The 144,179-nt window shown below is 41.3% G+C and overlaps 2 protein-coding genes across 3 annotated transcripts; one reads left to right on the forward strand and one right to left on the reverse strand.

Moving 5' to 3' along the window:
- Positions 1-4,970: 4,970 nt before the first annotated feature.
- Positions 4,971-62,661, forward strand: TPD52L1 (TPD52 like 1). 2 transcript variants are annotated; one of them, XM_037391899.1, is made up of 8 exons: positions 4,971-5,093; positions 24,529-24,644; positions 31,973-32,121; positions 44,444-44,545; positions 51,108-51,122; positions 53,848-53,886; positions 56,474-56,534; positions 60,920-62,661. In XM_037391899.1, the coding sequence occupies exons 1-8, from the start codon at positions 5,075-5,077 to the stop codon at positions 61,049-61,051; spliced, it is 633 nt and encodes a 210-aa protein (XP_037247796.1). In that variant the 5' UTR covers positions 4,971-5,074; the 3' UTR covers positions 61,052-62,661. The 2 variants fall into 2 exon arrangements, with proteins under 2 accessions (XP_037247796.1, XP_037247797.1); XM_037391900.1 differs by lacking the exon at positions 51,108-51,122.
- A 2,763-nt stretch (positions 62,662-65,424) lies between these two features.
- Positions 65,425-75,343, reverse strand: HDDC2 (HD domain containing 2). The gene is made up of 6 exons (XM_037391901.1): positions 75,207-75,343; positions 74,504-74,625; positions 73,481-73,583; positions 69,984-70,052; positions 66,778-66,916; positions 65,425-65,563 (listed from the first exon to the last, which is right to left on the reverse strand). The coding sequence occupies exons 1-6, from the start codon at positions 75,267-75,269 to the stop codon at positions 65,469-65,471; spliced, it is 591 nt and encodes a 196-aa protein (XP_037247798.1). The 5' UTR covers positions 75,270-75,343; the 3' UTR covers positions 65,425-65,468.
- Positions 75,344-144,179: the final 68,836 nt, after the last annotated feature.

Raw genomic sequence — 144,179 nt, forward strand, 5'->3', positions numbered from 1 at the left:
ACCAGAACCCCACTGTATGAAACAGCAGACTAAGCTGACGTCCTTGTCCATAAAACTTAAAATGCAAGTAACGTCTTCTCACTGTTGTATGCTGTAGTAACACTGACATTTCACACTTTGTAGCTTTAAATTGCAAGATTGCCTTAAACATTAAATACACATAGAATAAGAGATGAAAATCAAAAGAACTTATGAAAGGCTAAAGAAAACAACTCTGAAATGAGTGCATACTATTTTAATTTGCAATATTTCATTCAAAAATTGGAACCTGCAATATGCTGAGAATTGAACATTTAGCATAAAACTCAAGGACTTCTGAATGGAAGGAAATAAATTGGAATGTCTGGTCTGAACACATCAGTGTGGTTTTCCAACCTTTTAAAGAAACAAAAGAAACAGAGCATATCCTTAGCTTTTCCATCCATGGCGTATTACCAGAAAGCTTTAACCTGCCCATTGCTGGGGGATCTAACTTTTTATCGCAACTAGAATGCTGTGCTCACTAAGACCTGCTATTTTTCTTATGAAACCCATGTATGCACATGTTGCAGTTTATCTTTCTAAACAATCATTCAGCCTGAAGGACCAACAATTTCCACGGGTAATTCACAGTTCTGAGACTGTTTGCACTTACGTGAATTATTCAGCACACTTTTTCCTCATTTTCCATGGAAATTTAAGACTAGGATACTCAGCATCATGCAGAATCCTGCTTTAATCTCTGTCTACAGAATGCATGTAGTTACTTCGTACATGCACGGAGAGATCCACTGAAGTCTGATGCTAGATTGAATGGTGTCACTCTTGTGTTGGAGAACAAAAAAGTTGGTGTAATGCCATAAACATAATCTGATGCCTTTTACTGTTGTATTGTGAAAATTGTGTAATAGGAAGTCTACAGTAACACAAGTATTTTAAAAATAGAATAATTTGGGTTTTGTTTTAGTCTGACCTCTTAAAAAAAAAAAAAAAAACAAACCAAAAACAACAAACCAAAAAAACCCAATGTCTTTAATCTCAGCATGATGGGAGAGATAATGACCTTTCTCAGGCAACAGCTAAGCTGCAACAACTTCATCGAGACCTTCCAAGACAGAAACCGAAGTCTGAGTAATGTCAGCCTCTTCAGATAGAAAAGTGGAACAAAATCCCTCACAAGGCAAATGAGATAAGAAATCTCACCAAATCAGTGATATATGTGGAGCAATATGAAAATGGATCCTGCTGTACTGTAGGTAGAAAATCAATTGTCTACTTTAGAAAATTAATATCCCACTGAAATGATGTCATTTAATTGTAATCAATCACCTTTAAAATGCTGATTTCCTAACTATGTTACAGGAGGATATTAACTTGTAAAGGACTGACTTCTTTTCCTGTATAACATGCCATGAGATGTGCATGTTACTATGAATCTCATAAAGATTATAGGTTTGTTTCCCTGAAGATATTTATGGGTCTTTTAAATGTAGAACTAGTTTTGTTGTTTGCTAATACTTGTTAGGTATAACACTGCTTGGACTTCCTTTACAGAAGAGTACATTTCTGCTGTGGAAAAATATGTAATATATAGGAATGTAAAGAATAAATCAAATCATAGAATCGGTTAGGTTGGAAAAGACCTTTAAGATCATCAAGTCCAATTGTTAACCCAGGACCGCCAAGTCCCCACTAAACCATGTCCCTAAGCACCACATCCTTGTGTTTCTTTAAATGTTTCCAGATATGTTGACTCCACCACCTCCATGGGCACCCTGTTCCAGTGCTTGACCACCCTTTCAGTGAAGAAATTTTTCCTAATATCTGATCTAAGCCTCCCCTGGTGTAACTTGAGGCCATTTCCTCTTCCCCTATTGCTTGTTACCTGGGAGATGAAACCTACTTCCACCTGTCTACAGCCTCCTTTCAGGTAGTTGTAGAGAGCAATAAGGTCCCACCTGAGCCTTCTTTTCTCCAGGCTAAACAACCCCAGTTCCCTCAGCTGCTCCTCATAAGACTTGTACTCCAGACCTTTCGCCAGCTTTGCTGCCCTTCTCTGGAGATGCTCCAGCACCTCAAAACAAAAAACACAGTATTTGAGAAGTGGCCTCAGCAGTGCTGAGTACAGGGCAATGATCACTGCCCTGGTCCTGCTGGCCACGCTGTTTTGGATACAAGCCAAAATGCTATTGGCCTTCTGGCTATGGGCACGCTGCTGGCTCACACTCAGCCAGATGTCAACCAGCATCCCCAGGTCCTTTTCCACAGGGCAGCTTTCTAGCCACTTTTCCCCAAGCCTGTAGCGTTACATGGGGTTGTTGTGATGCAAGTGCAGGACCTGCCAGTCAGCCTTGTTGAACCTTGTACAATTGGCCTTGGCCCAGCCTGTCCAGATCCCTCTGCAGAGTTTTCCTGCACTCAGACAGATCAGCACTGCCTGCCCCCACCCCCCAACTTGGTGTTATCTGCAAATTTACTGAGGGTGCACTTGATCAATCCTCTCATCCAGATTGCCAGTAAAGATATTAAACAGAGCTGGTCCAGATACTGAGCCCTGGGGAACACCTCTTGTGATCGGTCACCAGCTGGATGTAACTCCATTCACCACCACTCTTTGGGCTTGGCCAGCCAGGCAGCTTTATACCCAGCATAGAGTGCACCCATCCAAGCCATGAGCAACCAGTTTTTCTAGGAGAATGCTGTGGGAGACGGTATCGAAGGCTTTACTGAAGTCTAGGTGGACAACATCCACAGCCTCTCCTTCATTCACTAGGCAAGCCATCTTGTCAGAGAAGGAGGTCAGGTTAGCCAAGCAGGGCCTGCCTTTCATAACCCCACGCTGGCTGGGCCTGATCCGCCAGCTGTCCTGCATGTGCGTGATGGCACTCAGGATGATCTGCTCCGTGACCTTCCCTGGCGCTGAGGTCAGGATGACAGGCCTGTAACTCCTCAGAAATACAAATACAGCACCTAAAAATTTGGTAAAATTTTTATTGTTCAGTAATTTGAACAGCATATGCCTCTGTAAGATTTTTAATTATGCTTCTACATAAACAGTGTTGTTAATATTGTTATATCCCTGTAAGTAAATTGGATGCTCGGTCTTCATTAGGCTTCATAGAAACTGCTTAGGCTGCTTTAAAAACCTCTGCATACATTTGCAGGAAAGTACATGTTCCAACGACACTGATGTGAGAAATTTCTCAGCTGTTTCATGCATTTTTGGCTGGACTTGGATTTGGGGTTTTTTCCCTGTAGAAGTTGATAGAATTTCTGAGCTCAAATCTTGTCATGGTAGGATGTCTCTTTATTTGAAATGATATGAGTACAGGAATTCCTTATCCTGACAACCTCTCTTCTGCTTTTGTAAGTGGTAAATTCCAGCCCAAGGACATGTCAAATCACAATGAAGAGAGGCTTGCCTAGAAAAAATAATGATAATTCATGTTTTACAGTAATTCAAATTCAAAACCACCAGCATGTGCATATTAAAGCAAAATGTCATTAGATGTATACAAATCAAAGCTGCCTTGGCCTTAATTTTCTAATTTGTTAGAAAAATAAAGCTGAAAAATAAGTAAATTTGACACTTTTCTATGTCCTACAATATTTTAAGGAGAAGAATTTATTTTCTACCTATAACTGTTCTTTTTTTTCTTTAACCAAACTGCATAATCATTCTGTTTTGGATTTGGTTTTTTTCAGCTAAAGTATTACCTGTTTGTGTAACTTCACAAACAACACTGTCCAATACTTCCTTCACCTGCCTTTACTCTCTTGCTTTGTTATTTTTAATATTAACAGGCCTTGAGAACCTGCCCATCCTTACTGTGTCACAGAAGGCGTTCAGTAGTATATGCACAAATTAGGGTGTCTGACTGACAAATACATGGATAATCAGCCATGGTGAATGCAGCATTGCTAAAGCAAATGCTCTGGACCCTTCCACAAGTTGAGCTAACACAGACTGGTAATGAAGTGTAGAAGTTGCGTTGGCATGAGCAAAACCTAGAGTAAATCCGCACGGCACTGTGAACTACGTATTGTCACCCCAGCTTCCAGTGAACAGTAGGATACAGGCTAATGTACTGGGAAAAAAAATAATTTTTACCTAAACTGCTAAATATACATGACAGCGTAGGCTCTGTCAGTATTCCTTTGAATGCATTCCCATGATTCTGACATAGGAGGTAGTACTTGAAACCCTCAGGTACTCAAGTAAGTCAAATATTCAGATCAGGCACCCGAGTACTTCAGGGTGCTGCTGTGCCCCCCGGTAAGCCAGGCCCTGAGCATCCATGCTTTCCCTGGGGAGAGGCCCCAGGCGCCCCCTCAGCGGGGACAAAGGGGAGCTGGTGAAGAACAACTGCGGCGAGGGAAAGCTGCGTGCTGGCCAGGGCAGCTTCGGAGCTGAGGGGTCGGCCCAGGCGCAGACACAAGGTTTGGTCCTTGGGACACCACAGGTTTCTGAAGGGAGTTGGTCTCTGGCCCTTGCTGCTTTTGATCCTTAAGCTGGCGGCTTTGCTTGTACGCTTGCCTCCGAGTCCCGTATTTAAGATCAGACTTTGATATTAAAAGAAGCAGGAAACCGTACGGTCAGCCAGCCGGCAGGGGAAGGGCGCTGAAGAGGGGCGCCCCTTGCCCGCACTCCCTGGGGGCACGTTCCTCCTGCTGCGTCGCTGAGGTGCGACCCCCACCCGGCGGGGCGCGCAGGCACCAAAGGGACCGCTCCCAGCCCGCCCGGGGGGACTGCCACCCCGAGGGTGGAAGCGCAGCAAGTCAGCCGGGGCTCTGCACCCCCAAGGGCTCTTCTCCGCGGTCACCCCCCGCCCCGCCCCGCCAGAGCTCGTTACCGCGGGGGTCGCACCGCCCGCTGCCCCTCAGCAGGGCCGGCTCCGCCGCTGAGGCAAGGGGCGGCCCTAGGTGAGCGGCGCTGCGCTGCCCGCGCCTGGCCGGCAGATGGCGCCGCCAGCTCCGCCCGGCCGCCGCGGGGGAGGGGAGCGGCAGCGGCCGCCTGGCGCCGGCTGTCAGCGCTGCAAGAGCCGTGGGTCCGGCCGCGCGGGGCGGCTTCGGCGGACGGCGGAGCCCCCTCGCCATGGAGCCGCAGGCGCAGGGTGAGTCGCGTCGGGGCAGAGCCCTCCGGGGCGGCGCGGTGCGGGGGTCCCGTCCCTTCCGCCGCCGGGGTTGCCGCTTGCCCCTGGGGGGGGGGCGAGCCCGCGGGGGACAGCGCGGGAGGCGCCCCGCGGCCGGGAGAGCCGGAGGGCGACCTCGGGGCAGGGGCCGGTGAGGGGAGCGGAGCGAGAGACCCGCGGGAGGCTCCCGGCACCCCGCTGGCGGTCGCGGCCCCGGGCTCCGCCGGGGAGCTCGGCATGGCCCGGCCCGCGCAGCGTCCTGGCCGTGCGCCCCGTCCTCCATCCCGGCCCGGGCTCCCTTCGGCGCCCCTCGCTCACCGCGCGGTGGGCATGGTGACGGCCCTTCGCTCCTGCTGCCGGTTCCAAACGTTTCAAGGCCGAGTAGCCGGGCTACGACTTCGCGTGAAGTTAAGCGCGGTGAGGGGCTGGGGGTTCCGCGGGCTGTGCGAGCAGCTCCGGGTGCCTGCGTGCCCTGCCCGGCTGCCCGAGGGCGGCGTGGCTGCCGGCCCCCCCGCCATCGCCCCGGTGCCGCCCGGGGAGCGCAGGGTGCGGGCACCGCCGGCATCGCAGCTCGAGCCCCGGGCGGCGGCCGGCCCGCGGGAACGGGGCCCTGCGGCTGCGCTTCCAGCGGAGCTCCGCACCGACACCAGCCTCAAACTGGACGTGCTAAAGCATTTCTACACTTTTGCAAACACGGCGTTCATTAAAGTGAGCATTTTCCTTTCCGATTGCAACCGTTATAATGAAGTTAGCCATTCATATCTTTCTCTGGGTTGAGTTAATTGGCCTTCAAAGAACAGAATAAACTTTTCATGCGAAGTTGAGGTGATGTCTGAGTCAACCTAAGGTATTTAGCATACACAGCTCTTGCTCACCTGTGTGGTCTTACTTCTGTTTTCTGAAGAACCTTACTACTTCACCACGCATGTCTGTAAGTCAGCAGTACTAAGCAGGTGATACAAATATTTCTGCAAAAGCAGAATGTTTTGAACCCATTTTATGTCATCTACAAAATAGGGAGATGAAATAAGGGGGAGACATGCTTATGGAAATTAACTGACAAAATAGCCTTCTGGAGTAGTTAAAAACCATCTTAAACAAATACATGTAAAAGAAGCAAATGTTCGTTGCATGTAAAGGAATACAATGGGAAATTTGAGGTCATGATACTTGCGAAGGAGAAAGCTTTTCGGGCAAAAGTGTAGTGTATGTGCTGTCCTAATGGATACATAGCTGAAATTGATTGGCAAAATAAATAGATCTGCGGTTCAGTTCCTGGAGTTTTCAAAAGTTAGTATTAAGATTATAGTATAAGACTTATTTAATTTTCTGAATACATCTGTACAGATACTACAGTGGGAGCTTGCATTCTTTAAACAGGAACTTCATATGGTAAAGTATTTGATAATTTCTTATTTTGTAGAACCAATGGAAAACAGTATCTGATTCCAGTTAGCCAGATATTAGTACATGTCCATGTGAATTTTTTAGCTTCCTTGACTAGTAAGATCAGTAAACATGTTCTTAGTGCATGCTAAAATTCAAGCCAATAAATGTTTTGCTAATGTATGTTTTTGTCAGCAACTCTGTTACTGCCATAGGTCTTTATTAAAGTTGTCTTTGGATGAATGTCTATTGGCTAGTGAGAGAATATAAAAGCATTTTGTATTGCTTAGTTTTATTTGGTAAGGAATTCTTAGCCCTTCAGTTTTCTGCATGCAGTGCAGGAGCTCAGCAGCTTTTTTTGGTAATCTTAGTTGACAGACAAATGTGAGACTTTTCAAGACTATACTCAGTTCTTAAGTCACTCTTCTATTTCTCACCTGTGTGTTTTATTTCTCCAGTTTTTCAGAACAGTCTTCCATTACCTAAAAACATCTTTCTTCGATATGCTAGCAGTACAAGCTAAGATTTTTGTGCATGCCAGCGAACCTTTGTTCCAAAATGTCCCTCTTTCCTTCTAGACTTAATTCAGTGCGTGCTACTGCAGTTATGGAGCGTGGCTGGCAGAAAGAATTTAACTTGTGTGTGTCTACTGCAGTTGAATTCAGTTAAGTACATCTAAGTACTGGCTAGAAATCTGAATTTTTTTATCCCACTATGCAATTTGCAGAGCATGGTTATAGGAGGTTACTAAGAAAACAGTAGCAATTTGCCTGGAAAAACCCCTCACTTCAAGTATCCACTTAAGCAGCAGGAGAAACGTGTATATGTTTTAATGAGCTTATGCATTGCTTCTAAGGACCTTTGGATGCCCATGGAGAAATGAATCCTGAATGTTTTGTTCCAGTGTGCTCTGCTGGGGGATTGCATTCTAATTGAAAATACAAAGTAAAAACTATAAATTTGAAAGCACCGTCAAATTTCTTATATTCAACACTTTAAAAATTTTCTTCAAAAAGACCACATAATTGTGTTCTTTGTGCTATTTTATGTTGTCCTGAAGGGAGGCTATGCCTTAGTAGATCAATTTCATGTTCAAGAAATACACACGCGCAAGTATAAAATGTAGATTTCTTCAGGGCAGGAAAATAATTTTTGTCAGCTTTTTTTCATGTAGCAGCGTGCATCAACCTTACAAATAAATGCAACTGTGGACTAAAAACAAGTATTGTTATGTGTAACTCCATAGAGGTCACAGCTAACATCAGGAATTTGTGTAGTTCAAGGCACAGTATATGCCCCTGCCGCAAAGACTCCGAAAGTTAAATGCTCTGATATTTATCTTAAAGCAGTAGAGGGAGTTCATGGACTGAAACAGAATTACTATTATGCTTAAGTATATTGAACATGTCTTGCAGCATTCATGCTAACTAGATGAGACAGTCTACCAGACAGAGTAATAGTAATTAATGTTAAAATTATTTTCTAAAGAAATAAGCAGATGTTCCATGTAAACAAATTTGTATGTGTAGTTAAAATCATAAATTGTACTTTACAGAAATTGTATCTTTAAACCTCTGGGTGCTTTTTTCTTTCATCACTTCTTCCTCTTAGTGGTCCCAGAGCTAGCTGATTCTGGGAACATACCAGCTGTACTTAGGACTTTTTAGCACCTAGCATAAAAGCATATTTGTTTTTCTTCCTGTGGCTCTCAGTTATTTTTAAAGTTAAAAGTTTGGAAGTCTGAAGAACAATATTTCTCTCTGGAAGATGGGAAGATCAGAACTGTGTATTTGCCTCTCATCATACTCATTCTATTCCAGGTCCAGATTAACTGACTATCCTGCATAGTCCTGCTTTCTAGTTTAAAACTGTGAATGTCTTCTAATAATGCCAGTTCCACGGATGTCTTCATCTGTCTCACCTGAGAAGCTCACTTTTAAGACTGGAGCTTGGCTCTTAATACATCTCTCCCCTTTTAATTCTCCCTTTTTCTTGTATCCAGCTGTAATTGTACATCCTCCTTTCTCTGTTGTATCCTCTCTTGATTCTTACCCTGGTAAAGCTTTGGTGTGCAGCTTTCTGCTCTTTGCCCTTTTACCTACCCAAGCAGCTCAACCAGCTTCTTGCACTTCTAGCCTCTGAAAGGGTTTTTGAGGCATCTCCCTGTACTAGCAATTCTTCTCAGAGCTGTTCCTGACAAATGTTCTGCATCCTTTTCTACTTGTGCATTTTAGCCATAATACCTTGCTGTGGCTATGCATGCACCTGTGAAGTATTGTGGTGGGAGCTGTGGTTAGCCCAGATGTTAGACGGTGGCTTCTGGAGGCCTGTGTCTCGCAGGCCTGCAGCACGGCGCTGCTTTCCTCTGCTGTGTGAGGCTGGCACATTCCATCTCTAATCCTCAGGCCAGTTGCATCTGGCATGTGAGGTTACAGAGCAGAGAGGCAACACCTGGGCATGTGCCATTTGGCTGGAGCCTTTGATCAGAAGAAAATTGTTAGAGGTCACAACATTAGCACAGTGGCCCTCTCCCTGCCGGAGTGGCACCTGTTACCTCGCAGTCAGATGGGCTGCGGTCTCCCATGGTGGGAGGCAGCAGGTCTTGTCTTGCCTGTGATACGGTGTACAAGACTGCCCAAAACATGGCATTGGCAGCTTGGTTGGCATTCTCTCTCCCTCTTTCTCCTCACTAGCAGCTCATGGGGTTACTCGTACCAGTATGAATCTGAATAAAGAGTCAGTCCCACAGTGGGAAGATGTGGATAAGGAACACACAGAGATGTTACTTTACTGCAAGCAGCAGTGCTGTGGTCATCATAGAGAGGGCAGCATCTCCGCTAGCCTCGTGCTTGAGGTTTGTGGCTTTACCCAGGAGCGCTGACTGTTTCACCTTTCCCCTAAGGGCAGAGTAAAGCTAGTGGCTTGGAGCTGATTTAGTGAAATTGTATGAGGAGAAAATGGCTGTGGTTGAGTAAGTCCATTAGCACACAGTTTTGGTTGGTGTTGATACACATGAGAAAATGGGAAGGATGAGGCAAGGGGAACCTTAGTTTTCTTGCCTAGCAGCAGCTGCTGGTTCCTTCCATTGTGAGAAGTGCATTTACACTCCCCACCAGTCTTTGCAAGGAAAGTGCCTGGCCATACCTGCTTCTGAGGATTCAAGATTCACTCAGGTTAACCAGGGGTTTGTGCTGTCTCCTTGGTACCCCTTGGAGCTCACTATTGCCCTGCTGTGGAAAGCAGGAGAGAGAACTTCACAAAGGGTCAGAGAGTATTGGGGTAATCAAAGCTGCCAGTGATAAACCTGCACATCTGGCTGTATGATGGAAGCCTCACCTGCCATGTTAATAAGATCACATGAAGATGAGGTCAAGTGAAAGTGGTAGGGTTGTAATTAATAATAGGATTCTTAAATATTTAACATGAGTGTGCAGAGCTTGACATAATTGCTCTTTCATCCCTTTTATACTAAAGGGAGGGAAAATACATGCATGGAATGAATTTGATATATCAGATTTTAAGCAAATAAATGTCTGAAATCAAATCCAGTGCTTCTGTTTTACCCTTTTGAGCCGGTACAGCTTTCAGCACAATTCAGTTTGCTGAGACTGAGAAAATTTGAGTGGTTTCATGTTATACATGAAAACTGAGAATAGAATACAGTGAGATTTGGAAAAGAGGTATAAAAGAAATACCACCTCTAAAATCTAGAGCCAGTCTTACAAGGTATTGTAACTTTGCCAGTTTTACAACTGTGAAGATATAAAATGCAGAACATGCAAAACCAAACACTTCGAATCCTAAAACATATTTTTAAATTCTTGCTCTATTTTTTCTCCTGTACTTTCTTATGTTCACAGGACTGCTAGTATGAGTCCTGCTGTGAGGCAGTGCAAGTACAGTCTGACCATGCTCTCTGTCAGTGTTCTCAAGTGCACTAGTGGAAAAATGAGTCGGCTGATGCTGATGGTGCCTTGCTGACTTGTGCAGTACAGTACAGAAATGTGTGGAACTTCTGAGCTGCTTTGCTTAGGGCATATGCTGCTTGAAGGTCCAGGATGTGGCACAAGCTTGGCAGAAGATTGCAGAGGGGTTAAAGGATGTTCTATGTGGCCATATTTAGAATTGTAGATATTGTTTATTAGCTAGTTTTAGCATAATCCTGGAGTTTGTCGTTTCAGAAAGTGTTTTAAGGGTAAAATCTTTCTTACTAGTCAGAAAGTACCTCTTGGGATAATATATAAATACAAGACCTGGACAGGCTGATGTTATCTGGTTTTATTTGTATCTCATAAAAATGCACAGTTGCAATGCCAAATTTTAGAAATGTAGTCTGCTGCTCTCTAAACTGGGCATTTTAACTGTTGCATTCTCTAAACCTGTCATGTGCGAGAAATTGTGAGAGGGGAATGACGAGTCTGGATTCCAGTATCAGATGTCACACTGATCTTCTCCAAAACCTTGGGCATACTAGCAGATTTTGTTTGATTCTGTAGGACAGATGTAATGCTGCTTAGCTGTCTTTGAGATCATGGATCAAAATCAAGTTATAATAGTTAGCTAGGCTATCCTCATTACGTTTCTACATCTGTGGCATTGGTAAGTGTTGCAGGTGAGTAACTGTAAAAGACAGTCATTTAGCAAGTGTTTGTATTGCACTTTAGCACTAAATCTCCTTTTCTTTCTCTTATGCTGTCTGGCATTCCCGCTCTTTTTCACTGTGTAAAAGGAAGTAGAATATCAGCAGTAAAGATCCTTCTGCAGATTTTCTTATCTGAAAGCGCAAAATCAGTGCAAGAATGCAACACGCATGGAATGATACTGCCTCAAGTACCATCTTACCATGATGATAAAGGTCTTAATGCAGAGTATTCCATTTTTTCTCTCCTGCTTAGCACATTTTACCTTTTCTGTGCTTGTAGAACTTACAAACTCTCTGAATAATAAAAAGGGCTTCTAAAAGGCTGTTTTTGTTAGTTACTTCTGTACAAGATTTCTTGAACTTTTTGATTCTTTTTCACTTATTCCAGTAAAAAGATATTGTGTTTATATTAATGACGGGGGTTAGTGGCATGGTTAAGTGAAGGATCCACTATTGGATCCCTTAGCAGACAAGAAAGTTCCCGCTGTGAGTAGTCACATAAAAATACTAGGAATCTCTGTATTCTCTCCACACTATCTGTCATGAAGTTTTCTTATATAAGGCTGATTGCTGAAAGGCATCTAATTTTAGTAGCTGGAAGCCAGGGCTTTTACAACAACCAGGTAAGGATAATACGGCAGTAAAATTTATAAAGACAGGTTTATGGAAATAAGGAAGAGTCATGGTTACATGTGTGTTTTTCATGTGGCCAGATGCATCAGCTTCTCTCACGTAGACTCCTGTCCAACTAACAGGCTTTCAGATGCTTAAGAACTATGTAGTCAGGGATCTAGTTCTTGGGCAGTTTTTACATCTTTGCATTTCTAGTCACTGAAGGGGAGTCCAGGGAGCTCAGAGAAACAACTAGTGGCTGTAAAGCTCAGAAGGTCTAACACTCTGTGTCACTTCCAGAAGAAGGAAGGTAACACTATGCCTTGTGCAGTCGGTTCCTTCTGAAGCAAGGGATCTGTCAGGAAAAATGCTTGCTTCTGGGTTCTTCTGTTGGTCTTCTGGGGTTTGGTTTTTGTAAAGATGTCATGCTATCACCACTAATTTACCTTAGCATGCAGTAATCCTTGCTGTTGACCAAGAACCTAGTCAGTGAAATGTTTTAAATGAAAGTACTTAAAATATGTAATGGAAAGCAGTCACTTTTCAGCTTTCCTGTTCTAAAGGCAAAGTTAGACTTGCAATGTTTTTGTAAGATAATAGAATTTAAAGTGCTTTTAACAACAACAGATTCCTCAAAATGCAGACTCAAGGTTAGCATTTAATAAAACACAGAAACTAGGGCTCTAGTGGTGCTTTTGGCAGTGTGAGAGACAAAATTACACTCTGAAAACATTTTTATATTCATGCAAGCATAAAGTGCCTATAGATGTGGTGTTGGTTTCCCCCGTAAAAAGTAATTGCATAAAATGTTTTTGTAGCAGGCAGTGCAATTTATTTTCATGTGCTTTCTTGCTGAAAGGGCTACCTTTGTTTGCTGATCAGTGAAGTTGCTAGGACCAGATCCTGCCCAAACTATTTCTTTGTCTTTTAAGAACCATTCTTTCTGGTTTTTTCTTTCCATTTATACAGTCTGATTTCTGTCTGAGTTGTGCTTTAATTTGTGAAACACCCTCTTTAGCTATCCAGATACTTAAGTTGTCTCTCTTTAGTACCTGTGCCACATTTTAAAGTTGTATTTAAAAATTGCCTAATAATTAAAGTTACTAATTTATAAATTTTAAGTAAAATATGGGAACCATAATTAAAAACTGTATGGTATGGATTTGAAAGGCTGTATGATTTATATTCTGTAAATATTTATAAATGGTGGCTGAAGGGAGGTGATGCTTTCCATGTTTGCTTCTTCAGTAAGGAGTAGATTTTTCTGTGTTCACCTGTTGGTTCGTGTGTTTTTCTTTCACCAGTTTCCTCACCAGGATATCGCCTTGCCACCTGGCTGGAACTAAGGTGGTGTAGGTTTGTGGTTACAAAACGTTTACTCATAAACTTAAAGTTTTAAAATACTTTTGCATAGTTTCCATGGAATAATTGTTTTCATTGTGCTTTAGGTGGATTTAGTAATAACTTGTCATGCTGATGTTGGCTCAGGCATTTTACGTGCTTATCTAATGCCTCCTTCTAGGTTTCACACTTTAATTAAAATATTCTTAACTCCACTGAGTAGATCAAAAGTCACGCTACAAAATGCTGACGTATTTTTAGAGAATGATGTGGAGCGAATGTGTTTAGTTGGAATATCTTCTGAAGGCTTCAAGCTTTTTATTCTTTCTCTGCTGTGTTGTTGCGTGCTAAATTTTCATTAAAAAGTGATCAGAGATAGTTGTATTTAAACACAACCAGATTTTCCCTTAGACACAAGTAAAATGTACGTACATTACAGAGTCTGAGGGGCAATTATGCCAGGAACAGAAGATTATCTTCTGCTCAAAGTATTTTAATAGGCAGATGGCAGCTATTAACTTATTGTTGTGGGTGGAAGGAATTGAAGTCATAATCAGGGAGAATGATGTTTGCCTTGTAATTAATCTAACCAGTGCTGTACACTGTTATGTACATATGAGAATACTGAAGAACCAGTGAAGCCATGTGGTCTTGCAAGAGTAAATCCTTCAGTCATGTTGTGGGTCAGGTGGTGCAGAAGCTTTGATAGCAAAGAAAAGATGATGCTGAAGAAGGAATGATTACTTGAATAACCTGATGATTACAAAAAAAAGGGCTGTTGAATAATGCCATTCTTACAAACTGAATCACAATGCAATTCTGAAGATTTAAATAAGGTCTTTGCAGAGTTAAATAACAGATAATGTCAGGAAACTGGGTCAAATACTACAGGTGGAGGAAAAAATATGTCTTCCCTTGTGGTTTTAAATTGCTTCAAAAAATGGAGAAGCCTAGATAATAAGCAATATATATGAAGTCTGAATTAAGTACAAGGAATAAAGAAGAGTATGTAATGATAATAGTTCGTACCCATTTGAGAGAGGTTCAAAGATGGGAACTAGGTTTAGACCTAGCTCTGGAATTGGAAGGCTGATCAGTTGTGTCCAGGTCCGCACAGACCTATGGAGCATGAGGACATCCTGAAAGGGGAGCAGCAGTATTCTGGTCATGGTTACATGCAGCACACGGAAATCATAGTCTAACATAACAGGGGAAGGCTAAGAGAGAGTAAGATTTCAACAGTTACGCTGAGTAGGGATGAAGGTGTGAATGGAAGTTCTTGGCAGAGATGCAAGCATTGGCATACTGGTTTATTTTGGAAAAGTGCAGTGTGTCCATTCTGCAACAACATTCTCAGAAAAAACTTCGTACATACCATAGTAGAAGAGCAAAGAGAAGCCAAGGACTGTCTTGTGCTCTCTTGTAGACCCTCTTAAGGTACTGTAGTTACAGTAGGCGTGATAATGGGCTGAGTGATCTATATGGATTAGGGCAGAGGTTTGAGTGGTGTTTTTGCCACTGAGTGTGATCTGGTGCAACATCGAGGATGCACCAACTTGTGCCATGTGCTTAGCTAAACCCCTTCCTTCGCTTACCCATTTTCCTGCCATTATCCTGTGTCCAGAGCAGCTGTTAGAGAAGCTGACCCTCTTTGGTTCAGGGCTTATCCTCCCTGTTGATCATCAAGGAGGAAAAAACCACACTCTGTGACTGACTGCTGTTTTGGCTTGCAACTGAGGGACCTCAAAAGACTGAGACACTATAGTGTGGCTAAAGTGCCAGTCTCTGTCTCCTGGTCTGATAAATAGCCTCTCTTCCTGAAGTACGGTCATTTGTGTAACTCAGGCCAACTGCAGAGGCATGCCTCTTGTCTTCAGACCCTACCCAACAGTAGGAAAGGCCAAGAAACCTGTTTCTATGGGAACTTCACAGATACCCAGGGCCCTAAACCCCAGATGTCTCCACCCACAGCCTCACTAAGCAAGCACATTCCTTTGCAATGGCATGCTGCAAAACACTGAGTGGGCAAAGCCACAAAATTAATGATGCCAAAAACTCTGAAGGCCTTAACATGGAGTTTAACATTGACAGCAGAATAATAAATACCTAATTTCACAGTTCATGGTGCTGGCAAAGAAAACCTGGAGGAAAAACAAAGGCAACTTTTGAGCTGAGCGGGCCCAGCTAGATGGTGCTGTTCCGACTGAGCTGTACTTCATGTGGCCTGTGGCCAGGGAATTTGTGTCAGACCAACTCCACATTCCAGGTTTATCAGAGTAATCCAGCACCGCAGTGACTGCCTAGCCATGAGGTAGTGCATTTGCAAGAAGCAAGGTGGCACAGGTTAGAGCTGCTTTTCAATATATTTGGAGTATTTGTTTTAACAAATAATAATTTGTTTTGTCTTAAAGGGCTTGTGCAAGGGAGTACATGACCTTTGTCTCTGGTAAAAGGGGTTGTTTTCAAATAATGTTCATATAAATGAGCTCTATTTTGTTGGTTTTAAATGAGAATGCAATTGTGTTGCAGGTAGATGCATCCAAGAGTAGGTCAGGTTTGTTTAGCGAGGCCTGGAGGAAGCCTACACTGTCAGAAGACACCCAGCTCCTGCTTAGGAGTGCGCTGATGAAAAGTAACTAGTTCTTCATTACGAAGGGGTTAAGGGGTATTGGAAACTGAAGCAGATGGTACTTAAAAAATGGGGGGGGGGGGGGGGGGGGGGGAGGATGTAAGACATGCCTGCTTTGAGGAGCATGTTGATTCACTGCCTCTTGCAGACCGTGAGCTCTTGCATGTTGATTCACTGCCTCTTGCAGACCGTGAGCTCTTACATAGTGTAACGTAATCTTAAACTCTGGGGACAGGAACTGTGCCTGTATCTAAACTTACTGATTTATTGTTGTTAATTTATAATTATGATGCTGCCTATAAAACTTTGTGCCAAGCAGCATGCAAAAAGGTAGTCCTGGTCCTTAAAAACTGTCATCTTTACTGTCCCAATATCAGAGATTGAGCAGGTAAAGGGGGAGGATAGTATGTCCCTTCTCTGTCAGCATTACTAAGTGTGTATTTTAGTATATGTAACAATACCAAGACACTTAATTTGTATTAAAGGAATGGGAATAATGAATTTGAGCCTGAAGCGAATAAAGAATCTGTCATGTACCCAGTTATGATTGTTTCCCGTGTATTTTCCCTAGAAAATTTGCAGTATCTAAGCTGGATGGGGGTGTGGGGAAAGCAAGCAACCTGCTGGCTGCAGCAAGATTTTGCTTGTTTTTAAATTAGACTTATAAAGATATTGTTAATTATGTTTTTTGTGATCTAAAGGATGCAAATTATAGCTACTTGAAGAATTCATTTTTTAATTAAAAAATTATAATTTTATCATTTCTTGCAGCACAGATACTTTGTTGGAATTTAATTGAAGAGGCTTGTGAGTTTAATTATACTGCAGTTAGATTGCTATCTAGTGATATTCTTTTGCACCTGGCTTTAGAAAGGTACAATAAACCAATCCTTTCTTAGGAGAGAAAGATTATTAAATCCTGCCATTAAGTTTCTGTGATTTTGATTCAGTGAAGCAGATGTGTGAGCTTAATTACAATTGATGGAATCACAGTCACTTCTACCAGCTGAGGATGAGACCCAAGGTGCCTGTCTATTCTGAGATTAGAAAAATGTACCTTTGTGTATTTTTAGTATGAAAGGGTGGGTTTAAGAAATGTGACTGACAACTTCCACCTCTGACTTCCAGCATTTCCATATCATAGCTCATATCTACCCCTACATTGCTTTTCTCTGGTCTGATTTTATATGCTTTATTCCTTCATTGTTTTATGCGGTCTGCTGCAGTTTCTAGAGTACCTTATTTGTAGAGAACAAGTCTCTTTTGTGACTCAGTGTCATCCACTTTCTCATTCCCTATTATTTCATCGTGACTTCATCTTTTTTCTTTTTTTCTGTTCTGCCTAAAGAAAGAAAAAGAAATGATAACCCTTTCCCTTGTGGCATCTTTTTCTTGACCTCACAGAAAGTTGTGCAGAATGATCAATAGAAAGCACAGTAAGTGGTACAATACTGTCATTACTTTCAGTATTGACATAATAGAAAGAAGCATCTGCTGTCTTTAAACTGTTACATTTCACAACAATTGCTTTGTATTTCCATAGCTACAGCTTAGAAAGCAATGTCGCCCTTGTCTTCCCTAGGCAGGCGGGATTATTATTTTATACAACTAGAACTAGCTATTGGATAAAATGCAAAATGTCATTTCTGGACATTTCAGATAGTTATTTCATATGGAAGATCAGTTCTCAGTTTGCAGCTTGGTACCTGTTTTTAGTAAGTGATATTTTTTTTTTAAATTATTTTTTTTTACTATGATTCCCGTTCTCACTTTTATCCATTGCACTTCTCTCTGTGGGATGATTATCAAACTACTTACCAATGTGCATGGCTTCTCTGTGCAGTGGGTCAGGCTGTGGAGTCAGTTTTATGCTAGTTATTCGAATGTAAATTGTCTCTTCACTGGCAGATTGGCAGCTGTGTCAATGGCTTCTGGGGGAAAAATAACCTAAGAGAGATTCTCAATGTATGATTAATTTCTTTATATTTTGCTAGAACAGAGAAAAGAATTGGCATACTACAACTGGCTGTTTATCCAGGAGCTTCAAATTAAAGTGTTCATTTGTTTGGAAACCTGCCAATCTATCTCATAGCTATGCATAGATTTATTAATGCCTGATTTTGCAGGGGTTAAGAGATGAAATGGAAAGCTCTAGTAAAGTCTGTAATGAGCTGCTCCAGGATGGCTGGGGACACTTACTCTGAGATGGTAGGCTATGCCTAGAGCTCTTGAACACCCGAAAGCTGTACTCCCTCCCGCTCCTTGACGCCATGCCTGGCTCAAAGCCCAGTGGAGAGAGGAAATAAAGACACTTGCCCATCCATATCTCTCTTCCAAAGACTGTACTCAAAGAAGATTAAGCCCCCATGGCTGCAGGAAGTAGATTCTACGGTTTTGTTTAATGTTTACACTTTTGATCTACATGACCTGTGCATCTTAAGTTCTTCCTGCTCTGAACCAAGATGAACCCAGCCTCTGCCTTTATTTTTCCATCACAGCTTCAAAATCAACCTTCTTTCTGTTCTGAGTTCTAAGCCTTCTAGGAGAAAGGCAGGCTCTATGGTTATTGCTAGGTTCAAGCAGCTGAGTTGTCCAGTTAGAACCAAACACAGAAGGGAAGATCTTCCTTCAAGTAGTTTGTTTTCTAGGTGGATTAAATGAAAGCATACTTTCTTGTTTAGATCCTCCCATAATAACTTCGGAGCAGAAAAAATGGTACTGGAAATCCTTGCAATTTTTAATAGTTTTTTCTGATCCATTTAGTTATTTACTGTACATGCTTCTAGTCCTCTTTAATCTCTGTATCTGGCATCAGGACATTATAAAGAAGATCAAAGGCACTAATGCAGTGTCTGGACAGTTCCTTTGTTCTACTTACCATTTCATCCCTTTGAAGACTTAATTGCAATTTAAATTTGTAAACAAGTGTTATCCAGTTTTAAATAAGAAACAGTTCTACATACCTTGCTATGGCTGTTAGCTACACTGCAATTACATGGCAAAAGAAGCTGTAATACCATTTTGCTTACTGGAAGGGTTATATAATTAGGAGATGTTTTCTCACTATTTGATATGAATACTAGATAACAAGGTAGGTACGCTATTTTTAGTTGGTTGAAAAACAAAAAAATAGAGCAGTAAAAGAGCTTCAATTCTTCAGTGTTTTGTTAGAATAAAGGATCATCATATTTTCCTGAAATGAATGTCAGAAAATGTACATGAGCAGAAATTTTGTGTTCTTGCCTTTAATTTTGCTGTCATTGTGGTTAATTCAACAGATATCACTACCAATAGTGTGGGCTTTTTTTTTTGTTGGGTTTTTTGTTTTGTGTTTTTTTTTTCTTAACACGGTCAACATGGAAGAATTAACCTGATACAAGACTAGATCGTGGCTCTGAGATGAATATGGAGGAAGTGCATAAAAAACATTAATTAGAACAACTTCATCCAGTTGATCTTCAGATACCTGAATGAGTCTGAAAATACAGCTTGAATTTTGTCATTGTATTGTTTGGTTAATTTAGATTTTGTGGAACAGTTACAGATTCTGTAGTTTCTAAGTGGCTTATTTTATTTGTTGTCGCTACAATTCCAGTAACAAACATATGCACAGGTACAGATCAATGCTGAAACAGTTTCTTGCTTTAAATTAGATTTAAGAACAGAATGTAGAATTTGGGTTACTAGTCTTAGCCGCAGCCATGAACTTTGGGAAAAAAATCAAAAATGCCTGTGAAGTGTTTCAGCATACTGTAACTCTTTGTACAGTTGTTGTATTATCTTGTCATTTGACTGTTTCAGAAGATTGCGTTAAATGTGTTCCCCCAGCTATCCACCTCCTACTTTTTCTGTATAAGTATCCTAATACAAAGAATTGTCTGCTCAGTTGTTTTGCGTCAGATCCTTGTGTATGACTTGCAGTTCCAAATTACTGATAATCCCATACTTCTAAAGTTTCCTGCATATTTTATCTAATTATACTAAAACTTTCTTTAAAGTAAAAGCCAAACAGCTCTTTGCACTAATTTATACCTCCTATATGCTTTTCCATACTTTATGGGGGCTTTTGTTTTTTCTTTTGAAGTATGATGTGTCCAAACAATCACTATGCCTGTTTGTGGACGATAAATGAGTTACACATGAGTATATTCTTAGTGGAATACATTGTAGGAATATAAGGTTGTATAAAACCATACATGTTTCACGTTGAAATTTTATGCTCCCTATATTTTGTCAGAAGGAGCCTCAACTAAGAGTTAGTAAGTAATAAATATTTTCCCTAATTCTCTAAGTTAGGAGAAAGAATGGTTTAAATTAATTTTATAGCTTCCCTATATTTTCAGTGAGCTATTGGGAAAACAGAGCCTTGAAATGTTACTTGACCAGATTCGTGACTTCCCAACAAGCAGATTTTAATGAGCAGCTAATGGTTATTTGAATACTATTATTTAAGATAGCCTATATTTAAAGGAAAAGATGGGGTTTGCCTAGAGGTGAGCCAGTGGAAACTGAGGTGCACTGTAAAAGCTCTCATATTCCAATTGAAAGATTTGCCTTGGACATCTGATCAAAATGACATTTAGTTCCTGTCAGAAGTTACAGGTTATTTATATAATTATGGGTAGATTATGACCATGTGTAGATATATAGTTATCTATGTAGGTATATAGTATGTAGATACATTTCATTCCAGGTGAATGGGAAACCAGTTAAGTTCGTTCAGTCCTAAAGGAGAAAGTGTGCAACCAAGAGGAAGAGCTGTTGTTACATGCTCAGCTCCAGGAACTGCAGGTATAAACTGTGTGTCTGTACATGCACACAAATGAATGTCTGCATTGCTGAAGTCCAGGTTTCTTTTTTTCCTGGGTGAAGTACGTAGTTGTTGGAATTGAATGTACATGGTAAAGTATAAAAACGCAGTGTTACTGTAAAATTCTGCCTTTTAGGTGCCTGAATCTGGTGCTGTTCTGTGTAATATAGAGAAATACTTAGATTCTAGGTCTCGGGTCTAACCATTTAGCTGAGTCAACTTATCATTGTGTGTGTTTCCATGAATTATTACATTAAGTGTGTGTTGCCTTCACGGGCATGCTGTGACCTGGTTCAGGAACGGCACGGCGGCCGACCCCTGGCCGCACGGTCCATTAGCTCACAGACACCAATGTGGTGGATGGCAAATGGCGTTTATTGCTGAACGACGCGACACTATATAGCCTAGGTTTACAATGTCACTTCCGTCTGCTCACATCATAAACTAAAAGCTGTTGGCTACCTGGAGGGGGGCCCTGTGTTTCCGTACAGTGCGAGATCTTCCGGCCGCCAGGCCCTAGCTAGCAACAAGTGTGTTTAACAAAATGTGTAGCTAGATTAAACACAGTAAATAGGATCCTACCTTGTTCCTTGATTCTTAAAGAATTACTCATGTGGTTAATTCAAGACATACCAACAATCCCACTGAGCTCTTGTATGCTATTATGCTTCTGTACTTTGTGCATATATAACCAATGTCTGAAAGGTACATTTCCCAGGCTGCCTAGTTGAAAGGACCTTACAGGGAAGGTTGGGAGGAGGCAGTGCTTCCTGCGTGGAGTAGAAGGTGGGAGAATATTTTGGGGTCAGCAATACTATCAACAGGAGATGTTTTGCTACCAAAATCGTTACCAATTCTTATGTATATTGGAGTGAATTTTGCTGCAGGTTCCTGTTCTCCTTGGAGACTGCAAAACTAACAAGTTGTCTTAGGAGTAGGAAAATGCTGATAGCCTAATTTCTTATGGTTTTGTGTCTTGTGGTTGGCTGACTTCCTTGAATCAAGTTAATATTACAGTTCCTCCTGAGGTTGTGCTGAACTCTTCCTGGGTAAGGTGCTGTGGGAACCTCCCAGAAGGTGTGCTTTGGTACAATGGATGCGCTGGTACCCAGAAGGACGAACTTGAACTTTTTTTGCCTGTTGTAGAACAGATTTTCTGAATTATTCTTCTTCCCTATTTGGTTTCTTTCATACCTTGTACAAGGATGAGCTAGCTCATCTAGCATTCTGTCTATGAAATCACTTTAAATCTTCTCTAACAACTGACTGTTTTCATTAAACTTGTTTTAAGAGACCTTTTACTCTGTTTGAAATCTAATAGAGAACTCTGGTGGTTTGAAGGGAAATGGGGACAGACACATTAAAAAAAAAAAAAAAGACTAAGAACAACAAAGTCTTGGGAACTTTGCCTGCATACTTTGCTGCACAGTTGCTTGAAATTGTGGATGGTAAATTATTTAGGGTATAGATCACAGGGACAGTTTTTTGTTTACATTTTCAATAGATGGAAAGAGTTGAGATCTCTTCTGCGTCAAAAAGCCTGTCTTCTTCCTAATGTATTCAGTTTTTTATTCCTCCCTTTTCTGAGCTGAAGACTAAAGCAAATTAGAGACGTGGTCTGTGAGGGTAGCCCCAGACACTGAGGGTAGCCCCAGACACTGGTTCAGGTCAGAATCAAGAAATTAGTTTCTGTTGTTTGCATGGGGAAGAGAGACTTGAGAAGTTCAGATGACTTAGCACTGGAACTGAAGCATCCTATCTATGCTGATCCAGGACTGAAGTGGTCAGTGGTGGTGAGAGGATACCGATGAAGCTATCTTCAACAGAGCAGAATGGCAGCAGAAGCTCAAGTCTAGGACAGAGAGCTACTAGGTGTGGCTGGAAAAAACAAGGGTTGTGGAAGAAAGACAGAGGCTGAGAACAGCAAGGGAAGCGTGAGAGAGGAGGTTGCTCGTGATAGGGCTCATGTGAGGAAGTTTCAGAACTGAGACTGACTGAAGGATGACTGCAGCCAGCAGTATGGTGGAGAGATGTTCAAACTGGAACTGTGACGTGACTGAAGTGAAGCCTTTGCAGAGGGACAGTGACCAGTGACTCTGGCTGTGCCTTGAGCAAGAAAGTGGAGACTGGAGGATCAGACTAGATTTTAGAGGACTTAGCCAAGAAGCAAAGATGAGAATTGGTACTGGCACTGACTGAGGTTGCAGAGGATCATGCAGAAGATTGGCATGCATGTGCTATTTTGGAATGGTTTGTAATTACAGTTCAGTCCTGAAGTTTGAACTTGACCATTGGGTCTTTTAAGTGTTACTCAGTTGTCTTTGGTGATTTGGGCCCATGTTGGCTTCCATTTTTATTTGACCATTGTCTAGCACTTCTGCCTAGCGAATAATCCTAAACTAATGTTTTGCCTTGAGCACAGGTCTGTCTTCTTTTTAGCTGAAGTACCAGTTGCTTCAAGATAGCCTTATCCCACATTACCCCAAGACTTTAAGACCTAACCCTGTTGCCCCTGAGATTCTTCGCAGTATTTCCATCTGCCTTGTACTTCTGCTCCTCCATCCATGAAAAAAGAAACTGTTTTCTAGACTGTGAGGACTAAGTTTAGCCTGATTCCCATAGCAACACTATTAATCCTCAAACAAATACCAGACAACAATTGTGTTTAGAGATGGAGGGGTGTTAATAAAGGTGATTTGGGAGTATTCCTACTGAATAAATGTGCTTTTCTTTTGTTGTGACTTCAGCAATCTAGGTTTTCCTGGCAAGCTGCTTCTTGGGTAATAGCTAAGGTATCAACTAATTCTGTAGGCTTTCAATTTTTATAAAAGGTTTTGTGCTTAAAGGTGGTGCTCTATTCTTGTGTGTGATGCCGGGCAGGGGTTCAGCACCTGTGCTGCTGCTCTTTATTTTCTCACTCAGGGAAGGTTGTAATTAACAAGGCTGAGTTCACCATGTTGTGCTCTGCAGTGAAGTTGATGGTATGAATCAAATCTGTTCTGGGAAATGGAGAAAATCCAGGTACACTGGGGGGGCTCTAGGTAGAAGAAATGACAGAAAGTTTTGCTTTCTGCATGAAAATATATTCAATTTCAAGTTGTTGAATACTCCAGACATGCTGCTTGTAACCTCTATTCCCTACTACCAAAACTTAAATTCTAATCTATTTGTAATAGAGAATACAGGCCTCTCTGGACCTGGGAAAGACATTGTTCTCTTCTGTATTAATCACTATGCAGATGTCAGGAGTCAGCTGAGATGGGTGGTTACCCTGCCTGAAATCCAGACAAAAGTGTTGTCCCAGATATAGCCTGGAGAAGTATTTTCTTCCCCAACAGAAACAGATTGAGAACTTTAAAACAAGTTCTAAAGGAGTGAGAATGTTTTCTGTTATTGATAGGATGTATTTTGTTGTCTCTGTATATATCATACCAGGAAGGCCCAGGTCTCACAAACATTTGTGTATGTGCTTATCTTGGTTATAATGCATACCGATCCTGATCTTGGACAAGCAGAAGAAGAAAGTAACTGGAGGTCCGGTATAATTGTGCACCCTTCACAGGTTTAGATTAAGTGATGAAGGTATGCTGCTCTCTGGCATTTAGAAAATTCAAATGGTAGGTATGGCATTTGTTTCTGCAAACTATGTACATCTGTAAGGTTCTCAAGTTGCTGCAGAGGTACTTTTAGAGCAAAGGAGCAGGGACATGTTTTGTCAGGGACTAATGAGGTCCAGGGTGATTGCTTTCTGGGAATGAGTGGTGCTTTCGCATACGAAATTGCTTCTGTGCAGACTTTACCAACTGATACTTTTAATAGCTTTTCAGAAGCAAAAAGGAGCGGAATCCAAATCGTCTTTAGCAGGAAAAAGTTTTGTTTTACTTTGTTTTTTTCATGGTGTGTGAATATTATATCTTTCTTAATTTTCGGGGAGGTCAATATTATAGCTGAAATAATTGATAATGATTGTCTTGACCTTTTACCTCTTTACTTTAAGGCCTGTTGGAAACCCAGTCTTTGCATGAAGCAGATGAAGATGTAGTCACTGATGTTGATTTCACCAATATGATTTCTGAAGAAGAAAAAGAAGAATTAAAGATTGAGCTAGCCAAGGTAATGAATTTGAATTTCTGTGTTACTGTTTCTGCTTCCTTAAACCGGAAAACATTAATTGTAGGATGAAGTACTACACATTTTAGTGAAATTATTCAAGACTACAATAATGTGAAGCGGTTAATTTCCTTAGATATATTTTGAAGATTGTGTGTCTTCTACTTGACGATTGTAAAGAGGAAGTTAAATATACCTTACCATTTTAGTCAAGACATCTTTACTTATAAACCTTCCTTTATAAAGAATGAAAGGTGCTGTTCTTATGAGGTCTGTGGTGGTCTTGTTTCAGTGCTTGTGATGTGGAAAAGATTCTTTTTCTGGTGCTCAGGAAAAGCTGCTGCTGCTGGTTATAGAAGAGAGTGATGATAATGACCACAGTAATTTCACCAAATTTTTGTTTCCTTTGGCACTGATGTGTTTGGAAAGGGTTATATTTTTGGTTTACATTTATTTGCTTAATTAAAGAACTTCAGGAGATGTCATGATACTGTGAAGGTTTAAAAATACTACTTAATAACAAGGAGATGGGAGGAAAAAGGTGTGAACCATGCAATAGTTTTATTAAAAAGAATAAAGGCACTATCTAGATTGGTCTACAATGGGAGAGTGTATTCAGTTTTGATTACTGCTGCTGAATGCCACAGAAACAGAAGGGAAATTCCAAAATGGAAAATGAGAGAATGGGGAAAAGTGAGGATTTACCTATTTTAAATACAACACAGGTAACAGAAATCACAGCTGTATGAAGGTGGGGAATTGTTTTTGTCTTAATTGAAATAATGAATACAACAGAAATATTTAAATTAATATTAAGTTGTAATATTAAATACTGTAAGAAGTCACATTCTTAATGACAGTCAGGTCATTTGCCTTCCATGCCGATTTAGGATTTTCTAGTGAAACAAACCCCAAGATTATTTTTTTGCTTTAATGTTTTATCAAGCCTTGTGTTCCTGAGTTGCTAGTTAACTTTTACTACTTTGCTGATCCTGTCACATCTGTGAATAATAATAAGGAAGCTGAAACTTGACATGTTCCATTCATCACATAGCAATGAGGTAGGAGTTGGGATGTTCTTTACTGGATTTTTATCTGTACCAGAGACAGTGGGACACACACTGAAACACAGTAGGATCCTTCTGAACATTAGGACACACATTTTTACTGTGTGTGTGACTGATCACTGGTGCAGGTTGCCCAGAGAGGTTGTGGAGTGTCCATCCTTGGAAACAGTCAAAAGCTGTCTGGGCACAGTCCTCTGCAGCTGGCTCCACATGGCCCTGCTTGGGCAGGGTGGTTGAACCAGATGACCTCCAGAGGTCTGTTCCAACTTCAGCCATTCTGTGATTCTCTGCTGTTTTCTGGTGAAAGGGACTTGAGAGGTAGATGAAAACAAGGAAGGAAAAAAAGAATGTCCTGCAACGACCTGCTGATGATATGCCTTTGTCAAGAGAATTAATCTCAAGTGGTTCTGGGCATCCTTTCTGCTTGCTGATTCCTGTGGGAGCAGAGAGTTCTCTGGTTCATGGTAGAAACCCTTTAATTCATGTACCAACACACAAGTGAGAGATTGCCTCTCAAATATTATGAGCTTGGCTGACCTATAAATTATTTTTTTAATTGCTTGCAGCAGTTTACTGGAACACAGTTTATGCTTAAAAACAAAATAAAACTGGTAATCATGCTAAGAACAGTTTGGTAACTTGAATTTAGAGTGAACAAAGTCTAAACTTAATTGAGGCTTGTAATTCTTGGAAAAGAGTGTGAAAAATATATAAGACCCTGACTCCTTCAGAAAGAAACCTCTGTGGGAATTGGCTAATGTTTCCTTTTGAAAAGCTATTAGTCTTTACTTTCAATCCCTCTCTGCTCCACCGGTGGTAGTTTAGTTTTCTTTCATGTCCTTATGTGTTGGGTAATACCTGTTTGAGCCTGTAGGAACAAACACCTGTCTTATTATTCTGAAAGGTTCAGATCTTCCTTAATGCTGCAATCACTTAATAGTTCATATAATGGGGAGGTGTTATGAGCACCTGTTGTGCATGTATTTAAACAGAAAAAATTAGCTGTTGTGCATGTATTTAAACAGAAAAAAAATTATGTTCCATCTCTATTGTCTTCTTCCCCTTCCCTCCCTGACATTAGGAGGGGAACTAACATTGCTGTATTTCTGACACATTTTTTGTATCCTCTTTTCCTATTCTGCTGCTGGTAGTCTCGTACTGGAGACTTTTCAGAGCGTGGACTAAGTCTGTTCTTGTATTGGTAGTCTGGCTAACACGGCAGGGCTCTGACTAATCAGCCCTTGGAATTTCTACAGTGTGAGTAAAATGAGTAACCCTTACAAAAACTTCTAAGTCATTTGAATTAACAGAGGTCAGCCTGACATTTCAGAATAATAGCAGAAAATTGTAAAACTTTACGTGAGGCCAGAAACTTGTGAGCAGAACGGATTTTTATTTCCTGCTCCCCCCAGCGTGAGGAGCATGATACAATGACTCTTGAATCATGATGGGGGCTGAGGTTTTGAGCTATCTCACTCATTGCTTCAGTTGTCCTTCCATTGCACCCATCACAGTAGTCTTTTACTCCTTGCTGTCTTCCACCTCGCATACCTACACAGAAGCAGCTATCTGGTTTGATCTACAAGCTTTCTAGCTGATGCACAGGTTCTAAGTTCATCTGTGTATGTTACTGCATGTTTATTCTCAATTTGAGGAAAGATGCGAGTACCATTTTCTGCAAAATATGGCTAATTTTATTTGAATGTCCCTGATTCCTCTGGGTGCTGTTCGCCCAAGGAAAAACTTATAAATCAACAGGTACTCAGCCTGGAGGTGTAAAATTTGAGCTATGTGATTTGGTACAGAGATTAAGCGCCTGTTATGTTTTGTGCAACTCTGTTATTCTGTTTACGATTACAACTACTTTTTTTTGAAGTCTACCATAGTAAGGTGCTCACATTTCCTTACAAATACTTTAAACATTTGAGTATACATGTTATAATACACAGCAATTTGGAAAAGAGGTAACAATTCAATGATAATCACTAGGTTACTAAATACAATAGCTAATCAAAATTTAGGAGTCCCGTAGATTGGCTTCATTAAGAGACAGTTTTTCTGTGTGTTTGCTGTAACTGTGTCTTCTGACATAAAAAGGATTATGTGAAACAATAGTATAGAGGAGATGCAGTCTTGTGGTTTGGTTTTTTTTTTTTGAAAGCCAGTGAAATGAAGGAAAACATTATTTTCTTCCTCACGAAGTGATCTTTCTGTTACCACTCACCCTCTCATAGTTGTTTTCCTACCACTGGTGTAGCTGGTGCTTCCTTATTACGTTTTTGGTCTGTCACTTGTTTTCCAGCTTTTCATACAGGATATAGCTGTGCAGAGAGTTGATGTTCGGTTCTAGCACACCCAGGCAGATGCATGCTGTACTCTGGCTGCCGCAGCAGTGCATGTGGTGGTGAGGTGTGTGAGCTTGCCCTGAGAATCCAGGGTGTCTCCAAGCCGCGGCTCCACGATGTGAGAGTTTTTATGGCAGTGCTCTTTCAGAATTTCTAACCCAGCTGTTTTCATCTGCGTGCCTCCTGGCTGGTTTTGGCAGCGTGGCTAGGAGGTGCTGCACTGTGAGCCAGTGAGTGACGTAGCCATGCAGGCGTGAGTTGTGGTGGTGCATCCAAAGACGGGTGTGCCAGCTCGTGGGGGGCAGCGGGAGTTCCTTGGGAGAGCACTGGCTCCAAGACCTCCATGTCAGGGTACTGTGGCCTTGGTTTCTCTGCTGGCTTTGCTGTAGCTGCCAACTCCTTTTCAAGTTTTTGTCACCGTATTATCACACTGCTGGTTGCGTAACTCACTTTTTATTTCTTAAAACAGTACCTGACAAAGCCTGTCCCTCAGGTACATCTCACTCCTAAACAGTCACATTTGCCTTCCTTTCAGTAGTGATGTTATGTCTGTGGTACAATACAGGACCTCTATGGGTGTACTGCGTGTGCTGCTTTAATTGATCACTGCTGCCTTCTCCGTCTCCAGCCACTTGTTCTGCCCTCCATGCTGTACCCACACAGGTACTTGTGCATCTCTCTGCACTGGATCTAGGAACTGATCCAGCTTAAAAATAGCCCTTGATTTTTCTGTGATGGCCTTTACCTGTGTGAGGAGGGCTGTGCAAACAGCCAGGCTGGGACACTGCACTTTTGGGTGATGTAGTAGTAGGGAAACAGGATGCTTAATCTGACTTAGAAGTATACATTTAATTATGCTGGCTTCTGTTTTCTGTTGGGACACGTTAATATTTTAATCGTTTACTGCCTTGTCCTTAAAACTAGCATAATAAATGCTGAACCCACTGTTTAGCTTACCATTCAATCCATTCATCGGTATCATTCAAACCAATAGCTGAATCTTTTCACCTTCACATTTTACACAGTACTATGTGTATCTCAGAATATAGGTAATATCAACTGACATAATTTTTTTTGTTAATAATAGTTTACGCAAAATACTCAGTTTCACTGAATAAGTACTTTCTGGTTTGTTTTTTTATGAGCTGTTGTATGAGTGTCTACTGGAAAAAGTGGGAAAGGTTATATTTTGGAAATTACCGGGGTGGTTTTTTTCAGGCATGCCAGCATCTTAAAAGGATGTTCAACACTGTAAAATGTAGAATTTGCTCTAAAATAATCAAAAAAGACAAAACAAGGGAAAATACTCTTTTGTGTTTGTGTTCTGGACTTCACTGTCCTTCTTCCATATTATTAGTCAGTCCCAGGTTTCAGGGAGATATTTCTGTAATTGTGGACTTTTTTTCCTGGGGTCTCACCTTTCTGTGATTTACATGTTATTCATGTCAGCTAATCATGGGAATCATAATGTCTTAGGTGGTCAGCTCCTCTCCTTGCTTTTACATGTCCCACACAATAATGGAGGAAAGAAAAACCAGCTATTAACTCAGGTTCTTAAGCCTACAAATATGGAGAAGGGAATGTTGTCCCTCTGTGAAGCATCTATATTCTTCTGACTTTGTTGCACTTAGAAGGGAAACGTGAGGACTAGACTAGAATTTCTGTTGACTTAACCCTAGCTTCATAATGGAGTCTGCATTTAGAAGAGTGGACTTTTCAAAAATGCCTGAGCAGGTGATGCCTGACTTCCATGGGAGTTAGGTATATAACCTCCTTAAATGCTTTTCAAGATCCTACTGTAAGTCCCTAATCCTTTCTACCTGCTTCAGTCTTCAATCTCTGATATCTGAGCTCTTGAAGGAGGCTTTGTGTCTGCCAATATATTAAAATGATGGAACTTGAGGAAGATTTTGTCAATTCAAAACTGATTTCTAAAGAAAAATAATTTATTATTTTTAATAGTGTCAGAAATGTTCGTACGCCATTGAGCATGTGGTTAATGCTTGCTTAGGGCTTTACAGCTTTAGGTGTGTATTCAACAGAACAGATGGAAAGTAATTTTAATAGAAGCCATTGAATGTTCACATATCCAGGTACCTAATGATCAGCCTAGTGCTAGTCCATATGGAAAGCATTAATTTTTAAGTACATGTAAGCATACTGGTATTGGTTTAAGTTAAGTTCTTTAGCAGTGTTACGCAGGCAGACTTGTGCACTCAGGGGTTTGCTGCGGGTGGGAAACAACTGCAGGGTTCTCTCAACTGCTGCCTGAGGAATGCTGACATTTGTGATTTCTACTTTCTCTAAGCATCTAACCAGTTATCCTCTCAGAAGAGAAACTTATGCTGCCTCTTGACAGCATTTCATTTGCAGGTTAGGAATGTAATGGAGCATAAAGGACACGGGAAGGAATAAAGTCACTTTGGATTGTTATGTATTTTACTGCTGAAGTGTTGGCATCACAGGTGTTGGTGAATACTGATATCTGCTCCACAGAGGTCATGATTTTGCTTTGTGTTCATAGTCTTGCTGCTTAATTCCTGAGCTGCTTGAATAATTCAGATAGCAGGTAGTGACAAAAGAGAAATTGGTAGCTGGGTGATTCAAGGGCGAGACTTTTCCAAGAACAGTGAGCTTGCAACCAGTTTTACGGGGAAGAAGAATGTACAAGTGTGTAAAATAAAAATAATGGTGGTATTGACAGCCTAAATATAGCTCTGGAGGTCAGCAACTGATTCAGCTGGTGCTTGCCTCATTCCCTGTAGCCCATGGAGTTAAATCATAGGGAGAATGTGGTTCCAGGGAACTTAACATATGGCAATCAGATACATTACCATATGTTATCCTATCAACATATGGAGGAAGGAACACAGTTAGTAAGGGAATTTCTAAACCTGAAGTGGAAGGCAGCTGCTCTGGTGTCACTTGCCGTTGTTAGCTTCAATACCTCTGAGTGCTGCCTGGGATGCTTTGGGATGAAGGCAGCAAACCCCTGCTCGTGCTCACAGGAGTGCAGCCCAAGGAGGAGGATTGTGCACCTGTGGTGGGCTCGTTCAGCAGTCCCTCCTCTCAGTCAAGTGCTCTGGCCCATGCCTTGTTAGAACACTGGCTTGGTTTAAATGTTTCAAATAATGTGCACTGCCCAGAGAATTGTATCCCTCTGTTTGGGCTGAACGGCATCTTTACAACTTGAATTTGCAGTTTGGTTGATGACTAGGAGCTCTGAAAAGACTGATCAGCTGTGTCTTCTCAATGCTTCTTTGCTTTGGTTGGAACCTCTTCACTCATGTTAACAGTCCATCTGCTGCATATTTTTATGTTACTATTTTGAAATGTGTAGTTGCCTAAAATATATAGATAAAACTCGTGTGTCAAGGACATAGCTTTTATGATACTTTCAAGTCATATGTTAACATGTGATTATTTTTTTTATCTGCTCCTGAGAATTCACATCTTCTTTTTTTTTTTTTTTAAATGAGAGAAAGACAAAAAGCTGCGAATACCAAAGTTAAAAGCCTGTGCATTCAAAGAGAGATGTTTGCCTGAATTATCCACTTCTCTTGTTTTGCCCATTCCCATTTTACTAGTGAATGAAAAGCTGATGTTTGAGACTTCTCATGCCCTGAGGCAGATAGATCTTGATCAAGTCGTTCAGTAGTCTCCCCCTTACTGGAGAATTCTCTGTCATGTGTATGCACATAGGTGACTCAGTTTGAGACATTAGTTTAGTGTAGTGTCAGTTCTGTTCTGAACATGTCTTTGCGATCTCGACAAGCACTTGAATCTGTCTCTCTAGTCACCTAAAAAAAATGCAAGTTTATGTGAAATTCATTTAATCTCTTAACATTGTATGTGTTTACCATTCTGTGAGAACAGGCTAACACTTTTCTCCTTTCTCCTCCCTCTTTGTTTCTCTTAGCTAGAGGATGAAATTTCAACTTTGCGGCAAGTGCTAGCAGCCAAAGAAAAGCACCTGGTTGAAATTAAACAAAAACTTGGCATAAGTCTGATGAATGAACTGAAGCAGAACTTTAGCAAAAGCTGGCATGATATGCAGACAACCTCTGCGTGAGTACAGACCTTGCACAAATTTATCCCTATATGTTGTGTAGCGTGTTGGAGGTATTGTCTTGATGAGTGCTGCTATGAAATTTAGCAATTGAAACAGCTGCCAGGAGCAGTAGATAGTAGGGACAAACATGTCAAGCTTCTCAGAGCAAGGAGACCTGAAAAAAATTCTACAGCAGCAACATGCTTTGCTACAGTCTCTCACCTCACTCTTGCAAAATCACAGCAGCTAAAACTTCTGTTGCCTGAGAAGGTTATCTTCCTGTCCCATGAGACATTTTTATAGAGTCCTTACTGAGGAAAGAACTTTTTTTAATCTCAATATATTGTATTTTTCAACTTCAAAGAGAGACAATGAAAAAAAATAAAATTACCAAAACATTAACAACTATTCAAAAAACTAGTACCATCATCTAAATTATAAAGAATACTGGCAGAATCAGTTGGTGTTTGACTCTGCTTAATTCCTGCTTTTGGTTGTCCAAAAGAAAAAAAAATTGGAGTAACTGCACCATCTTTGAGGTTATCATAAGTCCTACGTATGTTGGGTTTTTTGTTATTTTCCAGAAGTGTGTTCTTAGGCAAGTCCCTGAAGCCTCTCACAGCCTTGGTTTACCACTGTGCAGAATGTGTAACTGATTCACAAGAGTTCAGTGAAACTCACCTTGTGTAATATATAAGCAGCTTTGGGTTCCTAGTGTGAAAGGTAATGCATAAATATGAAGAAACATTACTGCACTACTGTTGTTGAAATGGCTTTAACTTGTTGGGTTGGTTTTTTTTTTGAACCAAACCGGTTGTACTGTGGAAGTCTGTAGTCTAAGTCGGTTACTGCCTTCTAGGAGAGTGCCAGGTGTCATCAGTTCTTGGATGAGAAAGGAGGAGAGGGACGTTTTTTGGGCTGCAGCTTGCTGCCAAGAACTACTGGTGTAAGTCTTTTGTCTCACATAAGGAAGGAGTTAAAAATACACATACAGACATAGTGATAAGACCTATCCTGATTCTGCCACAAAAAATGTTCAGACCCAGGATAGGCAGCGTTACTTGCAAGTTTCAAACACTTTTTGCTCTGTATCTCTGATGGAGTGTCTCTGAGAGAGATGGTGAATAATACTGAATTCCAAAGCTCCAGGAAAGCCATGATAATTACTGAGGGGCTGGTCTCAACTTCGTACTGGTCTTTATACTTACATACATTAACATGCCACACTCCTCTAAAACTTGTTGGGCTGAATTAATAGCAACACTGGTAGAAAGAACCACCCACCTTTCGTCAAGCGCTGTCTGAGAAGTTATTTTATTATTTATTTTTTTTCTTTTCAATTGACAACTGAATTTAACACTTAGGGAGAAGCAGGAGTGAGTTGCTCCACAACAGACCTGAGCTGGGAGTCAACAGCAAGGCAGGCAGGGCAGGGGCAGCACCCGTGAAGGAGCAGTCCCACAGTACCTGAACAGAGAGCAGAGCAGGTCCAGTGACACTAAACAGGGTCAAGCCAAGAGTTCAGATCTGAGTCTGCAGCGATGAGCCAGGCCCAAGGTCAAGCCAGGAAGTCAAATCTGTAGGTCAAGTTCAGTGAGGTACTGGGCCAGATACAGACACACCAGTAACGTAACTCAGGCAAGGACCAAGGGCTTCAATGTAGTCTAAGCTTTAGTGTAGCTCCCCATGAAGGGGAGATGCGCCTAACAAGGCTTCTCCCAACCTTCTTGCACAGCACTGTCACTACAGTCTTTCCCAAGGTTACACAGTTGTGCAGTGTCAGAGCTAGCATTGAGCTCAGGTGGTCAAACTCATAGGAGTGGTGGGGGAAGAGTTTGCAGTGCCTCTTGGTGTACCCAAGGCCGTGACAGAGATTTGGAAAAAATAGCTAAATATTTTTACATTAGAATAATCATTCTTTGTATTTTAATGAGAAGTCAAATAAGGCATAAACCCTTTAATAGGAAATGTAATTTGTATGTCTCCTATCTCTTTTGGACAGTTTCTCAGCTGGGTCTTATTTCATGTGACATGTCATTAACAGGGGCATCCATGCTAGCGCTGTGTGGGTGTTTGGCATGTGCTAGGAGAGGATAGTCTAGAGACACTGAGCTTTAGAAGAGGGGAGGGGCACAAGACACCTGAACTAGAGTTACTAGGAGACACTAGCAAAATTTTGAAACAAAAACTTGCATTTTTACTTGAAATTTGGTAGCAAATTCCAAGAGAGCTTTTCATTTTCACTTCACAATGTTGGTATTTTCCACAAGGATAGAAAAACTTAGGAGACTTCATCAGTATTGTAGGCTGCTACTTTTTAAGATGAGTTTCAGAAACAACAAGGCATTAGGTGATGAGTTTCCACAAGTAGTTATGTGGAACTGAGCAGCAGAAGTCCATTTATGCCCTTGAAAATCCCAATATCCGTGGCCCAACTACTGGATAGTTCTGGCTGACACTCGTGCCAGTACGCTGATGGTAGTACAAATCACGGTAATCCAGCATCACCCAAATAGCAATGGGATAGCATTACTCACCAAGATTCTGCCATTTACTAAGGATGAAAAGCCTGTTTTAAAAAATAAAAGTTCAAAATATTTACATGTCTGTACTTCAGGCTTCTAAATCCACAATTAGTCATTTTAAATTTTAAAATCACCTGTTTTTAAGGAGGCAAATTTTGCTTTCACTCAGTTCTTACTGGGTTTTCACTTACTGTGCTTTTCTGGAAGTTAAAACCGCTTTTCTTTTAATGGGGAACTTTTCAAAGCCATGGAGAACAGCTAAGCGCCAAATTTTTGTCCTTTTGTTAGTAACTTTTTTAAAGCTTTCTGTTTAGGAATGCAGGGTTAAAATGGACTTAAGAGGCAGAGGGGTGGACTTGTCTCAGAAACGGTTCTGTAAAGTGTATCTGAACACTAGTTAAGACTAACTCACAGGATGGATGCCATCTGGAATGACTAAATTTAAGTTGAGATTCTGACTATTTTAAAGCATTTATATTTTAAATAGTTGACTATGGGTAACTTAGGAGTTAGCCTGAGCATGCTTGACGTGTACGTCAGAAATTGTCATTAAAGGATTGCTATGATTAAAAAGGAAAAAACCCCACACAAACCCAGTCATAGTTTTCATACTGAGGAAAGCTGGAGTTGGAGGTCAATGGGCTGGTGTCCTCTATAGATTGAAGATTATGTCAGGCTCAACATACAGATCTGTACAAAGTCTGTTTCCTTGTCATTAATTCAGGCTTTAAGGTATCAAAAGCAATTCTGACTGTCTCTAGTAAGAAGTGATATTTGCAACAGTAATATGCAGCCTTTTTTGTATCAAATCAGCTTTTTTTTAAAATCAGCTTTGTTTTTCTCCAAAGAAAACCTGTAATGTTGTTTGTATTTTTCAACCTTGTATGAAATAAATTTGGAAGTCATTCACTTATTATGATGACCAGAATTGTAATACATTTTTCAAGTTCCTTGTTCATTTCCCAGGCTGTTCTTCAGTGCAATGATTTTTAGTATTATCTATGTGCTAGGTAAGGCAGGGGGTTCTACTACAGGGGATATCAGTAAACTAGAGAGCAAATGATTGCCTCAAGTTTAATTTGCTTTCTCGGTTGCAAGGCATTCAACTGGAATGACTTTCCCCCACACCTTTTTAAAGATCAGGTTTCAAGTGAATAGAGGGTGGGTGGATATTCAGATAGCTTCTAGCAATGCAAGGTTTTTATTTGTAATTTAAACATAGATAATTCATTCTTATGTAGATGCTAGAAGCAGGGTAATGTTGGTGCCTTTTGAGGTTATTTAGTTTAGCTTTAAAAAATCATTAAAAATCTCTTTACGGGGATATTTACAAAGACCATAATTGAGCTTTTCTAATTAACATTTTGCTACAAAGGAAAGGGTTTACGTAACCTGAATCCAGTGTGTTTACATAGTTAAAGCTGTTTGGTTGTGTTTCAATAACATTCCCACAGCTCTCGCTAGCCTTCTGTACTTCAGATTTTCACTGCATAGTGCATTATGTCAATCTTTACTGAAGCTACCTTCTTACCATAGTTTTATACAAATTCACAGAATAGTTGAGGTTGATACCAATGTCAGGAGACTGTGTAGTCCAACTCCCCTGAGCAGAGTCAGCTAAAGCAAGGGTGCTCAGGACTATGTCCAGTCAGCTTTTAAATATCTCCAAGGATGGAGACTCTACAGCCTCTGTGGGCAGCCTGTTCCAATGTTTGATTACCCTTACTGTGAAAAAAAACTTTTGCTTTTGTTTAAATATTTCTTCCATTCAATTTGTGCTCATTACCTCTTGTACTTTCACTAGGTAGCACTGAGAACAGTTTGCCTCTATCTTCTCTACTACCTTTCATCAGGTTATTTATACACATTGATGAGATCCTCCCATGAGCCTTCTCTTCTCTAGGCTCACCAGTCCCAGCTTTCTCAGCCTTTCCTCATATGAGAAATGCTCCCAATCCCTTAGACATCTTTATGGCCCTTCACTGGACTTGCTCCAGCATTTCCATGTCTGCCTTGTACTGAGGAGTGCAGAACAGGGCCCAGCACTCCATGTGTGGCTATAACCAGGGCTGAGTAGAAAGGAAGGGTCACCTCCCTCAAACTGAAATCACGCTTCCTAATGCAGTCCAGGACACTGTTAGCCACCTTTGCTGTGAGGGTACATTGTTGACTCATGTTCATCGTGTTGTGTACCAGGACCCCAGGTCTTTTTCTGCAAGACTGCTTTCCCTCTGGTTGATCCCCAGCCTCTACTGGTGCATGGGGTTATTAAACCCAAACTGCAGGGCTTTGCATTTCCCTTTGTTGAACTTCCCAAGAGTCCTGTTGCCTCATTATTTTCAGACAGTCAAAGTCCCAAGTAATAGTATTCTTCAGTGCAGTTACAGAATTGCATTGCATTGTATATGGAGAAGGTTACAAGGGTTAATTTATCCTTCTCACCAGTCCCTTACATGAAGCACTGACATAGATCCACAAAATACTTTGACCTTTGCTAAGCGTGTATGTTGGAACCATGTTCAGCTTTGTCTTTTGGTGCTTTTACCTCAGCTTTTAATTTGGTGCTCTTCCAGCGAGCTTCAAGGGAGATGAAAATGATTGGGTTTGCCACTAACCCTCCCCCCACACAAAAAAACATACCCAAACACATTACTCCAGACGTTCAGACCAGCTGTGCCATGGCCAATACATTATTAGAAAGGTTAAAAACTTAAAGAGAACCCATTTTCTCCCTGAGGGCTGTAGTAGTGAAATGAAGTTAAATGTTTCAAACCCCATATACTTAGTGATTCCAGCCAGGGGCTTGGGAAGCTTTTGACGTGATGGAAGGTGGACACGTGCAGGACTGCCGTCTAGGATAGGAGTCTCACAAAGCTGTGTTTCAAAATGACTTTTCATCTTTTCCCCTCACAGGCAAAAATTGTCAGTTGTTGTAGAAAGGGAAAATCCCGTGAACTAGAGGCCAGAATCAAGAGAACTGTAAGTGCTAGCTCCGAACAACATGTCTCTTAGGCAGTGCCTGGGGCTCTCTCAGGTGAATGGCTATCTTTTGAGGCCACCTTAGGAAGTTTTCAATATTGCTCTGCTTTTACATGTAATACTTGCCTGAGATGTAGGACAAGAACATTCAACATGGACTTGGCCTTTCCCTCCAGAGACAGAATAAAGTTGACTACTGGTTGAAAACTGTGTGAGCAAACTTAGTTCTGCTGATAGGGAACCTGAGGACAACTGTATGGGTTTCCAGAAACAGTGGGAACTTAATGTTTTGCAGTTCACATTTCTGCCAGGTGATGAGAAAATAGAAAGTAATAGTTGCACTGCATGTGTTTTAGACTTAAAATGTACAGTACCTGCAGTCTTCATTAGTATAACTTTAAATATATAGTAATGTGTTCTGGAGGCTCATAATTTTCTCAGGAAGTCAGATACAATTTGTGGACAACCACAGTCCTGCTGTGACTTTTAGGAACTCAGTGTACCATGTTCCCACACACATACTTATTATGAGTGGTAGTCGAAGAAATGTGGGTGTTTCTGTTCCTTGCAATGTGTAATCACCTTTTGACATTTTCTTCTCTGGATTTGCGAGTGTAGCAGCTAAGTAAAGAAATTGCAGTTTGGCTTTAGCAAGCACATTACCCATGTGTGAGCCTGTGCTATATGGGAGGAAAGGGAGCCTGTCACTTTCACTGACTTTGTAAGTCCTTTGGGTCAGATCAGGCAATGTTCATGCCTTCTTCAAAGATAATTTTTTTGCTGCTTTCCCACATGAATCTCTGGCCTTGAATTTGGAGTATTAAGGTTGGAGAAAGGACTTTGAGAAGTTGAGTCTATTCTGATTGTCCCTTTTCTAAAAGATGTATGTCCTCTTTTTTACACCAGAACCTTCAGCTAATTGGAATTCCCCAGCAAGGTCAGGTGATCTTCTCCAGATCAATGAATATAGTGTTAGTTTATCCAGGAGGAACCCACTGTAATTATCATTTGGTGCCAGAAAATATGTACACTTATATTCTAGTTACCTGTATGTATGTATATCTAACTCTAAGAAGCGGAGGGGAGGCCAGGTCTGAGTGTACATTGGAATCTCTGAAATGACCAGGATTAAAAATATCCAGGAAAGGGTCAGTGGAGAGGGAAGGAAAGGAAAGAAAGGAAAGGGAAAGAAAGGAAAGAGAAGGGAGAAATGTAAGGAGAAGGAAAACCAGAAATGAAGCAAAAGGAAAGAGAAGGAAAGGAGGAAGGGAGAGGAAGGAAATGGAGGAGGAAGAAAAAGGAAGGGGGAGAAAGGAAAAGGGAGACTGGGATATGTTTAATCTGCATAATTTTGTTGATCTAGTGTACGGTACAGAGCCCACAAACAGAGTCATAGGCGTAGTCTAAGGTCTGATGAACTGTGAAGTTTCACCCTGGAATCTCTTAAACTCATCTGTGCTTGAGCCAACATATTGTGCTTTTCTATCTGGAGATTAACTGTACCACAGCTGCTTGTTTTTCCCCAGTTCTGTGCTGCAATGCACAAATAGTGCCTTTTGCACAGTTGTATCCCTATGTTTTTGAAGATTACAGTGCAAGACAGCACAGAATATTTGTCACCTTTGTCTGGCACCTTTCCTGACCCATGACTCTCTCCAGCCTACTGAAGAGTCATCTTCTGTGTGCTGTGCACGGATTTCTGGCTGCAGGCAGGTCCCCTGCGACCAGCAGAGGTTCAGTTCCCTCGGCTCTGCCCTTCCTCTCTCTGCAGGAGAGGAACTACCTGGGGCATACTTCCTTTGACTGATTTAGGCATATGTACCCATCCCTGTGCCAGCACAGTTTCAATTAATTCTTAACATACCTGGCAAAGGGAAGAATATCTAAAAAAGTAAATCTGTCATTTGTTTTTGCAGTTGGAATAAATTTCAGATGAGCACTAAAAAAACCCAACCCAAACAGTGTAACACTTTAAAGTTCATTTGTGGGCAAAATGGCAATATGATTGCTCTTCGAGAGTGTTTTGTACATGTTTTCTGCCATTTATATATGCACTTATTTCATTTGAGCATTACTGTAATTTAATTAATGCTGAGCCCTATTTTTCCCAGAAAATCGACAGAAAAATAGTTTTCTAGCTAAGAGTTTCTCAGAGATCCAGATGCTTTACATTGATTCCAGAAATACCATTCTTAAGCTGACTAATGGTTTGAAAACTAAAAGCAAGCTCAATAGGGTATGGCTTGTGCTACCAGACTCTGCTCTGCTGTATGGTTTTGTTGTTAATTGTTTGCATTTTGTTGCATCTTATGTAAGCTTTATCACAGAAGAGGGTTTCTCAAATGGATTAATTTGCCAGCAAGCATTGATGAAGAGGCACAATGCTGAATGAAGATGTACTAATTAGTGGATGTACTAATTTTACAGACGCTGAATTTAAATTCTTTATAATTTACTGTAGTGAGTCAAATGTGCAGCTTGCCATGCAAAATATGGATATTAATTTTGTAGCCTACTTTTGTCAGCAACCCACGTATTGCACCTATAAAGGAAGGTTAGCTTCAGTTCTGCCATGTGAAGGGCAATTCTGTACTGAGTTGAGATGAGAGCAAATAGCATGCAGTATGATTATCCTGTCTTACCCTGCAGATGATGTTGGTCATTTAAATGTCTAGTTCTATGATCTCTCTACATGTCTGCTGCCTGGCTATACTCTATATGAAGCACTGTTTTCTTCACACACTGTGTTTTATGAAACAGTATTTTCTGTCATTTACTTTCACTGGCTGTAAAAGTCAGCTAGTGAGACCTGGTTGTCGTATGATAACACAACCTAAATGCAGTATATGAAACTGTCAGATGAAAACGTAGCCAAAATATGCTGCAAGTCTGCTTTGCCTAATTAGTATGTTACAGTATTGGAGATGTGTTATCTTTAAAGATTCTTCTAAATGCATTGGGCATATTATCAGAATATAACTGCAATATCAGAATATTTTATGATAAACTTTAATAATCAGTTTTATAAGCAATTGTTTTTGTTAAAGAAATCCCTTATTTTAAAAACTAAATTATAATTGGAAGTTGGTGGATGAAATTCTTAGTATAATGTAATATGAAAAGGTAGTGTTCAAAATTACACAGGTAAGTGTTATTTACAAGTTTACAATTGTGACAGCAATTCCCATACCATATTTGTTTAATCCTTCTGTGAAATACATTATAAATATTTACTGTTAAATATAAAGCATGGAATACAATCCCTGTTGGCCACTACCAGCAATTCTGTGCTATAGAGGATGTTTAGATGCCACAAAAACAGAGAAGAGATTTCTACTCTAACTGCATCTGGCATAGTGCTGTTAAACTCAGGGGGGGTATGGTGACTTTGTATTAGTGTAAGAAAGACACAGAGCCTAATGGTGGATTTGTGTAAAAATACACACTGGGTTGGATGAAAGGTGGTATTTCTTGAATCTCTGTGTCCTAAATTCTCTGAGTTTGTTTCTGCTGGAGCATTTTGGCCTTAAGATTCAGGGTCACTGACCTTATTTCAGCCAATGACTGACTGACTGCTGAGATGCTGTCACCTGTCTTGATGAGCTGGGTTGTTCAGTACTTACCTAATGATTGCCAGTGATGGCTGCTCAGAGGATGAGTGCGTACAGATATTGTAGATGACTTAGCATGCCGGAGCAGGTGGTGTTAGGAGGAATTAAGCCCCATGTACAGCACTTTTTCCAATGAGTCGATGTTAGTAGAGCTTACCTGGAATATCCAACTTTATTTCTGCTCTTAAAGGTTTCTGAAAATTATGTAAGCTGAGTGCATTAAAACAAAACTGCAACTGGTGTTTTTTACACAAGAATATGAAAACTGCTAGCTCAGATTATTAAAGCTATGTACAACTGAGAAGATTGCCAGAGGTCAGAGAGAATATGTCGAAGAGATCATTGTTACTAGAGTGTTTGGCAAGGTATTAAACGAATACTGTAAATATGACATAACTATGAGGATAAAAATGCCCGAGCTAAAATATGGTGCTGTATATCAATATAGAGTGTAACTAACTACAGTAAGGCAGTGTGTTCTGTGGAAAGATTATTTATGAAGGAGGCATAGTGATGTACGTAATGGTGGAGAGGCAGGGATGGAGGCAGCTTGATTTTTAAGTTAGCTGTCAGTGAGCTCTACTAAGATGGAAATTACTGCTGCTTGTCTCTGTTGGCAAGTATTGCATGTTGCACTGCATTTTTACCCTTGTTATTTTGTTGGTCCTTAAAGCTTCTCTTCGTCATTGCTGAAGGGAGAAGGGGTTCATGTCACAGGTAATTTTTTTGAAGTTGGTGATGAAAAAAGACTAGTTGTGTAACAGTCTTAGCTGGATTTACACTGTTATGTAATGCCAAAAGTATTAGGCGCATAAATGCAGTCTCCATGTCTTCCTTGTTAGTGGAAATACTGGGGAGGATGTTGGGTTTATGAGTTTTACAGAGAAAGCAGTTTTAGCTGAAATGCCAAAAATAGGTGTTATTTCAGCCAGTTCCCAGAAGGTATCTTCTAACCCATGTAATGTTCAGAAACATGTAGTGGAATCTAACATTTCTCAATTAAATTTGAGTCCGTCTGCTCTATGGGGTATTTGGGACTATTGTCCTAACAGTTTTACACAGTTGTGAAGAACCTGGAGCAGAAAGGTAAGTCATGGAGATGTTTTATCACAAAGCTAAATATGTCTCTGAATAAAATTAACTCCAAGGTGTCTTTTTCAAACCATCAGTTCAGAAGGATATCTGCAAAGTATATTTACATGTACGGTCAACCTATGTATAAATAGATTCTGCTACCAATGATTTTTTTAGGCCTCGAAGTCCAGTCTTAGCCTCCATTTTGTCATCAGCAAAATGCCACTTGTGCTGAATGGTTTAGGAAACTTCTCTTAAGAAAATGTCTGAAGGCTTGTATGCTGTAGGCTTTAGGATACTTGATTTTCATTTTTCTCATACGCAACGCTTATCAAAAAGCTATGTGCTTATAGCTTGACTGAAGCATCGTTAATGTCCATTTTAGGGTTTCATCCCATTCTAGTTTATATTGAGAGTATATCCGCTGACAGAAAGAGAACGACACAGCTATTGAACTAGTTAAGCTAGAGAGTGAAGCCTCGGTGATACAAGAGCATTTTTGGTCTTTTTGGTCTTCTCTGTATTCCACCAGAGTAAATAAAACAGGTATAACCAGTACTCTGCCTTTCTGTTTATAACTTTTCCTCCTTCTGCCACTGATGTAATGTTTTAGCCCTTGTTGTCATTAAACATTGTGCATGTCATTGATTCAGCTTAACTCTAGGTTTCTGGATATTTGGTACCTTAGTCTTAAGCTGCTTCCTCTACACTGCCTTGCTAGTTAGTCAGCGAAAACAGAGAGAAGCACCTTCATAGAAAGGGATATTTCACTTGGCAGTTTTAGAACTTTATGTTAGTAGTCTGTAAGATATTTTGTGGCTTAGGAACATAAAATCAAAATATCTGTGTTGGGGAAAAGTAATTGTTGATAGAATATTGTCTGAAAGAATAAAACATGTGGCATCTGTCTTGTAACTTGTGGTTTGTAAAACGGAGTCCTCAACAGAGGACTTTCAGCAGTAGATTTCCCCTCCTGCCCCCAAAAAATTATGTTGCTTTCATATACCTACAAGTAAGAAGGATATATTCTGTTTCAGGAATTAGGCGGTGGGATATTTTTATTAATCTCCAGCACATTTTGGTACACATTTGCAATTTTACAGATTTTGTTCAAAGGAGAAGTAGAATGAGTGGAATTGTATATCTGAATTTTGCATGATAGTTTCTTCAGTTCTCTTCTGACAGCGCACACCACAGGGTACAAGTTAGCACGTGTTCTCCTTTTGTTACTAGGTCAGTATTTCCAATTCTGAGCTTGTCTGCGTCACTGGGAATAACAGATAATTTACTTGCAACGAAGCCTCTGACATGCTCATAATTTAGTCAGCAGAAAAGCAACTGTGCAGAAAAGCTTATTGATTACTCTGAGAATGCAACTTAACTGTATTGAAGGGTCTGTGTGGGTCAGAGCATATATTCTGGATCAGTAAATTAAGATGATTGTGTTTGAATGTACGCTGTATGTGAAATGAATGACTTGTAAAAGGATTCAGCCCTATTAAGAATATGTATTCATTGTCTAGATTTTTTCATCTTTGTCTCTCCTAAAACATTCTTCCTTTAAAGAAATTTAAAAAGAAGTAAAATTGTAGAATATGGAAACAGATTTGATCTATTTTGTCTAATTTAAAATATCAACAAGTCATTTTGAAGTGTATCTGTTAAATGTACCTAATATGTGTACGCAGGTAAGAGCAGAGTTGCATGTGTCCCATTTCTTTTTGGTGCTTTAGACAGCAGATTTTGCTACCAAGTCAGTGTCTGCTACAAGAATGCTTATTTCATGTAAATGTTATTTTCTGTAAACAGAAATTTTATCAAATAGGTATTCAACAAATCACTGCATTCCACTTTTAAACAGCTTGCACTGACCCACTCAGGGGATGTTATCTGCAAGGGAGAGAGACCTGATGAAGGATTGCTTTGGAGAGCATTTTGCTCACGTTAGGATTAAACTGCACCTAGGAAGCTTGTGCAGAAGTGGACAACTTTGTAATTTGTTTTGTGCTACAGTTACTATGATTCTTAACCTTCCAGTGGATGGGACTTGAAGATGTGGAAATAAAGGAAAAGGGAATTAATTGCAGGGGATTCTAGCTTCTCTTTTTTTAATACTTATCACTGTTTCTGTTCTATTTTTTTGTTTCCAGTTACAAGAAAACACACGAGACCCTGAGCCATGCAGGACAAAAAGCAACAGCAGCTATCAGCAATGTAGGAACTGCTATCAGCAAGAAGTTTGGAGATATGAGGTATAGGGATTTGCTGCTTGTGTGGTCTTATTTTGAGGACAAAAAGTCATCTTTCAGCTCTTATTTTCCTTCTACATTACTGTTTTAAAGGTTCAAGTAGTTTGTAGTCAGACTATTTTATAACATTCATGGTTTCAAACAAAAAGCAGGGATAATGATGAATGAAGATATAATTCTTACTTGAGTGCTGGCTTAACAGAAAACATGGCATTTGAAATCCAAGCTTAAGGAAATGTACGAGTAAAACAGAACAAAAAATTGCTGTTAGATCTTTATTCACCGAATTTTGTTCATACATGGATTCTGGAGACCAAGACCATCTGATGAAAACAAGCCTGCCTTGGAGCTGCTTATGGAAAAATAAATGAAAAAAATAATTCAGGCTGGTTTTTATCAGCTTTTTCAAGATCTACAAAGGCAAAGTTTTGTTCTGCAGTTGCATATATTAAAAAAAAAAAGAAAAGGATGTGATGAAAGTAACAAATTGAGATCAGGAAAAGAACTGTCACTTAAATGCAACTTAAATGTCAAGCTTTATATGTTTTATCTTTAGAAATGTTGATGTTAAATTCCCTCAGATTGGGAGCATAAATGAAGAAATTGTACACTGTAAACCAACACTTCAGTTTTCAGCATGGTAGCAGGATTACAGAACTTCCTAGGTGGTTTAGGGAGTTGATCTTTTTGTGATGAAATAAATGGACATCGGTAACTCTACAATATATTGTTTGAGCTGCAGAATTAAGAGTCATTTATTAGAGGTATTGGCATATACTGGCTTTCTTGGTCATTTTGTAATGCATGAGGTAACCATATCTAAGATCTCTGAATCTTTTTTGCAGTATTTCAAATATGTATGGGTTTTTTTTTTGCTGCAAATGGTGGAAGCACAGATCTTGGCAGCTAAAACTCATGTTTTCCACTTTTTTTATTTTTTAATCTGAATCTTAAGAAATCTTCAGAGTCCCTCCTTTATACCTACCTTTTACATACAGTTTAATAAACCCTCTACAGAAGTACTACTGTTTTTATAGGTGAAACTAAAAAAGGAAAATCTTCATCGCAAAAGGAAAATACATCGTAAAGTATGATCTGTTTTACAGTGTCTTCTTCCACATCACAGTTTATAATGGAAATCTAGTGAGTGACTTGCAACCAGGGTATGAACATAAACTAAGGCTTGTTTGACTTGATACAGTTAAACATCCATAGGTAGTATATGCCTTTAAAAGGATATAAGAATAAGGAGGCATGCAGTTACATTTTCCTAGTACATTTTTTTAGCATTCAGCAATCTTAGAGCTTAAAACTTTCTAAAACAGAGGTTTGAGTTTTCATTTAAAACCCTTTGAAGGGTTTTTCTTCATTAGTTTAGCTTGTTGTAAAAAAAATATTTTAACTTGTGTAAGCTTTCGACATTCATACACCTCATGTCTCCCCAGATGAACAGTTATGTAGTAAAGAAGTGTGTGGCTTATTTGTTTGTTCATTCATTCCCTGTTCTGAGTCTCCCTGGTCTTTCCTTTGATGCTTTCTGGCTCTTCTATTATGAGAAACAGTGAGTGTAGTCCTGCTGCTGCCCTTCATGTCACTCATCATTTTCTGTGATTTTTACCATATTTTACTTCCCTCTTCTCCAGGCTGAGGCTCCAGTTGCATGAGTTGCTTTCTCAAGCTTTTTTCCTACCTCTGTGTATTCTTACTGCCTTCCCTGCATTTGCAGTTGTATTCTGTGTTTCTGAGAAATGCATGTGCTGCATGGAACATATCCTCTGTTTAATTTTCTGTGCTTTCTTAACACTTCCTTCTGTAAAAAGACAAGCCCACTTCTCAGTGAATAGGTCCTGTTGCTGTTTCCATGCTTTAGATTACAGCAGTGACCAAAGAGTTGGTGCATGAATACCTTCAGCGCTGGCTCTTGATCATAGAGGGGAGGATGGTTTAACAATTCAGTACTTCTTGGGTCCTGTTGCTTGTGCTTTGCATAGGGTGTGAGATTAACTGCAAAGACAGAAATGTCTTCGCTGTAGTAGAGCATGTTTTTCCTCTAATATTTCCCTTAATTAATCATGGTTACCAAATTCCTTTGTCTTACCTGTCAGTATCAACCCCGACCCCCCATGGTGATCGTGCTTCTGACCAGCGCTTGGGAAGCAGATGGGGTGGTGTTTATCCCATTAGCCCTTTAGCCAAGGGCTCAAAGCAGAGGCTAAGCCCATAAGCATTTTGATTAATCAAGAAGCCTGTTTCTAGTAGGTTTCTCTCATTAAAACTATTATCTTGAACCTGGCTGGGAATTTTTCAGGAAAATGAAACTACCAGCACTGTCATTTTTTTGTGTACACTTACTGTTTTCAGTTAAGTTCTCAGTTAGGAGAGTTTTCTTGACACTTGATGATGAAGCAGCAAGAAGTAGAGCCAGTATGTTGAAGTTACATAAAACAGGGCATAACTTGGTCCTTTTGCATTAGCTGAACATCCTAAATCTAGAGAAATGGTCATTATGCTTCCCTCATCAGCAAAGCTGGCCTAAGATCTTGGCTCAGCTTAAGCATGTGCAGTTCAGAGTGGGGTCCCACTGTAAAACCTTGTCACTTAAATAACCCGCTTTTAAAAATCTTCCCCTCTCCCACTCCAACCCCAGCCATGTTTGGGGGAGTAAGCTGTAAGGAGGCCTGCATTTTTTGTTTCATCGTTTGCATGCTTTTTTGGTAATCCAAATCGTTTTATTTCAGTGATCTAGTATATGGATTATCACTGCCCCCTCCAATAATGCTGATTTAAACACACATCAGACTGGCTTAATTCTTTTGGTTAGGCATTAAGGCTGATAGTCACCAGTGGCATCCAGATGCAAATCCCTGTTCTGCTTTCATTCAGAGCAGACTCTTGAAACTGATTTCTAAAATCCAGATGATCATCATAATTCCCAGTATGTTCAGCAGTCTTAACCCCTGCCTGTGGTGATGGTGATTTTGAAAGGGTTTGTAGTCAGCCTGACTAAATATTGAAGCCTGCTGCCTTTGTGAAACAAAATTCTGTTTTCCAGGCTTCCTGCTATGTCAACTGTCCAGAGCACGACACAAAACACATATTCCTGTTCTGAAGACTCAGGGTCTAATTTTCACCTTCTTTTAGCTCTAAAATTATTACTAAAGTATCATATATCGGCAACAGGCCAGATAGACTCCCCCAAATGTGCTATTTTGCTGTGTAAGAATTCAAGAAGATGGAATCTACAAGAAAGAAAAAAGACAAAATTTGTGCCCCAAAGAACAGAGAAGCCACCCTTTGGGGACAAAGTGCTTTTCAGGCAAGCTGTTGTGCTTCTCTGTCATCCCCAGCCCAGCTTCCCAGTGTCACAACTTTCTGATTAATTCATGCATGAACTAGTGTTTTACATCTTCTAAATTTTGTATTAATTATTAGTGATGTAAGGTCTCTTCACAGTTGTAATGCATTTTATTTAATATTATCGTGTTACTAGAATAACCAGAAATGCATATAAAACCAGTATGCAGATACTTTTGCTTTAGGATACAAACTAGGCAACTAGTAATATAGTTAATAGATTCTCCGTTAATAGCTCTTGTGATTAATGATATGCCATCAGGGTGTTTTGTTGCCCCTTCACCCGCAGCTCATATTGTTTCCTTTAACATATTCTGACATGGAGAAGGAAGGCAAAAGGGATGAAGGGAGTCCTGGGTCACTCATAGAGCAGTAGTGTAGGCTCAGATCTCTCAGAACTAGAGGTTACCCTAACATTTCAACATGGCTCTTGCCGTGTAGAGCACAGATGTGATACAGAGTTCAGGGTCTTTAACCCCTTGCTGCTTTGTATACTGATAGTTTGGATTTTTTCATGTGATACTACTGGACTACTCTGCAGCTGTCTATGTGGATCTGTTCCAGCCCTGTGGATGGCCGCCTTAGAAATAAGTTGTGATACCAAGTAGGAGACTTTCTGGTTTTTTGGTTTGCTTTAAAAATAAGAAAAGGGAAAACTACGTACACTACAGTACTACATGCACACTACCACATACATTACTACTACACAAGTAAATGTGTTTAAAGATCAAGCTAACAAAGACATACATGCAAATTAGGATGCCAGCAGTTATACTGCTTATACATCCTTCATTCAACTGTCTTGAATGTTTTCTTTAATTACACGATCACACAGACCCCTTTCAAATTCAGTGCCTGGTATGAGCCAGCTCTCGAGATCAATGAAGGTAATATAATGCCTCATTCCTGCCAGGAGTTGGAAGGCACATGTGGAAACAGACAGCAGACTGTAGGGAGGGAGAGCTTGGAGGCATGACTGTGGCAGCTGAATGTGCCCCTCAGATGACAGGAATCAGCACAGAAAGTATATGGGGTACCAGAGGGGTGGAGGAAGGCAAAGTTCATCTCTCTAGAAAGGGGCAAGGGAAATGCTGGGAAATACAAAACAGATACTGGGGAAATGCATTAACCTGTTGTTTTCTAAGTATCTAGAAGATAGCATGATGACAGAAACATAAAAGGGTTTGTCAAGAACAGTTATTTTGAGCTGACAGTACCTGTCAGAGGACAGAGGGGAGGCAGGAGATGTGATAGCGCTTGACTTTGATGAGGCTGTCCATACTGGTTTTGCAGAACTGGAGAACAGTTTAGGTGTCACTGCTTTAACAGGTAGAGGGCATAGGGAGCTGAAAATGATATTCAAATAACAGGTTTTAGTATCTCGCCATAATGCAGGATTTCGCAGGCATCTGTCCTGAGTCTGTTGCTCTTCAGCATTTTCATTACTGGTTCAGATGATGGCATTATGTGTACACTTAATATCCCCAGATGACTGCAGTGGGAGGAAATGCAAGCACTTCAGACATCGGGATTAGACTTCAAAATTATTTTAAATGATAAAATTCAGTGTAGGAAAGTGTGAGGTGCTTTATTGACAGGTGGAAAAAAATCAAAAGCAGAGATGGGGACCGTCTTGCTTTGCAGCTGAGGGCCTTGAAAGTGCTAGGCTAGTGGTTCACAAATGTAGCTGAACAGGGGCACAAGTTACTTCTCCAGGCTGTGAAATGTCTCATTGGAAGTTTAAAGAAGCAGGTTAGGTCACTATCTGTTGGAGGTGGCTCAGGTTTAATTAATTCGCTTTAGTGCTGTGGGAGTTGATTTTTGCTGTGCCTTTGTTGTGCTTTTTTGGTTTTTTTGTTGTGGTGGTGGTGGCATTTTTGCACGTGCATGTCCAGGATTTCTGTGATCTAGGTTCTGAGTGCTTAAAACTGTTGCTGAACTCATTGGTAGCTGAATTCTTTGAAATACTGTAGCTGTCATACCCAAAACTACCGTTCTTAAACCTCTGTGTCTCTGATATCACTTTAAAGGAAATATTAATACTATCTTGCTTCAGAATGTAATTTCATAAGCATTTCTTTTGCTGATGGCTGAAGCAGTTTGCTCTCATTTCTGCTGATGCTCACCCCTTCATTTGTGCTGGTTTTTCGAGCTCTGCAGTAACACAGGTTTCCTTACATTACCGAGTGTCTGTGTTGGCACGGTGAAGAGAGTGGCCCTTACTGGGAGTCAGCAGGTAGTAAAAGGGGGGTACTTACAGCAACAGTATTACTTAAGCTGGTCTAAGAAATGTGTTGTGAAGATAAATCCATGGATGTTTGAGAAGCACCAATATGCATGATGATAAATCCTGTAAATAACCCTGAAGAAATCAATGCATTTCTTTGGAGCAAGGTATGAATATAGTACAGTAAATAATGCATAACACCACACATTGAAAAAGGATGTGAAAAATAAGTATTGAAGAGGTGTTCATTAAGTGTACACCATCTATCTGGCTTGCTGCATGAGGGCAGTGTTCCCTTGAAGTGGTCTGTAATTAAAGACTACATCAATAACACACAGATGAAGGACAGACTGTCTGCCTCATCATTTCTCGACTTCGGCAACCTTAATGACAGCCTTTGAATATTGTGTATCAGTGTGCTTCTCCCAGTTCTGCTGCCTTAATTAGTTTCTTGTAAGCTAGAAGACAGTGTCAAAGTGTTTCAAGTATTTTCAACAAGGAACAAGTATTTTAGAAATGTCATTTTAGGAATTAAAATCCCCCTTTTTCTTCCATACCCTTCTCAAAAGAGATGATTAAGAAATCCAGAAGGGAAAAAAAGCCACATGCTGCTGATGTACATGTACAATTCCAGTTCGCCTATACTTTCTTTTCAATGAGATTAAGGTAGGATTTTGGGAAGAAAACCAGTTAGCATTGTTTAAATCTGAGCTAATGAAGAGAATGTGAAGTGTAGCAGACAAAACTTCTGTACTTCATTGCACACAGAAGAAGTAGCAAAGGAATGTGTGAAAATTTTTGCTCTAAAGGAATCTCAACTGATCCATGTTCCAGTATGAATTCTAGCATCAAGATTCAAATGCAAATGATTTTATTTTTCTCCTCAGGCGGTTTGACATGCTACAGATATGTATGTATATTTTTTTTTTACATTTTCATAATATTTTCAACTTCTGCTTTTCTTTCCTTGTGCATCTGCCACAGATCGCATTCAATTGGGTAAGATGCATTACTCTCATTGAATACTGTCTCTGTATTTGACAGGATTTGTTTTATGGAATGTAGTGTAGTAACCTCTTTCCTTTCAGCATCATTATATAGGAATAAAACATATGCTACTAAAACTGCAATTCCTCATTTTTACACCATGGTGAGTATGATGAGGAAAGGACTGGACTAAGTGTTTGCCTTGCTCTTGAGTAGCTTAGCCTCAAATTCAAATAAGGAACACATTCAAAAGATGTTGCTCTTGGAAAGACCTATTTATATGTAATCCCATTCTCTCAACTATCTTTTTCTGTCAGAGGTTGGGTCATAGATGACAAATAACTCAGAAAAAATCTATTCAGCCAGCAGAGTTTTATGAAGATTGGGGGGCTGGAACTAGATGTTCTTTAAGGTCCCTTCCAACCCAAACCATTCTGTGATTCTAATTACCTCTTCTTCAATAAAGCAGAAACATATTCATCATGAAGTGTGCCCAGTGACTCTTTAAAATTCTTCAGTCCTGGGGAAATTTCAAATAGTAGGCTTAAGTTCTTAATATGATTAAAGGGATTCTTTATGTTTAGAGCTTGAATTTATTGATGCTGTAAAGCACTTCAGTATATGATGAATTATAAAACAATTTTATGTGTGTTCAAAGAGTCTGTAATTGGTCTGGCTTTACATCAGTTTACCCAGCAGGAGGGTTGAACAGCCCTGAATCCTCTGCAGTCCTGCTGGCCTTGTAGCATCGTCAGTGCACAAGACAGCTCAAGAACAATTTTTCTGTTCCGCTAAGTGATCCCAATATGTACTCTTCCTTCATGGAGAAAACGTCAAAATGGGGTGTAGATTAACCTTCCTATCTCACTCTGACATGAAACCAAAATGGAATATTTAGTGACCTTTGTTATGAAGGGTCACTGTTCTCTGCCTCTGCACTGATCACCATCACAGACCTTTATGTCTTTAAAAAAGCTTAATGTTTTAGGCTTCTAGTAAGCGATGTTGTCACCATTCTTATAACTTGCATCCTTACCTCTGTAGAGAAATTAAAAGAAGAACTCAAAATATGCACTTAGTATTCAGATGCTCTCTCTCAGCTGTGCAAATTTAATATGGCACAATGTAGTCTTACCTAAACCTTTGTGTTTGGAATGTTTTGCTATTAGGAGTGGCCTATGCTGAAATACTTTCAAACTCTTATTTTTGCCTATTTGTCATGCTTTACAAGACTAAAATGGCAAGCGTGCTTGTTTAATGTTATTAGGATTGTTGAAGATTTGCTGCACTTGTGAAATGTTTGGGCTAATCTTTTGTATGTCTTCAAAATGATGTGAAAAACTGAACGTGAAATATTTGCATTGTCTGGTGTCAGTTCTTGTCTATCTGAGCATAGCAGAAGCCTTAAAATATACACAACAGCAAACAGTTTGTGTAAGATCTGTATGTCCCACCTGCTTGCCAAATAGCTCCTTTCTCCGTCTCTGCCCCCATTTCTGAATCTTTAATCTGGAAAAAAAAATTATTGTGTTTATACAGAGACAGTGCTGCTCTGAATTTGTAGAGTTTAGAACAAACACGTGCTGTTTATATGAGAGCTTTCATTTTTTTAATGCTATAATCATGCTTTGCTTGATTGCAGCCAAATGTTGGTGTCCCTTAAAGTAAAGCTCTTGCTGTTCTCAATCAGACCAGGCTGCAGCTGTCAGTCAACACTGAAAGTAGCCATGCATGAATTTTTGAAACACTATGTACTCTTGCAGTGCACAATTTACTTAGAATGTTCAGATCTAAATGTACTTATGGACAGTTCCTACACTTCAGATAAAGATTCATATTCAGAACAGGCTTGGTGCTTCCCGGCCACAGGGAGCAGGTGATGCTATGATGGCAGAATTGGCTTTCAGGTGGGAGAATGTGGCTGGTCGAAGTCAGGTGGTGAGAGAGGGCAATCATCGGCAGGGCTGAAGGTGTGCAAGACGCTTTGGGGATCTTTGACTGATGCAGAGGCTCCATCCCCCACTTGCCAGCCTTCCAATATCTTGGAAGTCTGAGGAGGGAAGTGTTGCAAGGAGAGCTGGACGAGAGCTGTGGAAAACAGCTTTCTACCCTTGGTGGTGTTGAGGTGTGAAGGAGGAGAACGTCCTAGAAAGATGGGGCCAGCAGCTGCTCTCTGGTTGAAGAAACCTCTTGTTTAGATAGCCTGTTGTGCAGGAGCCTGTTCAGACTGGGGGTGGGCACTGGCTATTTGGATTGTATATGCTGTACATGCAACAAAGGCAATTGCCTGCTGCCTTGAACCAGCTGTTCATGTTCAAAACCCGAAGCATACTGCACTCGCCCAACACAGAGCTTATCGGCTGGCACTGCGGCATATGGAGGAGTAGCTCTCTGTTCCTCTGTCACATGTTGTGTGTGTCTGGAGTTAGCAGGAGTCTGTGTCATTTAAATGGATATTGCCAGGAACTGTTTTGCATCGCTTTTTTGAGCCCTATTAAATTGCTGATCAGTTGACATGAGAATGTGGTGGTAAGGTCTTCAGTGCTGAAAGTGAGCTGCAACTCACAGGTGAGTCTGACAAGCTGTTGCCATCAGGTGAGGAAGAGTACTAGCACTCTAGAAAATATGTGTGTATATTTTTAAAGTTCAGTTAAAAGAATTAAAATTATATGTTATAATCATGTGGCAAACTTGATTTTACACCTTTTTCCCCTTGTCTTTTGTTTTCATCCCACAGTTACTCTATTCGCCATTCCATAAGCATGCCTGCAATGAGGTAATATGCTACCATATTCTATTTGCTATGGTAATGTTCAACAGTGTAATGAGGGGTGATTTGTATACTTTGATCCTGATCCTGCAGTTTTTAGTTTGATGAATAGTCCCACTTTAATCAATTAAGGTTACTTATGTAGATAAGCGCTGCAGGATGGCCCATCTGTTTTTTTTTTTTATTTCTTCTTTTAACTGTTTAATCTCTTGTACAAGCCTTTGGGTGAACAAAGCAGTTCTGAGATGTATTTAGGTAGCTGATATCAGGTTTGTATTACTGAATCTGAAATTCAGTTGTTTTGCTGTCTCTGGAACATCATCCAAAGCCCATTAACGTCAGAGATGCTTTCCACTCCAGCAGGCTTTGGATCACGCTCCTATGGAGGGATTTTATATGAGTGCTTTCATATTTTAATGGCTATAATCATGCTTTACTTGACTGCAGCCAAATATTGATGTCTGTTCAAGTAAAGCTCCAACTGTTTTCAATGAAATTGGGATCCAGCTTTCTTTTTACCCCTGTGTTCTCTAAATACATGAATATCACCACTCCCTGCCAAGCATGTGGAGAAAACAAATCTCCCAACTGTATGATGGATGCTAATTCATTCAGCTTCAGCAAGAGGCTAGTTTAAGGCAAGCATTCACCAGTGTGTCACCTGTGGGTTAAATGTAAGTCATAAAACTCAATTTCTCTCTCCTTTTGACCCTTCTTGCCCTATGTAAAGTTTGTCACCTATTTAATAGAAACCAAAAGTAATTCTGCATTATTTTTCCAATTGGCTTCTGTTTGCCCTTTCCTTAAATTAGGATCAGTTTAACTTAGCCTGATGAGGGATATGATATAAATGTGCTTGCGGAAATAGAGTCCATCATCATCTCCTGGTAAGTTCCCAGAATATGTAAAGAGGATGAACTAGAACGAACACTAAAGTTTTAGCAGCCATTGACTTTATCACTTTGCACAATGAAGCGCAGGCTCCTGCATGTGTTTGCCTTTCCCTGTGGGTGACACAGAGGTATGGACACCTGCCAGAGTAAAGTGGTTCTGCCTCATTTGTTCCACTGTGAGGGTACCTTCCGTTATGGTTAGTCATCACTGTCGTTTTATTTCATGTAGGAACAAATGGATGTAGTGGGTTTAGTTCATCCTGTTGGCCATGTTGTTAGGAGTTACCACTGCACTTTCAGTGGTAGTAGTTTTTATAGTCTCTTTCTGGATATACCACAATAGGTGAAAAAAAAGCTGAAGAACTAAACACTCGATTAAGTAACTGCTTTATTTAACTGCACTGGGCTTACAGGGTTCCTGTCACCGCTTTGCTTCTTATGGTGAAGAAAGTACAAGAGGAACCCTGCTCCACAAGTTTCTGAGCTGCAGAGTCTTTGCTAGTAATGAAGTGGAAAGTATGCTAAAATTGATCTCTCAGTTGTCAAGCAAGGAACAGAAAACGGTCTCCTTTACCCACTGCAGATTTGCCCAAGTCCTTCACACCGGCTGAACTGTTGCAGGAGGAGACAAGCTTTTGTACGCACTCCAGCTTGCCTATTTCTAGCATGTCTTCCTACGTGGAACAGGGATTATCAGTAATGGGGAAGCTGCTGTGAAAATGGGAGAAGAGCCTTCCATCTAAGCAACTGAGGGGCAACTTGGGTACAGATCTCTGTGGGGAGCCATACTCTTTAAAAAACAGCATATGCGTTATATTCATAATACTACATGGCAGGTATTAGTTGTGGTCAGTATGTTCTGTTTGCAAGATGAAATGTAAAAAAAATGCAGTTAAAATTAGAGAGAAGCTATGTTTCAAATTTTGTAGAAAGAAAGAACGAACAAGGTTGTTAGGCAAGTCAGCAAACCAAGTATGTGATTTGCTTTAAGAAGGAAAAATCACAGCTCTTGCCTTTTTTTTTTTAATTCTTTCAAGATGTGTTTGCCTCACAGTTTTCTCAAAAACAGTGTTGTGTTCTGCTCTACAGGGAGTGCAAGGCAGAGAAAAGCTTAGCTTTGTCAGAGGGGCACCCTAGGAACACGGTCTCTCCAATGCCTTTGGTTTTGAAAGCAGCAGGATACACCTGCAGTCACAAAATCATGGAGGGGGGGGGTGTCAGGATTCCTCAAAGACATTGGAACCCACTTTCTATGTAGTTCTAATCTCCTTCATCCTAGCTCAGAACATTAAAAGGTTATCTTTTTACTTAGGTAGATCATTAATTTGCTCATCAGTTGAAAAAAATTTCTTTACAGCAACAACAAAAATTGATAGGACCATAGAAATGCAGCACTACAGCCAGCATTCTGAGAGGACGGTAAATGTATCGGAGGGTAGGCAGGCCAGTCACTGTGTGGTTTGAGTTACTAGGCAGACAGGTTCTGCTTTTGCAAATTTGTAGCTAAAAAATACTCATCCTGTTACCCTAACTGCATTTCACTGGCAGAGCACAAGTCTAGCAGCCTATAGCCCTGTACTGCCAGCCAGCCTTCGTTCTGTCCTAGCACTGTTGTCTGGTAAGGTGATGGAATTGTGGAGTTACCCCATTATGTTTGCAACTGACTCTTCTTCCTTCCTTCAACTTTCTTTTTCTCCTAGGAATTCTCCAACTTTCAAATCGTTTGAGGAGAAGGTTGAGACCACTGTCACAACCCTTAAGGTAAAGTTTAGAGGCAGAGTTACGTGGCTGGGCGTGTTGAAATGTGAGTTTAGTTGCCCCTATCATTTGTACAGAAGACCAATTGAATTTTCTGTTCCATTGAAAATTTCAAGGAACTGCAAGAGCACTAATGGAAAATGAAGGCAATGTGCAATGAAATAGTCTTTCCGTACTTTGTTACTAAGAAATTATTTCTGTTGCCTGCCAAAGTAAAAGTGGTCTCAGAAATGCCAAAAATATGGCCATACTAAAACGGAAAGCAGAGACATCTCCTAAGGTGTGACCACGGTTGATCAAGCTGTGCAAGGCAGAGCCACGTGCAGATGCAAGGTTAGATTTTGAAAGCAGTGTGGCCTCAGGAGCTTTGTGCTGCGCCCTGCCAGGCAGGTGGAGCCGTGGGGCTGCAGAGTGACGTTTCCTCCCTGAGCTATGCTCCTTTCAACACTAGAGATGTACTTACCAAGTGCCCCTTGTTCAGCTGGTGGCAGCTGTCACGTAACTGGTGTGATTCACACTACCTGTGTGGTGCCTAGTGCTGAACTTAACTTTCTTTAGTGCAGGGGTGTTTCCTCTCAAATTTCAGTGTTTTGCCTGGATTTAAAATGTCAAAAAACTGTATTGACATTTTGCTGTGGGACCGGAATATCCAATGGCAGTTACCAGTTACCACTGATAGCCCTTCTTAAGGCTCTTATTTAGCAGGACAGAGCATGGCAAATTCACAGCGAGCTTTGCTGCGTGGTGAGGCACATTCAAGGGGGCAACAAGAGGGTTTGTCTCCTACTGGTTTTTATTCATCAGATAGTCAAGTGTGCTCATAAAATGGTATTTTACTTTGCTGCAATAGAAAGATTCCAACATATTCCAAGTGCAGTCTGTCAGTAGATGAGGGCCAAACTGATCACCCCTCATTTTAGGGGGAACTGAAAACACTAGATTAATGTCAAAGGGCATTTCAACTTGTAAACCATTAAAAAGGCAAGAAAATGGCCTTCCCCCTGGGACAGAAGGACATTCCTTGTTACGGAAAATACAAATTACAGCTAGAACTGAAGCAGCAGGTGCACAGGGAATGTCTGTCTTTTCCACTGTGAAATTTTACAGCATGTAAGATTTTCCAGTCGGTCTGACAAAAGCAGCAGAGCCTGATGTATTTTTATGTTTCTAAATAAGCATGTCCATTAAAGAATGCAGAGTTACTCTCATTTTCCAATTTTTGAGTATCCACATTTATTTAGTGATAGGCTGTTCTGACAACTTTGTCATGAATAGTGTAGGCTAATGTCAGCTCCATTACACTGTGTCAGGGAAGGAAACATCATCTCAGTTTCACAGGTGGGAGGCAGCATTCCAGGGAAGACTAGGAGCCTCTCAAGGAGCTAGAACAGAACACGGACCTCCAGAGCCCCAGCTCCGTGCCCGTATACACTTTCCTATTCGTTCTTTTCCCCTTAGCCACAAATGCTTTTTATATTCAACCTCACCGTAGGAGAAATTGTTCATGCAATGAGGTGCATCAGCTTGGAAGGTCTGAATTCTTGTCTGCTGCATTCAGGTTTATCACTTGCTTATCTACCCACCTGGTTAAGGAATGCAGCTCATTGGAATACCCGAGGTCTGAAACTGATTTCCCCGCACACACACACACATGCACACACCCCACCTTCACCAGCTGGAGAAGTCTTTTTGTACCCATTTAGTCACTAAGCCTACTCTCAGGACTTTCAGTAGTACTTCTAGCTCCCAAGTTTGCTTCTAGACAACTCTAGACTCTGCAAATCCATTCCTCTTGCACTTAGGCCAACCTGAGAGGGACAGCTTAAAGCCTTTTGCCTTGTTTTGAGGGGTAAAGGACAATTGCGAGTGATGTCCTTTATGCATCAAGGGAGGGGTGTCTGTTTCCAGTCGCCTCAGTGTGTCATTCAGAAACTGGAAAAGTCAATTTAAACTGCAGAGCTCTGAAGACCGTTTCTTCTCACAGTGAGCTGCTTGAGGAGCCTGATCTTATTTTGGTGATTAAGCAGAGGTGTTCTTTTAGAGGAGACTATTTGTCATGCCAGCTCTTAGCCTATTTTATTCAGAATGCTCTTAGATCATCCTTTAAGGAGTCTTTAAGAAAGCAGGACAAGACAAAGTCTTAAGTCTAAAGTGGTCTTCCACACCCCGTGAAACGTTCATTGTTGATTTTTATTGGCAAACCCACTGACATTTTCTGAAATATTTTCTTTCTGTATTCTCTTTCTTGATTTCATTTCTTTGTGCAAATGGAGAAAGGAAGCTGGAGTCGTAGACCTAGGGTGTCAGCAGTGTAGGCTGTCGACAACTGGGAGTGTCTCAGCACTGTTCTCCCTTTTCCCTGCCTCTGTTCCAAGGTTTGCAAGATTAGGAAGACCAGGGGTGAGGGGAGAAATCATAGGTTGTCCCTTCAATTCTAGGATCCTGTTCTGGTCTGAAAAAATGGAGAACTTCCCAGAGGGCCTTCTGAAAAAGAACAGCAGTAGCCTTACCTCTTCCTCGTGCGCCTCTTACTAGCTACAGATCTTCAGTGGTCCCGCAATGCTCTGCAGTCAGCCAAAACTGATGTTCAGACTTCATGCATCTAGAAGTCAAATTTCAAGTTAGATTTTATTTGCCCTTGATGTTTGGACTTTTGGTTGCAGCTTTCTTAGGAGTATGTATTAGTTTAGCTTTCCCTGGAAATTGACAGGACCTGGGTGCCTCATTCTCTTCAACTTTTTTGAAAATTAGAAGTCTGATGAATCAAATGTTTGTGTAAGCACTGAGGTATTGGCCAGAGGCATTCAATAAAGTGACTTACATCATTCTTGTTTTCGGATGGAAAAGTAGGCAGAAAAGCAGATAGAAAATGAAACTGCATTAATGTTTCTGATGTTGAGGTGTCCATATTCAGATGTACCTTAAGCGAGTCATTTGAAAGGGTGCAGAAATATTCTACTTTCACAATCACTCTGATCAGTCTGAATCAATGTTCTTTTGAGAATTGTAATTGGCAAATAAAAGTAGAATTCTGCCCTGAAAACTTAATAGTAGCTTTACTAGGCAGTGCCTGCCTTTTCACTGCAGGTCTGGGCCTACCAGCATTTAAGTGTCTTTTTGTATCCATTTTGTATTGCTGTGTGCAAAACTCAGCGATGGACCCATACTTTCTGAAAGTCAGCAAAGCCCACCAGATTGAATACAGCTTTTTACCTCTTGTGATGGGAACTTTTAATAACAGTGACCCAAACTGTCAAAGCATGTATAAAGCCTAGTACTACCTTATTCTAATAAGAACTTTCACGCTAGGCAAGCTCCTGTGCTAGCTGATGAAACAAAAGCTTACATAGGATTAACCCTTTGGAAACTTGGAACACAAAGCACATTTAATTAAAATAATCCTCCTAAGCATTCAGTGGCTGACAGGCTGGAAAAGCACCAGCTTGTCTTTAAGTCCTGCTGCAGTTCTAGGATGGAGTAAAAAATTTAGCCCTATTTTCAGGCTTAAATCAACTTTGAGTGGGTGTATCAGCAAGCCAAACTACAAAAGAACATTTTCTTACCAAGATGACCCAGTCTAAACAGCTTTGTCTGTTTGTTACTTAGTCTTGACCATTTCCAAATCTTTCGATAAAGCTCTGTCTTTGTTAGGGGAACTCTGTTTCAGAGACTTAGTCATATTGGGGTTTATTTTTAATACTTAGATTTACAAATTCACAAACTGAACCATTTTGAAAGTAGATGACCCGTCAGCATGTGTGTCTTATGTTTCATTTATGTAATTTGGTATCTCTTCCTCCCCCCTCCCCACATTAAAATGCTGTGGGCAGTTCTATGTACCAGTACCTGGGTAGCTACAAGTACCTAAAGGGAGACAAGCTGCTGGGTTTGTTCTTCGGTTTCTATACTCCTCCTACTGTCCAAACTCCCAGCCTGGTTTATGTATTTTGACAGCAGCTGTGTTACCATTGCTAGTGGGTGGGCCACTTTGCTTAGCAAATGAGCCAGTTTATTCCAATACCCATCTCCTATCCAGCCTGTGTAGAACTGGAAAAAAAATGGTGGAACCAGTGTGAGCTACTCGTGTAAAGAACCACACTAAGTTTTCTGTTAGGATCTAGGATCCTGCCTGGAATCTGCTTAGGACTTGGTTCCTATAAGTGTATGATAAATGTCTCTGGCAGCCTGGAAGTTTAGAAACTGGGGGAGGAAAGGGGTTGCTTTATTTGAGTGATTTTATACTTTTGTTCTAAGAAAATCCCAGCCTCGTGTTCTCTGCCTGCTATGAGCAGTTCCCAGCCCTCCACAGCCACGGGGTGGAATGCAAATGGGACTTGCTACAGTGTGAGCAGAGGAACTTGCTGTTCTCTTTGTTTGCCATGTTTCAGACCAAGGTTGGTGGGACAAGCCACACAGGGGGCAGTTTTGAAGAAGTCCTCAGCTCTACAGCCCATGCCAGTGCTCAGAGCTCTCTTGCTGGTACCCGACTCCCTGAGAGCGAAGAAGAGCTTCAGTGTTAAACCGCAGGCCCTCCTGAGCCTCGCATGCCTCTCTTCAGAGACTTGCCTAGCCCGTGAGTTTTAGGCCTCCCTTGCCACCCAACTTGTGCAACAAGGTTTTGTCAGCTTTGGAAAATTGCCTCCCTGGCCTTGTGCTGGAGAAATGTTTCCTCTCTCTATTTGTATTTTCAATGGGCCATTTTATCATCAGGTACTTTGTACACCATAGAAACCAGACATAAGTCATTGACTTATCATTGTTAGGTGACCAAAATAGCTTTCATTTTCACGTAACTTTCCTCCAACAATCTCCCAGTCTCTGTTTCTTATTTCTTTTAGTTTACGGTTTTCCATCTGTTGGTTTCTAACTCCCCTTTCAGTGCCACATCAGACAGATGGACCTAGAGCTGGGCAAAGATTTCTACTGCCAGCACTAGTCCCATATACCAGCTGCCTGCCAGCCATACCAGGTGTCCTTTGCTCAGGAGTCTCTGTACACGATCCGCTTTCTAAAGGAAATAAAATCACTGTCACAGAAAGTTTTTTCTTCTTCACTGGTACAGTCTGGTATTGCCCTCCACCCATGGGTCAGCAGAGTAAAGGACAGGAAGAGACAGCCAGTGATTCATATAGAAACTGAACTGATTACAGCTGCCGTTTTAAGATGATCATTGTAGCTGGAAAAGCTTCAGTTTAAAATATGTTCCATTGCTCGGTCTCTGTGGTTTGGTAAGACTTGACAGTGTAAGTAAGTTAATTACAGAAGAAGCGGAGGGAACCTCTAATATTTTTGCCTCCGCTATCTTTCCCTCAAAAATAAGGCAAGGTATATTTATGAGCATAAGTTCAGTTACAGCCTTAAGTGAAAGAACACAAAACCAACAGCTGGCTTAAGATGTGCCATAGGTGAGCAAGCCCATGCCTTCAGTCTGCATTTCAGAGCTGCTAGCACAAACCCTGTTATCTCACATGCAGGATGAGTAGGTGCTTCACTTTGTCAGATTTTGTCATGCTTCGCTCCAGGACCTAACTCCACCAACTGCATTATATCTGCTTAATCACTACGAGCCAGTCATCTCTCAGCTTTGATTCAGCATGTTTTCTTGCATCCTTTCAACATTTTTAAATGAGAAAAAGAAAAGAGCAGCACACGTGTGACACTGCCTTCTTGTCTAGTGAGCCGGTGTCAGTCTGCATGTTGCACTACTTGGTTAACCAGACTGACATGAGCACAGCTTTATCAATAAACAAGATGGAAAAGAATCTGGCTACTTTCAAAAAGGATGCATTTTTTGAGCATAAGCCAAAGCTTCAAATCAGTGTTAAGTGAGTTTGACATTACAGATTGCTTAAAATCTTGTGAGAAAACATGGCTTTCAGTGATTTTTTTCCTGTGTGGCTTTTGTTAGTTTTTACAAAGTTGGAAGTCCTTTTGTCATAGTCTACTGGACATGAATTAACTTTGGACATTTATATCAAATGCCTCTTTAGTGTGATTTTTAGCATGGAAGCAAATTAACTAGTTTGTTGGGGTTTTTAATACAGTTTTCTTGTGACAGTTGCTAGCTTATTTTACGTGGGTTTGTGCATAAATGTGAATTTATTTAAATAAAGAAAAGATTAATGGTCAACTTAGTTTGTGTAAATGAAGTTATTGATATTAAAAATAAATCTCTCTTACTCTTTTACACTTTGTGATTTTTTTTAATTCTGCGCATTTACTAGAATTACTGTGCATCTCTAAGCCTTGCTATATCACAGCAGAGTATCAAAGTAAATTGCAAGAACAGTCAGCCATTCCTAGTGTCTTTAAAATCTGTTCAGCTTCTTCTGAACCTGAAATTCCCCACAGAAATCTGCAACCCGAATTTTGAACATTTTGAGGTTCAAAGGAGAGAAATAATTGAACCAAGTTCAGTAGAAGTGAAATGCGTGGCAGAAAACATTTTCTAGGTCTAAACCATTGATCTCTTTTGAGCCAAACCAAGGTTAAAACATGGAGTTCAAGCACTGGCACCTGCTGCAGGACACAGATTTAGACCTCAATTTATTTATATATTTATGTATGTATATATGTACACAGAGAAAAATGCTTCTGGGAAAGCAGGCAATTGCTTTTAACAACATCATAAAAGAGTGCAATTTAAAGAGCTCGTGTATGACTGTTAGCAGAGGTAGGCTGGCCAGATAAGCTGCTCTTCCATATAAATCCTTACATGTTATTTTCATTACAGCAGCTGCCACTATGCACAGGGTCAAGGCTGGTTTGACTGTATTGGGAGAAAGACAAGGGAGGAGGCGGTTTCCTCCCATAGGGTGCGTGTCCTGGGCCTAGCACGCTTTTCCTACACATGAAGAGCGCACTTCAATACTGCATGAGGAAGCCTGAAGCCCCACAGACTGTTCGCTAACCTTTCTAGGAACCTGTCATCATGCCTCACGCTTTCTGATCACGCTGCTCCAGTCTCTTTCCAACCACCCCCCATTTCCATTCAAACGCAGTTCCCAAAACGGCCATTAGCCTGCAGTTGCCCCGAGTGGACAGGAACGTGATTTTAACAAAGTACTTGCTGGATGTCAAAACAAAACCAAACCCCGCACAATGCACACGCAAACCACGTCTCCATTTCCCAGGTCAGTTTTTACATTTCTTGCACCAGCGTGCTGCTGACCAGGGTTCGGTGCTCCGTCCCCTGGATCCCCCGCAGAACTGAGTGTCACCAGCCAGTAAAGCCGGCTGCTGCGCTGGAGAAACCGGTTGTTCCTGCTGGGGCAGCACTTGTGCTTTGTGTATTTCTATCAAAGGGCTCTTTAAGGCCACTTTTCTTGTTTGTCAAGACAGAACTGAGAACTTTCTTTTAATGCATCCGTAGCTCCCCCATGCTTGGCATGGTATTCAATGCAAACCAATACAGACTACGATTTGCGCGCATCTCTGTGGAATAAAAACGCTGAAGCTCAGCAGGTCCCAGTCCATCACCCTTGCGCCACAACAATCAGCTGCCAGTAACCACTACCAGAGTCCCCCATTGCTCAGTAAAACACAGCTTACCTTCCAGGGTTTCCACAGGGCACAACTGCTTGTTGTGCCTTGTGGGGTACCCCGAGCAGAGCAAGCAGCCGAAATCTCACCCAGACCAATCTCTGCAGATTTTGTGCACTGTGCCAGCCACCAAGGCACGAGCTCCCAGCAGCTCCAACAGCACTCCGAGCCTCTGCCAAAGGGACTGGCCACAGGACGCAGCGCAAGCTTCTGTCAGGCCCACGAAGTTTCCATAAAGGAGCCTTTTCCTGAGTCACGGTGCCCGAGGATGTGTGCTCAGCTAAACTACCTACCTTTAAAGTGGGCGACAACTGAATCTGGTTTTATGCTGCCTCATGAGGCTGAAGGCAGAGGAGCTAGCTCTCCCTCTACCACGTAATTTTTCCAGTGCAAACTCTCTTTATCTGGTAATTGTGACATCACCCGAGTCTGCAGCTGCACACATGACGCAACAGTTAGTAGCGCAGACACTGGCCCTGGTATGGCTTCTGCAACCACTACAGTTTACTCGACAACCATACTGTAATTTTACATGAGCATTATTACTTCCACTAAAAACTGTCTACGGCAGAAACAGTGCCAGAGTGTTACAGCCGGAACAAAGGACAGACAGCTTGTACTTGTACATGGGCATACAGGCTTTTGTGTTAGACTGTGCAAGCTCCAAACACCCCTCAGCTATTCTGTGATTATCAATTACCTGTGCAAGACTCTGTAAAATTGCCAGTCTGCGTGAGGGGGAGTCTGGAGTACTGGCCTTACAGAAATGTCAACATCATTCCCTGGTACAACGCATGAACAATGGAAAAAAAATGTATGAAACAATAAACTGAGAAACTGTAATTGATGAGATTGCCATTTTTATCCACCGTCACTTCTTAAGGCTCATGCACTCCAAAGAAATTTCATCTCTAAGTCTGGCTCTGTCAGGAGAGAAATGTGCTCATTGATCTCACTTATGTGTAGCACAGTGAACAGACATTAACCCATTTGATATAGAAGGTATTTAAATCATACTTGGAAGTCACAGAACAAGACTGCCTGTCCCAGTCAGAGCATCACATGAACAGATCAGCTGACTGCAATCAGCTAATTTTTAAACTTACCTGAATTTCCCCAGTGGAGAATCTATTTGTAACTGAGGCTGCATCAACCAGAGGGTGATTAAAAAAAAGAAAAATCCCAAACAAGCTGATTCTAAATATTTGCTCCTTGACACAACCTCTGATCTGGGAGGTAACTATCCTACCTGCTCCTACCTAAGTGGTCCTGGGATTCTCACCAGTGAATGCACAGAAAAAAAAATCTGCTGGCAGAATTAGTGATGTTATATGATAAAGAACGTACAGAATATAAAACAAAGTATTTATTATGGCAACAGCATTTAGGAACACCTCAAGAATGCGGATGAGATGTAGCAGCTATTTTTTTATTCCTTTCTGTGTTAATCAGAGATACAAGCTGGAGTATTCCTGGGTGAACAAACTTTCCTGCAAAACAGAAGAAAGGGAAAGTTAATTAAAAATGCTCTCGTTTTCCTATGTGTGAAAGGTTGGCAGTGAAACATTAGCAGTGATGTCACTTCAGGTTCAGAATAAATGCCAAATTATTCTTTTAAGAAAAATAGTACTCCCAGTTTAATCCAACTATGAAATAACTTACTATAAGAGTAGTTACAGCCATCCTTCCCAAAAAAACTTACGAAAATATTTTGAGTTCTATTAAGACACTTAAGAGCTGAAAAAGGGATGGACCCTGACCAAGATGTATGTATCCTGCTACAGGAAACCACACCAATTACAGGTACACTTAGGGTATATGCTGTAGGCTCCACTGAGACACCAGCTCAGTTTAATTTACTGAATTCTGGTAGGAGGGCAAAGATGTCAACTGGAAAATGAAGTATGCCAGCTTTGTTGAATTTTGTCTTTTTTGTCTTCTTTCTTCCCTAATCAAATTATTGCATTTTTCAGAGTGCTTACTATTTCCCTGAGGAGTCACCAAAATATAAACAGGACCTGTCAGGGACTGTGCCTGGTCACTGCTGGTCCATTCCCCAAGTTTATCTGTCCCTAGTTTTTTCCCAGGACAGGATGACATTAAGTCACAGTCCTCTTCTGGTGTTCAACTCCCCTGCTAAAGTAGTAATTTTACCCATTTTTCCTTTCAACTATCAGTTTATTTCGGAAAGGATGAAAAGCAGTGGATAGAATAAAAAGTAATACAATCACACCTGAAACATTTCACTGAGCTGGCTCTCACGTGTACCTGGGGCAGGTCCCACAAGACCACAGCTCACACAGGGATAACAAATTCTACTTCACTGGTTCACGAAACACAAAGTAGAAACAAGCTGCTGTCAAGAGCGTCAGTGAAGACTGAAGCCTCCTTTATACCCCCCTAATGTTACAGGGAGCTCCTTATACACATCCAAGTGTAATGAAAGCTGAGTCTAGGTAAAAAGTCATGTAAAAGGAACACGCATAAATGCAATTCAGGTTCAATACCTACAGATAAATGTAAGGTATTTTCACACTGCATTGAGTTTTCCTCAAAATATTTAGGGTACTTGAGCAATGAGTGAAATAACTAGTTCTCACTTGCTCTGAATGTCTTATCAGAAAACAGGCAATTTGTGTATTTCATTGAATTTACAAAAGACAAAAAACAAGAAGGAAAATAAAAAAAAGCCCAACTGTCATACCAGCAGTTGAATCGTAAAAATCCTGCAGTCTGCCAGGTGTGTTTTCCATCTCTTCATACTCAAATGCTTGCAGTATCATCTCACAGTGATCCAACTGTTTTACAAACTTGGCTTCTGCAGTACACTGGTTTTCATATTCCTGAACAGATTTGCAGTTATAAGAAATTTTTTTTTTGTTCTGAAACAGCATATTAGAAGCTATTCATACATCTAGAATTTTCTTTATTAGTACAAGCCACTCCATAAATATTCACAACAGTTGTCTTTCACTCTCTTTTTAAGACTGCTATTCAACAAAATGCTTGCAATAAGTACGTGCAAAATTTCTGTTAAATGTAATAGGACTTCAGAACATAATTCTTTTGCATGCTTTATCTCTAAATATACCAAGTGTTTTGGCTGAATCAAGGACGATATCGAGAAAACCCAATATACAAGTTAAATAATTGGTTCCATTTAACACCACTCAGCCCTGGCTAAGGCTGTGAATTACCACAGTGTGTGCCCATGGATTACCACTACCTATTTTTAAGGCCTATTGTGCACTCTTCTCCACCACTTGCTGCTTTTATAAGGAATTGTTCTTTACTTTTCTCCTGTCACTCCCTCTTAATCTCTTTGGTCTAATCTGTCTGAGCCGCTTATGTCCTTATGTCTCTCCTAAGAAATTGGGAAGGGAGTTGTTAAGGGGTTTCCTCCCCTCCCCTTCAGACTTTAAGTCCTTTAATCTCTCTATCTTTTCCCTCTCTGCAGTCATCACCAGTATATATTTGCAAGTCGTTCATATTTCTAGTCAAATTGAACAATTTTACTGTCATTTGCTTCCAGTGATGGCTGCAAACAGGTTTGCCACTTCATTTTCTCTTTTCTAAATCTACTGCATTGTATTTGACATCTCATCAGCTGGTCTTCTCCCTACTTCCAAAACCAACGACAGAAGGCGGCTTCTTTCGGGACAGGTTACCATCACCTTGATACCCTCTGCAGGCCTGACCCCATTCATCATCACTACCACTAATAATCAGACCAGAGGCTTCAGTGCACACCGGGCCCACCTGTGCTTTCAGATCCACACAGCCTGTGACACACAGCAGTTCTGCAGATGTGAGCAGCACAAGTGCAGGAAGAGTTTTTCCTACTGACTGAAGAACACGGCAACTCTTTCTGCACCTTATGACAGACAACTGTGGGTGTGGGTTTCGTTCACAATGGCAAGATCCTGGCTTGTAATTCCAGAACAGTGATGCTCAGATAAGTGTGATGGTCATTTCCTTGTCTGACACACTATTAGGAGCCTGTTTGTTCTCATGCTTACTGCTTTACGTTTCAAAGTCAGAAATCCAGGTTTTGATAGTCAGGATTGATTCATATACTAATCTATTTGCATTTGAACGATGCTTTGAATTTTCAATTACACTTTGATCATTATTTTAGAAATCAATTTCATTTCAGTATTTTTACCTTATTTTCCTCCTTTCAGTCTGAGCTTTGCCTTATCTTTATACTGTAAATACTATTTCTTATTTTCTTAAATCTCTTTCTACTCCCTTTGGGGTTTTTTTTGCCACCAAAGAGAACAAACTCTTGGCAGCATTACAAAGGAGAACTTCAGGAGAAAGAGAACTATGGCTGTTTGCTTGTAAAGGTCTGTCCCACCTCCAGCAATTAATTGGGAGTATCAATCTGTTAGCAACCTCTTTATGCCATACAACCCACATCATCTTATTCATACCTCAGCTCACATTAACCTCAAGAAACATCAGCTATTATGTGTGCAACTGTGCACAGTGCTAAAATAAAAACAGTTTCCTCCCTGCAGGTGTTTAAGAGTGCAAAATAACTGTATACTTTGGAAAAACAGTAACTGGTCTCTCAAAAAACGTCTGTCTTTTAAATTACTCCTGTGCTTTTGCTATTGCAAATAAAAAAGCAGGACAGAGCTGAAGGGTGCTGACTCATTCACTCCAATGTTTTTTCAAATGTATTCTCAATTAAGTTATAAAGTGAAAATACACTGGAGGTATCTTTCTGCTACCTTTCTCCCCTACGCTACACTTGCAGAGCGCCCACCAATACAGTCCAAAGCAACAGTCCTTGGAAGGCTGACAATGAAAGAGGCAGAGACAAGGGGTTTTTTCCTCAGATCTGGTTATGCTGGTTTACCCCCTTTACCTTGAATTATAGCACTGAAACCCCACCGCCATTGCCAGTTTCACCACAAAACTACAGAAACCCCCACACACACACACAAAAACCCAAGCCAAATAAACAAGCTGGTGTAATAAAAGGCAGAAATTGGCTGCAAATATCTGGACTTTAAATAAAGCCCAAGTGGAAAAGTAAGAGTATCAGCATAAAATACAGTTTCAGGTCACACAGTCCAAGAAACATCTAACACTTTCTTTGCAACAACATGGGAACAAGAGCTGTAAACACACTTGTCCTCAAGCAGCTGTATGCTAGAAGATAAAGCACAGTAATTATAAAGTCAAATTGTTTGGAAGAAATGTAATCATCCCTAGTTTGCAAGTATATAGGATCTTTTATCAATTAACAGCATGAGTTCACATCAAAACATTAAATCAAATACAGAAGACACTTTCCAATACAAACATTTAAGGCACACAAGACCAGCCAGCAATCTGTGTTGTTTGTAGAAAAGCGCTGTTCTGAGTCAGTACACCACATTTAAGTTTAAACCAGAAGTTACTACTAAATATTTTACCCTAACTGGCTGTATAAGAAAGAAATGGAAGCCACATATATTAATACTTGCAAAAAAACCCAGAAAATACTCCATGGCATCATCAGCTCCCGTTATTTTTTCCTGTATTAAAAGATAACGAGCTGCAAATGGCCAGATGTGAACAACAGAGAAAATGTATTAAAAAAACAGACAAATATCCAAGAGGGCTGGATGCAGACGACAAACTCTTCCTTCGGTTGTACAACCCAAGCCCTGGACAGGTTCATATGGAACTCTGAGAGTTCAGAGGCAGAAGCTTGTTATTTTACCAAAGTTTGAAGTTTCTGTATGGAAAGGATTCCAAAGTGACCTTGACCATCCCACTAGCTTTACCTCCCAAGCAAATGAATCTACCTTGCTTGAGGTCAAAATAAGGGATGACATAGTTTCATAGGTAAACAGGAAGAAGACAATGGGTTACCCTGAATTTTAGCAAAGGATTAAAAGAATTCAAGCTTACTTCCCAGAGTTCATAGATTTCTTTTCTGAGGTCCTCTGACAGAAGCTGGGTCAGCTGTTGCATAGCTGCCTGAAAAAAAAGAAGCCATTTCTATTCATCCAGTTTTTGGGCAAGCACATTTTTATCACTTTTTTTGAAGAACTGACTACTTGGTAACAAGTACACAAAAAACATACACCACACAGTATAATAGTATATTGGGTATGTGTGGCAAGGTTTTGGTAGCAGGGGGGCTACAGGGGTGGCTTCTGTGAGAAGCTGCTAGAAGCTCCCCCTGTGTCCAACAGAGCCAATGCCAGCCGGCTCCAAGACAGACCCACCACTGGCCAAGCCTGAGCCCATCAGCAATAGTGGTAGTGCCTCTAGGATAATGTATTTAAGAAGGGTTGGTTGGGGTGGTGGAACCCGAAAAAACACAGAGCAACAGCAGCCGGAGAGAGGAGTGAGAATACATGAGAGCAACAGCTCTGCAGACACCCAGGGCAGTGACAAAGGAGAGGGGATGAGGTGCTCCAGGCGCCAGAGCAGAGATGCCCCTGCAGCCCCTGGTGAAGCCCATGGTGAGGCAGGCTGTGCCCCTCAGCCCATGGAGGGTAACGCTGGAGCAGGTACCTGCCTGCAGCCTGTGGAGCACCTCACGCCGGTACATGCAGATGCCCTAAGGAGGCTGTGATCCCATAGGAAGACTGCGCTGGAGCAGGCTCCTGGCAGGATCTGTGGACCCATGAAGAGATGAGCCCACAATGGAGCAGGCTTGCTGCAGGACTTGTGATCCTGCAGGGGACCCATGCTGGCCCGAAGGGCTGCACCCTGTGGAAGGGACCCACTGGAGCAGTTCATAAAAAAAACGTAGCCCATGGTTAGGACACTGGAGAAGCTCATGAAGAACTGCCTCCAGTGGGAGGGAATCTATGCTGGAGCAGAGGAAGACTGAGGAGTCCTCCCCCTGCAGAGGAAGGAGAGGCAGAAACAACGTGTGATGAACTGACTGCAACCCCCATTCCCCGTCCCTCTGCGCTGGTGGGGCGGAAGAGGAAGAGAAAACCAGGAGTAAGGTTAAGCCCAGGAAGAATGGAGGGGGGCAAGGGAAGGTGTTTTTAAGATTAGGTTTTATTTCTCATTATCATACTTTGATTTGATTAGTAATTACTTTTTTTTCCCCTAAGTCAAGTCTGTTTTGCCCACGACAGTAATTGGTGAGTGATCTCTCCCTGTCCTTATCTCGACCCAGGAGCCTTTTGTTATACCTTCTCTTCTTCCCTGTCCAGTTAGGGAGGGGAATGAGAGCGCGGCTTGGCTGGGCACCTGGCATTCAGCCAGAGTCAACCCACCACAATTATTCTGAAATGCACGTGCACGTAAATCTGCCAGAGAAACAGTAGGACCACTCAGTGAAGAAACTTTGCTGGAAGCTGCTTAAGTAAATTGTTAGAAAACTAGTCTAAAACAACAACCTGGAAGTGCATCAAATACTTTCAAGAGTCCAAAACAAAGCCCAGAACAAAACATGCAAGTCAAAAGCCAGGGAACTGCTGTCAATTACCAGCTCTGCCTTCCAGGTTTAACTAGTGGAGGCACCATTTGAACTTAGCAGGTTACAGGTTCAATGTTGACAAGCAACTGCCCCCTCTGAAACACTCAACTAGCACATTTCCACTAGCAGGGCTCAGAACAGCTACTGACTGTCAGGCAGGCAACACAACATAAACCTTTAAAAATCTCCTATTTTGAAAAACAGAGAAAAAAATCCATTTAATACCCTGCACCAATAAAACAGTGCTCCCAGACCGAGGCACTATTTCTTCAACAACAAATCTTGGTACAAGGTTTAACACAGTACCAAACTAACGGTATCAACTCTCCCAGCTGATCAGTCTCATTTCTGTGTTATTTCTACTGTTTTCCTAGTAATACTAAGGGCTGTTCCCAAAAAAAACATCACAGGCCAGACAAACGTTTAGTGCCACAGTTGTTTCTCCACTTCAAATACAGGGTACAGTTTCACAATATGGCTAAACTGAATCAGCTGCTCCCCAGCACTGAGGCATCAAGGTCTCATTCCATCTCCGGAGCACATCAGATTTCAAGGTTAGCAGGCCAAAATTACTTACCTGGCAAAAAAACCCCAAGCAAAACAACCCCAAAGAAAAAACCCAAACTTTTATTTATCAAGGTAAATTTCTGCTGCCTTAGCCTTGGTGGGAATATCTGGTTAAACTTTCTGCACAAGCAGCAAACTTCAGAACCAGCTCAATTTTGGCTGTAGATCAAAGGGGCAAAACAAGAAGTCTGCAGCAGAAGCAGCATATTGATCAGCTCAAGCCACATCATGAAGCCAGCACCCTTGATGTATTTTTACAACAAAGTATTTCAGAATCAGCCTAAATGTATAATGCTTGAACCTCCATCCCATGAAGTCAACAGCAAAATCCTCAGAGTGAAATGGGAGCAGAAGGAGCTGCGAATACTTAAGAAAACTTCTGAAACATACTTAAGCATCAAAATATCTTTTCCATCGCCTAAATACAAATGAGAGTTCCCTCTAGGCAAAGTTGAAGCCTGACCCTTGGTGACAAAACTTCCAGGAAAGAGGGGTTTTTTTGTTTTGTCTAAGAACACACTAGGAAGTACACCAAAAAAACACACATACCAAAATTACAATCAGTAAAGATAGTAGTTCAAGAATGCTGAATACCCCTTTGATCTTTAATTTCCACTTTCTTAGCGAAGAGCTTACTTCTGGAGTTATTCATAGCCCCCCTAACCCCAAGTTTTAAAAAGATAAGCATAAAAGGCAGGGGCAGGGTGGGGGAAGACGACAACCAATCACTACAACGGTTTTTTACACTCCTTGAAGAACTAACTCTAGCCTCTACAGAGTTTCCGAGGCATCACGTTGCCCTCTAGCCGTGGCTGGAGGAGATGTTTACATTTTCTTCAACTGCATAAAACCCAGAAATGACAAACCGACAGTTTGGATATGTACAAGGCAAAAAAATAAAACAACCTGGGCATGACACACTCAAAGACTCATGACAAAAATAATAAAAAAAAAAAAATCAACCCCCCAAAAACCCACCTATGTCAGGAGTCCTGTGCAAATGGTTTAAATAAAGTCTCTGTCATAACCACACGATCTGGCACCACAAAACTGATCTGCCACAAACTGTCACCCACCCTTCTCAGTGCACCTACTCCCTTCTCCCCACCTCTTTCTAAGACTGGTCAACATGACTAATTCAGGCTGCCAAAAATCCAGTCAGTGGAGGAAATGGCCAACATGAAGATTACTTCAAAGGTTCTTCCATAACTTTGTACTTGGTGAAATTACATCTACAAAAATCACGAGTTGAAAACTTTGGTTGTTTGTGGCATACCTGTCTAATGCCAAATGCCAATGACAGTATTACGTTGCTTAGAGGGCCCCTTCACTACCACCAAACATTAAAAACATGCAGAACGCTTTGCAAATGTGGCTTCACACCTTATGCCCATACCTCTTCTCTCCTGTGTTTCTCCTCTTTTGATACATTATCTGCAGGAGCGATATCTCCAACAATGCATTCAGCCATATCGTGAACCAAAGCTAATCGTATACATCTGACAAGAAGCAAAGACAGAATAATTAGGTTTTAAGTTACATCTTGTTATTCATAAAGCTAAAAGACTGCATAAATTTATCCCCTTCATATAGTTTACAGGTTGGTTGGTTGTTTTTTTTTTAAAAACGTCACATAATATTTTTCACTTCTTTGCTAAAGGAAGTAGTTTTCACCTAGACATGATTTTAATTCCTACTGCTGCTTGTAAATGTAAATTCAAATACACTTTGAACAAGAGCGTTGCATTCAAAAGTAATGTACTTCGCTTTTGTGCACTGGGCTTTCAGAGATGCTGTGATAACTCACTACATTACACACTTCACGTTATTCCTGCAACAGGTAGAAGGTAATCTGATTGGAGCCATCGCAAATTCAGGATATAATCTGACACTCACAGTTCTGTAGCTATGCCAGTCTGCAGAATACTTAAAAAAGCCTTCAAATCAGCTCTTGAAGGGACAAAGCAAACATAATCCATTACTAGACTCAACAACTTGTTCAGCAGTGATGCTTTCCACACTATGCTAGCTGATTTCTGAGGCTCCATATTGCTGCTCAGTGCTAACTCAATCTGGCCAAATCCACAGGGGCTGTGTCTCTCCTGTTTGTTGCTTCAAACTGTGCTTTAACTGAGTGTCTTCAGCTTGCTTACGGCTTGAGAGAATACCAGCTCAGAGCCTCTGCATTGAAGAGTTGCCTCAGCACTCACAGTTCAGCAGTAAGTTTTTAGCCCCTTTCAGCTCTCCAGGTAAACACCACCCTGTCCAAAGGACAGAGGGAAAAGCGGAGAAAGGACTTCAAACTCTTTCAGTGCGTTTTAAAAGCTCTTCCTCAGGATGACTATTGCAGCTATTTTCAGCATTTTGATTGCAGCTCTCCCACATCATTAACATACACGATAACCAGAGAGAGTCTCACCTGTCCTTATTAAGGCTTTTATCTTCGGTCACCAAAGCCATCATCGCCATCCTGTACATATGATCGGATACGCTTTCTGGCTTCGCCACGTTCCTGTACACCCATCCTGTCCGTGGTACTCTCTGCGTGAGGAGTGTCACAGCAACGTAAACAAATCCGCAGGTTTTGCAGGACCTCGCTTCGGCGACCCAGCAGAAATGCTGGCCCACCGTGACCTCCACGCTCCGCTGCGCTTCGATGCGCCCGGGAAACACCTGCCCCAGCGCCCGGGCTCCCCCGGGCTGAGACGGGCCGCCTTTACGCTGCTGTTCACAGGCAAGGAGGCCTCTCGCCAGCACTACCAGAGCGGCAGGCGCCCTCCTCAGCCTCACGGTGCTCACGTCGAAGCGCCCGGCCACCCCTGCGCTGCCCCGGCCGGCGCCCTCATCCCCCCGCGGCAGCCCCAGCACGGGGCCGCCGCTCTCCGCCCCGCTGGCGCCGCCAGTCACAGCCCGGAGGCCCCGGCTCGCCGCCGGCCGCGCCGCCGGGCCAGGCCCCGCTCCCACCCCGGTGACTGCCGGGGAAACCCGTCTGAGGGCCCGGGCCCCGGCCTCGGCCCGCCCCGCGGAAGGGCCGCGGGCAGACAGCCCGACAGCCGCCCGCCCCCACAGCGGACCCGCCGCCGCGCCGAGGCCTTTCCCCGCTCCCGCCTCCCCGCGCTCACCTTGAGCTGCCCCAGCAGGCGCAAGAAGGGCAGCAGCCCGCCGCCGCTCGCCCCCGCCGCCATTCACCGTCCGTCCGGCAGCCGCCGCCGCCACCGCTCCGCCTCCTGCCGGCCCGTGCGGCGGCTCTGGGCGGTGCCGGGGGCGGGGAAGGGAGCGGCCGGGCGCGGCGCGGCGCCAGCGGGGCTCCAGGTGCGGGCGGGAGCGAGGCCCGGCGGCTCGGGGGCGGGCAGGGCGCGGGCCGCAGGCAAAGCCCACCGTGTCGTTGCCTTCAGGATACTTAGAGTAAAAACGGTGAACGCTGCAAACTCACGTTAATTATTCAGAGAGGAGAGTTGCTGCACTCAGAGTTTTAAATCATTTCGGGCGCTCCTGGAGTATGGCTGCAGGCACTTCCGTTGCTTTCACCGGCTGAATAAGTAACACGCTGAATTACTTTACAGTCGGTGAATTTTCAAAATACGTTGTGCTTCTTTGCTGTTGTTGTATTGCTGACAGCAATAGCAGGGAACGGGTTAAATGAGACAGTGAAAGACTCTGCTTTCAGGAAGGAACATCTACAGTTTGCCAGCTGTCAACAGATGGCACGGTATTTTTATTTGTGCTCATTGTATACTGAAACACACTCCTGAATTAATAGTAAAGCCCAGACAATATTTTGGTGACCATTTTAAAGCCATCTTCCCACAACAAACAAGAATCGTCGACCAGGAAAGCCACCAGCTCTATGTTTGTGCACAATCATAAACGGGCTGGTTGGAAAGGTCCTCTGGGTGTCACCTAGCCCAGCCTCCCCACCAAGAAGTAAATCGCATCTGCTGCAGTTTTGTCTTGACAGCTCCTGAAACCATCCAAAATAAAAATTTCTTAGTTTGTCTAGGTTAGCCGTCTTCCAAGTAAATAATTTGTTTCATAATGCCCTCTTCGGACTTCCCAGGCCGCTGCTGCCCATGGTTTCATTGCATTGCCTGCTGCTACCAAGGAGAGTTCAGCTCTGTCATATTTGTAAACCCCCTTCAGGTAGCTGTGGGCTGCTGTTATATGACCCCTTGCGCTCTTCAACAGGCAAGCCAAGCCCAGGATCCCTCAGCCTCTCCTTCAAGGCGATGTGATTTAGATCCCGATCATTGTGGTGGCCTTCACTGAAGGTAGGGCCCCCTCTTGCTCTGGAGAAGCACCAAACTGAGCCCTGCATCCATCCAGGGCCTCGCCAACGCCCAGCGGAGTGGGACAGAATGTCCTCAGGCTATGGGCCATGCTCAGATTTCTAATGTAGGCTGCTGTGGATTTACCCTCTTTGGGATGAGAGCACACTGTCTGCTCATATTGGACATGGCCCTCAGAACTGAAGTTCCACAGTTGAGTGTGCCAGCCAGCCCCATTAGCACATTTCGTCTTAAAATGTGGGTTGCACAGGGTGCAACCTGTCCCGTGGTTTTTGATGAAGATAATGAACTACAAGGGCCCTACTATCAACCCCTAGAGTACTCAGCTTGCTGTGGGCCTCCAGGCAGATTGCCAAGCCACCAGCTGCCTCCCACTGAGCCCGTCAGCCTAGGCAGTTTTCAATGCATCCAACAGCCAGCTTATTCATGCTGTATTTCCTCAGTTTGTGAGTGAAAGCGCTGTGGGAAATTATTTCAAAAGCTGTACTGAAGTCAAGATCTATTGCGTCCACTGCTCTCTCCTTGCCTGTGTAGCCAGTCATTTCATCACAGGATGCAATCAGGTTGGCCAAGGATGATTTGTCCTTCATAAATCCATGCCAGTTGTTCTTGATTGCCTCATTGTCCTTTACAGGTCTCTTTCTAAGAAGAACTTCATCAACTTACTTTCTGTATCTTGCTGTCTCTGTGGCTGCAAACTGAGTCTTTCTCGTTTTCTGAACAGTTGTCAAATACCTTCTGAGCTCAAACAATCATAAAAATAACACAGAGGAATTTAACAATTGGCATTTTAAATAAGGAGCTGTAGCTAGTCCAGGACTATCTGATAACAGGCGCTTTGTCTTTTAACCTTTCCTGACTCTGTTCAATGTACATGTTTAGTATTCATGGCCCTTTAAGTTCAGTAATCCATTTGCTTTTGCAGATTCTTAAATAATTCTTTAATATGGATGAGTCTTGTACAGCACACATGAGGAGGCATGAGTTTCAATTTATTTGTGTGACAACTTCTTTGTCACTAGTGTCCTTAAGATATGTTTCTAGAACGAACTCTCCTATGACATCAAGGAGGCTGGGCTTGCGGGCCCTGACCTCGGCTGCCCGTTTAGTTTAGAGAACGCTATCAAAAGCAGCATACCCGCATTCACAGACTGGCTTTCTAATGCACTTAATACCTCCGCTCCATGCGAACCCTTTGGAGCTGTGAATGCTCTGGAGACCTGAGGTTTCCTGTGGTGTTGGGAAGAACAGAAAAATGCTGGATAACAGGATAGCAACATCATCATTTAACATCACGGTGGAGAAAAAATATCTCAGGCATCAGCTCACAATCATGTCTTGGGTTATTTTTTAAAAAATATACACTAATATGGAGCATATGTGTGCAATAAAATACACTTCTACTTAACACAACCGTTGTAATTCTTTTGTATTTGTGTTTATGTAATTTATGTAAATCTCATAATATTTGTGTTTATGTACTTAAATGTATTTATGTAATATTTGTGTAGTGTGATTTTTGTAATATTTGTAAATTTCGTAATATTTGAATGTATATAATTCCTCTGATGCACTTTGTATGCTTTTTTGGCATATTGCTTATTTACACTAGTTTTCTACCCAGTCATTCTGGGACTGGGTATCTAGTTAGAGGTACCATTTGTGAGCTTTTCCAAGTACTTATCAAACGTGTTATTAGATGCATAGACTCTCTGTAGGCTGGAAGACCATAATATAGTACGAATTCTAACTCTTATTAAAATCTGATGTGCATTTATTCTATGTTAAGTACCCTGAATACAGAAACAAATTTGGGATACTCAGCTCCTTGCAATTTTAAGCAGCTTTTTTATTCAATTCAGAAACTTTATCAAGGATTTTCAGAATCTCCCTACAGGATATTAAGATAGTGTTAAGGCTTAAATCTCAATCTTTCATCACTCTCAGGTCGCTTTTTTTCTCTGTCTTTTGCCCGAACAGATGGCAATTCCAAAGGAGAAATACCAAATTTGTTGGTTACCGCAGAGTAATTACCAGTCGGTAGCTGAAGATGGCGCTCTCTGCTCACAGATTTCTGCTTCGACCACATTTGCTGCTGCCCGATGCCAGGCTGAAATCATGCTTTACTTTCTTGTAAGAAATAGCACTGGGGAAAAGGGGATGCTTTACACGCTTGGCACGGTAATATGAAAATCATCTCCACAAATGCCAGATGACTGGGGACAAACCCATTAACTACTCATGAGGTGGATCTTAATCAGCGTGTGATTTACGTAACGTAACGCCAGCAGTAACGTGTGGGATTTCAAAAACTCGTGTGTTCTGCCAGCATGGACACTGCAAAACTTGTGTTGGCAAAATATCTTCAGAAAAAGTAATTAATTGATTGGATTAATTTGTTACCATTTGGCAAGGGAAAAAAAAGGAAAAAAAGAAAGTCATGTAGTTCACTGGATGTAGCAAAATGACTGCATATCACAGAGCCAACAGGCAGGAATGACTGCCCTGATGTTCTCCTTAAGAGCAAATTACTGAAAAACACCTGCCAGACACTGTAAATGATCATTTTTTTAGTTCTCCAGAGTGTATTTCTTTACCTGAGGCAACCCTACTAAGGATTTAGAAGTAGCTATTGAAAATCTGTTGCAAGAATCCTCAGAAATGGTACAGAAAAAGAGACAACCACTGGAGTGAGGTGTTATGTGTGTGCCATGGGGCTCTCTCCTCTCTGCCCCACACCTCGCAGATGCCGGGCTGTGTGTCCTTGTGCCCAAGGAGTCCTGCGCTGCCCTACGCAGGCTGTCAAAGCAGGCGAGAGGCACCACGCAGTGATGTCTGTGCCAAGGGCTGGACATCTGCTGAGACTTCCTCTGCAGCTCAAGCAGGAAAGGTCATAGGAAGTAGGTTAACATTGATAGTGTTAACTATGGGCTGGTTATTATGTGTATTTGTATATTGGCCAAATCCAGCCCAGAGATAAGTGAATGATACTGAACATGAATTCATGCTGGCCGTTAACACTCATTTGACCACAGAGCCTAGTGTTTCAGGAGGGTCTGGCCTTTGGGTCTGTGCAGGAACACAGGCACCTGTGTGTTGCCTGTTGCCTGTAGGAGTGACAGCCGTCTCCAGGCTTTGTAGGGTTTTGGTTCCAAATGTGTGCATGGGAAATGATTAATGCAGTTAAGTGCACATGGTCTATGAACTGGCTAGGCTTCCTTCCTATGGCCTTCGTTAGGGAATGCTGCTGTGAAGGCTGGTAGGCACAACCAGTGCTGATGGTCTATCTGTTGGTACTTGTAGAATACCAGCTCTTCTGCTGTGATAGCATCAGAAAAACTGCCAAGACCAACAGGCTGTGTTTGGGGGGCGACCCAGCTGTCCCCGTGCACAGCGGGGGGCAATCTCTGTGCGTAAGCTATCAGTCGTTTGTGGAGCATCCCAGCGGGCTGTTTTCTCTCCTGTGATCCTGCAGGTCAGGTGTGGCTGCAACCTGCCATCCACCCATCCACCCACGCACAGAGGGAGGGGAGAGGTGGCAAAGGAGCTCTGCTCCAGCTGCCCTTTACCGGCGATGGTGCACCAGCCCCATCACAAGGGCTAGTGCACCAGAGCCACCACATCAGGAAGAGTGAGGGAACAAAAAGGAAATGAGGACATTGTTTCAGTCTTTGGTGAAATGCGTATGAGCATCAGTGGAAGGTATATCAGAAGGCTGAGGAGAAAGTACGCTTAGGTAGCCTTCCTATAGTTGGCAATAGCTCACCTTAGTAGCCCCATTCAGTGTAGGTAACCTGTGGGATCACTACAAAAAAAAAAAAAAAAGAAAGTTCTTCCGTCTGCTGTTGCATAACATCTTCGGCTTTCTGTGATTAACAAGAGATTTTCTATCAGAACCCTTAGGATTAGACTATCTAAACCTACAAAATGAAGAAAAGGTGATTTTCCCTTATTTGTGTAACACATCTGCGGAGCCAGGAGTAGAGCTTTAGCATAGCACATTTAACAAAACAAAAAAAAGGAAAAAAAAAAAGTCAATTTAAGAGCAAATCGATCTTACATGAGCAGAACATTTCTAATGTAAAAAGGCAGCTGAATTAGAGGATTAGGTCACACTGCCCGATTAACATCATTTGATCTTCTGCTATTGAAGAGCCACTGGGCTTCTCAGAGAATGAAAGCATTCAAACTTTAAATGAAACCACAAGCCAGGCTTAGAAAAAAACTGCTAAACTGAAAACAACTTGCCTTGCTTCAGTAATTGTTGGTTTCTCTCTGCTGCTGGGAGGTGCATCCAAATCAGGATTTAGAAATCCATCACATTTTGATACAACAAAGAAGGGCTGCGAAACTGAATGAGGGCACCTCAGGCACTACCTGGGAGAGGCGTGCAGTGTGTGAAGCTTGCCTTGCTTTGCCATATTGTATTTATTTCTTGTTTAAAGCTGGAAGAAAGATACTCAAAGAACTGTTTGATGTTTTCTTTATAACACTTTCACTGTCAGTTTTGCTATTTTAACTTTCGTGGGGGGAGGAGGCGACAAAAAAAAATGAAGCTCACCCTGGACTGCAAGGCCCACACAGGATCTGAGAGGTACTCACTGATGACATTTGATAAGAAAGCAGGAGAGGAAGGGAGTTCTAGTTACAGTTGTTATTTTTTTAGATGATATTTGTTTTAACTTGAATGACTAATGAACATTTTTAATGAAGGAAACTTTTGTTAAAGTTTTAACTCTTGCTTGGGACCCTCCAAGCAAAATCATAACAAATCAGCCTTGACCTTCTGGAATTTTCTAAGGTAAAGCAAGAAGGAAGGAACCTTTCTACGATACAATTAAGCCCTTTGTCATTGCAAACAACAAGAGCAACAGTAAACTGCATATAAAAAAAATCCTCTGGCTACCTCTCATATCTTTTCTGTTCACGAGTTTATACTGTTTTCACTTACTGTACTTCAATGAGTTTTGAAGGGATTTTAACAGTCCCCTGCCACTGTCAACACTTAGTAAAGTAAATAGCAAGCAGACAGAAATTAAAGAATTTATTTCCTATCTCTAATGACCTGATGATCAGTTTGCTCAAAGGGTTTTTCTGTGCTCTTTGGAAAGTACTAGCCAGTATTCACAAGCAATGTCCTTTTTTAATTATTATTATTTTTTAAATGTTTATTTAAGATTCATGATTTTATTTTCAGTTATGGGGTAATTTCAGTTGCTATATATGGAGAAAAACAATATTTTAAAATTTGGAAAAGCTGTGAATATTCTTGTCATTCTCCCTTCCATCATTGTTTTAGGCACTGCACATTCATATAGTCAGCACACAGATCCTGCTCAGTCTACTGCACTTTCAGCAGCCTCCCAAATGCCAGCCAAGTCAGACCCTGCTCAGCTTCCAAAATCAGATGTGATTGGGCATGTAACAATGTAAAGAAAAATAAACCCTGAAAGGCACTCTGAATTATAATGTAGATTTTTTTTCTGACATGCAAGAAAGAACAAAATGGAAGTTTTATCACAGCTCTGCTTCCTTTCGAGTGTCCCCACCCACCCTTATTACTCTAAGCAACGTTTTCTCAAAATAAAGGCACACTGATCTGTTTGTTATTTTAGGCTCTGAGAAGAAGGTCAGACTGAAACGCTGTCCAAATACATGCCTCTGGTCCCGTTAAGGACCTATAAGTGTACTTATCTCCATCCATTGCAAACCAGTTCATTGCCTTCCAGAGAGAGCTCATGATACTAAACAACTCTGTGTATCACTTCACAGCCGTACGTGCTCGTGCATCTTTGCAGGATCTGAAGCTGCTTCATTCCTGTCGGTTCTCACACAGGGAGAGATGCACGTAATTAGCTGCATTAGCCCCATGCTCCCCCACTGCTCGGCTATTATTTTGCTGGCTGGTGACACAGCCCCGAAGCCTCCCTTCCCCTCTGTCACCCTGCATGGCAGCTGCAGCTGGGCGGCTGGATTTGTGCTCTGCCAGCCCTGGGGGGCAGCGGGGGCTGCAAGGAGGCTGCCAACAGCAGGACCCATAGCCACAGCTGGGGGCTGTGCTCCCTCCTCCCTCATGTGACCGATGCAGCTCCTGCGCTAACAAAAAAAAATTGTGCTTGCTATTTTTGTCCAAATATTTGAGCTCCTCAGACATCGCTGGACAAAACACACCAGCTATTGGCACGCTCTTGCTAATCCAAGGGAACCTTTTGCACAGGCTGCTGCCTTCTAACCTGAGAATCACTTTAATTATCCATTATTTTGTCTTCCTCCCTGTGAGCCTCTTGCTGAATGCATTGTGCCACCCAGCATATTAGTCAATCATCACAGCTTAGGGAGCGCTATACTTTACATCTTGGCTTCAGTGTCATTCATGTGCAGCCAGCGGAGACAGCAAGCAGTTTTAAGACGCTGGGTAGATTTAAGCATGCTAGGGCCTGTCTGTCCCTATAGTAAATAGCTTCCCTGACATTTAAGCTGCACATGGCTTGATGTTAGGTCAAACAAAAATGTCACACTATAATCACTTTTTAAATAGCTGTTTCCGGCTCAGTTAGTACTGTATAGTTCCAGAAGAGAAAGCACTTACAAGCTGACAGACAGACAGAGGAACTGTCTGTATAGGATGTTTGCCTAATCCCATCCCTGCCCTTGCCTGTCAGGCTTGGAGGCTTTGTTTGTTTTAAAAAAAAAAAAAAATTGCGTATACAATTTGATGCCACTGTACTTTTCAGCTGGGCAGACTCTAAAGAAAACTCATGAATAAGTTCTGGGGAGAGTCCTTTGATGTAGCTGTGAGGGGTTTGGGTGGCCCGGGGGGGTACCCTGCCCTCAGCAGCATTTGGGGCTAACACTGTGTCTTGGGGCACTGCACTGCTGAGATGCCGTTGCTGGGAGGAGACATGTAGGTAAAATACTAATGAGCTTTGACAGCTGAAAATGTGTTTCCACATTCCCTGATACCACTCCTCAAATTAGTCTCCACCTCTGAACCAGCCTGTGGAGGACATGGACCCCACAGGGGAAGCCATGCAAGACCAGCCTCTTCTCTCAGCCACCTCAGTTCAGTGTGTGGCTGTCTCCATCCAGTGTCACTGAGGCTCTGGCATCCTGCCCTGCCCTGAGCGGGCACTAGCATGCCCACGGGGCACAGCCTTGGCTTGCCACAGGGCACAGCAGTACTCCCTGAGGGCCTGGTCCCCCAGCCACAGGGACAGGGCAGTGGGTCTGACCACCCTGTGGTGAGGCTGAGGTGTGCATGTGGCTTTCCACAGCCCAAAGATGGCTGGAGGGAATACCTGCACGCCAGCACCTGGAGGCATGTCCATGGTGGCTCCTTCTTACCATTCCCACTTTCCCAAAATTGGCTATGTGTGAAATGCTACCCACCTGCAGCTTTTATCTTTTGCCCACAAGCCCTCCTGCGGGTGATGAACTATTGGTTTTGTGGCAGTGGATGGCAGTAATCAGAAGGTGACAGGGGAATTTTTCCATTGTGGAGCAGTTGCAGAAGGCAAAGCATGAGAGATCTACAAAGACGAGTGACAGCGAGCAATCTTTTGTCCAGGAAGAACAGTGTTGGAGGAGCCATGGAAACCCGTGAGGGTCTAAAACAGTCTTGTCATCCGTGCTCTAGCAGAAGGGAGGAAACCAGCCTTTCTTGACTTCCACTGTAACCTTTTTCTTCTTAATTGGTGTCTGGCCCTATTGTTTCTAACAAGCTGGGAGGCTGGGAAGGTGCTGTAGGCATGACTGAATGCCACCATGAGAGTCGAGCCCCAGCCTCGAACACCCCCGGCTGCTGCCTCGCAGAGGCTGCTGACCCTGGCTTGTAAGTATGACTTGTAAGTCATTTCCTTTCCTGATTAGGTCAGAACGGTGGCACCAACTGGAGCGTGTCAACATGGGGGTTTCCTACTATGTTGATTTTCCTCAGTATTCTGAAACAAGGCACATGCTATTCTTTTTAAGTTGAAAAGCAAGTTTATTCCTGTAGGGATATGTTTCCAAGCTGCATTTAGACAGTAAGCAGTAAATCTCCACACATTCCTTGTTTCGCATTATACTTACAGTGGGTGGTGGCTACTGTCTAATCACATAATAATGGGCATGATAGATAAGCAAAACTCTTCTACATTCGGACTGTGGAAGATAAGCTTTTGCCAAATGCAGTTACAAACTATGGGGCACTATGAAGGGGGAGCTGGGAAAAATATTAGAGCCTCCAGGAGGTAGGGCAAGATAATCTTTGCTTTACAACTAACCAACATGTCTTAACCCAGAAGTAACTTTAATTACACCTCGAATTTGTATCAGCAAATCGTTCTCATTTTAGGCACCATTTAACCACTGGGAATGACTGCAGTCCTCCTCAGCCACTGATGTGAAGACAAGTGGTTGCAGTTGCATGCAAGTTGGTGGGAGCCACTTTGGGGCTGGTGGCGAGTTCATCCTGGCTAGGTAAGGAAGAAAGAGAGGGATGGAGTATATACTGTGCACAGTGAATTTATGAAAAATGACCATGCTTGCAAAGTCCAACCACTCCTCCCTATGTTAGGCCATCCACCAGTATGAAGAATGAAATGGGACTAGAGGAGCCAACTGCGGGCTTTCCTGAGAAAGCAGAAAAAATGGCATGCACTGAAAAACAAATGCTATGATTTGTGATCTTAGACAGATACACTGGCCAAGAGGACTCAGGCTGGGGAGAAGTACAGGCCCCACTGATGGTTCCCAAAGATGCTTTCTAAATATGAGTTTACACTTTGTGTTGTGGAGTTCTGTCTTCTAAGAAACAGTGCACAGCAGGAATGGACAATGGCAGTTTTGTTACATGTTGCATGTAAAATCTTATGAAATCATCATATATGTCATGATGAACCATCAACGAAATGTAACGTTTAGAACTGTAAGCTATCCCCCTTTGTTTTGACTGCGATCATCAAACAAAGACTTAAGAGAAGTCAGGCAAGGGAAAATATTCTTCAGTCTTACAGCATTTATGCATTAAAACATTCAGCTGAAAGGTACTTCCTAGGAAATCAGAATTTCATAATTGAATATTAGTTAAACTATGACAGTTACCTGTGTTTTTCATGTTGAAAACACTTCATTTCTGTTGTACATACAGCACATACACACTATTCAGTAGTATGTGATTAGTAGACATGTTCTTGCAACATCACACATCATTCTTGTTAATGAAGATCATGGAAACACAGAATGGCTGAGGTCGGAAGCAACCTGTGGATCTCATCTGGTCCAACCTCCCTGCTCAAATCAGGGTCAGCTAGGGCAGGTTGCCCAGGACCATGTCCATAGAGCTTTTGACTGTCTCCAAGGATGAAGACTCTGCAACCTCTATTTGTCATCTTCGGTGACAAAATATCATCCCTTTGTGCGAACTTTAAAAAGAGAGGAACCTCCTATATGCAGCTGTTTAAGAGAAAAGCCAAAAAGACACACTAGAATGAGAATTAAAAAGATGTTAACATTTCCACTTTTTGCTTTGCTGACTCCACATTCTTTTAGTTATATGTAAAAATTTATGCAAGGATTTTATGAACTGCTTCTTTATACCCACAATTTTACTGTTTCTTTGCAAGTGGATCGTAAATCCTCAAAATTTTTTAAAGCTAAGACCTGCAGCCATGTACCATTGAAATTCCTAGGGCTTTTTCAGTATTATGAATTGTCTTCTGAGGCACCACTGTTTTTCATATCCTGTATTTTTCATATGGGAAATCTAATACGGTAGTATCAACCTGGATTTCTACTGTGCAGAAAAATACTGATTTTAACTTACCTGCCTTTTAAAGTAAGGTTCTTTAGTTGAAGCAAATATGCAGTTACTCCCTGCTCTGCACCCCCCTCCCCCCCAAAAAAAAAACAACCACTCCACCTTAATTTGGACACTTGGTCTTGAAAATATTTTATATTTTAATGCAAATTTATAATGAATTTACAGATTGTATGGACATTTCTAAATAGAAGACATGCTTTTTTGTGAACTGTGTATTTCAGTTAGGCTTTTCGACCAAGTACATTGGCAGGTGTTGTATATGCCTTGCTAGGTGCAGTTGTGTTTCTGCTCTGTGAGAATATGTATTTTGGTTTTTATTGCTTTGGTAAGAGGAAAATCAGTGAACGTTTTCTTAAGCAGAGGATCAAGATCCCTGTCAGAGAGCTCTCTGAGTGTGAAAGTGCCATAGCATGCATGAAGAGACTCAAGAAAGCATTTCAAGACTTCTGGTAGTTGCAATATCCCAGTGCAAGGCACCCTGATAAACTGCTGTGCAAAAGTGTTCCTTTGTAGGGCTCTGACAGGTCGGTGCGGTGACATTAGGAAGATGACAGCAACGCTTGAGCAATGATTCAACATGAAAAATATTCACTGCTTTTTGGCCATTTGGAGAGTCATTCCAAATAATGCTACAAGAGAGGCACATTATAAAGTCGTTGGGGTGAGATTTGTAACTGTCTTGGATAACATAGTTGGCTGACCTTTGTAAACTAGTTACTGCGCAATTCACAGTTCACAATAAAACCTACCCCAATAAAATGTTTGTATATTGGCTTCTTTGTCTAACTGCTTTTCTTTGGTTAATAGGTTTGATTTTTACAAAGCTTGTCAGTAAGATTCTTGCTGTCTCAAAGTTCTGGATTTTTTTTTTTTATATATATATATATGAACATTTCAGTCAAACCAAATATGACAACTTAAAGAGGTGCAGATGGCTGTTGAGCTGGAGAGGACTGGCTGTCTAAATTAACTGGTAAAAAGGGGAGTCTTCTACTTGGCAGACTGAAGTTCAGCTCTGTGGATTTCATAATTACTTTTTCCTCGGCCTTGGTTCAAGGCTTCAAGTTTTGTATCTTCCCTGGTGTGGATTGTGACTCTACTAATGGTAAGCATTTTATTTTTTAAAAAAAATATTCTAAGAGGCAACTGCAAATCCCCTCCCTCCAAATCCCTGATTTCACAAGTATATTGGATATTATTATTTTTTGTACACTGGGGTGTCAGTTATTCATTGCTTTTATTTGCCTTTCTCTTGTGAATATTTTGGCATAAAATGAAAAAAAATAATAAGCATGTGCAGAAAAGTGAAAGATAAATCTTTATTTTCTCATGAAGCTTATTTTCCGTGATCTAAGATGTATTTTTTTTCAATTTCTTTTTCTCTTCCCCTCCCCCCAAATTTTTTTCCCCAATTTTTTTTCAGTTTCCTGTTTTCTCATAGCTTAGCTGTGTTGTAAGGTGAGTGTTTTAAGTAGATGCTATTCTGAGAGGAAAAACTGTTCTGCTCAAGAAAAACTGCAAAATCTAGTTTGTTGTCAGAGGAAAAAGTAGTGGTGTCACCCTTGTCTTTTCTTATATCAGAAATGTTTTAATGTCCTAACTAGAAGGCTAAAGTACTATAAAGCAATAATATTTCAGGTAATTGTATTTGGGTTTTTTATTTTTTTTGTGGTCATTGACTAGTAATTAAGTAATTAAGGGCTGGTCTTGGATTTTAACTTTTCATGTTTGAAATATGAAACTGTTTCTTCTACAGATTAATCAGACATTTCTTTTATCGTGGCTGATGGCCAAGACAGTTGAATTCCACATTTAGATATAAAGTAACAGCTCCATTTCATGCAACTTTTTGCTTTGAATTTATGACTTGCCACATATAAAAAGGGAAAGCCTTCTACAGTAAGCGGCTGCCATACGATCCCGTATTTCATTGCCATGAAGTGCTTGCACGGCGCTGTGCGTCCGCCCTGCTGGAAGCCCACTCCTGTTCAGGGAGTCCTTAGACCCAGGGAAACATTTTCGGCACCTCTGAATGCAGCTGTGAGAAACAGACAGTACAGTACCAAACGCAGTTTGTTGGCATCGGTTTGAACTTTATTCTGCTCATTTTTTTCTGTTTTCTAGATGGAAACATTTCAGCAAACCTTTCTGTTGGCTTTTTGCATGCAATATTCCTGAAAAAAAGCAGATCTTTCGTGACTTGCAAAATGTGGAAATAGGAATTTCAATGAACGGTTGGAAGCAGCACCTCCAAAACCTTGTTTGCAGGGGTTTTCAGCCATCCAGCAAAGCACAGAAAATGCCACAGTCACTGCCTGTGATGGACACAGCTCAGATTTAGGCTGGGCAATACTCACAGCTTGTCTTAAACAATCTCCTGGCCAAAAAATATTCTGGAAAAGAGGTTATAATTGATTTCTAATAATAAATATTTTTTTTTAACTCAATACCTCATAATGAGGAAAGACAAATGTGTCATTTTCTATCAATCAACCTTGTGAAAAGTAGCCTATCAAAATAATTATGAAGAGCACTTTTATTTTGGGAATGGTATTCACTGCTCCAGTTTCAGATCTTTTCAAAAAGATGTTGTAAAGAAGGATCCCAAGCCAAAATCTTCAGGATGCTTCCACTCCCACTGGAGTTGTGCAAGTTTAGTTCAATGCCATTCTAGTATTATACCTGATGTATTTTTTTCACAAATTAAATAAAATATTTAAATGCTTTATCCAAAACATTGCCATGTATTTTTTCTTTGTGATAGGATGCCTCTATTCAAATTTATCCCTCATTCAGTGCTTAAAATCTTTTTATGTTCTGGGGAGGATGGACACTAGGAGCATGTGCTGAATTGCTGCTAAAACTGGGTGTGAGAACTGGAAAAATATTTCTCTTCAAATCAACAGAGTACTCTGGACAAATCAGGGATTTGTTTTCATTTTTTAATTAAAATGGGAATATTAGATCATGAGCTATTATTCCAAAATTTAAAAAAATCTTTCTGAAAATACCTTTTTCTCCATTTTATCTCTATTTTTTCATCCAAAACTATTTGCCAAATTTGACATAAATTCTTGCATAGTTTCAACGTGTGTCTGCTTCTACTGACAGATAAACTGCATAGGTAAAAAAATACTCTTTCTAAAATGATCGTTTGCATATTAGAAATGTATCTGTTGCTTAAACAGCAACAAGTTAAAATTACAGTCGATTTATCACCTAGTTCTATGACACAGAACCATGTTATCTTTTTAAAGAATATATATGTATATGTTCTGCTGCTTGCTCTTGAATCACCCATCGCTGCTGCTTGATCACAAATTTTAATTACAGAGATAGTCTCCCAGACCCTGCTAGTAATTAATTGCTGTAACTTGTGTGTGCTTTTGTGAAGCCTGCAGTGTGCCTGCAGATAAACAACTAATTAACACTTCTATACAAGTGAAATGGAGTTCCAATTATTCCTATCTCCCCCCTGCCCCCTATTCTTCACATGCATTTTGCTTAGGCATTAGGGATGCCTCATGGCTTACCAAACGAGATAGCCTTGTCTTTCTCTCTCCACCATTCAGAAGGGGTTTAATCCAAGTCAGGCTGCTGAGCTGCTGCACCTGCCCTCATGCTGCAGTGCTGGTGGGAAAAGCCTTTTGAAGGACAGAATCAGCTTTTTCTATAAAACAAGGGAGTCATAAAGAGCATTTGGGCAAGAACAGCAGCAGTAGTAGTTCATAATCAGATGTAACGCTGCCAGAGTCTGTACTGATGTTAAGACTCTGTAGAAGTATCCCAGGTCACTAGATTAGCTCAGAGGACTAAAGCAGAAAAATGTGACCAGCAGTATCCAGTGTATATGGGCACAAACTAGGAAATCCAGAGGAATCTGTAACACAGTGTATTACAAGCAGCATAGAGGTGCAAACTAGTCCTGTGACCTGCTTATCTGCAGAAAGCTGGGACTGGGTCCAGCCACTTTGATCCTCCAAGAAAGGAGGGAATGCAGCATCATGTACAGCTAATTTGGTAGAGTTCACCTAGAGTACAGCTCCAGCCCTAATGTGTGGGCCGGCTGGCGTGACCCTGCTGCTGTGCGGGGAGAGCCGCCTGCCTGCCCGAAGCACGGCACTTCTCTTTGGCAGCTGAGTGCCTTCCACAGGGTGGGAATTTTGTCTTCAGAGTTGCTTTAAGAAAAAGATAAATGCCTTGCACTTCTTTTACTCCAAAGAGGGACCCACCTCTTGAGCACAGTAGTCCTCTGTTTCCACCAATGCGTTTGGAAATCTTTACAGCATTCCACCAGAGCTAGTGCAGCTTCGATGCTTTATTTCTCAGAGGCACAGCATGTATGGAACATATTACCTTTCTGGGAAAATCCTGACTTGAATTATTGCTTTGGCACTTTCCGAGTGGTCTTCTCACACTGTATCCCAAAGTGCCTCACAGGGTAATAAATTACATTACCCACAACCAGTATGACCTCAGTAAGATCCACCTATGCCAAGAACAGCTCCATGTTACTGTCAGTTAATTAGTGGTGGTATTGGTTAACTGAGGAAGCGAGAGCCAGGAAGCTATCCTTTACTCTTTGTGGCCAGTGGCATGGCATGGCATGAAAGTGACTGGCAGCTGGCTGAAGAGAGGGTAGGTATCTCCAGGAGTTTGTCCTCTAGCCCATGAGAGGGGCACAGCACGCACACACACCACATGCATGGTCACGCTTGGGATTGTTATCCCACCTGCCTGCAAAGCACGGTCTGAGCCACCCTCACCTTAAGCTGTGCACTGCTCTGGCCTTAAATGCGGATCCCCAAGTCTGCAGCCCTCAAAGTTCAGGCTAAAGCTTGTTCCTGGGGCATACAGAGACTGGTGTGTCTAAGCACACCCAGTGCATCGATATAGCATTAGGCAAACCCGATCGGGCTGTTTGCTGCCTCCCTGTGGGCCATCCAAGGAGTCTTTCTGGGAAGAGGAATCAAAGAGTCTGTATCCTGATGTGGAGTGAAAAAGGCATCTCTGCTTGTGCAGCCTGACATTGTTAGTGCCCAGCCTCAGTTCTTGCAAGCCTAAGTGACAAACCGAGATGCAGTCTGATGGAGAGCTGGAGAAGCAGCATGCAGCTTCTTGGCTCCAGAAGTAAAAGTCTGGCGTTGCCCCTCTAGCTGGAAATGCTGGGGTAGGTGCTGCCGGCAGCATGTGGAGGTGCTGATGCTGCTCATGGTCCCACACACAGCACAACCAGTGCTCAGCACTGACCTTCTAGCTGAAGGCATCCTTCCCCCGCAAACAGAACTGGAGCTGAGGCATTAGAAGGATTTTGATCCATGTGAAAGGCAGGCAGAGAGCATGGCAGGGACGTGTGTGAGCCTGAATGCAGCTGTCAGTCTCAAGATCTCATAGATATGCAGATGTGATCTGATGGACTTCCCCCTGAATGCTAGCATTCTTGGTCTTTCTGTTCCTTCCCAACTTTTGACACCTCTCTGACAGCTCTTTGGTATCACTCCTTGTTTCATTCAGAGTTCATCCACCTCTCTTAACACCCTTTACTCTGTCAGCAACCTTCCTCACCCTCCCACAGAGAGCAGGCACCCAGCTCCCTCCTAGAGCTTTTTATTTTTTTAACATATGAAAATTGCCTTCATGCTTTTCCCTCTCTTCCTCTGCTCTGCTCCACACCACATATTCTGGAAGTCACCTTCAGACCACACTGGAGTGTTACCTCTATTGCCCAGGGCCAGGATCATGTTACAGCTTTCCTCTTCTAGCTGAAGATGTGTGCTCTGATTTGAACTTCTCCAAAGTTCAGGGATGTTTGGAATCTGGGCTTTTGGCTTGGACCCCTCTCAGTGCCTCGTGTTGGCATCTAGGAGTTGACAGAAGTTGTTTGCAGCTGGGGCAGCCAGGCCTGCAGGATGCAAATGACGAAGAACAAAAGAAACCCCCCCCTGCACTCTAACAAACGATTTAAAACTGGCCCCATGATGAATTGTGTGGCCTTTGGGGACTTACCAACACCTCTGTCTTTCCACCCATGCCACAGGTTAGGCAGTGCTCACCCGGCTGCTGGAAACCCCAACAAGCAAAGAGATTTCAGGAAACTAAGGTCACACACGCTGGCCTGATGGCACCTGCTTTCATACTCCGGCTTTTCCTGCGAGGGACTGGGCTAGGAGAAAGCGATGGAGAAGATTCTGGCAGAGAGACAACCCCATTCGTCACATGACTTCTCTCCTTTTGCAATGGCCCTCAGGGCAGCTGGGCTGTGGGAGGGGTGATGGGCAGAACAAGTGTTTTTTGCTTTCTCTTTATTTTACCAGAGTAGAGGTGGACAGCTTGTCTTCGCCTCCAGGTCAGGACTGCACACGCACAGGGTTGGGGGAGGAAGAGGAGACTAGTTTCAAAGCACAGGCTGCATTCCCATCCGGGCAGCGTGGCACCGCATTTTAGGGCAGCGTGGCACCACATCCCCCAGGGTCACACCTGCTGCTGCTGGGGGCTGTGTGTGAGGCCATCCAAGGCTGTGCTCTCCCTGCGTCCCCAGCCCACCCCCCAGGGAGGGGGTCCTGCAGCACCAGCCAGGTGTCTGTGCAAGCCTTGGTGAGCCTGCCTGGTGTCAAAACAAGCACGACTGTCATTTTCTCTCCTTCTACCTACAGGAACCAAACGCTTCCTTCCTCCCCGTTCTTCCTGGCAGAAAATAGGCAGCTGAGAGAGGGGCTAGTGAGGGCAGGGAGAACCAGCAGCCCCCGCACCCCCTGCCAGGAGGGAGCTGTTGCAGCCCAGGCTATTTTTAACCTGTTTTGTTGCACGCTGGCAGTCGTGTCCTCTGTTACTTTCTTCCTTCTCTGTATCTCTGTATGTCTTTGCAGCTCCTTCCTGCTACCGTGAGATGTGTGAACTATATATGGCCTGGGAAATCTGCAGCAGGCAGTATTTTTAAACCACCCAGGCCCCCGGTTTGCAGGCTGCTGTGACGCAGTTTATCAGACTTTGCAAGTTTCTCATGGGAATGCAGGGTGCCCGGCGGCAGCCTGCGGTGCTTGGCTGTTTATTTTTTGCCCTCCACAATGCAACCCTTGGGGCCTGGGCAGACATCTCAAGACCTGGGAAGCAGCAGACCTTGTGTGTATGCAGAGGTGGGTTAAAGCCTGGCTGTCCTCACGGTGTGGCTTTCTGGATGTCAGCTGCGGGTCTGTGGGGTGAGGTGACTTTTCCAGATGGCCAAGTGTTGCCATCGAACCCCACAGGCTGGGCACAGAGAGGGCGTCCCTGAATGGCTGCCATCCTGCAAAGTGCAGGAGGTCCTCAGGTCAAGGTCCCTGCTCATACCCTCTGTGGAAACAGTATCACTTTGCAATATTTGGAAGTTAGCACTGCCAAATTTGTTTTGGTTTGGTACATCACTCAGTCCCTCAGGACCTGCCCTGTAACCTCCATGCCTGTGGTGCAGTGCTCCAGCTAGACAGAAGCGCTGGGTGGGGAAAACAAGCAAAGCAGAAGGTAAATGGCCATAGGCCACTGAGAAGGTCGATTTAAAGGAAAGCAGGGGGAGGAACATAAATCCTAAAATAAGCCAAAGACATCAAAATCAGATGGAAGGTTGACAGAATAGGTTTACAGCAATGCAACCCTGGTCAATAGACATCTGGTGTAGAAAAGACTGAATAAAAATACAGGAACAAATATTTGGGAGCAAAGCCTTTGACTAGCTGCACTTGCCCAATGGACCTTTGCTCTTGCCTCTTCTTCCACAGCTAAAATTCTCCACGAGTAAAAAGGTGTTGCTGAGGACAGAAGGTTTCCTTATGAGTTGTTTTTTTTTTTCTCGTTGCCACCTTTTAATTTCTGGTTTATGTTCAATGGAGAGAAAGTAAAATGCCGTTTTGAGACTCTGCTGGAAAATCCTGTCAAAAAACGTTCTTTGAGGATTTTCAGTGTGAGAAAAGGCCGGGACCACTTGTATTGTCTACAGTATGAACTTCCATTTTTCTCATGGTGCTATTTTTTTGCTTAAGCTCTTTCAGAGGATAAATAATATGCTTTAGTCATTCACAACCATGTAAACTAAAAATCCTATTAATCAGATTTTGTTCTGTGAGAAAATTATGTTTCTCCCTGTGCTTCTTCTTTTAATACTTATGATGTATAGACTCAAATTAAATAAAGTGTCTCGTATATGACTTTACTCATGTAGAAGAATTAGCTAATGAACTTGCCTGCAAGTATATATTTGCAAATATATTTGTGTTCCTATATAAACACATGCTTTCATCTACTCTTGTTGTTTGTACTCTGTTTCCTCAGTAAGAATCCTAAGTCTGGCAGGGAGGAAGTTTACTTTACTGCATCTTTGGGATGCACCTGATTTTCATAGATTTCATTGTGCTTTGGATCAGGCCCTTCTAAAAGCTTCTTTTTTTTTTTTTTTGAGATGCTTGATTCCAGGGTCATGGAAGTAACTGTAATTTGTAAAGATTATCCCTTCAGGCTTTAAGGATTTACACAGTTTAAGGAATGCTAATCAGTGTTTATAAACGGTTATAATTTGACCTCTGCACTGCTCCATTCAATTTATTTAAATTGCTAATAAGGCACAATATTTCAGTTTGCCAAAAAGTGAAGGATCACAGGTATCAGAAACCCACTGGCTTTGGTACCATGACACTAGGCAGTGTTACGGAGAAGGCTAATTTCTCAGGGACAATTGGGCCAGTGTAGGAAAGCCTCTGTGTTCAGGAAACTGTTTTTCATGGATGATTAACTCCTTGGATTTATAAACATTTAGGTAAAACAACACCAAAGATGTGAGTTTAGCAGGATTAAAAGAAAGCCTGAGATGTGTTTATCATCAATAGGTAATACAAAGGAGACAGATAAACCCTCATGACTCCACTGGTGAGAACCACCTCCAGGAACAAGTTAGGAGCCCAATGATGTTTGTAAAGACGCGCTCCCACTTTGTAAAGAAAATTCAGGATAAAATTCTGTCAAAGGTGGAATATTAGATTAGCTAAAGCAAGGATTTTATGTTGCTTGGCAATTGTTATTTTCCAAGTAGATGTTTGCTCATAAAACCAAAGGTTTTTCTTAATCAAAACTTGGCTATAATTGTCTTCTTTCTATCAGAGAAGGCCTTAGTTTAAGCACACGCATTATTTTGAGATCAAAATCATTTTATCATTCCAGAGATACTTTCCAAAGTGTTCCCATGACATTCAGTGGTCAGTGGACTTTTAATTCTGCAGATGCCAATTAGAAAACAAGGCCTAAGAGGAAGTTCATTTCTGGGCAGTGAGAGCACATTGTGGGTGGCCATAGACGCCACAAAGCCTATGACTTCAGCCACCTGAGAAATTAAATAATGAACCCTGACTGAGGAAGCTTGTGGGCATTACATCATTTATACATAAAAACAAAAAAATAGATTTATAGGGCACATGGGTGGCTGTGACATCACCAGCAGCCAATCTGGAAGTCTCAGCTATATCCAACAGACTAAAGCCCTTTAATACCATTCTTTGTAGAAGAGGATCCCACAAACCTACCTCTCTGCTTTGGGTTTCTCTTTTGTGGTGGTTGGTACAGATTGACTGTGACATTGGCTCTGGGCTGAATTGCCTAAGCTGCAGCTGTACAGGGTGTACTTTGCGTTGGAGGTGTAGGATGTGTGCCAGGTGTTTTTCAAAATAAACAAGTGTAGCCCTGGAGAGATGAACTGCTGATGCAATTTTGGGAACTGACTCAAGGGGTTTGTAGAGATCTGATATGTTTGAAGTATTTTATTATGGTGGTACTGGCTGCTCAGAAGTTGGGATAAGGCTGTTCTATTTCAGAAATTATCCTACAGAGTTACTAACAGTCTGAAAAACAATTATCTGGAAAAAAGTATTGCCTAATACTAAAGTTTGAGAAGAATAGCTTACAGTAGTAGCTAAGCAGCAACAGAGCTACAGCCAGTGGTGGCAGACAGCCTCACTGCGGTGGTTCTCATTGGGAATGGTGAGAGGAGAACCCTAGGACTAGCTTTAAATGAGGGTGGAACCATAGGAAGAACCAGGTGATTTTACAAGGAGAAGGGCAGCAAGGCTGATCAGCCACAGGAATAGCTGCTGGCAAAAAGATGAAGCATACAGGAGGCAACGGGATCCTTGGGGACAGTTGTTATTCCCTGGGGTCTGGGCATCCATGTATGTATGCAAAGGCAGCTAGAGAATCCTTCTGAGTGTAATCTCTCTCTCTTGCTTTAGGCTCTGCAAGTCTTCCCTTGCCTCAAAATGCACCCGTCACTTTAGGGAGTGGGGTCGGACCATGAACAGCTCATACCCCTGAAAAAGCACCCTCTGCATACTGACCCTGGGCAGTGTCACTGAAAGCATCTTTGAGCCTTCTTTAATTAAAACTTTGATTCGGGCTCAAGCAAGGGAAAACAAACATTGTCCGGTTCCAGCATTCAGATCCCTCAATGTAAGCCAGATGTCACAGCTGGTTCATAAGACTGCTCTCGGTGTGGCAGCCGTGACCTCCTGCTGCACACCACAGAAGGGCGGCAGTCAGGGACCAGCCCAGTAGCTGTCTCGATGCGTCTTGCTTTCATATTGAGTCTCAGAATATGTTTCCTGGTCTTGATATCCTCACTCCTCTCCTTTCTTTTTTCTCTCCTCTCTCTTCCCTCCCACCTTGAGACTTGGCACACAGCACATTACCCAAGGAGCAAAAAGGAGGAAAAGAAAAAAGAAAATGAAAAGAGGAAAGAAAAAAGCCTATGTCCCTTTGTTTGTTTCTAAGGCAACAGGTAGGAGATGCAGAGCACTGGCATCCTCCCAGCTGCACTCCCGCGGTGTCAGGGCTGCTCAGTGCCCCATGGGGACTGGTGGGAGGCTGTCTGTCTGTCAGCACGGGTGCTGGGGAAATGGTGTGAAACAAATAAGCCTCACTTGTGCTCTCATGTTAGCCCTTTGTGCGGGGCTCCTGCTGCAGCTGCCCAGTCCCCAGCTCTGCTTGCCGGGTGACTGGAGACAGACGAGAAGGCAGGCAGGTGAAAAACATGTCTCAGGTGACCTCAGATGCCAGCCTAAAGGCTGAGACGCATTTAAAAAAACAAGACTTGAAATAAATTACTTCCTCCTCCCAGAGTTACAGCTGGGTCATGCAGGAAGGGGGAGGGATTATCCCTTCAGGAAAGAGAACATGCATTTGATGGTTACAGATTTTACTGAAATAGATAAAAGAGAAGGCTTTTCCTTCCCTTTTTTTCCTTCGGTCTCTGAACTTCCTTCACCTGCCTCCATCCATCATAAGCAATCATCATGGGAGGACCTGTGAAGCTGTGGTCACAGTCCAGTAGCAGTGGCAGGAGGACACTCAGATTGGAATGAGTTGAAGACAGGCAATGCTGAACCTGGCTGAGCTGTGTAGGCACCATGGAAAGCCATCCTGGGGACCCTCCAGAGCCGTGAGGGTGAAGTTAGGGGCATGGGCTAAAGCAGAAAGAGGCTTGTGGATAGGTTGGATGACAGTATTCTGCAGGCTGAGTCCTGTCCCTGACTCAAGAGGAGGGAAACCTGGGCATAAAATCACTGTCGGAGTTGCTGGCCAGTAGTGCTTTTCCAGCCTTTTCACCAGGGCAGGGAAACGTTTTCATACAGGCAGGTCACTTTGAGCTAGGCTGCTGGAAAATACAGGAACATGGTGCTGATTATGACTTCAGTGCTCCAACCCTGACTTTGCCTGGGTGCTTTTAAGGCTACAGTTAAGTTACTTGGAAAAGTTTCATTGAGCTGACCTCTCTCCATTTGCTCAAAAATATGGAGCATCCAAGTTTCCGTTGTCTTCGAAACTAACAAGACTTGCAGAAAGCTCTTCAGAATTTATTTCTGAGGTTTTCTGAAGTACCAAGCAGCTGACCTGTCTTCCTAGCTGTTGCACTAAATTTCAGAAAAAGCCCAAGCAGTATCCTGAACACTTTTAAACAATAAATTTAGATTCATCTGACTTCAGTTGATGTCAGCAGAACCACTGGTGCCTGAAAGAAAACTAAGTTGCTTGCAGGATCTGTAGAGAATGCAGGAATACTATACCCAGCAATAAATAATTGCAATTGCTGGGTAACCTGTGACAACACAAATGATGCCGGAGTTGAAAGTGCCAGCCTGTGTGCTTTAGGGAGCTACAATAGGAGTTCCCCTGCAGGCAGGTATCTTGCAAACCTGAAATTGTTAGGGAAATCCAGTGGAACTCCATTGCAAAGACTGACAATATTTCTTTCCAAGATTATGAAGATTAAATTTAAATAGGGGGCTAATGAATCACCTCCTGCTCAGTCTAGTTGAGTCTTCCGTATGTAATAATGAGTTTTCCAGGCAGAGCGGGTTAGGTATTGGTAAGGAATAGCTGTAAATTCTCTGAGACTACATCTGCACGTATACACGTATATGTGTGGCTACGCCTGTGTGTCTGGAAGGTGGGAAGCATGTGTGTGAAGGCTGCAGGGGATGTTTCATGAAAGCAGTGGCAATAGCAGCAAGAAACAGAAATACCCTGTGTGATGGTTGCAGAGATCCACCAGCATAGCTGCACATACCTGCTGTTCTAAGAATTGCCTGACATGTACATCGTATCCAGAAGGGCTTTTTTACAAACACAGATGTATATAGATGGGTGTGCATCTATATACACAAATAACCTTACACGAATAGTCAAAACCAGCAGGTTTTCTTACTATGCTTACTTACCATTTTTGATACATATAGGATGGTCAATAAGTAATTCTTTGAGCAGTAAAACTGCTTGTTTTAGAAAAGTTTACTTGTCTTAGAGAAGTAATGCCTTCCATTTCTAAATTAACACTAAAGAGACATAGTTAGGCCAAGTTACTTGGCTTTACAGATTTGAAGTAAGTACACAACATGACTTCATTCAAGTTCCAGATAGGTTTTAGGAAGCATCTTGAAAATGACCATAGACTAGAACTTCCATTCATTGATATGATAACATAAAATATTATGAGTTGAGTTTTTTGTGGTTGTTCCGTTTTTACATTTGGAAGATAATGTGTCCCAGACCTGTTGTACGTCATCTTTATTTATATCCAAGCCTTTTGTTTCTGTGCATCTTTTATTTTTTAGTATGACTCCTTTTGAAACATGCATGATAAAGGAGAAAATTAAATCTTTCATACAAAAACAGTCCTTCAGCTTGTCAAAGGTAAAGAACTATAGCTTTTATTTTACTGTACGAAGCTCAATTACCTCAAAAAACAGTTTACTTTCCAGCGCCAAGCTTTTTTGTATTCTTTGTCTGTTTTTCACTTCCTGTCATGAGATTGCTTTAGGATTTCCCATTTTCTAAAAAAAACCCTGAATATTGCAGATGTGAAACCCTGCCTACACAAAAAACCTGAAGATTATGTTTTTCCTTTACAAGAAAAGTATAAATAGCTCTGGGACAAATTAGCATTGCAATACCAGGGAAATGTGATCTTTTACACTATAAGAGATAAATAGACAAGTGCTCTTTGCCCTAAACAATGCACATAGAAGACACATGGAGAAACTCTGTGCTTACAACTTGCTCATGGATCAGGCAAAGAGGAATCCAGATCTGTGCCATCCCATTCTTGAAAGACTGCAGCATGATCTGAGCAACACTGAGTTTATGTTTTCCATGGCAGCAGGGGAGGTAGTAACTGACTGTATGATGCCGAACTCGGGAAAATGTCGAAGCCTGTCCCAGTTTAAGCACTTGAATAATCACATTACAAGTCAAATGTTCATACAGAGCCTCTTTACGCTATCTGGCTCATAATATTTGGTGTTTGTCCAAATGCATAAATTAAAAAGAACTTCTCCTGGCTCTCCTAAGGGCACCAGGACTTTTCTGTCAAAGGAAACATCATTTGTCTATCGCATATCCTTTGATTGCCCAAAAGGCCTGTACCAAGACATGCTGATTCAAAATGTGGCTTGTTTTTCACAAACAAGATCATACAGGGAAACTGCTTATGCACCCACTGCACAAGCACCATTGCATTTAGGTCACTGCCTTTACAAAGATTGTAATGGCAAAAGACTATTCCCCAAGGTTTGGGGAGAACAATTGCTTTCTAAGACAATTCGCCTGCAAAGGCAGCTGGAGTGCAGAATCTCTTTGATGGTCTCTTTAAACCAAGTAGGGGTGCTCAAAAGTCCGTGAGTGCTGCCAAGGAGAGGTTCTGCAGCATCTCTGCTACTTTGGGGGGATGGTGTCAGGCCTAGTGCTGAAGACCTTTTGGCAATGCACAGCAAAAGCACCATTAGTGACAGAGCTAGGCACAAGACCGTGGAGGCCAGCTTGGAAGTTAGCTCCCTAGAGATGCTTCAGCTAATGCTGGGAGCTCTGAGCAAACTTGCCCAGAGGACCAGCCTTTTTTTTTTCCTGGACAAGATAAGACTTCAGAGGCACAGCACAGAGTATCACTCAGGGTAGATCCAGCCCAAGAAGATAATTCCCTTGAGAACTGAATGGTCTTTTGGGCAAGACAAGGGCCTTTGACAGGAAACTCATTGGCAAGTACATGAACAAGCAGTCTGCTCCCACACTGGTGATGGGCGTGTTGCTAGCAGAATGACAGTCCCTTTCACCTGCCCCCTGCACATCCTGCTTTAGGTTTCATTAAAATAACAGTAACCTTTAAACTCTTGTAAGAGTTAAAAAAAATTCCAGATCTTGAAAGATGTGGCATTACCTGATGCTGAGACCAGAGACTTGCAACTATGGCTGATGCAGCAGCAGTATTTGTTTTTTATCTTTCCTTGCCCTTGTACTTCCACCTGAGCTGAAGGGACCATCTCTGTGAATGAAAGCCCGCTTCTGTTTCCATTGCTTTTTATTACCAGCTGAGCTTTCTCTGAAGAGACAGGAGGAAGGCAAAACAACTTCAGCTACAATTGTGCTTGTTACAGGGATTTTCAGAAACTTGAATGGGTGTTGCTTGCCTCTATAAACTACATCCCATTGCCAGCTTATAAATTACCAGCATTATTATACCTCTCCTTTCAACACTGACTATACTTTTTGCCTGCTGAAATGAGGATGGAAAAATAGGGGGAGGAACAAACACCATTTTCCAAGGCCAGTTCTCATGTTCTCAGGATTTTGTACCCAGTAGTTTTCTAGTCAGTGAGGCATTAAAATGCTGAGCTTTCAAGCCAGTAAATAGCAAAAATAATCTGATGGTCCCCTCAGCACAGAAAGAAATCTGTCCAGCTGGATTGCTTCTACATATGCTGTCAGGCAGAGAAAGATGTCCACCAATTGTCACCTCCTCCTTTGGCTTCTGAAGCAACCCCGCATAATTCACTGAGTGTGCACAGATCTTACTGGGACACACGGCAACGCAAGCAGCAGGGAGGAAGCAGGCACTACCAGAGGAAACAGACCATAATGAGAATACAGCTTAGCACCCTCCCACATATGTGTATGCACACACACATATACACCCACGTCATGAAATATGAGAAAGAAGGGAGAACCTGGAGGGCAAAGAAACATAGCAGGTGTCCAGGGAGAAGGGGCTTGACTGTTGTGGCTTCTATTCGACCACAAGGATTTAATGCAACCTTAATCTCTGGTGCTCTTGACATCCCTGATCACAGTCTTCTGATTTCGTCTGAGCCTACATTTCCAGCACAAGCGCCTATTTTCTGTGGGAGAAGTGATTCTACGGGGGAAAAAAGACCCCATATCTCAGCTGGATACTGATTTTTATTCCCTAATTAATTAAAACAGAAATTTCTTTCCATGTCTGAATGACAGAAATGCAAAAAAGCTCAGGAATGGCTGAGGGTTTTAATTCACTTGATTTTTGTACAAGTAAATATATTTTTATAAATATATATAAGTATATTTGAGAAAAAAACATTATTTGAAATCAATTAAAAGATTTCAAGTGAATTAGCAGCCAGATGCCTGAGAATCAAATCCCTTGCTATTGATATCAGCAACAAAGCCAATTTGGCTCAACAGCAGCAGGCAGCAATCTTCATGTATGGCCACTACCTGATACCTGCTGCTGTGATTATATCACATTCCCCTAATTTACCCAAGACTGAATATAGCCAACACTTAACAAAACCCACCAGCAAACCCTGAGGCTCCTAGCTTGCCTTGCCTCGCAGCCTGACGCCGCTAGCAGTAAGCTTGTCCTGTCAGGGCTGTGTGTTGATGCAATTTGCACAAGGCATAAGTGCTTCTGCTTCAAAAGAGAAACTGACACTTCTATGCTTGGAAACATAGGGCAACTGTGGCAGCATCTGGAATTGCCAGGGCACTTACCCAAAGTGTGACCAAAAGAATATCTCAGGCTTTTTAATCGTTTTCCAGAGCGATACTGTAGTTCTCTAAGTTTGTCATTGCCATTGACATAAACAGAACACTGGGGTCTAATTTAAGAGTGTGCAATATGTGGATAAGCTGAGCTGTCAGAGGAAATGAGGGAGAATTGACTACTACGATTTTATCTACCTCAGATGTTTGTATCTCTCTACTTTTCAGAAGGCATACCTGTAAGGCAGTGAGGTTGGGTGTATGTCTAACTGTGACTCTGATCCCTGTTCTGGCAGAGAGCTTGTGGAAGTGATTTTGAAGCTAAGAAATCACAACTTTACCAAGCGATATACTGCTCTTCTCCCCCCCCCCCCCAACCCTTTTTTTTTTATATGACATGGCTTCATGCTCTTAGTCAACAACAAATTTCTGCTGCATGTGAAAACCAATGAGCAAAGTGGCACTTCTTATCATCTCCGAAACATGACTGGGAGCTGTTTACGAAATCCCAATGAAAGGACCAAATTATTGGGAATATTGTGTGGTAATAACAAAATACTTGTGCTTCTCTAAGTTGTAACCTCCTTCTTTGGTGCAAAACCTTTTGAGTAAATACAGTCCATCTGTCAACATGGTTGCCACGCATGATGAACAGTAGGAGTCCAACTGCTGGAAGATGTGCTCTATGCATGCTAAGTGGCAGCTCTGTATATGGTAAAATTGTCATTAAAAAGTGTCATGGAAAAAATGCCCAAACATATATTTATTATCCAGAAAACTATATTTATTACAATGTATTTACTGTACAGTTTAATGTCATTTTAGCATGGCTATGTGAATAGGATTTAAAGCTACATGGAAAAAAGTACAAACAAGAAAAAAATAGTGACTTCAGAGAATATATTGGGAGTGTAAAGTTGTTATTTTTCCCTTCAAGGTGTGGTTTCCCATGACCTGCTGGAGCAGACTAGTAACCTGAAAAAAATATGCGTACTTGAAATGTCTATCTGAACACTTGGGGTAAGCTGTCCTTTGTGCCAAGTTTTCTTTCACATATGCTGTATGAGAATTGATTGCCTTTGTGATTTTTATCCTAGCTGAAACAAATGCACATGTTGTTCTTATTTGTATGAATGGCTAATCCATTTTAATATGCTGTTTTGACACATGTACATGACTTTTTCAAGTTAATAGAGGTGATTCACATCCCTCATGCCTTCCCTTCAGTACTTTTTCCTCTATACAAGCATAACAGGGAAATATATCCTTGTGTCAATGGTAATGATATGGAATTTTTTGAGGCCTGATATGCATCAACTTGGTACAGTACCAGTAACCCCAACATGCATCCCTTTTGGAATGATCCTCTACAATGTACGAAATTCCTTTAGGCATTTCATCTCACTTCCTCAGCTTGTCCTCAAAATGCCTTCTGCTGGAACTCTCTGCACAGAGGTTAGGATGAGGACAACCTTTTGGTACAAGGAATAGTAAGGGACATTGTGGACCCCTCGGTATTTTTTCTTGCCACAAAGCAAATGTCAACCAACTGCAAAGTGGCAGCTAGGAACATTTCTTTCCTGCTTTGTTTGTACATATCTAAACCATTTATCTGGATATTAGCTATTTTCTCTGAAAATAAACATATACCTTAGCAAATCTCCTGCAAGTTGGCCCATTAGTCATCAGAAAGAACCCAGGGAAAGAATTCACTTGGTCTCACTTTACACACCTAATTTTGGTGTCATTGCCAGATTCAGAGTAGGAGCCTGAAGTGGAAGCTGCGAATCATCAGTTGGAAGAGCATCTGTCATTCCATTGATTATGGTGGAAGTCTACAGAGAATCACCTAGAGCAAGACATGGGGTTCCTCTCTACAGAAGTCAACAGTTCTATTGAATTAAAACCCAAACTCCAAAACTTGTAATTAAGATGTTTTAGGAGAAGAGACTGAAGAACGTCAAAATAAGAGTAATCAAACACTAAGCTTTGGGGAAAAAAAGTCTCCTAATGGAAACTGAATATTTTCCTGATTGTTTCCATCTGCTCTACACCCTGGCTATTCCATGAGATTGTAGCCGATTAGCGGGGAGGAGGAAAACAATTTTCCAGAAATATTTTGCTGCACTCATGCAATAAGTACATTCCAGTTCACAATTACATTGTGTGTAAAAGCCAGGTCCTTCTACAGTATTTGTATGAAAAGAATTATCTAAACAGGGGCTGTGTACAATGCAGCTGCCAAGGTGCTGACCACATGAATACCCTGTGACATAGATTTGGCAAGAATGAGATTAGCCTTGTTATCTTGGCCAAATTCCAGAACAAGTAACTAAAGTTGGACAACTAATTTTCTCTCAGTTTCAGCAGGAGATACTGAGTGTGATGCTGCTGCTTTATATTTTAGGTAGCTGTTCTCATTATACAAGGGGGATATAGAATACTGCCCTCTTGACATCACATTTACTCTGGCTTTCCAGAAGTTGAAATGACAATTAATCATACAGGGCAATCACATCATCACACGGCTCTTTAACTCTTTTCCTGGTGCTGCTTAATAGCTTCTTCCTCCCAGTCAGACAAGGGGAATGTCCCTGTACCTTCAGCAGGCTTTAATCTGCAATCCTTTCTATTGAATTCAGCACATAATTGCTTGTCTTGCTGAAAGGGTCTAAGGAAAAGTTGGTCCTAGGACCATGAAGTCTTAGAAGTAGTATGGAGTGTACTAAAACTTGTAATGATATGATATACACTAACTAGACCAGAAATCTTCATTTAAATTTTTGCAGGTGCTGTTGGGAAGCACGTGGCATCCTGTCTTCTCATTGCAGGGTGAGTCCTGCAGCAAAGAACCAGGGTCAAAAAGAGCTAAGTAGCTGTGACTGACAATTAGAGACTGTTATTGTCATGGTAGAAGGCACTAGATGCCCACATGAGAGGTCTAGGATCCTTTAGGCAGAAGGTCTGTCCCGAAAGCACACCCTACACATGCCTTTGTGTAGGCCAAGACTTCATGCTAACAGCATACGCTATCAGCACTGTTGGTTCTTTTAAGAGAGCTGCTGGATAAATGGAGCTGGGCATGAACAAGGCAGACTCTGCGTTGGTCTCTGATTAGAATCAGTGCTTGAGACAATGCTGGTCTTGTGGAGCAGGCATTGGCATGGAGTTAGGATTCCTAGGAGATGGAAATGACTTTTTCTCCCAGGGCTACCACTCCCATTAACTGGAGACATGAGACCCCCTCCTTGCTACAAATTTTACTTGGTATCAGACTCATTACTCAAGTTTCCTTCATTCAGGCAGTGTGACAGGCAGCAGAATACTGGCTAAACATCAAGCAATGGGTACAGCACCCTGCAGCTAGGATCCAGAAGTCACTAGCCCATCTCTATATAAACAACATACTTATAAAATACAGTAGCATACATTTGCTAATTAGCTACATAGTTAACTGTACACATTTCGTACATATGCACAGTAACCACTACGCTGCAAAAACAGCTGACCACAAAAACACCCTCTTCACTGCTGTTGGAGCTCTTTCTGCTTGCAGGCATTTTCAGCTAAAGCTGCAGGTCTCTTTGGGCTAGCTAGGTTGTAGACCTCTTGCTTTCATTAACCTGTCAACAGCCACAGTACTTAACATTATTCAGCATCTTTACTTAATGCAGAGTCAGTAGTAGCTGACAGGTTCCCTGCTGGTAGTCATGTACCATTTTCCTGAGCAGCAAAGCCCCAGTTTATGCCCCAGCTGGTCTTGTAATGAGTTGGGGGTTCGTGTGTAAATAAAACCTAGATCGACCCCCAAATTTGTACTATTCGAAAACCAAGCTGTCATTTCATGCAGTTACAGCACAGCACAGGACAGCCTCGGTGTGCCTGGCATTAGCAGCTGTTCCCTGTAGATCCCTCTGCCCTGGGGGATGAGCACTCATTTCAGGGAAGGTCAGCAATGGCTTTGCCACCTCCTCCCACCAAACACTCCCAAAGGGAAGCGCCGTGCTCCTGCCAAGCCTCCCATGTGAACCTCGCACCAGAGCCTGAGCAGGCTGCTGGAAATCATCCCACATCTGAGGTGAGCTCTGCAACACAACTGCTGCATACTGATGGGTAGTACCCTGAGGTCAGCAGCTAGAAAAGCTGGGGGAAACTGTGAACTGGAATCATGCAAGATTCACTGTCCTGTACAGTTCAGTTAAGCTGCACGTTGACAGGGGGTTTGGTTGAATATAGTGCCTAAAAGGTACAGAGGTATGAGTTCACGTGAACCAAAGTGAAAGAAAAAAGGGGGGTTCACTTTTAGCATTAATGACGATGTGCCCGCAATTCAGCATGAAACTTTCTTAAGCTCCCTTTGACATGAAACTAGGTATTAAAAAAGAAAAATCTGTTTAAATGCAGGTTTTAAAAACTTGGAAATGGCCCTAAAACAGAGTATGTTATAGGCTTGCAGTAAAAAAACCCTTCTGGCTTAACTGTAGGTATTTCTTAATATTAATTCAGTCTACACTCTGTCAAGGCTTTCATCAATATTGGTGGAGATTGTCCTGAAAAATGATTTTTCAAAAGCTATCAAGGCTGCTGGATTTGATTCATTTTTAATTACACTACCCGCACCCCCCCCACCCCCCAAAAAATAAATAAATCTGTTAATTCCATCTTTTCTTCAGTAAACCCTTAGTACTTCTCAATGCTGCTTAAGCAGGGATTTAGATGAAAGTCCTTTGTGGAATATGGCTTTTGTTAGAGTTAGTAGAGCTGCTAAAATTCCATTCTTTCTGTTTTAAATCAGACATTTCTTTGCAGGCTAATACAAAATACCAATACATACATGCAAGTACATGCAAAAAAACCCACAACCAAACCTAAAACCCCAACCCCAACCCCAAACCCGAAAAGCATGCAGGGGAAAGAACTGGATTGTAGATTTGAAAAATGTCATAGAGCAGCCCCATCAGTTCATGTCCATTTAAGGGCCCACCCACTTTCATTCATATATTTTATTTGCTGTTTAGGCTCTATCCACTTTTTCTATTTAATTAAATAGAATACTTTCTTCCAAAATGTTCCATGTGCCAAAAACTAATGAAAGCCAAAGCCTTCTCAGCTATGAACAAGCAGACCCCATTTTCAGTGGGTCGAATTCATCTTCTGAGGGAAACCCATTGTATCAGCCTTCTTGTACTTAAAGGGTGCCTACAGGAAAGATGAGGAGGGACTTTTTGTCAGGGAGTGTAGTGATAGGACAAGGGGTAACAGTTTTAAACTGGAAGAGGGTAGATTTAGATGAGCTATTTGGAAGAAATTCTTTACTGTGAGGGCAGTTGCTCAGAGAAGCTGTGGGTGCCCCATCCTTGGAAGTGTTCCAGGCCAGGCTGGATGGGGCTCTGGGCAACCTGCTCTGGTGGAAGGTGTCCCTGCCCATGGCAGGGGGGTTGGAACTAAGTGATCTTTAAGGTCCCTTCCAACCCAAACCATGCTGTGATTCTATGAAATAACACTACACATAAATGTTATCCAATATGCACAGCAATGTTGCCTCAGTGTCATCAATTTTAAGTTGTTCCATGCCCCTTCTCCCCAAAAAACCCAACTGATGTAGAAAAGAGAATTTTCCAAAAGTCCTGAAAGTTTATGTTATCAATTTATTATCCAACAGGTAATAGAGAGCATTTCCTCAGCTATATTATTTTGACTTCTGGGGGCACGTGTTGCATACTCAAATCCTTAACTTCCCTCAGTCAGAGACATGTCATGACTTAGAATAATGATGTTCAAAACAGTGAGCCAGCTTTTTCTCTGACATTATTGGTTTGGTATGCTACATTTATTGGTGAAACAAATAACACACTTTTCCAAGATTTAGATACCTCTGTACTGCATGCCTTATCACCTGCTTTGTTATTCTGTGATTCATGCAATATTTCCTTGTAGCTGTTGGAAACCTCAGCAGACTGGTAAGACATATCTGCTGCCTTATTTTCCTTTTAACTATGAAATTATGTTCATTTTCAATGCAGAATTTCTTTATGAGAAAAGGCAATTCCAAATCCTGAAGATCCCACCAAGGATCCCATCAGGCCTTCTCCTCTTAACACTGAGCTGGCCCACATCCCACAGCCTCTCCTCAGAAATCACATGCTGCAGCTCACAACCAGTTTGGTGGCATTTGCTGGACTGGCTCCAGGATGTCCATGTCTTTCTTGCACTGGGGAGCCTGGAACTGGAGCCAGCGCCTCCAGGTGTGTTCTCATTAGTGATGAGCAGAGACAAAGGATCACCTCCCTTGACCTGCTGGTGACACTGCCTAATGCAGCTCTGTATAAGGGCAATACATATATGGGCAACTATAGAAGGCAAAGAATCTATTGTACTGTTCATTGCACAGGTAAAATAACTAAGGACAAAAAATGTAGAGATGAAAAATTACTTCTGCATTAAGACAGGGCAGGATTTCTGGAAATAGAAACAAAACCACTTTTTCAGAAAAATAAATTTGGAATACCTCTTAAGAGTCACTTCAGAAAAAGAGTAGTGATATGTAAGAGGGATGTTGTGACAAGACTGAGAGACACACTGATTTTATTCTGATTTCAACATAATAGTATCAGAAGATGGAGGAGCGATACTGTAATGAAACCAGGATCAGAATCACTGCAAGTACAAAATCTGCAGTTGTTTACATAGCAAATAAGCACCAGAATCTTACGGAGCAAATTCAAAGCAAAAATGTATAAAATAAACCTGACAACTCAAGTAAAACATGTTTTCTATGTGTAAATGAGAAATATACACATTTTTCCTCGTGAGTCTTACCTGGAAGTATCAGAATTTCATCTGCTTCTTTCTTGCATTCAGATAGAATCTTCTAGGTCATCTCGTTCAATGATTTATAGACTATTTGTACTAAACAGATGTTCACAACAAATAAATATACAATAAATTAAAATCATCTTTCCAAAACTGCTGAGATTTTACTTAGAGATACCTTACAATATTTGTTCTCTATTCATGGAGATAATTATTAGGAAGAAAAATATAGTCAACTTTGCATTTGTAATGTGAAAAATATGTGTGCACACATTCATGCACACACAAACATATTTAACAAGCATTTTGATATTGGTTTAACTATTATTTTTCCTCTTTGCCTCAGAGTAAATAGAAGAAAAGAAGATGACAAACCTTTTCATCGTGTTACACTGTGATCACTTCCACCACCACATCTCTGATGTCCTCCAAAAGAAGGCCAGTTCCTGTTCAGGCTTACATACCTGCAAATCGCTTAGAAATGTATGGGAGTTACTGAAACTGCCAGTGGTAGAATCATCACACAAACAAATTACAGAACCTAGGAGCCCTCCTAGAACGGCTTGCCTACTTCCATGATACTTTATGCTTTCACCAGCTGTCAATGTCAATTTGTACATGTCAGTCCTAACAGGCTGTAAGGCCACTGAGAGAAGCAAGGGCAGAAATTATAAAGAAGATGTCCCTTATATGGACAAAACTTCTGGAAAGTTTTCCAGAGTCAAGGGCAATCCAGATTCATTGCTGGCTGGGTCTGTGTGCATGCCTCAGTCACATATTTCTTGCAGAAGCTCCTCAGCTATGATCTAGAGACTCTTGCAGACTTTCTGATTCAACCAGTATGGTTACCCATAACAGTTTCATTAAACTACTTCTGTACAGCCTTTTGCTTGTTAGTCTTCTCCCTGGTAGAAGACTATGTTGAAAATAGTATGTTCTATGCTCCATTCCTAAAACAAACAACATGCAGATAAATATGGTGCAAAGTGCTTACCACAACTGAAAAATAAACTTCTAACCACAGTGAGGGAGGGGAAAAGAGCTGGGTATTTTGTGGTCCCTGAAGGAAATTGAAATCTGCTTTTTGGTGGAGACATGCTTCAAAAGATGAAACCAACCAAATGGGGAAAATGCCTTTTTTTTTCTTGGGTATGCGCACAACACATATTAATGGTTGCCATAAGTTAAATGGGAAGTACTATTGATATTATTGTCTGTTTGTTATTAAATAAAATCATTTAAGCTTTGTTCTCTTCTCCAGTGGATTAAAGAAAGACATCACCCTGAATCAAATCTGATCAAATTGCCTTTTAGCATATCATGCCTTCCTACAATACACCTCAGACAGTGGCTGCTGCAAAACATTTTGTTTAGTGCCTTGTTTATTATTGTTTTTCTAGAGGAAAAATGGCCCCAAACATAATTTATTTTTCTCCAAAATTCCAATGGTCTGCTATACTTTAAAAGAAAACAGATGATAAAGGCTTCTTATAAAGTTCTGTGTCTTCTTCAAGGGACTTCACAAGTCAGCTGAAATTATTTACAAAAGAAAGCAAAAGAGAGAAGGGGGAGGAAAGAAAGAAAGAGAAAGAGGAAGGAAGGAAGGAAGGAAGGAAGGAAGGAAGGGAGGAAGGGAGGAAGGAAGGAAGGAAGGAAGGAAGGGAGGAAGGAAGGAAGGATGGAAGGGAGGGAGGGAGGGAGGGAGGAAGGGAGGAAGGGAGGGAGCGAGGGAGGAAGGAAGGAAGGAAGGAAGGAAGGAAGGGAGGAAGGAAGGAAGGAAGGGAAGGAGAGAGGAGAGATTTTAAGTTAGTTGCTGTAGTTAGTGATTTTTCTAAAATTAAAATGACTAGTATTTTCTAGACTACTGTTTGTATAAACATTCAGAAAGATGTTTGTGTTTGTGTGTACTTCAGAAGTCCCCAGAAGGATTATAAGACAACAATTTATATATGTTATTGAACCAGACATTTTCATGTCTCCACAGTCCCTCAGATGATTCATGTCCTTTCCTAATGACAATAATACACTAGGCTTTTGGCCACTGGTGAGCAGAGCTGGCTTGGGCTGGTGACCTGGAGATGAAATGTTTACTGCCCATCTCCTGGGCAACCATCTCCCCCTACAGGCACCTTTAAATAAATCTTCTCTTCCTTATTTCCAAAAGACACTTTGGAACAATGCCATTTGAAGCTATTGAGAATACTTCCAAAAATCCTTTTGTTTAAGGCTTGTTTTCTTAAGTATTTTGTGTAAGACAGGCAAAGTTTTCTTTCCTTAAGTTTTAAGTAACTTTCAGATGTTAACATGGTTTTCTTCCTTTCGTTTCTCAATGTCTTATGCCGTAGCCTGTGGCATGGCACTTTGCCCGCGAGCATTCCCACATTAGAGGCTGCTTAGGCACACGAATCCCAGCTGTCATCTCTGCCCCAGGGAGGAACCAAAAATGCACTACATGCTCCCAGTCCAGCTTCCTCTTCCACATTGCCTCCCACACCCCAGGTACCCCTACATCTGCAAACCCCATATCAAAACCAAATTCTAAGAGGAAAAAGAAAGATGAAAATATAAACCCGGTCTTGATCTAAGCTACTAAACACAATTTTAAACGAGGAAGTATGAAAGCAAATTGCTCCACCCATACTGCCCATGCAGTATTTATGTGTAGAAACAGAGAAAATAGAACCTGACACAAAGCTGTGTTCTTGGAGATCCGCTAATAATCTCCATGTTTAATATTCCCAGAAGGCAATGTTTAATATTCTCATTGGTTTCATTCAAAGACATGCCCATCTGTTTGCGAAACTATCACACAAAAACAATGCTTCCAGTTCTCAATGCCTTACTCAGGCCTTTGTGAAACCAGTTACTGGAATTTTTATCTGGGTTAGAAATTCAAAACAGTGCACAATAAATAAGTTATAATTCAAATTTTAGTATGATGAAATGCTCAAAATGAAAGTTGAGTCTAGGTTTTTTTGTTATTTTTGTAACTTTCAGCGCTAAGAGGAGTTCCCTACCATACTGTTAAATGCTGTACTGTAACACTCATGACATGTAATTTCTCTCTTACATCTCTATATGTGCAGAGTAAGTTATGTTCACTCTACCTTCAGAGTTTCACCAGTTTGTATCTCTTAAAGACATAGATGAAATACTTAACTGAAGGCAGACTCAGGTATGACGTCTTTTGTATTTCAGCTACAATTTCAATGTTTGTATTCTGCTCATAAATGAACAAAGTGAAACAGCAAATTCATTTTATATGGGTGATCCACTCACAGCTTTGTCTTCTCTTTAATCTTCTGATCTACAGATGTGTAAAACAGACCACTGTAACTCAATGTGTCTATGATGAAGGCAGCAGCAATGTTCCTTATGCCATGTGCAGCAAGCTCATCCCTTGGTGGAGGGGCTGAGACACTTCCCCTTTAGGCTCCAAACATTGAGTTGACTCCCATCGCGCTTCCCTTGTCAGTTTAGGACCTGTGATCTAGTCTTATCACATCATTGCATCAGGTCTACCTACAGCCACATCTCTATACTAGTCAAGCTTGTCTGGGCCGATGCAGTTCATCAGCCAGTCATGCACATGGCAGGTTCACACTTAAAGGTTTTGGGCTTGGCTGATGCCTGAAAATCCAAAGAATTTACATGACTTTCATTGCTAACAACCAGCAGAGCAGACTGCACACTCCTTGTCTCTGAGGAAGCCAGCATCTCATTTTCAGGGTATTTAAACTAGAGGGAAGGGGAAAGAAAAGCTCTCACTTTTCCCTCATTTTCCTGATGAGATGGATGCAGCATCCCATGTGGAGGGCAGAAAGTGCTCTGTTCTCCTAAGCATCTGGGTAACCTGGTGCCGCTTCCTTGCAACTGGAGGCAGAAATTGCTTCCCAAAGACGGCTGAACTCAATGATCATCAACCAAGGTTATGAACATTGTTGCTGTAACAGGGAAGGGTTTGTACCCTACAGACCAGGGACCAAGGGAGCAAGGAGGATTTAACTGAGGGGAGAAGATGGTCTATAGCAAACAGTGTTTACTGTGTTGCCTGTGAGCAGTCACCAGGGAGAGCCACTGGTAAATGGGAAGTGATTCTCATGGTCTGATCTTCCTGGGAAACACCATATCACCACTGGTGTCATTATATGCCAGAAACATGAACAAAATAGCTACTTCTGTGGCCTCTTTCTGCCCATATAGGGACCCATCAGCACTGTAGGGCTTCTATTCCAGTTCAGATGTTACAAGAGCCACTAGTGCTCTGGAGCAGACAGTTTTTTAGAATCTGAATTGAATTTCTTGTTTTCATTCAAATCCCAGTACTAAAAAGACAGGAAAAGTGTGAGACCCAGAGCATGCAATCGTGTTGTAAGCAAACATCAGGGAAGGCAAACAGCATCTGAGGTAAGGGTCTTCCTTTGAGTTAAGTAGGAGATGCCACAAACAACTCTTGTGTAGGCTCAGGGTTATGGTCCTTTCAGCAGAAATGTTCTCAGGATGGTGTTTCTCAAATGCACACCTTCCACTACACAGGGACATGGACCCAAATCCCACCTGCTTTTTGTTGCTGTGACTCTGCTGAAATTATTAATAGTCTCTCTGGTACAAATGGAAACACAAAGAATTCAGTGCCCACTGTATCATTATTTTCTCTGGATCCAATTTCAACGATCATAAAACAACCATATCTTTAAATCACATTCCTTCACTTCTGACAAATTTTACAACAGTTCGTGGCAGATTTGGTTGTGGCATTGAGCTTTTCAATGACAACACAACACAGAGTTCTCCAATGAGTCCCTAAAGCATTTCTGTAACTGCTCCAGACAATACAAACCTGTTTAACCCATGGTTCTGCCGAGCATTGTCTGTGCTAGTGTTCTGGAATAAGAAAATTCACGTGTTGTGGACCTAATGCCTTTGATATAAAGAATATTGAAAAGGAATTGTGTGTGGAATACATGTGAAAAATAGATGATAATCTTTATCATTAACTGCATAAGGATCATTTCCATAGTTCAAGGTGACCAATTTCTGAGTAAACTGCAACCCTTGATCAAGGTCCCACTTTGAATAAGATCTGTTAAACTCAGAGGAAAGGACTTTGGTTGATACAATAGACTGTGAATGCTGCTGGAAGGAGAAAGTAGGGGACAGGGAGTGAAGATGCTATGGAGAATCCAAAACAGAGTTAACGTGGAGAATATTGACAGCTTGTTGATCAAAATAAAAAAAAGAATTACATGGGAAGAAATTTTCACAGAGAAAGTGTATAGGAATCTCAAACGCTAAGGATGAATGGATGGATTACAGGCAATTTTTTAGCTTGACATGACCGTTTTCATATATGGCAGCATGTCTTGTGGTAAAAAGAAAGAAGGAAAATGAAGGAAAATGTGGCTTATAGTTACTGTAACTAATTTTTTAGCTACAGTGAGATGGCAGCATTACAGCAACACAATTAGGATTTTGAAACAATGAAATTACTTGAATAAAGGATGCCATGGCAAAGGGTGACAGAAGGTGTTGGGATACCATCTTTATAGAAAAGCAATGGATTTTACATTTTAGAGAAGAATCAGGTATTTCATTAAACTGCCTATGTATATTGTGATCAGATGAGGAGTTGTGCAACCTACAGCTTGCTTCAAGCCAAATTTGAAGAGACTGGGGCAATGGCTGTTGGCTGGGGTTGTTAGAAATCACGTACTTGATTGCTCAACAATGCAGTTGTAATTAAAAGAGTAAAGACAACTTTGTGGAACAAGAAATAATTTAAGAGTTTTATTCTCCCCAATGGGATGGCGAGAACTGACGAAGCAGAGCTTGGTGGCCTCCCTGCATTCCTTCTCACAGGGCATTCTTGTATGCTCTGTTACAGGCCTGGTATGGGACTGCAGAGCCTTTGGAGACATCCTCACGGACCCATCATGGACAGGTGAGTCCATGGAAAGGGGGAAAAAAGGGTTTAGTTTTGAATAAGAGGGTTTGAATCAGTCACATTCACAAAGAATGTTAGGAACTCCTCTGATCAGGTAACTCAGCAGGGATCACTAAGGATAGAAGATAGCTGAAGAATATTAAGTGAGGTGCACTAGCAAGAAACCATCTCTTCTTTTCCTCAATTACTTTTCCCTTCTTGGTCACCATTACAAGCATTTCACATTTTGGTAAGTAAAGAACAGATCTGATTTGGGAGGATACTAGAAGAAAGGAAGACCTAGCAAGAAAAAACCACAATTCTAAAGAAACGTCTTTTTTATCAAACCTCAGAACTTAATAGCCAAACAATTTCCTTGGTTCCCATTTTAGTTGTTTCTGGCTGTGCGGTGAATAGAGACACATAAGCTTCCTCCTTTATACAGGGCACTTTTGATATTTATTGGCGAGACAGCAGAAAATGGAAGCTGTAAAATACATGGTTTTATTTTAGGCAGAAGAGTGGGAAAAACAGAAGAGAAATCTTTCTGTCATAATTGGACAAGTATGGTCAAGACCTCGACAGTAGCAGATGCTGAATGTAATTGCTAAGAATGTTTCGAAGATGGACAACAGGAAAAACAGACTTTGTTCTCACCTGCTGTCCATCTGTGGCATTTGTATATTAAAACTATAAGGTTCTGGCTGACTGCTTTGATCTTCCATCCTCATGCATTTTATTATGTGTCTGTGGATTTCTTGAATGTAGCCTTTTGTAGGTGGTTGAAAAGAAGATAATGCCTGACATTTCCAGGGTGAAATAGAATCATCTTGGGTATCTATCAGCACACACTCTCTCTGCATCCAGTAGGCATAGCAAGGTTCTGTGGGGTGGCCAAGGTGGAAAAGGGTCTATGATCCAGCTCTGCAGGTGCCATGGGTTTTCCAGGGAGGTGGGAAGGCTGCTGAGCAGCTTTGGAAAGAGCAGGGTACTGCCAGAGATCTTACACATCTCCAGAAATGAATCCTAGAATCATAGGAATACAGAGCTGCAAAGTACCACAGAGGATTATCTATGCCCTCCTTTTGCTTAGAGGTAAGATGACATTTACCAAGACAATCTGAATGGGAGGTTTATCTTACCTCCTTTCAAAAATCTCCAGTGGAGGAAACCTTCTACCTTCCCTAGCTGCGTGTGCTACTGTTTCAATATTTCTTTAATATTAATTAATCTTTTTGTAACTGCTTACGTATTAAAAAACTGCCATCATGACCTCTCTCATTTTTTACCATTCCAGACTAAACAAACTCCCTTCCTCTGACTCTTGTCATAGGTCAAATTTCCCTATCCTTAGCTCCTTCTTCCTTCTATTCTTCTTACTGCATGCTTCACATGAGGTGGTGTCCTGGGGTCCCAAGGTCACTTCGTTTCCCCAGGAGAGGTTTGCACTATGGACGTCTCACCAGAGGAAGAGGAGACAATAACCTCCTACATTTTATGAATAAAATTTCTGAATTTACACTTTAGAAGTCTTCCTTCTTTGCAGTAACAATGTTAATCTACAATAAATAGAAATAAAATGTAGGTGGGAATTCTGAGCTCCTCCTTTGTCTTGGTAGATGTGAGGATCTTGATGAACTCTCCTCAAATTGGAATGTAACTTTGTGATTTATATTGGTCACTTCAATATTTTACAACTGATCTTCAGTCATGGTTCAGGAACTGAATTGTACTGTAAAAATATTTTTGCCTCCAAAAGGGGCAAGATTGTAGAGTGACAGAGATAGACCTGTAGTACTTTCCCAAAGTCAGTCAATGTTTGTGTTACTTCTTTTTATTCTTAGAGTGTCCCATACACCACCACTGTATACATGCTGTCTGAATTTGCAGTGCTTTTGATATTTTTTTTCAGGTTCTTCCTGGCAGTACATGTAACAAAGTAGAGAGAAATACAATCTATCTGGCAGTTAAGGAGGGAATAGCATGTAGCTTGGACTTTGATTTTCAGAAAGTCCATGTGTCAAATAGTAAGAAATGGCCACTCATCTTTCAGAGTAACTAAGCAGTGCAATGAAAAAAGAAAAAGGTTTATTACCGAGAAAAGCCCACACAAAGGTTCTTGTCCTGCAGCTCACCAGGCTACTTTTATAGGGGGCTTTTTTTACTAGAGGTTTCTCTACTGGAAAAATTCAGGCAATTGTACTTTACCACAGGGAGCAAGTTCAAGAAATAGCTATACAGAAAGATCCTCAAGGAATATTTTTCAGAACATCATCAGGCAGTCTTGTATTGATTACATGGCTGTCTCAGTGGGGCATGTTGTGCATTCAAAATAATAGCATTCCCTGTAAGTGCAGGGATAATAGTGACAGACATTTTTAAGGCAAACTGTTTACCAGAAACAGCCTATGAGAAAAGCACATAATAGACAAGACTGCCCCTCAGGCAGTTGCTTTGGATTGAAAGAGACTCAGAAGTTTGTTGTCGGTTTGTTGGTTTTTTGGTTTTTTGGTTTTTTTACTCTTCTGCTCCTTTACTACACACGATGAAACTGAAATATGCAAGACCAAACTTGTAACTTCTGGACTTTTTAGGACCTCACAGGACACCTTGTCCTTGTCTTCTCATTCAATGAAAGATATTTCTGCAATGTATTTCGTTTCAGATCATCATAGTTATTATAGAAGTTATCTTACCGTGGCCATGCTGTCAATTTGGTTGTTCAGTTATTGACTAGCAAAGTCTGGCAAAATGACAGCTGTGGAGAGGCTGGTAGACTCAGGAGCAAAGGAAGAGAGAAGGAACTTTTTTCAGTCTCAATGTGAAAACAGGAAGTGTTTGACATACTGCCAGGGCATCTGTGTAGTGTCCACAGCTGTAGTCTCTTTTTTGATATTTTGGTTCCATTAATAGGAAAAAGGGTGAGTGAGGAAAGGAGGGGGGAAAGACAAATACTCTAAGCAGAGCATCCTACAGTAGGAAAGTACCCCAGAAATGCCAGAAAGGTATGTTTCAAAAGCAACGTATCGAAATCTGCAGGATGCTCCCCATTTACAGAAGTTGATGGTAGGGTCATGTCCTGAGCACACAGATACGGGGTATTACTTCATATGTGAATTAAAAAAATATCAAACACCATGAATTAACTAACTTTAGCAACACGCCACCAAGATGGAGGAAGAGAGTTTTTATCTTGTGTTCATGATAAGCTGTGTTGAGGTTGAGGACCTGAAGTAATTTTGGGTTTAAGTGCAGCATTGAAACCAGTAACGGTTTAGTCATTGCCATTAGTAATAAGGGAGAGGAAGAATGATTCTTCCACAATTCTGAACTCGGGCAAACAGAGACATTAAACAGGATAGAAGAGGAAAGTCTGAAAGCTGTGAATTATTGAGTCCCATTTAAGACCCTACACAACTGCTTTTTATTAGAAGTGCTTTCTGGAAGCTCAGGCATTTGTGACCTAATACATAAAGGCCTTCATTTAAAAACATATGAAGGCTGAGAGGCTAAAGGCAAGGCACTGAAAAGAGGGATGTATAGTTTTGTCCTCTGTATAAGTTGCTCTGGAAAAGCAAAACTCATGCAGTGTCACAAGCTGAGTATTCATTTTGAAGATGAAGACCTTTCCCACATTTTTCTATGTTAGCCTTTCATATGTTTATCATGATGTTTCTCATAAACATTATTTATTACTAGACAAGTTGCCTCCTGATGTTCCCCTGAAGTGGTCAGCATACCTGGTAGGACCCTAGTAACAAAAACTCAGCTGCCTTTTGCGAGAACCCCACATGAACACCACCACTGTCTTATTGGACATACACATTTGCATGTAGGAGAGCAAAAATGTAAAACTGAGTTTCAATGCTACACCCAGATTTTCTTCTGCAGTCATGAAATTTGCACAAAGTGGTGTTCAGACTAGTTGCTTAGACAGTTTTGCCTTGGCCACAGACATATTACACTTACTAAGATTTAAGGTAATGTTATTGTGAGTCATTTAACATCAACTCATTTAAAATAGGGTATGAAGGGACTACTAAGCTTTCATGCATTTTTAAAATGTTCCTAGCCTTTTCTCTACAAAGAAACACAATGAAAATATAAATTGTTCCCCCAGGGAGTGGCATAAACAAAAAAATGGGAATAGAGTATTAATTACAATGGCAACATTAAAAGATAATTAGTGTTTATAAATCAAGGGTGAGGTTTCACGACTGGCTTAGTCCAGTCTATGAGCAAACTTGTGCCAAAGCTGTTGGTCCCTCTTTCACTATCTCCTGTTATACATCTCCCCAAGTCCCTTTACTGACAATAGAATCTTGGGATCACACACCACACACCAACTTAGATCAGCTAGGTAAGCAAAAGGAAAGTGAGAATAGAAAACATCACTATCAAACCTCCTCCCTACTTACAGTTATATGAGGGTGAAGGAAAAGCTGCAGGAGCTTAAAGGAAAGCAGGAAGATGGAGGAAAATATTGAATGCTTTGGACAAATAACTTCAAGTTATATAAATCTAACACCAATAGATTCAAGTATATTTGATTCAACTAAAGTTGGGAAAAATCAGCTGTTCTTGTCAAATTACTTCTGCAGCTAATCTCCAGTAACCACTGTCTTCATCAGAGCCTTTATTTCACATGCTTCTACCCAAGAAACAAAGCGATGTGTTTCTTACCTAACATTGGTGCTTTTCCAAGCTGACTGAGAAAGCAGCATCGGATTATTTGACACTGAAATTAAACTAACTATAGCACATTAACCATGAGTCATCTAGCCTCATATCTAAGTTGGTCACCCAGATCCCGCTGTAGTCAGCGATGAGACAAGATAGGCAGTTTCCAGTCTAGTTTTAAGATGGGGGAATAAATCCCCTTGGGGCTACTCGCCGTCTCCATGTACCATGACTCCAATGTGCTTAAATTTGGTGTCTTTCAGGACACCATAGGTAAAGAAATCCAAAACCTTGTGCTCAGCTTCCAGATGAGAACTGTATTTTGGTTTGTTTTGGTTTGTTTTGATTTTACAAGAATTTTGTTAAAAATAAGGTAGAAGATGCAGATAAAAATGTGATGGAGATAATAGTGCAGGACTCAGTGCTGAAATCTTGCTAGTGGTTCCTCATTTGTCATCTATTAGGTAAGCCTTGAAAAAGGTTAAAGGGAAGCTGATATGATCAAATAGCAAAATAGGGCACTTAATTAGACACAAGATACTCTTAAAAAAGATGGAAGTGGTATACATATATACATATACATATACATATGCATATGCATATACATATACGTATACGTATACGTATACGTATACATATGCATACGCATACACATACACATACACATACACATATACATATACATATACATATACATATACATATACATATACATATACATATACATATACATATACATATACATATACATATACATATACATATACATATGGTGGAACATATACAGTAATCTGCATTCTAGCATATCAAATATAAAAACATAAGGAAACCAAAAAAGAGCAAGAAGCAAATGCTGAAGGAGTCAAAAACAGGACTAAATTCTTCTAGCACATAGGAGCAAAATGCCCTCTAGAAAGTCCAGAAATGCTAAGTGATGATCACTCAGGGAAGTTAGATGCTGTATCAGTGTGTAATGTACTGGTCACCTTCTTTTGAAAACGACATATGAAAACTAGGAAAGAGCCATAAAGATGGGAAAGGCATGAAACATCTTCTACATAAGGAACAACTGAGTAGTAGTAGGAGTCCGCAGGCTGGAAAAGAGGCAACTTGAGTGAAATATGATGGATGTCTACAAAATCATGAGTGGCCTTAAGAAGATGCTTAGGAATTACCTTTTCCCTCTCTCTTCCAATATACGAACTAGGAACCATCACACAAAGGCAGTAAGATCCAGGTATGGAGCAAAAAATGGAGATGGTTCTTCATGCAACATAGATCTATAGCTGTTCTTGTCTAAGGAAAGAATTCACATGGGCTCAAAGACAGACTGGACAAGTATTTGGAGGAAGGAGCTGCCAAAGGCTGTTAAACAGACAAACTGCAGCAGGTCCCCCAAAATCCTCCTCAGCTAAAAAATGTTGGGTATGGCACAGGACTTAAAGAGGTAAGAATAACGCATACTTTTTCTGTCCTTATTTACTCCTAATCATGCATTTATGGACTCTGTTGGAAAAGGAAGACCAGGTAAGAGTGACGTCTGCTCTCAACTAGTACATACATTCCTGTGGCCACTCCTGCATCCCATGCTGACAAAGTGAGATGAAGGCACTACCCAAGACAGACACCTAATTTTTATACAACTAAACTAGGCAAATTTAAGCCCTCATCTTGTATATATAAGATGCAGAGATCTCCTCATCTTTTTTCTTGTGATTCTTTCTTGAAAAATGAGTTGATCCTTCTCCTATTTTCAAGCAGTTCACAGGGTCTTCAACAAGTACTAGTCCCCAGTTCTTCCCATCTACTTTCTTCATGTTTTCTTGTTAGGTTTTTGGAGGGGTTTGGTTGGGGTTTTTTTGCATTATTTTTGTGTTTCTCAGGAGAGTAATTTTCTGCTTCAAAATTTTGCACTTCCAATTGACAAGTATTATTTCATCCAGTATCATTTTTAACATATAAGCCAGTCTAGTGCTGCTGGCTTCTCTCTGCTATGATATATTTTGAAAATAATTCATACTCAAAATTCTGTGTATTAAAGAATTTTTTTTGACAGGTTGCCTGAACAGAAAGCACCAGCTACTTGAGAGCAGTGTTAGAGTCAGGACATGCATTTTTTAGGATAAATTTGTCAACAACTCATAAAATACAATTTCTAACCCTGATTGACTCTACCATGGAAGAGTACTGACTAGTTAACCTTATACACATGTGCAGGCAGAGGACTGTCAATGTACTTCTTGTACATTGGAACACTGCAGGTATATCATGAAGAATATGGCATGACTATAGAGGCAAACAAATGAAGAAGGCTTTTAAAACTATTAAAAAGTATTCTAACCTCACATAGTGGCTCAGGTGTTTTTCTTTCATTTGCTTTCATGTGTGTGCATGTGTGCATATATCATCGGTGATAGAGGATTTATTTTTGAAAACAGAAGACTGTAACTCCTCAACAAAAGAGTGTATACTCTCCCGAAAAAGTGAAAATGTGTAAGGTCGTAAGTCAAGACATCCTGCCTTTCTTTCCCCAGCCCTAAACCCCTCCATCTTGCTAGGAATATCAGAATTTTACCACAGAGGCAATGGCAATATAAAGTAACTAGGTACAGTCAATAAAAGCCTATGCATACAGTTAGCTGACATCAGCAAGAGGTGTCATGCTCAAAGTATGTGCAAATAACATGTATAAGATTGCACAGACATCTGGTAGAGAGAAATTTTTTACTTACATCCAGTAACTGAAACAGACAGTAAGATTGCTGTCTTCAGAGCTATAAAAAAGAACTCATATGGTTATGCTGAACATGTGGTTGTTCAAGGAAGATGTTTCTCAAAGACTGTCAGGAAAGGGAAAACAACAAGGACTGCTTTCGTATTTCCATGTTTAGTGGTTTACAATAGTGGAATTTGGGGCCTGCTATCTATTATAACAGAAAGACTATCTAAGTCATGGCATCATCTGGTTTAAAGGCCCATAGCTGTTGTTCTTTTCCATCTAGGATCAGACAAAGCAGCATGAGGCTCCACATAATTAAGAGCAACTATCCCACAGTGGCAAGGAAAGCAGAAGAGATTTCATTGGGAAGCAGGGCTGACTACAGTTCTTTAGAGACGTGATTGTAAACAGAAGATGCAAACCAAAGAACATTTAACAGGAAAATAGCACCCTGACCCTCTCTGGATTAAACGCTATCAATCAAGTTTAAATTTAGCTCCTACAGGGTCCCAGATGAAAAGAAGGCAGTAGGGGCAAGGAAAGCTTAACGCCTGAGAATATTTGTATTGCATGGCAAGGAAAACAAGCCTAAAGTCAACAAAGAGCAGCCTGTTAAAACAAATAGTCCTGATGAGAAGGGAACTGCCACCAGAAAGCTCATTAGCAGCCAGAAGCAGAAGAACTGCCTCTGCTGTTTCTTTGCTGACTGCCCCCAGCCCAGCGCTACCACAGTGCTTCTGACTCAGCTGCTGCCTCCCTCCTAGCGTAACCTCTGAGCACTTGCCAGTACCCACACAATGCGCGCCCTCAGCATGAAGAGTATTTCCCCGGGGTGGGGTGGGCTGGGCTGGGCTATAGTGGGAGGCAGGAATGGAAAAAGAGCAGGAAATATCTGAGTTTTTTTTCAAATAATAGTAATGTATACATACACACAGAGTAATTGTCTTTATCTGTTCTAAGATAAGCCAGCAGAGGGGAAATCAGGGTGTAAAATGATGAGAATAAATACTGCCATGCCCACCAGCAAGCACATGGGATTTCAGAAATCATGTGAATTCCAAAACCAATGTCCCGTCTGTCATCACCTATTCACTGTGGGGGGAGTCACAGCTGCAGGGCAATGAGACGCTCCATTTCCTCCCGGTGCATGGGAAAACACGGCCACGCATTTGGACACAGCTGAGATATTTGGTGATCAGTAAGGAACACAAACCACGTTTTTTAGCCTTGAGAGACAAGAAGTAATTTTTACAAATCTGCATTTAGATACCTGAAAATGAGCAGTTTGATGATGGTGGAGTCCATTTATTCAGCAGTTTGAGACTTTGCACCTGTAGGTTTTATACTGGTTACAAGAATCTGTTTTGGAGATCAAGTTCATCTTAACCTGTGGCAGAGTGTTAGGTCTCCAAGGTGCCAAAGTCATACCTGCAAGGGTTATAAAGGATGTTCAGCATTGCTTTTTTGTTTGCAAATACTGTTTTGTCCTTTTGTCTTCTCTGTTCAGACCACCAAACTGCTGGACAAGTGGACAAAAAGGTAAAAAATTTTGGGAAGTTCCTCAAATGTAGCAAGTTAAAAGGGAACTGCTGTTCTCTATACTAATCTGAATACTTTTCTGCATCATTGTACCACTTTCACCTTCCTAGCTCTGCTGCACTATTTGAATCCTTTCCTCCTCCAAATCCACTCATGCACATTAAACAGCTAACACCTGGGCATAGTAGCGCCTTGACTGCTGGTATACATTTATGTACAGAAATATATGACCACACACAGTCTGTTTATTTTTCATGAATGTTGTTGGTTTGCCTGTATTAGTGGAAACTGAGGTTGATAGATGACATTGCCTAGGTCAAATGCATTGACCTAGTCACTATCTATTGCCTCATGAAGAAAGCCACTGGATTGTGTATAATCTGGAATAAGTGGCAGACTTAAACTTTATGCAGCTGGGGTAAATGCTGGTTCAGACATGTCCCTTGTAAAATCGGTGGAAAAGTTCCAATCAATTCAGCAGAGAAAACCTTGCTCTAAATCTGACTCTTCATTTCCTTACCTGTTACCAGTTCTCTCAGGGTGCAATGGGAAGCTGAAGCTGAAGATAAAACTCCTGCATTTAAAGCACCTATATTTGTATAACACACTAATACACAACTTTGAGTTGGATTTATTTTTTTGATGTCTGTATCATTTATTTGTCTACTTAGGTGCATGCAAAGTAGAAAGGATATCCATCAAACCAGAGAACCCATCCATCATATACACAAATCTAGAAATAAATTTAAACATTTGGTATAAGAAAAAGGAAACTAAGGCTTGAATCCAACCTCTTGGAAAACATACTTAAAATGAAATAGTAAGAACATAGATCACTCTTCTATATGCAGTTTTCATTTTCCAAAAGACATGAGCTATAGCAGTATAATTACATTTATGCAGGTAAAGTATTTAGTATTTCTAACAATAAATAAGAATGAATAAGAATGTTTGTTTCAAGAATTTGCAAAGATACGTATAAATCTATCACTTTAGGGCTCTGTTTTCATGAATCTGTAATCTAAATCTGGATTTTCTTTGGGGTTACTTTTATTTTATAGATTTTACAGTTAAACAAGATTCATCCTGACTCCATCTGTGTTCTTTGGGGTTTTTAGTATTGCTCTCAACGGCAACAGGAGCTAAAGAAGAATTGTATTTTCTTTTGAAAACAGAATGAGGAAATTAAAAAACAGGGACAGGTACCAATTATGCTGTACATGTTGAGATGACTTGGAGTAAACAAGAAAGAAAAAAATTAAATCTACAGTATTAAATCATTAGCTAAAAAAACCCTGGTTCCTCAGTGCCTTACAATGTTTGCATGCTCTTGCTTGAGGTTTAGAACAACAGTTCTGTGTAAATGAATTTAAGGCTCTTCCCCTAAAAAATTTTCAAATAATAAACAGAAAATATGAAACTTAACAGGGAAGAAAGGTTGAAAGTTCCCTATGTTGCTGTGAAGAATGTGGGAAAATCATAGACAGTACTAGACTGACATATTATTTTCCAGAGGTATTTAAAATAAAGTCTCTTTCAAATCCCATGAGAAACACTCTTGCCCTGGTATGTCTAATGGAAAGAATGCTAGCAAAAGTCTTCAAAAAGTCACACAAGTGGTAAAATGTCTATAGGTAAAAAACATTAGGTGAGTCCATACTCTCCTTCCCAACTCTACGGTGCAATAGCGGACCAGTATTTACCTCCAAAAAAGGTGCTTTTCTGACTTGGCAAGTATGACAATGAGGAGGCAAGACAAAGAAAACTACAAGTTGAGGTTATTTCAGGTTCGACATGTGTTCATCCTTGATTGCTCAACAGAGGCTGCGATCAAGCACACTGTGTTATCTCAGCGCTAGTGGCAAATGCAGTGACAAATGCAGAAAAGCACCTCCAGTTTTTAAGGGCTGTAACCAAACTCCTACTCTCCCGATTTAGTAGCAGGTACTGTATAATATTGTGTGGAGCAGTGGGAAGTACCTCCCGTGGCTCTGGCTGCATGGCATCACAGGGTGCCCCCCAGGAAGCTTTATGTGCCTCCCTAGAGGCACCTGAATAGGAAAGGCAGAAATAGTAGAAACTCGTGGCAGGCATTCGGGATCCCACACTGTTTTACTGATGTTAACTAGCCCTCAGACAGCCCTGCCAATAGATTTGTTAGGGTGATGGTATGCCTCCATGGGGTCCCAAGGCCAGCCACAGCAGCAGAGCTGGTGGGTCTTGGCCTCCCTCTTCATCCTCCTCCCAAAGGGCCCGACTGCCATCTGAGGCCGCCTGACTGCCCTCAGGAGCTGGGCGGCTTCGGGAGCGTTTCTTGTATTAAACCCTTGTCACAGGTCAGTTACTTCCCCCAGTTGTACTTCCCCTAAAAATACCCACATCTTGTGGCTTCTGTAGTCACATAACTTCATGTCTCTGTTATTCCTTCCCCTGAGGAATGAAGTATGTCGAGCTGCTGGCAGTTAAACTGTATTTAAAGACATTTTTATTTTCTGAATCATATTCAGCATGATGCTTGTTTTAATTATATTTTATGCGGAGTGCTGTAAGATGCATGCATGAAAGCCAGTCCATAAATAAATATGTCTTTAAAAGTCCTTATTTATTTTCCTTGAGCCAATTCCCGCTCCTTTCCTGAGGTGCACAAAAGCCAGGATATATGGTCTCCAGAGCACAACTACAAAACCCAGACACCACACGATGTCAAACAGCCCCCTCGCAGCAGCGGCGCGAAGGCTTGCCCGTGCCATGGTGCTGAGGGGACGCCTGCTCTGCGGCCTCCGGAACAGGGCACGAGCAGCCAGGACTGCCCGTGGGGATCAACTGCTGTGTCATCGGGAAGGGCAGGCTCCCTCCAAAAGCTGCTCCTAGGGCAGCTGTGGGGGGAAAGAAAAACGCCTAGCCAGGGAAACATGCTATAAACACCCTGCAAGTGGCCACCTCCTGCTCCTGGAAGCCGCTGACAGCTGCAGGGGCTGTGTGTGCGGGGTGCAGGCCTTGGCCCTGAGCACAGGTCCCAGTGGAGATGCTGTGGTCTGGCCGTGCCCTGTGCCGGGGCTCAGACCCCCTCAGGGCACCCGTGGGTTGGGGGAAAGTCACCTGCTACCAGGCTGGGGCGAGGGCAGGGGCACCAGGGTCAGCCCAGCAGGAGGGGGATCAAACAGCAATGGCAGGCGTAGGCCTGCCCGTCAAAGGGCCTCTTTGAGGCTGATAAAAAAGCAATTCATTTTCTGTCCCCAGTTGGGCTCTATGGAAGAGGCGAGGCTGAGAACAGGCCTGTGAAGAGGCCCGGTTGGAGGGCAGCCAGGGGAGGCTGCCCCACCAGCTTTCACAGGACCTCTTGCTGCTGCCGGTCACCCACAGGCTGCCCCAAGCACAGCTCAGCTGCCCGGCCATGGCGGCCCTCCTGCCCCCGCCCCGCACCCGACAACCCCGGTGCTGTCTGCGGAGCCGCCCCACACTCAGCTCTGCCAAAGCAGCTGTCTCCTGACAGGAGAAAATAATCTGGGATCAAGGACAGGAAACTGGATCTGCACACGCAGGCAAGATGAGAAACTCATGTTTTGTGGCAACCCGCCTCCGTTGATGTGCTATCCCCCCCCAAGCAAAGAGAAATGAGAATAAAACAAATAGAATTAAAGCAGGTATGCCCCACTAATTTTTTTTAACCTTTGTGTGAAAAAAAGAAGAGAAAGGAAAGCGTCCAAGTGCATTCTTTTCTGGCATCAGTGCACTCTCCTGCTCCCATTCCCACGACAGCTCCTGCGCCCTCATCACAAATGCATGTGGCTGTCCAAATACCCGGGGGTTTTGCAGAGAGTTGTGCCACACAGAAAGCCACTGGCAGAGGCCAGGGGGAAGGCAGCAGCCCTTTATGGCTGCGAGTCTCAGCAGCCATCTGCTTCTTGCTCCTGCCCCTTGTGCATCTGTGTTTCAACACCCCAGTGACCCTTCACACTGCTGCTGCAGCCCACACAGCCTGGAAATATTTTGAGTGGCCAAATGAGTTGCTTAGAAGAAGAAAATGGCCTTTGATATGTTTCTCAAAAAGAGGCAATTAAAGAAAAACAACCCACAAGCCGTCTGAGCCAGCTGAACGATTGGAAAGTGGCTACCAGTTGGACCTATGCAGAGCAATGGCCAGCTGCTGGGAATGAGTGGAACCACCTGGTCCTGTTGCCCTCCAGCCTTGTTGCCCTTGGGGGAGTGTTTAACAGGGATGTGCTCACGGCTCCAGTGCCATTGCTCTAGCAACACAACCGGAGTGTTGGTTAACATGTGAGTGATGTGAATGAAGGTGCCTTGCCTGAAGAGGTCTGGATTGCATGTGTGGTTCTTCTTCATAAAAGCTGGTTTCACCACTCACCTCACAAAGAACCTGAGCAGGAAACTCGGAGCTGGGAGGGAAACTTTCCTGGGAGCCAAAGCACACTTTTCTTCTAATTGCATAGGAACTGGCTTGGCCTTTTGGAATCAGTGGCATATCGACTAATAAATAGTACTGGTCAAAAACTGAGGAGAAAGCTACAATTTTAATAAGTGTTTTCTATTTTTAGGTAATCACAGATCTTCTACAGAAGCACTGGAAGCCTGCTATGCCCTGCCACCAGACTGTATCAGCCTTCTGAGGGCCTTTCTGCTTCCTTAAACCTTTACTGAATTAAGTCTAAGAAAGCTGCTTATATGTCCTCATTGTCTTGCTGTCACTAGGTTTAAATAAAAATCTATTCACTGAAATCCCTTTTTTCATCAGCCATTTACCCCCAGATTGGATCAGATGTCGATACTGCCTTTAATGGGAAGAAGCAGGGTCATGCCTGAACAATGTTGTGTTCTTTTAATGAACAACATAGGTTTCCTCAGCTTTTCACCCCTCACATTCCCACAAAAAAAGTAAAATTCCTTAGTGCTATCCTTTACGATGCTTTTTTCTTCTCTCCTTTTCCTGCTCTAGTTCGTGTCAAAGTGCATGCTTTCCCATGGCCAACATCTTGATCCACATCTGTCAATTAACAGTGCAGTTTATCTCCATTAAAAAAGTTGCAACAAAACTGTTCATAAAAAAGGCACAAATATATAAAACTTTTCCATTACCTGGCAGAAAAATGACATAATGGATGAACTTTGCAAGAATTTGTTGCTTCTGCAAGACATAGCCCAGTCCTTCCCCATTCAGTGAACAAATCTAAAGCAGATGGATCTAGTGGAAGAAAATACAACTCCAGAGAAAACTGATTGACTAGATTGAAAGATAAAATCCTGGAAGTCTTTATGCAGTTTCAAGTAATCCAGGTTGCACCTAAATTTAAAGAAATTTTACAGCCTAAAACTGTACAGACACCCGAAAGGTCTACCATGGGGAATGAGCGAAAGCACCTTGGCCATAACATAGTTGGACAGCCAAGTTCCAATTGACATCTAAGCCTGATCAAGGTCCAAAGATATGTCTTTCCTTAATCTAGATCCTTAGACCTGCACAGCCAAAAAGTGTTCTTGGAGTAGCCTCAAAAATGTACTTTGAACTGGTTACCTACAAAAAGCAGCATCAGAAAGCACATCACCAGCAATTGAGGAACTCAGATAGCTGCTGGTTTTTGCTGCAAGGAAGTGTATTTTATGGAACAGCTCTTCCAAGTCAGAAAGCATGCCCTCCCTCCAGCCCAATTTAATTGTAGCTGTAGGTAAGGTTGGCATGTTAAATTTAGGCTGTTCCTTGCTTTGGGTGCCATAAAGTGGAGAAACCAAGGTACTACTCATAACTGTCCCACACCGTAGGCTATTGCTGTGTATGTACAGGGCAGGGAGTCTGAGATGCCCCACAGGGATTCTGAATTCCTCTGTGAAGTACAAAATCTAGGCATTGTGATGCTCAGATTTTTATGTATGTGAGGACAGGAACCAGGTGTCATGACCTAAGCCCAGGGGCAGATTAACATTTCCTGTGAGGATGGGGGAGCCACCAGTGTCACCTGGTGTAGTATGTGGCTGTATCACTCCTCCATAGAGCCTTCTCCTCACCACCTTCCAGATTCATACAGACCTGTAGTCCCCACTGAAGTCACTGAGAGCCAAGATTTATATTCATAAACACATCCTTTTCTGCAAAGAGCCCAAAGTCTCTGAGGTACTTTAAGCACCCCTCCAGAAGTTTCTAGTGTCCCTGTAATTTATACTGTAAACTCCCTACAGTGGAGATGAGGGCTGAGCTGAATGCAGAGGGAGAGAAACAGAGAGCAGAGACTGTCAGTAGTATTTCTTGGTAGTCATCAGAGTGCAACATGAGATGTTCCCCATACTGTCCGCACTAACATCTGTATACAAGAAACAGAGAGTTGTAGCCACAGAGAGGGGCATGTTTTATGTGGTATACTTCTGTTTGGAGTATGCTGTTCTGGATGACTTCAGTGCGTTTTCACAAGTAAATGATGTTCTTGTATTAATTCATCTTTTTAAAGTTTTAAGCCACAGTTTTCAAGAAATATGAGAAAGATCTTGCCCCCTGCAGATGTGTATCAATCTACAAAAGATGTAATATGGCTTGCAATGCCAGTAGGGCTGGTATAGGTTCTTTGATGCTTAAGTACAGGAATTTATGAAGCGTATTCAGTGTTCTCCCATGTGGTCTAGTGGAAATAATGTCAGAAGAGTTGAAAATGAGTTTTGAATGTGATAAACATAAGTACAAAAGGAGAGTCAAGTCTTTAGGATCACTAAATTACATGAACAGATTTCAAAAACAGGGAGCTGCTACAGTCAGAAAATACTGTAAAAATGTTGAAAGGAACTGGAAGGAAGGAAGAGCTGCATATTGTGAAGTAGCCTGGCATAGAATGAAACAGGAAGAAGAGCAACACAAAGTCTTTTGATGGGTCCGATTTATTTAAGCTGAAAAAAGAGAACAAAGTGCTGGCAAGACTTGGATAGAGAGCACAGTTTCAAAAATGCTTTGCCCTTCACATAAGTGGGCAATCTAGAAGTGATAGAGCAACTGAAAATTTTCCATAAGTATCTTTGAATTGAAAAATAAAATTTTAAGTACATAAGTACACCTTTTGTACAAGAATATTATCCTAAAACCATGAACATTCATTTTGTAAAACAAAAACAAAGAAGAAAAAAGCTGCAGACCTTATTATAGTTGGGACAAAAATACTTGCTAATCAAGAATTAAATACTTTAGGACAGAAGTTGCTATTTCAGAGCAAGAATATTTTCTTTAATTTTTAAAGCTTTAAAAATTGGTGGATGAACTGCAAAGTTGCAGCTAGTCTTTATTAGCTCTTATATTAAGCTCTAGGCTACGCAGAGGGAGGTGACAATGAAAAAGCCATTGTGTCCTATTTGTCTACCTTGCTCTTAGTGGTATTTGTCAGTGATGTCTATAAACTGTATGTTTGCATTTCATGTTTTGTACAAATGTTTCTCCATAGACAAAGTGCAACTATAAATCATACTTTTGGACTAGTTGGCAAGTGCTTCAGAAACTTTGCTTCTGTGAGTGAAGCATCCTAAGATGAAAAACAGATGATTAAAGGTTAATATAATTTTTTTTTAATGTGTGCAGAGGATGACCAGAGCTGACACTAGCTATGAATCACCCATGAGAAAGACAAAGTAAAGAAGCACCTTGCACACTCCCTCAAGGGAAAGACAGGGAGAAAATGTAAAGCCTTTACTAGGAATGAAAATGCTGCTAGAGAGATATGAAGCAAATGGAGAAAGAAACGTGCTCACTGCTTGCTCAATAAACTAATTTGTTACAAGTACCATAAATGACAGCTGCAGATCCCTGTCTGATCAGAGAAGTACCTCTCTGATATCTCCATACTCTCCTTTCCTGCCAGGATTTTCAGCTTCTCTGTGTACTATATTTTTCTGAATCAAGCTATTTTGTCAGTAAAAAGCTCCATCACTGTGACATTGTTTCCACTATCTGTATCTCAAGTCTGAACTTTACTTCTGAAACTCCAAATCTGTGATTATCCTTTGACAAAAATGTTTTGGTTTTTGTTTCCGTATCTGAATTTCTACTGCTTTCTCTGAAACATTACCAGGATCCACCCCTGTAACCATCCTTCTTAACCACACCATAATTATTCCCTGTGTCAGCTACTGTAATTCTCATTTTAATGGTCTCTCGAAGCCATACTCACTAGACTTTAAAGTGCCCAGTAAACTGCAGTCAGACCACATCATTTGCTAAGGGGCTTCATCTCTCTTCTCTTAACTTTACTCACTTACTATCCCATTGCCCACAGAATTAAAATCAAGTTCTAATTATTTTAATTCACTTCTGGCTCACTTTTCAGCCCTTGGCCTAAGTATAATTCAGTTTTACTAGCCCAAATTTGCCCTTCGTTATCATTCACATGGATCAACTTCCATGAAATACCTACCAGCTGAAGTTAAAAAGGTGAAACTTTTCCAGATCTTTCTATGAATTTTCCCACCTGAAGAGGCAGGTGAAGGTACTTAGCATTTGAAGAAAGATTTCCATTTTGAAAAGGAGGCTACCAAAAAGTCTACCTTTTTCAGTTCTTTCCTGCATTTTCTGTAAGTGCCAGGAGTAGAAAAAAAATCAGATAAACGTATCAGAGTGACCTCAAGCAGGTCTATGCCTGTGCCTTTCCCTTCCTGTTATTGGCCCCTTACCTTCTAGAAACAAGGGAATTAGCTCTTTATTTCCATCTTCCTTTTACTTTTATACTCGCAAGGGTTTTAGACATCAATATCCATGGCTGTCCTCAAAAATGCTGTTTACCTTTCCTACTTCCAGGAGAAAATATTATCGTAGCAACTTTGTATTTCTGTTCATCCAGGCAGTAGCAAACCTGTATACAATAAAATTTGTCTTTTATTTTGCTATACATTAAGTCCCTCTTTTGCATCCTACCTTCTGTCTTTTTATATAATAATTGCCATCTCAACTTCTAACCCACAGCATAATGAAGGCTACTGTAATCAATTGAATCATATTCTTTTTAACTAGTAGTATATTCAAGAGATTGATTTTTAGGTCAATCAATACTTCTTAACAATGGGCCCTTATATCTCCTAATGTTCATGAAATTGTAGTGCTAAACTCTCATTCTTGGTTTCATTGCTTCAGCAATCCTAAGAACATCAACCATATGCAGTTGGAAAACTTTAAAATTAAACTTCAGAAGACTAGGGGGAGGAAAGTTTCCTTTTCCCTCTCAAGAAAACGCATTGTTTAATTCATTCAAATATAAAAAGAATTCTCATAGTAAACCACTAGGATGTTCCTAATTTCTTAAATATGTTTCTTCATATGACAAAGTATCATTTGACCCAATAAACCAACTCTAGCCTGAGCTTGTAGGTTCACAAAAAATAAGCATTGCCTGACAACCTTCCCACTTCCTTTCCCTTTGTTTTTCTGTATGAATGAATCCCTTTCAGGGGAAATGTTAGAATGATATTTTCAGGTCTCCAGATAATATAGGATCAGACCACTGAATTAAAATATTTTCTTTGTCTTAAGATACTTTTCTTCTCTATGTATGAAGAAACACTTGGATCAGATCAATTGTTCCTTTGAATTCAAGTAGAAAGAGAATTAAGTGGTTAAATATACAGTTTACTGGTATTTTAAAAGACATATATTTTCATCTGATCACTTTTAAAGTTTTACGTTGATTAAGACACATTCTAAAAATTACTATGTTTAGCTTATTAGGAAGGTCACAATGTGCTTTGAGTTCATGCAAAAATGTCAGGCAAACCAATAAATTTGTGTCATTTTATGTAGGCAGTGCACGTGCTGTAATTTTTTTTAAAAAAACTCAAAAATAAATGTTAGTTTAGATTTTATGTAGAAAAAAGAAATTCCTCCAAGTGACAAGAAAAAGTTTAAATGCACTTCTCACTGCACTCTTCTGGCTATTTCCACTCCCTTACAGCTTCAGTCAGGGCTAGCTGTGATTTTAAACAATAACATTTCCATTTAACATAGTGGGACTAAACAAGCAGCTCTTTCCTACTGATGTGAGTTAAATTGCTTTGCTGCTTCTGTTGTCATGCAGCTCTTGTGTTATTGGTTATGGAAATAATGAATGCTCAAATGCATTCGACAGCTTGTGTAGCTATTTTTTTCACTGGACAAAGGTACATCACTGAGGAAAATGCCAAGCAGGTCTTTGGAAGACCAAAGGGATTAATTTTAGAATTTTTTATTAACAAAAAACTAGCTAGGTTTATACGTCTAACTGGCAAAATATGGGCCCTAATTTCTAATATCATCACACTTGTGTTTCTGCAAGTTTGTGCCTGATTTAAGTAGATAAGAAGGCAGCAAGTGGGCCCCCAAAATCAAGGTCTTTATTCATTTTTGATATCCAAACACTATATATGGGAATGCTACTCTACACTATCAAAATAATCTACTGTTGTCTACATCCAGTATGCTTTTATGTTAACATCAAGTTAAAAATCATATACTCTTTAAAATGTATCTAATAGGATTATATATTAAAGACTCATTATTTATTAATCATGACTAATATTGTTCACTTTTTTATTAAAATAAACTGTTGGTGTCTAGCTTTGAGCATAATTTGGCCACTGCCTTGAAGCCGGTCTTTGATCATGACACTATGCAAAACCATACAGAAAAGATAAGAATCACCCCGGTGGCATGAACATTCATTTTTTTTCTTATCTCAGTGCTCTATACCCAAGAGCATATGGGGCTCTCCATAATGCAGGGACTCCGGAATAAGGATGACCCTCCTTCTGTGCATTGGCAGACCTCAAAAGGGTCAAAAATCACCATGCAGACAGAGCCTGGGGGGATCCAGCCTTTATTTCACCTCCCTGCTCCCTCTCCAACCCTGGAAAGGAAAGGCCTGTGGCTAGGTGGCACCTCAAATGTCTCTCTTCCCACCATCCTTGCTTGTGCAAGGAGAAAAGACAACTTGAATGAGCAGAAGCATGATGGCTAGAATTGCCTTCCCTCAGGAAAAACTTCCTGTCATCTTCTGCCTTTCTGCCCATGCCTGGGTTGTTCTTCCTTTGGAGGCAGAAAGGAAGGAGATGGCCCATCAGAAAGGGCTCCTCTTGGTCACGTTAGAGTTGTCTGAAGTCTGAATCTTAGTTCCTCAGGAAAACATGGTGAAAGCTGGAAACATCAAGCATGGGGATCTGGCAAAAGCTTCCATATAAGAGGTGCCTTCTCCAGACTTTTGCTAAGACTGACTAGGTCTCATGCTCTCAGTTTTCTGTTTTCACGAGGACCAAATGTTGTTTTAAAAGTGCCAGAGGAATGAACAGCCAAAAATAAGCCAATTTAAAGCCTGGGCTTTTGCTGACCTTTTATAATCTGCCTTTTACTGAAAATATCTCTGTGTGTGAGATCTTTCCCCCTAAGAACATATGTCCTTCCTGCTCGCTCAGACTCTGATCCTAATCTCAATTGTTTGATGTCATAATCTGTAGTATGGGAATGCAAATAAATGCCTTCAAAAAAACTCCAGTGTTAATTGAGAGAAGGTGTCTCCTGGGCTTTTCTGTGTGCAATAGTTTCAGGAATGATTAGAAGAAAGCATATTAATCAGTTTTGCAGATGACTTGCAGTGGGAAAAGATCATAAAACACTTAAAGGCTGGGAATAATACAGAACACAACTTTCATAAAACCAAGAAAGAATCTAACATCACTTGGAATATACCGGATGTCCAGATCACTTCCCGTAGCTATTCAGCAAACATTTTTGAAAACATTTTTAAAACTAATATAGATGTGAGAATGAATCAATGACAAAGAAAGAAATATATTCATGTCTTAGTCTTTGGAAGCACCAGGAGGAAATAGAAGTGTCTGCAGTATCCAATGTTATGCTCCTAAACTCCAGAAAAGACAGTACAAAATTAGTGCTGCTATAATGTGTTATTATTCTAGCAAACAATATGAGACAACAGCAATCGTATATCCTGTTCAAACATTGTATTGTAAGTGCCATTTTCTTTACACTGGTAATAACAATGAACATATTTAGACGGCCTTTTAATTTCAAATCCCATAGCAAGTTTTACCGTCTTCACTTCCTGAGAAGATGACTTTTTCTAATGAACTCAAAACAGTTTTTCCTGATGTTCACTAGCAATTCCAGTTATGTACATAGATTGCTTTCACAGAGTCTTGCTAACTGTGTGGCTGCAGAAAGGTAAGTGTCATGCAGGTGTTGCAAAGGTCAGGAATTTGAAGCTTATGACAAGTTCATAAACCATCATGCATTTGCATCTACATACACATGTTAAATACATTTGCTAATTTTGCTTCTAAACTGTGAATTGCTTTAGATATTATTAGCACAAAGTTGGAAGAGTCTAGGCTTGAGAAACCACAGCAATGGGCTTGGTAAAATATGCTTTGAGAAACCATTTAAGGCCTCCAGACACTACCATCTGAATGATTTCACATTGCCTTTTTTAAAAAAAATATGAAATCTTTAATACATTTTTTTTCTGACTTTTTAATAATTTCATACCATTATCTTTTTTTCTGATAGCTCACATTTCAGAATTTCATAAAGAATCATGGCACCTGTAACTGCCGTGATTTGACAGTAGAAAATTGAAAATCTGCATTAAGCAGTATGCTTTAGACATGTCTTTTGATTAGTGCTGCATTATTATCTGTGGGAATAAACACAAGAATGAGACTAAAGTGGTCTCATCCAATTATGTAGTCCCTAGTCAAGCCATTTTACATTTCTATTTTAGTCTCCTGATTTGTAGAAAGGGCATTAACAAATCTACCTGCCTTAAACAGATATTATATGGGACTTAATTGATAATGTCTGTACACCGCTTACTGTACACTGAAGAACAATATGTGAATGAGGAGTGCTGTTTTCTCTTTCATTAATTAGTCTATTTATGTCTCACATTCATTTTTTATCTCTCTCCTCTAAACTTTTCCTACAGTATTCTTATATTTCTAATATTGAAATGTCCAGTTAGCTTCCTGCTTCAGTTTCATTGGACCTAGAAAAATTCTTTTCTGGACTATGTTGTTCTTTCTTTTCATACTTCTTGTGTTTTACTGGCTGTTCTTTGTTAATTTTATTTTTCTTCACTGTAATAAAAGTCAGATGAAACCTTTGCTTTATCATAATTATTGTCTTTTCTCCAGGTTTCTTCTACTGTTTCTGAATCATTTATTCTTATTTCTAACTGTTCATATACAAGAGGTTTCTGGATATACTATACATGGGATCATTAAAAAAAATCAAGTCAATTCTAGCTTATGCATTTACAAGACTGAGAGAATTTTGTGTTGCTATTGCATAAGATCATTTCCTTATAACTTAATTATGGTAAACAAGAAAGGATCAGGCCAAATGAAGAAAGATGGACTGTTTTGTTTTCTAATGAATTTCACACAGATGTAGCAGTTTCTCTGCTGCTGGCTTAAAACAAGGCGGATGCAAGTGGTATGAACAACATTGTCGGCAGCAACCTCATTTGCTTAACCTCAGTGCATTGAAAAAAAAAAGAATAAGTTTTTTGGAATGCAAATATTATTGTGAAATAGGAAAAAAAAGAGGAAAGGAAAAAATATAGGTTACGCATGGCTGCTTTTAATGGAAATAGTATGATGTCGTTTCTCCCTTTCTTCATGGTTTGAAGTCAGAGATCCCCAGAGAGAAAAATTCTGAAGTTGTAATGAAAAGGGATCATTTCAGAACACATAACAGGCAGTTCCCTCTTCTTTTATGTTCTAGGGAGAGAGAATGTTTCCATTGTATGTGGCTTTTTGATATATGACTTTGAAAAGAATACTCAATCCTTCCATGAAAAGGTTGAATATTCTTCTCTTTGCTTAGTTCTCATTCCTGAATTACATTGAAATCCCACTCCCTGGTTATTCATAACTTGCTAAAGTTTCCTTGTGAGGCTTAAATTTGTAGCACACTAGTCTAGTAAAGACATTTTAAAAGGAAATACCAAGCTAAAACAAATAATGCATTGCAGAATAAACAATATCTGAGACTTACAGGAGGGAGAACTGATCCCATACGTCCCTTTTTCCTTCCCTCATGGTGAGTACAGAAAAATTTATGTCAGTAGAAGGGGTTGCTTACATTAAATTGTGAGGCCATTTGTTGGTGCAACACATTTCAAGCTCAGAGAATACTTGGAGGCTGAACTTGAGACATTCGCACTATGCAGTAATTGCTCCATTTAACAATTAAATCTGAAGTAGTTCTGTTACTTACTCTTTTGAAGCCTGGCTTGAAAACCAATCCAATAGTCTTATAACAGTCTCTGAAAGAAAACTGGAGCTTCAAGAAATCCATGTTGTAAATCTTTCACTGTCATTCTTCCTGAGCTTCCAGTGCAGTTTAGTGTTCAACAGTGTGAAGCACTTCTAAGAACAAGTGAACTAAAAATAGATCTTAAAAACAAAAGGTGAAGCAAGCAAAAGTCTATGTTTATGGAAGTGGGGCAATATGGTAACATCTGCAAATATTAGCTGAAATTTTTAATCCTCTTTTAATTAGGCTTCTTAGAAATAATTTCACATGCTAAAACTTGAAATAGAGTCAGAGACGGTATTACTTCATGACAACTTCCAGCTGCCTGATCAGATGTTTGCTTTGCAAGGGTTATGTTCTACTGTCCTGAAAAGAAGGGTGTTCTGTTCATCTTGTCTGACATTAGGCTAACAAAAAATTTATTCACCTATACCTAAATAGTACCCTCATATCCTTTCTAGAAAGGCTTTCCTAGTTGTTTATGTGCCTTTTTCAGGAAGAGACGACTCTCCCTGTGAATTTTTCTTGCTGTTGACCAGCAAAGAAAGTTAAGTGATCTGTCTGGACTTAGCTATTATTTCTGTGTTAATTCATTGCAGAAATGTATCCTATCAGATCACAGACTGGGACTTTGAATACTGTTTACAAACTGTTCTCAAGCAGTATTGAAAGACTACAGACCTTATAAAAAATCTGGATATAGTGTGAAATCAGTGTTTCATGGCAGGGATACGCATTTCATTCACAAAGACAAGGGAGCACAGGGAGTCACTGCTGACAAAAGATCTAGTCCACAGACTAGATGACTTTTATGAGCACACTTCTGTTTTAATGGAGGATTTATTGACCTCAGTAGTTTTCTGAGACATAAATTGTCTTTTAAATCAAGCATGCAGGATTTAAAGTTTTAACTGACGTGTCCAGGCAACTTATATCTGCATTAATTATTTTGGGATTTTCCAGGAGTGTTTTGAGGTATTCATTTTCCATTTCTATAATAAATAAGAGAGTGGCTGTTACTAAGTGAGGCACCATAGGTTTAACTCACCCATAGGACTTCATTCAGAGTGAGTTCCTAACCTCTTAGTCTGTGTTGAAGAATAATATCATAGTAAATAATTTTGTAAATTCCTGCTTGGAAATACAACCCTCTCCTGTCCTACATGCTCTGTAAAAGCTACCACAATTACTCTTTTGATGCAGGATTCAGCTGACCTAATCCAAGACAGAAAAAGTTAGCACCTTGCCTAAGTTACTTGTCTAGACAACTTCTATTTTCAGTGGAGAGACACAGGTAACGCTATCTTAAAGCAGAGGTTTCAGATAGGTGCACTGAATTACTTTCCTGAGGTTCCAGTATTACTTCTTCCAAAGGAGCAGAGATGGCATATGCGGACAAGACACCTAACTTGAAGAGAGATCAGATGAATCCCAGCCCAACGAAGTCCATAGTCTGTATTATCTCACTGCAGATTCTTTTTCATAGAGGTTTCAAGGCAGTTAGTAACTAGCATCAGGCTTTTTTGAGAAGGAGAATCCTTTCTGCTGGAAAGACTGTTTCACAGGAAGAGGTAGATTATCTTTTCCCTTTTCTCTTTGTTTCATTTTCATCACATAACCCCCTCTGAATGCATTGTGTTGGTTTCGAAAGTGCCAAAAAAAAGTTGAGGAAGGATGATATAGGCAAGGGAAGTCTGCACAGGGAAAGTAGTTCAGAGAGAAGAACCTAGGATTCAGATAGGGCTTGCATGCTGCAGGGCAGTGAGGGCAACAGTGAGATGAGGACATTTCACAGCAGAGAGTGGGAATGGCTCGGCTAGCAGAATGACACTGAGTGGTGGGGGGTGACAATACTGAAATGGGAACAGCTTGGGTTAGAGGGAAGAAGTTGGACTTGTGTAGGACTACTCTTTCCCTATACATCACTTTAGACTCCAGCCACAAGCACTTGAAACTCGTCAAAAGTACAGGTGTAGCTCATCCCCAGCCAATAAAATGGGTTGTTTTAGCAAGACTCCACTTATTCTCATACACTTAAGAGCTAGATTTGCACTTTACATAATGTATTTCCTTGCATGGTTTCTGCAACCTGTTCATTTTGGTCACAGTGGTATAGGGACAGACTTGACCAAATTCAAATCTGTGTCACATCCATTGTAATCACAGAGCAGTTAGAGATTACAGCAGTTTCAAATGGCCCACATTCATGACTTAAGTCCAAAAGGCCCATACATGAAAATCTGCAGCAACCAAGTGCTTAAACAGCATTCGACAAAATCATCTTCCAGTCAGATAATGAAAATTTGAATCAACATGCTCTGGTAACCAATAACCATACACTGAATGCCAGCTGAATATTTAAACTGAAAATGCAAAGCAGAGAAGCATGACAACTCGATTACTAACTTCCTTTCTATAAAGAAAATATTGTTTTAAGTGAGCTGTTCTAATGATCAAGTATACCACAGGAATGTGTCAGCAATTACAACACTCAACACAGCACGTTTTCTTCAACTTCTCTTTATCTAGCATCTCCTAAACACTAAGGCGGGCTATGTCCTTTGGCCCTAGACTATATGCACCAAAAAATGCTGGAAGCAAACTTTAAATAATTAGTCCTAAAGGAATGCATATACTCACTGTGTGATCTCCTATCTCAAGTAATATCAGGCCTGTGTAAGGATGATACAACTAAGGGACAGTGTAACCTGCTGAGGAAGATGCAGAAAGAACTGAAATAAATCATACTTTTTAAGGTAAGACTTGAATCTTGTGACTAGGTAACAGGAACCAGTTCAAAACTTACCTGCAGCATAAGCAAAACTGATGTCAGCTGCCCCAAACATCAGGGCTTGTGCCAGGCAGGGGCCCGATTATTCCACCCATGCTCAGAGCTGGAACAGAGCTGCAGGAAGAGGCTAGGAGAAGCAAGATAGGTACAGCTTCCAAGGAATGTTGGAAGTGAAGGCAGAAACAGTCCAGGTTGCCTCAGCAGAAACTGCAACCCTGTGTTTTTGGCCTTACTCTTCAGCAGTGTCTTCCATCCTGGTTTTCCAAGGCTCTGACACCGGCAAGGTTTTGCTGCCCTATTTCAAGCAAAATTTGTAGTTTGAGGTGTATAGTGGATCTGGGTTGTAGCAGGATCATGTGAAGAGAGCAAAAAAGAAAGAGGAAGAAAGAAATTCTTAGGAACAAAATGCTCTGGGGCACCCTGTTAGCGTGGTGCCTGATACACAGCACAACTCTGTGCCAGGCTGAATAGTGAGCACCTGCACATGCTGGAGGTGCTTCATCTTTGTAAACCCAGCTGGCGTACTGGAGAACATCATTGTTCTGAGTCCAGTGACTGTCATCTTCAGCAGCTGCTGAGCAGACATTGCCGTCTACAACAATTACTTGGTGGTTTACAACACATTGAATTTGAAATTTGAAATTAATTCACTTGTGACCTAATTGGGATTGGAAGCCAGTTTCAGTGAGGGGTTGTTGTGTCATCTACCGTATCTATTCTATGTAACTGCATAGGTATTTTCAAAGCACACCTGCCTTCATAACTTACTGAATGGCCTGGTACTCCACTGACCATACTTGTACCTGTTTTAATAGACCACAGCCTTACCGAGAGGTTCCCCAGCTAACAAAAGCCTGGGGCATTTTAAAATGATAGTCAGGATGCTTGAAGCAGCACTAATTTCAGACTTGAGTCAACCAAAAAGGTAACAATTAAATAATTTATTTTCTTAAAGGCGGGATATAAAAGAAAATACTTGAATTCCACCTAAGGCAGTAAGAAAATCCTAGTGCAAACGTTGTTATTTAAGAATGCTGCTGTTACTGGAGTCTCACATTTCATGCCTTTATGAAGCTTGACATTGTGCATGATTTTTGACATGAGAGGATTTTAGCATGTGAACAGGCTTGCAGGTGAGAGAACAAACAGATGGCAGAAGGAGTAGGTATGCCATTGTAGCAACTCTGAAATGCAGGTATTTCACTTTTACCACAACATTGCTGGAATGCCGGGAGAAGTTCCAAATTACCTCACTAGCTCATCACAACTGCATTTTTCCAATTTTTTTCAGAAAGTCAGGGGAGATGACATGAGCCTGGGGCAGCAGGCAAGCGAAAGAAGGGGGAAAAAGAAGGAAGGGAAGGGAAGAGAAGAGAAAAGAGGAGAGGAGAGGAGAGGAGAGGAGAGGAGAGGAGAGGAGAGGAGAGGAGAGGAGAAGAGAAGAGAAGAGAAGAGAGAAGAGAAGAATAGGAAAGATGGCTCAGAGCTGTTCTTTCACTCTTCAAATATTTTTCCAAAAGGTATCAAGATGTATCGAGCCCTAAGGCAACAGCCTAAAAGCTCATCTAAGTTGAACATGGAGAAAGCAGGAATAATACCACAGGTTTCAGCCATAATTTACAATGATATGAATGAAAGCTGAATCTGGCAGAGCTCCATCTGCTTAATGAAAAACCTGCTGAAGAGGCAAAAAAAAAAAAAAGGCTGATAGAAGATTAGCAAGAACTAGCATGAACATGATTACAGCACTTGTATATCTATCATTGACCACCATCTGATTAGTAATAAATATTGTTTCCAGTTTTTTTAATTGCACTATTCCCAATTTGAATCTACAAAGCTATGATTATCCACCAGTTTCTTGTAGATGTCAGAGCACATAAAAATCTTGGACAGGAATTTGAAACCTTGAAGTGTTATTCAAGGAAAGCATCTGTTCACGGTTGTATGACAGCAAATATGAAAATAATAACAGAAAAAGCAGACCCAGAGGGACACAATAAACACTTTTCTTCTCAGCTCCTCATAACTCTATCAGTGTTTACCTCTAGCCCAGTATCTCACTTCTGAAGACTCCCTGAATACAGGGAAAGCATGCAAGGAAATCAGCTATTTGATTATCTCCTCATTTGTATCATTCCTAGGCTCAGGCATCTGCTTAAAAATGCCAAATAGCAACACTATATCCTCAAAGGCATAGAAGTAAGAGCTGAAAAGCCCTCTCTTACATCACTTAACATAGCCCCTGCCAAGAAGAATTGCTCCCTACAGTACATTCATAAGTGTTTCCTACTATCCAGCTCTAAATCACTGAAGTGATAGGGCTTCCGTTGTTTCTCGGGGGAGGTTTCACCACAGTCTATTCAAGCATGCTGTCAGAAGAGCAAGAGACAGTGATTTCATTGTGTATCACATCTCAGGGTTTGTACAGAAAGGTTGGCTCCATGCTGCACCTGGAGCAATCTGATGACGCAGTGGTGAAATTTCCTGTTCACTTGTCATCATGAACCTGATGGGCAACACCACCGTGAGCCAAAGTACAAGTGAGCCAAATTCCTAGTCAGCTCAGCTTAAAATAGATTCCATGCTAGGATATGACCCTCAAGTGAAAATGTCTTGCAACTCCACTTGGCTTCAGTCCATGTCCCTTGGAAGTCAGTGGGCAAGGAGAAAGCCCTTTTAGTAAGCTCTTTGGGACAATGACTAGTAGACTGTGTGCTCTGATTATCATAAGTAAATAGTAGTAACAATAATAATAATAAAAGTTGTCAAAAGTCAATCTGTGCAGTTCTTTCAATAAATTAACGTGATATATGACTTAGGCCAGGGTCAGGAAATGCCTAACTCCCTGATTATGAAAGAGATTGAATTAGTGGGGTATTTGTTTTTAATGTGTTACACATTTAATAAAAAAACAATAGTTCTTTAGTGGTGATATAAGGTCTGATTTTGATTGAACCCT

The sequence above is a fragment of the Falco rusticolus genome, chromosome 6, assembly GCF_015220075.1.
Source record: "Falco rusticolus isolate bFalRus1 chromosome 6, bFalRus1.pri, whole genome shotgun sequence".
Classification (NCBI taxonomy): domain Eukaryota; kingdom Metazoa; phylum Chordata; class Aves; order Falconiformes; family Falconidae; genus Falco; species Falco rusticolus.

Coding starts and splice junctions, on each gene's coding strand:
- TPD52L1 (XM_037391899.1), top strand. Junction 24,645..31,972: donor TAAAGATTGAGCTAGCCAAG/GTAATGAATTTG, acceptor TGTTTCTCTTAG/CTAGAGGATGAAATTTCAAC. Junction 53,887..56,473: donor ATAAGCATGCCTGCAATGAG/GTAATATGCTAC, acceptor TTTTTCTCCTAG/GAATTCTCCAACTTTCAAAT.
- HDDC2 (XM_037391901.1), bottom strand. CDS start 75,269: ATGGCGGCGGGGGCGAGCGGCGGCGGGCTGCTGCCCTTCTTGCGCCTG. Junction 70,053..73,480: donor AGAAACACAGGAGAGAAGAG/GTATGGGCATAA, acceptor CTTTTTTTTCAG/GCAGCTATGCAACAGCTGAC. Junction 65,564..66,777: donor TTTTTACGATTCAACTGCTG/GTATGACAGTTG, acceptor TCTGTTTTGCAG/GAAAGTTTGTTCACCCAGGA.